General features: G+C 26.2%; 1 protein-coding gene and 1 long non-coding RNA gene across 2 annotated transcripts; one reads left to right on the top strand and one right to left on the bottom strand.

Moving 5' to 3' along the window:
- Positions 1-35,875: 35,875 nt before the first annotated feature.
- Positions 35,876-36,358, top strand: LOC129612168 (general transcription factor II-I repeat domain-containing protein 2-like). The gene has a single exon (XM_055525681.1). The coding sequence runs from the start codon at positions 35,876-35,878 to the stop codon at positions 36,356-36,358; it is 483 nt and encodes a 160-aa protein (XP_055381656.1).
- A 5,604-nt stretch (positions 36,359-41,962) lies between these two features.
- On the bottom strand, positions 41,963-141,290 carry LOC129612164 (uncharacterized). The gene is made up of 3 exons (XR_008697211.1): positions 141,113-141,290; positions 126,433-127,321; positions 41,963-42,233 (listed from the first exon to the last, which is right to left on the bottom strand). It is a non-coding gene; the product is annotated as an uncharacterized LOC129612164 (long non-coding RNA).
- Positions 141,291-144,179: the final 2,889 nt, after the last annotated feature.

Below are 144,179 nucleotides of genomic sequence, written 5' to 3'. Positions count from 1 at the left end.
CCTTTACTTGTTTTCGTTATTAAAAGTTATTTTTTAATTAAAATTATTTACTTGAAAAAATGAACACTGTTGCTTTTTAGGCTTACTTAGGAGTTTAGAGCGAAGAATTCATCATAGAAAGCATTACTAAACTCAAAATTATTTGTAAAAAAAAAGCATGAGAAATATAGACAGGTTCCATAAAAGAACTGGGTAGCTTTGATGGGTAGTCTGTAGTTGAAAGCAGAATAACCACAATGGACTTTTGCGGTCAACTATGGTAAAAAAAAAACTCGCCATCTGAAGTGCGAGACTCTGACTATCTTAACTAATCAACAACCTCTGAGTTGGAAATGAAAATTACAAAAAAATAAATTTTGTCCGTAGATCGCACGATAACTTAAAAACGAATAAAAAAAATTTCATCAAACTTTCACATTTTGTTTTCAAGGATGGATGCTATTGTAATTGAACCATTTCGGATAATGTTTTCGGATAACTTACTGTCTTTCAACTCCATTTGCTGATTTTAATGAGTTATTTGATGAGTTCTGGTAGTCTTGGGCTCAATGAAGTTTTTATCGAATGGATTGACAGATTCGAGCAACTGCCATTCAATCATGAAAATTAATTATTTTCTCTCTCGGTTTAGACTGACTAATTTTTAACTAAATTATTCTGATTATAATTAATTTCTGATTAAGAAAATTATTCTGATTATAATTAGACTTGGTCTCCAAAAGCAAATCATATTATAATTTTAAAATTTTCAGAATATTCAGTCCATTTTTACTCACTTACTGACCCCAACTTGACTCACTCACTCAGTTCCCTCTTGTGAAATTTTAAAATAATCAAAATGTATACGTACACAGCTATATATACATGTATATATACTTTGTGTTAGAATAATACAATATAAGAATTTATGAAACTTTTTTTTTTAGCTACATATTATACGCTTTTTTTTCCTTTGGTTTCTCCTCCTTTTTCCTTTGTCATTATGGTGCCGAAATTCTGCGCTATAGAAAAAATCTCCATAAATAAAATGACCACAATTTATATTCTTATATGTACGTATGTATATATAGAAAGAAATAAATAACATACAATATAATAAATATTTATATACAATATTTGTATACATAAATATCCCGTAAAATTATTATCTCGCCGATTTGGACAAGACAAAGAATAATACCAAAAAAAAAAATTAAAAATAGAAGAGAAAATAACAAGGAATATGTTAAGCGATAAAACTGAAATCGTTAGTGACATTCTAAAACCATAAAAGATTATTATCATAAAATGAGAATGAAATTAAATTAGTCCGGATATAAACCCACATGTCTTTTATATTATTTCTGAAAAAGAATAACAAAAAAAAAAAAAAATGAAAATAGTTCAAAGGATTTAAAAGGATTATGATTCTTGTTATATACACACACTTATTATTTTGTTAACTATATACATTTATAGATATGTAAAATATTTATAGTATATATGTGCATATATACAATCATTGAAATAGCCTTGAGCTAGGATTGTTAACAAAATTATATAAAATAATGTAAAAATAAGAAAATAAAATAAATAAATAAAATTCTATGAAAATATTTTGAAATTTTTTCAATTACAAAAATTAAAAGTAAATATTTTTAAATACATAAGTGTGTGTGTATATAGCTGAAGAAACTATGGAAGGATATAAAAGACAAATTTGAAAATGTGAAAATTAATAAGACCTCAAGCAATTTTAAATTGTGGCGTTTTGTTTTTTTTTTTTTAATTAAAAAAGCATAATGTTTTTCATTTTACAATAATAAATTACAAAATTTTCAAAACATTCAAAAATCCATGACTAATAAAAAAATATATTTTATGTCCTTAAGATATTTTTGTTTATTTTTTTTTTTTTAATAAAATATTAAGTTGAATTCGAGTATGAGATGAGAACAATATTATTATTTGCTTGTTCAATTACTTTGACCAGAGTTTAGTTTCCGGCTAATATTGATCAATTGGAATTAAAACGGAAAATTAATTTTGTCTTGAAGTCATCAGATCGGGATTTTTTTTTAAAATTAAGAAAAGTTTTATGGCGAATTTCATGTATGTATTGTAAAAATGAATATAATTACAAGGAACAGTAACTTACGTAATGTTGCATTCAATTACTTCAGAATAAAATGTAAATTAATTTTATCCCCGCCTTACATACACAGAATCCTGTTTTGGTAGCAATTAAAAAATTTTTAATTCTTAAAATAGTTTATTTTTCATTTATTATCTGGAAAAACAATCACAATTTATTCATCATTTGCTTGTGTTTCACAAACTCTTTTGTATACATAAAAATCAATTCTATTTTCGGCTTTTTGCTGCATATTGCAAACAAAAATATCAATTCCGTTCCATGGATTTGTATTATTTAGTATTTTTCCTATAACTGCGTTTAATGTTTTTAAAACCTTATTAAATTTTTCATATGAAAAAGTTTTTGAGTACCGTACCGATGGTAAACCATCAATTTCATAAGAAACAAATAAAAATTTAGGCATAACCATCTTTTAGGTACATTCCACTTTTAAAAATAATTTCATGGAAATTTGGAAGCATATAAAAAATATGAACAAATAATTTCGTTGGAAGTCTTTTAATTTTATAACTTTTGCTCTTACTAGCCACATTAAGAGCAAAAATAAATTAAAAAAAAGTTTATTAAGCTACCATTATAAAAAAAAAAGTTTAATAATTAGACACAAAAACTCAATCTAGATACTTATTTCAGTAATCGTAAAATAAAAATTTTAGTTATAAAATTTCTTTAATTATAAAATGAAGTTTGTAAGAAGTGACCGAATTCAACTGTAATCCGATGAAATGAAAATTTATAAAATACAATTTTCAATGGTTGCCTTAAAAACTTGTGTGGTCTTTCAATTAAATTTTTGCAGAAATAAATCTCTAAATATAAATCTAAATAAAATTTAACTAAAACGGACTCAAAACGAGTACCAATTTATATGCAAGTATGAAAACAATGTTAGGAAATATTTTAGTCACAAGAGGTCTTCTTACCAAAGAACATTCGTCTATAATTTTCGGACCATTTTGTCAAATTGTTATAACAAATTGTGAACAATCAAGAATGTTTAAATCTTTCTTGGAGTATATTATAGTGAATAATAACTAATGATCGTGCAGGCGAATGAGGAGGTAAATTTCTCGAAATCAAATTATCGCTGAGTTTGATTTCAATAAGTCGATAAAGTTTTTTAATAACAGGATATAAGCCAAAGTTTTGGAATATAGTTTTATTTAACTCTGTTTGTGTACTATTTTTAAGCTTGATATAAAATCTCACAAAAACCGAAAGTGCTCCTATTTAAAAAAAGGCTACAAAGAGCATAATAGGCCTAAAAATTCCAACTATGATGTATGTAGTTAATCATATATATCTTAACTTAAAATTACTTTTTAAATATATTGCCTACATAAAATAAAATTTTATTACAAAATCATGGTATTTCTGAACTCAATACGAGTATAATTAATATTTTCGAGATTCTAAATTTCTTACAAATTTATTTTTGTGTTCTTAAAGAAAATATTGTCTTACACCTTTGCATATATTCGCTATTTATTCATTTTTACAACTTAATTATTTTATAATAAATACGTACATACACATATAATGCACAAATAAACATATTATTGGTTAAAATATACAATATATTTTTATATTCTAAATTCTAACACTTAATTTTCTTTATTATACAAATAACAAAACCCGAAAATAAGCAAATTAAATTAAACCTTTAATAATAAGGAATATAAACTAGGTATACGAGTATAAAGACGCGTATATACGAGTATAATATGATAGTCTATACCTATACAGGTGTATAGGATCACATAAAATAGAAAATTGTGAAAACTTTTTAATATAAGCTGTACGAATTGTTACCTATATTTTAATGAGTACACACAACTTTTACACAATATGTAAATATAATAATAATATAGAGGTGTCAATAAAAACACAGGTATGTTAAATATTTTATATTTAATATACATAGATGCAGAGTACATTATAGAACCTATATTTAAATTTTCGTACATAATATAATAAAAAAAAAAAACACAAAATTTTATATAATTTGCTAAGCCAATTGAGTTGTGGGTTAGCCAAAAAGTTGAAAAAGTTTCTTATTTTATTTTTCCTTTCATTTTTTTTTATTATTTTTTAAGTATGCGGTTCGAAATTCCACAACAATCACTAACTATTATAACAACAATATTTTGTAATTTTTATTGTGTGCGTCGGTATAATGGAGTCTTAAATGAAAAATACCAGGTGCTTTGTGCAAGTGTCATACTTATACAAATGAGCTATCTAATAAAGTTTATTTAATTTTAAAGGATTTGATTTTTCGCTCTTTAGAAGGATTTATCATTATTTTTTACTATTTTAGATTTTATTTTATCAAATTGCAAATACGTTACATCCGAGGTCTTGTTCTTGAGAATGAATGTGTTACAATAATTATGTGCCTAAGATTCTAACATAACAGAAGAGCTAATAAAAAAGAAAATATATCCGGATTTATTTTCATTTTAAAACTGAGCGAAAAGCACAATTACGTTGAGTTGTTGAGAACGTTTCTGTTCTGTAAGTTATAAAAAATTTTAGTTCGGAAACTTTTCGATTCCAAATCGAGATTCGAAAATACAATTTGGGAAAAATTGTGATTGATACAAGTGAGTTTTGCTTAGAACTTGTCAGAAACACCTCCTGTCGAAAAAACTTAACGTCTTACGAATCCGTCTAAAGCTAAAAGATATAGAAAAGATTTTATGAAAATTACAATTTTATGAAAACTGGAGCTTATTTGCCGCCATTTTCTGTTATCTATAATTTATCAAACTATTAACAACACCCTGTCCGTTTATGTAACAAAACAATATTATTACATGAATATGTAAGAATATTTATTTTTAGTTTATGTAAAATAAATATAGAAGTTTCATTTTTCTTATTTCAAATTCAAAATATATGTAGGTACTGTGTTTGCTCTAAATATGTACGTATACGTTTAATTTAGATTTTATTCCAACGAAAACTCCTTATTTTATTTCTTTATAAATTTTTATGCCGCACGTTCCTGATAAATTATAATCCAACAAAATTTGGGAGTCTATCTTTTAATTGTTATTATTTTCTGCAATATTGTTTTCGTAAAGGAAAATTTTATGTTTTGAAGGCTTTGTTGTTTTTATTTTTGCAATTTTTTTTTATTGTTTTGGTTTTCCATACCAACTTAATAAAATGATATTATTTTCGTTAAAAGTGTAATTGGATGTTTGGATATGAGTTAGAGGCAAAAGGAAACGTGAGGTGCCAATGAAGTTGCTTGGTTTTAAAAACATATTACATATGGTATAGCTGTTGAGAAAAGCCTCATTTCTGTAGAAATTTCTTGATATAGAAAATGGTGAAATTGGTAAATTTTTAAAACAAATTAATCTGGTAAATTGTCTTGTGCCAATCAGTGATTAATTATTGTTAGTTTAAAAAATTTAGGCCAATACTAAAAATGGAAATCTTAAAATTGTATTTATAAGCAGCAAAAGATGATATAAGAAAAAGACATTCTATAAATAAAACAAGGCGTAAAGTCCAAGACTATGTTCACCATATTTGTACCAAGCTAAAAAGATTTCAAGCTAGTCCATGAAGATTTCCCAACTTGACCTGTACACCCGTTTGCTCCACTTTGATGCACCATACCACGGACGCGTAAGTAAGCTTAGCAAGAGCACTGTATAGCCGCAGTGCTACTCTACGACTAATGTCCTAAGTCTTGCCAACAAAACTCCTACATGTCTACAAAGTAGTCGCTGCTCTCTTGATCGCCCTGTCTATATGCGAATATTCCAGGATCGGCGATCATCTAGGGTTACCCCCAAATACTCAACCTCTCTGGAGTACGCAATGCATTCACCAAACAGAATGAAACTTACTAATCCTTCTCTAGTCGTTCGTTTTGTGAAGACAACCAAGGTGTTCCTACTGAAATTTATATTTAGACCCACGCCCCTGTCCCACCCACGATCCTTAACTTCTGTTGTAAAAGGTCAGAGATTATGCTCTCAAATTTTTGCCGGATGAAGAAGGCCACGTCATGGTGATAGCTCGTAACTTGTGTACACATAACTTGTACAAATTTCTTATATGATATTGCATTACATAAATATTTCAATTTGTAAAATATTTTAGTTCTTCATTATATAACTTCATCAAGAAGTAATTTTATGCACGATATTTAAAAATTATTATTAACATAAACACAAAACCCATAGTACAATGAAATAATTTGTATCTCGTTACCAATCTCCGCGACACTCTTGCATCATTTAAAAATTAAATTCAATTTGAATTCCACAAATCATACTCAAGAGACATATAACAATTAATATTGGGGTGAAAAATAAAAGTAAAGAAAATTAAATTGAATAAAAACGAAATATCAGTGCTCTTTACCAATGGGAAAAAATATTTTTTGTGTGCTGGTACTCTTTTATTTTTTTTCATTACATTCGGTTCTGCAATAAATTCAAATGGTGCCTTACTTTTTTTTTTGTCCGCCATTCAAAATGAATTCTTTCTGGGATGATTTATTTTTGATTTTCTTTTTCCTTCTTTTTTTTTTGAAAAAATCATTTAAAATGGTCATGTGTTTTTCTTTACATTTTCTCTCATTCACCATCCCAAACCCCATATCTTTTTTTTGAAATAAACTAGGCTATTTTAATAAATCACTGATATTTTTAATACACGAAAGAAAATCAACCTAATGGTATATTCTTTATCCAATATAAAATTTAATGTAACAAATAAAATAGCGTAGGTGAATGTTTTATTGCTCACGAATTGTGCAATATTTTATAAAAAAAAGAGAATAATTTAATATGTAGTTAAGAGTATAGGTAAGAATGTAGAAAGGTAACAAAGGTATTTTATGGAATTTCATTTATGCGTGCGTACAACATTGAAATCAGGACATTTTTATAATGTTTTATGTAGGTAATACACATATGAGCTCTTATACAATGTAATGTAATACGATTTTTTTTATTTCTGTTACTTGAAATTGAATCACAAAAAAAAAATTTTAATGGCATAGCTACTTGTGTATAAGAGCGTAAGGATAAAATCAGTTGAACAGAGAATTGCGAACAAAATATTTCAAGAATCATTAAAGTGGTTTCAGTTTTTTTTTTTTTTTTAATTTTAAGAATGATTTGGAATTATATTTTGTGTTAAAATTCATTTAAAACGAAAAATGATTAATTTTAAATAAATTTTTAATTTTTGTATTTAATTAGAATTAAAACTATGAAGTTCTCGAAGGATAAATTTATAATTAATTTTTAATTAAAACGAGAAAAGAAAGAGTGGATCGTGTCAACTCTGTGATAACCGTACGAATTTGTTATCCTATGTGCGAGCAAATATTCCATATAGCTGACTATGGAATAGACTATGACTTTAAGTTGCCGTACTACAATATTAATTTATGAAAAATTTCAGTACTGTGATTTCAATATTTTCTATAAGATATCGCCAAACTACTATTGAAGTTGGATGACAGGTACCAAAAGGAGTCAAGAAATTTCAACGATATTTTTTGTATGGCAGCTACCCGATCATATCCAATTTAAATAGGGTGCTGACATTTTCTATAATAAACCATTTGCGTAAATTTGGTAAACTTAAGTCCATAGCTAGGAATAACAACAAGCACCCTAGCATTAGACGTCAAAATTAAAAATATAAATTTTCATTAAAAATTGTTTTTTACCTTCTCTTTCTTCTCGACTTATTTACTCTTTGTTACTTTAACTCAAATTGCACGTTTGGCCGGTTGCAATTTTTCTCAATTTTTTTTTTTAATATTTTGCGCAATATACACAAAATACCACAAATTAGAAATTCGTAATAGTATGACACAGTATATATTTTAGTTATAATCAAAATATAATTTAATTGTGTTATAATTTTTTACCTATCTGTTATATTCATAAATTAATTCGAATGTCAGGACATTATTTACACGTTAATTCCCTATAACTTTCCAAAAATTTTATTAAATTATTAAAATTTAATAAATTATTAATATATATTACATGTATGTATTAATAAAATAATTTTCTATAATTTAACATTAATTTTAATATAATTATAATTTATCAATGTCTATGTATAGATTTATTAAAACATTATGTCGATTGTTAATAACCAAAAGAGTTTCTCAAATATATTTCATTCATTTTTAATATATAGAAAGTTCTCATATATAACGGGCGTATATAATTATGTACGTATGTACATACAATGACAGTAAATATTTTTAAACTGTCAATATCTCTTTAATAAAATTGTATCTTGATTAATGACTTGAAATTCTAGTAACGTGGTTATAATAACGCTCTATAAGTATGTATACATACCATAATATAAGACCTATATTCACGTACGCGTATAATTTATGTTTTTTTCTATGTATAATGTCTTCTACCTGTGTAATTAGATATGGTTTATCAGATAATTAAAATCAAATTAACGTGTACATGGGCATGTACAAAGACAATAAATCCATATTTTTTTTTTACATAATATATAATATATAAGCATTTAATTATATAACATTATGTGCATACTATAATGTGTAGTATATAATATTATTTTACCACTTTAGCATAAATTAAATTTGTTCAAGGTGTGGAGAATTAAACATATTAAACTATAAAATGTAATATGTAAATTATTGTACAAGTTAAAAAAAAATAATGAAAGACAACATTATTGTGCTGAAATAATTTCATTAATGTTTCCCTACTCTATAATAATGTGTATGTATGTCTTTATTAATCGAAAAGGATTATTAATTTTAATTTATAATAATTTGTTGTTATATTTAGAATTCACTTCCAATTCAATTATTTTTAGAATTTAGTTCGTATAGCTCATTATTCTAGATATAAATATTTTAGCATTCATTATGGAAGAGTTTATTATGAGATTATTATGTGTGTCCTTTGAATAAACATTTTTAAATACTGCAGTTTTTGCAATATGTATACAATGGGCAGAATATATTCGATTCAGCAGATGCATTCTCTCAGAATCTCGTACAATATATTTAACATATATAAGAAAAAAATTTTAGTTTTTTGGCTGGATTATAAAATTAACAATTTACGTTTTAAGATGACATAACTAAACCGCCACCAATTGCGAAGTTACAGTACCTTAGATATCATTGATGATTTTGGTATCGATGAGGCAGCCGGATGGAAGTTATATAGAAGACAAGGAGGAACGGCCTCTATTTCTCACGGAGACTAATTTTGCTAACAGTAGATTGGATATAAAACTAGGACATTAAATCTTCTAAGGCAACGAGAGAAGATGGAACATCTCCAGCAAGCTGAAACACATCTTGCAGCACCTTTTGAAAATACTTGGGAGTAGCCTGCCCCATGGATGTTTTCCATATTGACGCTATTGATCCGAGTAATTTTTTCATCCAAGACGAAGAAGAGTGATTTGACGATAAACAGTTCTAAAAACAATCGAGAAAGTACTAGATAATCATATTAAAATGACAGTTTTCTTTGAGGAATCCAGCGGCAAATACGCAACAGGCGGGATTACGAAAACAGATTTATAGTCACTGGCGTTAAAGAAGAAGAGTTATGTGAGAAGATTTATGCAAAAACTACAACTAGGCTACCCAACGGGCGTTATGAAGTGGTATTACCTCTAAAGCAAGCGATACCTAAACTGCATCTTGGAAGATCATGAGGTATTGCTAACACGCGATTTCAACAAATTTTGAAAAGATTTCAAAAAAATCAAACCTTGTAACAAGAATATGAGAAATGCTTAAATGAGTACATCTCGATAAGCCACATGAAGTTGACCAATTCCACCGAGTTGCGTTCATTCGACCAAGTAATAAAGAACTTATCAGTATAAGTCAGCTTATCTTCCTCATCATACGGTCAGCAAAGAATCTAGTTCAACTACTAAGTTACGATAAACTTCAACTACTAAGTTACGAGTTGTGTTTGATGCTTCGAAAACTACTGGTAGTGGTAAATCTTTAAACGACATGCTTTACAGAGGTCCTGCTGTACACGACGAGTTAGCAGCTATTCCAATAAGATGGAGGAAGCATCAAGGAGTGTTTACATCAGATATAGACAAAATGTATTGGAAAATTTGGACAAAAACCGATCATACAAATTATCAACCCATTTTGTGGCTAGAAACGACAACTGAGCCTATTCGGAATTACAATTTTTTAAAGGTGAACTTTGGAACAAAAAGTGCACCATATCTGGCTACGCCAACTCTATTGCAATTGGCAAAAGACGAAGCAGTTAAGGTGTCAGTGACAATTAAACTTACAATTGTCCTACATGATCATCACAGACGATCATGTAGGAAAAATGCGCTGTTATTTAGTCGATTAGCTCAGCCACTTCCAGAGTTGTGTGCATCTGTATTAAGAAATTTAATGTGTTGTGTAGGTAGAATCGAGATTAAAGAATTTTATTTTACAAATAAATTTTAAAATTTTAATGGAGTAGTAATAATACCGTGCCATGTTAACTGAATAAATACAAGTTTAATTATTTTTTTTAATTTTTGCATAACTTTATAACTTACACGTTTATTTGTAGGTTTTTTTAAATTTTGCTATCTCAAATTTACCTGAAAGAAAAAACAGATATACAAAATATAAATTATTATTATTTAAATATATAATTTAAAAAAAAATAAATTGTTAATAAAAATAATTGTTTCTTAAAATTTACGTAGGGAAACTGCCAATAATTTGTAGATTTCGTATATTTTGAATTAAAAATTTCCAATAATTTTTTTAAACAAATTACATTTTCCATGAATTTTATCAACAATATTTTTGAGGTGAATTTGACAGTGCGACATGATTGCCATATATTGTTACCGGTAAGCCCTTTCCCGACTGAAAGGCTCCGCACTTGGATTTGTATACATCTCCACCAGATACTTATAAATATAACTAATATTAATTATATAAGGTGTTAGTTTTCGAAATAATATTGGATTTCTCTTTTCATATATAAACTTTACAAGTTGTTATTTGCTTACGCACATTTGAAGTGCCGACGAAATACTCGCTTTAGTCACATTAAATTTCTTCTTATTATTGAAATTACGTTAAAAGGTCTAATCTAAATCCATTTCAATTTTATAGATTTGCAGTTTAAATATTCTTTTATGCATAAATTTAATGAATATTAAAAATGTTTGAAGTTACCCAATTTCCACACAAAATCACTGCAATATTTCGATTTTTTTTTGAGGATTTTTCATCATATTTTCAATTATTTTTAGATATCATAATATTTTTATAAATTATTATTAAAGAATATAAGGATATTTATTTTTTTTTTGAATTTTTTTAGAAAATTGAAAAGTCAGCATTATATTAATTAGTTTTATTATATGAAAATAATTTTTTATGGTACAACACAATGAAGGATTATAAAATAGAAATACAAGATTTAACTAGATCTAGATATGCATGCAAGTTTATTTTTGCGATCGCATATTAGTCCTTTTTTTATGTTTATTAATAAACTATAGCAGTTGATGCAAAATTTTAATTAAAAGGGTATGGTTTTTATATATTCTATATGTATCTACCTATTGATATTTGGGGTGGTATAAAAATTGCCGCAGAACATCATATGCTTCTAATATTTTTCGTGCTCTTTATGGTAGTCGGTGTATTTTGTTTTTTTTTTTCTTTAGACCATTTAGCCTCTTTTTATGTCGATATTTTCAATTATTTCGTTGCAGCTGAGTCAATATTATTCTATGATTTTATATAAACCCATATGTTTGTCTATATATTCTCACAGATAATCGAAGTTAAGGTATCTATATACAATTCAATTCTATATATGTTCTATATTATGATATTGGTTCCTGACGTGACGAACTATATGTACTATTATTTAATTGAGTCTTTTAAAACGAAAGACTATATTGCTTATATACCGTTATCAACTATATAAAAATTTGTATAACAGAATTTTTTCTCTAAAAAAGAACATAAGAAAAACAACAAAAAAAACAAGTAAATAACAAAGTAAAAAAAAAATAACCCTTATACAGATATTAGATTAGATGACCATTGGTGAAATTCAAATAAGAGTTAAATGGAAGTTCATTGATAATTTGAAAAAAAAAAAGAAAGAAAAATGTACACAAACTTGATTGACAGAATAATATTAGATGATGGCATCGATGGCTAGATTAATGAAATTTTTATGCACCAAAATTTATAATGGTTGAAAGATTTAATTGTGTAAAATATAAGTAAAAAATTTTTTTTGTTTTAGATTCTAAATGAATATGAGGACAAAGTAGAAAGAATTGAAATGGGAATTGTGTAGAGAAATGCTTCACTATACCTTCAGGATCTGTTTTTTTCACAGGATATTGGAACCTGCACGAAATAACAAACCTATTGTATTGTATCGTAGGTTCTATTTTATGGGTGCATGGTTTGGTTAAATTTTCACTTCTTTTATTCGTCAAATTATTAAAAATTTTTTTTTGATTTTTTGTTGATGATAGGCATCTTTGGCTTGGATGAACGTGACATTTTTTGGATTACGGTATATATATATATTGTGTAGAGTACTAAAGTGATATTTTTTGGTTGAAAAAAAAAGATTTTAGCAATATTTTTGATTATTATTTCAATTTTTTTTTTGTATGAAAATTTTTGAAACTTAATTTATGGTAGAACTTCAATAAAATTATCTGTTCATAACAATTAAGGTGAATGTAATAATACGAGTATATATTTACAAGATAATTTTCAGTCCCGGTCTTATAGGCCTTAATAGAATCGGAAAATTTTATAATATGTAAATTTTGTAAAATGGTGGATAAGGTAAGCACGATTGGTAAAATAATTTATTTGAAAATTAATATTTTTAATGATTTAGGGCTTAATAATGAAAACGGTGTTCTATTGCAAAAATTATCACTAAACCATATCGCTTTCAAATCTAAATAATAACTGTTAATTACTCGCCCAATTTTTTCCATTTTTACATATGGTCAACAGAGGCATTTAATACAGGTTATTTTTATCTAGAATAACTAATTTCCCCGGAAATCGTCTACATTACAACCGATTTATCTCGCACAAAAAAGAAAAATTAAGAGGTAACTTAAAGACCAACACAAAATTTTTCAAATAATAAAATGGGAGAAATTGAATGGGGTAATTGAATGGGGTAAATTTTGTAGGGGATTTTTTTCTCAATAACTTTTTGACGAATGCCTCAAATCATACACCGTTTTGCTTTTTAAATAAAGAACTACTTTGCAGTCTTTAATTTCAAATTAATTTTTTTCAAATCGGTTAACAATTATGGAAGTTATAGTCATTTAAGTCGATACATCTTTTTGCTGAAACTAAAAATTTTTAAACGGGATTTTGCGTTAAATATTTATTTGCGCCCCTTCCTCCTCCTAGAAACGATTTTTTTCATAAAATTCTCCCATTTTTCTGACCCTTAGAGATTATACTACGTTGCAGGTTCACAAATTTTCTAGCAAATTTAACTTATTCATCAATTGTAATAATTTTAATTCTTAATTACCACTTATTAGATTCTTTATCTTTGTTAAAATGTCTCACATTACACATTAAATATCTTATAATTTTCTTGTTTTCACTTTAAGGACATAGTAAGCAACAATATAAAAATTGAAGTATACAAAAGTAAGTAAGCAAATAATAATAATAAGAAGAAGAAAAACACAAGTTGTCATGTTTACTGATTTACGGGAATTTTCTATTAATTTTAACTGATTTCAATTATTTTATATTTAACTTACGTTATTATACTTAAGCTCTTATCGCGGCAATATTATTCCGCAACATTAAATCACGTTCCCTTTTATATACGCGCATACATTAAACATTTTGAAAATTTTTCAGATTTTATTTTTTTTTTCTTTTGTTTTTCATAAATCTTTGAAATTCTTTTATTAATGCCTTTGTTTTTTGTTCACACTTTCCCTTTTTGTTTTATTTTATTGTTTTCATTTTGCTTTTTATTTTTTCGTCCTTCTTTTTAATACTAATATTGTGTGCGTTTCCTTTCAATCGTTACACGATTTTTTTCTAACAGTTTTATTTAAAAATTTCTACTTCAAAATCATTCATGTAGTCTAGTACTCTAATATTTTATCAACTTCTCGATAACATGCTTTATTCATACTTGTTTATACATATAATGTGATTGTAATTATGTATGTATTTGGTTATAAAGGTGAAACATATATGACAAAAAAAAAAGTCAGTTAACGTTAATTCATTTCTTCTTCTTTGTAGGAAAGCTATTATCCCTGTAAATAATATGATAAATTATGGGTATGATAATAGGGAAAGAATGGATAGGAAAGTGTATGGAGTCTACGTATGTATTTACATAATATGTATGTTATTATAATATTATAACACTTTTGATCTACCTTGATCGTTAGCAACATCTTTGCCTATGTTAAATGCGTTCGGGTAGATGTATATTTCTTCAACGTGTGTCCTTATTATATATATCGTAATATAATCGTTATATATTTTACTTTCATACAACAACCTATTTAATATCCATTCATACATCAGTATGTGAATGTGTAGATGGAATTATTTTTTTTCCATTTTATATCTCTTTCTGCGTGTTCATATATGGTTATTATTATAATCTTTTTAATATTTTCAAATTTAAAATGATGGAAAATAAAAGAATAAAAATGATGATGGTAAATGGAATAGAAAAGAGAAAAAAAAATGGAAGTATATAGAGGTATGTAAGTGTGTACATTATGTGAATGTATAAATTTATATTATGAAGAGTATGCGTGTGATAGGAACAGTGTTATATACGTCTATTATACACATAGATAACACTGTTATTTTGGAATTCTTTACAGGTATTTAATGGTGGTTTTTATGGTAAATAATAATTTTAAAAGTTTGTTTTGTGTTTTCATAAATTCGTTTTTTTTTTTTGTTTTTTTATATTTTTTGACTCACGTTTTTAAAAATCGAAATCATTTCAATAGCAATTGTAAATTTGTAAGAGAAAAACGAAAATTTTTTTTGCTATGTTTTGTCTGTCTTTCATTGATTATAATATAATTTGAAAATGCCAGCTAAGGTAGAAATTTAGGAGGCAAGTTTTGAATAAAAATTATATTGCGAGTAAGTTCATATAAGTTCTTCATATTTCTTAGAGAGAATAGGATTAGTTTTCTGAATTGAAAGGATCAAAATTAATATTATCGTTAAAATTTGAAAAAGATCGAAATTTTTAAAAATTTTACGGAAAAATTTTGGAATATTTGTCTGATCAACTTCAATTAGTTTCTCTTAAAGAATTCAAATATTATATAAAATTTCTATTTCTAAACAAATTAAAATAATCTTAAACAGTATTAAACTTAAATGCCTTATAATTTTTGTTAAAAACTTAATTTTTATGAATTTAAATAATATTGCATACTTTCAGGGACCGACATTTTTTAAAATCTTCTCTAAGATAACAAAAAACATAATATCTAGCTATATTTTTGCAATATAAAACAATTTTAACAACAACATTACAAAATATTACTTTATAAACAGTTAAAAAATAAAAAAAAAAATAATAATCTAGGTTTGTAAAATTTTGCTATGTTCGCAGTTTACCTTTATTTTGTTTTTACCTTTGTTATTATTTAATATTATATGATAATTTAGTACAACAACAGGTAAAAGTTGAATAAAAACAGAAAATTTATTGATAGATAAAAAGTTTTTATTAATGTAATTTAAAAAAAAAATAAAAAATTAAAAGAAAAATAAACAAAACATATAGAGGAAATGAAAAATTCAAGTCATAAAACAAAAAAATGGTAAAAAATACAAGTATAAAACTATTAACAAACATTATAGCTATACATTAAAAATTGTAATAAGAAGAAAATAACAGAAAAATTAAAAACTAACAACGGTACCTCATAATTTTCAAAAAGGATTATGATTGTATTTTAAAAGAGTTTATGCCTTTTACGATTTTAAGAAAATGAACGTATTTTTCAAGATTAAAAGTTTGAGTTTTCCATGTTTTGATAAGAATAACAACAATTTCTGCTTTTATGATAGTTTTAAACTTTAAGAAATTTTATCTAATTATACGTGTGAAAAAAATTAAGCGTGACAATTTGTTTCGTGCAACAATATTGCAAATTGTTATATTGTCACTTGATCGTAATGATAATCACTGAATGTATTGCATACAATAAGGTAGTTTATGTGATGGCATCAAATTTTCATTGCATATCGAGTTTTTGGTGGGAATGTACTAATTCTGCACAGTAGGGAATAAACTAATTTTAAAAAGATGTCGCTGTGCCTATCTGTCTGTTTTCTTTTTTCCACAATGATAGCCCTTATGACTAAAAAATTTTTTGTTCTGGCTCAAACATTATTAATGGCTTAAAGAAAATTGTTTCAGTTATTATTTTGAGATATCTATGTATATGAAAACATTTTACAGAGTCATTGTCTTCAGCAGAGCGGGGGAGATTTGCATAAAATAGAGAAGCGTATTTTTATTAATAAGGGCATCACATTAATTCGCTTCACAAAAACTCACATTAACAAAATTCAAACCATCCAGAATAAGGTTCTACGGGGAATGGTAAATGGGCCATGGTATATGCGTAACAATGACATCCACAGGGACTTAGAGTTTTCTTTGGTTGTAGCTTAAATAAGAAGTTAGGCTACAAAGCACAAGGCTCGTCAGGAACAGCATGTAAACATACAAGCAGCTTGGCTGCAAGACAATTGCGTTATGATACAAAGACTTAAACGAACAAGACCTTTCGATTTAACACAAAATACCAATTTCCTTATGGAAGATATTTAAATCCTGTACGAAAAGACCAAACGTAGAGGTAATAGTCGGTCTGTAGGACCAGTTTTATCCGTTCAGAGTTTAGGTGATTTTTTAGGGTAGCGGTCATTTAAGAAGATTTCTTTGCACACATTTGAGTTAGATTTATAATTTTACCAAATTTAGCATGATATGGGTTGGAACACAGTGTTCTAAGGTGCAAAAAAATTGAGCTAAATTTTAATTCATTAAAAAATTGTTTGCTTTTTGCTGAATAAATTAAATATTTTTAAAAACAAAAATTAAAATTTAAATTATTCAAACAAAAAAAAATTATTGCATATCTTTTGGGGCCATAAAACTTTCTTTTATGATTCATAACTTAAAACAATGCTTAATACATCATTGCTATACACAAACACATTCACGCTCATTTACACTATAAATTTTTTTTTTATTATAAGACATTTAATGCCTTCATTATACCCTGCACTTCGTGAAGGGTATATTAACTTTGGTATGGAGTTTGTAACTACTTGAAGGAGTCATCTGCGGTATGGACATATATATATATTCTTGCTCAGCGTAAAATTCTGCGTCGATTTAGACATGTCCGTCCGTCCGTCCGTCCGTCCGTCCGTTCGCACGATAACTCAAAAACGAATAATGCAATCGACACCAAACTTTCACAAGTTTTTTCTTTTGTGCCAAGGACGAGCCCTATTGTTATTGGACTAATTCGGACAACGGGTTCGGGTAGCTGCCATACAACTCAAAGAGTTTATTTTAAATATTTCAAAAACTAATAAAGCTATAAATATAAAACTTTGTACACATGTGTCCAATTATATTCTACACATGCTCTAAAAATTATAATGGGATAGCTGCACCGGTTCGGGTGGCTGCCATACAACTCCAACAGCAAATTTTTTATATTCGGCAAAATAATAAAGTCAGATTCATGAAACTTGGCAGTCATGTGTCCAATTATAGGTCAAATATACTTCTGAAGTTTTAGAGGAATTGCTTTACAGGTTCGGGTACCTGCCATACAACTCCAGAAGCTAATTTTAAATATTTGGAAAAATAATAAAGTCAGATTCATGAAACTTGGCAGTTGGATGTCCGATTATAGATCAGATATATTTCTAAAGTTTTAATGGGATTGCTTGACAGGTTCGAGTAGCTCCCATACAAGTCTTAAAGCTTATTCTTAATATTTGGAAAAATAATAAAGTCAGATCCATGAAACTTGGCAGTTGTGTGTCCGATTATAGATCATATATATTTGTGAAGTTTTAGTGGAATTGCTTGACAGATTCGGGACTTGCCAAACAACTCCAAAAGCATATTTTAAATATTTGGAAAAATAATAAAGTCAGATTCATGATACTTGGCAGTTGTGTGTCCGATTGTAGATCAGATATATTTGTGAAGTTTTGATGGAATTGTTTGACAGGTTCAGGTACTTGCCATACAACTCCAAAAGCTAATTTTAAATATTTGGAAAAATTATAAAGTCAGATTCATGAAACTTGGCAGTCGGATGTCCAATTATAGGTCAGACATATCCGTGAAGTTTCTACAGAATGACTTCACAGGTTCGAGTAATTGCTACACAATAACGAAAGGTGCAGGGTATTATTCAATCGGTTTATACCGACTGAAACGTTTTTACTTGTTTTCTTATAGTTTTAATTTTAATCAATTCTCTCTAATCGCTCATAGTTTCTTTTAAAGTTCACTACTATATTACGTAATGAATAATATGAGTTTTTATAAATATGTTGTGTATACACGTATGTGCCTTAACATTTAAATCAAGTGTGTATAACTATTTAAAATTCTATTAGACATAATGCCTAAATAGATGTAGGTTCATATAGCTTACATACACCTACTTTATTAGATGATGTTAAATTCATTATATTGTATGTACATATACATAGTACATACGTGTATGTTTATATAATATTAACATAGTTATGATTATATTAAATTTTACTACAAAAAAAAAAGAGAATTTGTTTTTTTATAAAATTTTATTTTAATTTTAAAGAAAGAACTCTTTTCGCAAGGATTTTTATGCCTATAGCAATTATGTACGTATGTATACGCCTTGTATAATATAAAGGATAACATTTTTTATAATTTCATTTGTCTTACATATTATACTATAGTGTTATATACATATATGCACAGTTATAATATTATATTTTATAGTAACCTGCTGGCTTTTATACTTAATGATAATGAAATATGAATTACCATTAATGTTGTTATAGTACATGTTGAGTAGTATAATCTAATTTAATTAAACATATATTATGTAATTTAACATAATGTGTTTAAGAGTATTATTATAACTACCTATACTATATTATATGTATATAGCTATGTATATATAATATTAAAAAAGAAAATAATAAAACTATCATTAAGAAAAGGGCATGTTATGTTATTTTGCCTCTTGTTGTAAAAAATTAATAAACAATTTTCTCTCAACATTTTTTTTTTTTTTAATTGTAAATGTATGAATATAACTAGAAGACATTACATATAAAATGTAGATGGTGTAGTACTTGTTTTGAAAAGAATATTCTCTTAAGCGAAAATATGATATTTTTGAGAAAAATAATGTTGCTTTTGTACGAATACTAATTTTCTTCTGTAGGCTTTTCTCTTGTATAACCTTTAATATGACTATTTCTTTTAATTTAAATGAGGAGAGAATCTAGTTGTTTGAGTCATTTTAGAATTATATAAAAAATGTTTAATACAAATCAGTCCCGGTATCAATTGATATTGACATTAAGCGACACTAAAATAAATTATACTTTTTAATTATGGACTAAGCAAAAGAAAAGGATGAGGAGACATCAGTGCACTCATGGGAAACTGTGTAATCCTCACCCGCAGAAGGAGGTAAATACTAGGAAACTACGCACTAGCTCTGGAAAAAGCTGTAATCCACCGAAATTTTCAAGTTATTCCAACTAATAGGAGTGATAGGTCTCATGCTGTTGTTTTAGGACATGCTCTAGAACTAGTGGAGTGTAAAGAACATTGTACGTGGTTACGCATGCGCGGGAGCTAGGGTGTAAGAAGTTGTCATAAAAATAACTATGAGAGAAGATTTAAAAGTTTACGATTTACCCATGTATTTCGGCGCCCTTCTAATTTCCTCTTCTACATATCAATGTCCTTTTCAATTCAGAAGCGGTTTTAATATCACTACCTCTTCTTAAATATTACCAAAACTTCAGTTAACTATGGAAATTCCGTAAATTAATTAAATTTTAAATTTAATTCAGTTTCTGATTTTTTTTTTAAATATTTTAAAAACAATTTCTCTGAATTAAAGCTTATATATCTCTCAATTAATTCTCTATACAACTCTAAGTATAGGTTTTTTATATTTTGGTTTCACTTGTGTGACTTCACTTTATTATTTAAAATATATGTACAGCGACAATAATAAAATTAAAATGGTGTATCCGTTTCAAAGGATACGAGTAATAATAATAACAATAATAATAGGGAAAACATAAAAAATAATGCTGTATAAGAAAGGATTAATTAAAACTAGCTCTTACCAATTTTGATCATATCATATACAATTACAAGTATACATACTAGTATATCATAACATGTATATATGCCATTGATGTCCATTTTTATCTCGTAGAATTCGGGAAAGGAGAGACAATTTATATAGCTATAGATAGTGATATATAGAGAGAGAGAGAGAAAATGAAATGAAAATAGAATTCGTAAAGGAAACGCAATTTTGTTTTTACAATGGTTTGTTTTTTTTTTTCTGTGTATTTTCTCTTTTTTAAGGTTTATTGTTATTTTTATATTTTATTCTTTCTTTTCGTATATTTTTTTAATTTTTCTTTCCCTTTGAATGTTTTTAATGTCCTTTCTAATTTGTTGGAATTTTGAACTTCTTTTTTTTATGTTTCCTTTTGAAATTTTTTATATTATTATTTTTTTTTGTGTTTTTAGTGTTATCCTTTTGTAATTTCTGAAGGATTCTGTGTTTGTTTAATTTAGATCTATAAAATTGTATTAAGTGGCTGGCTAAAGCTAAAGATTGGTGGATAGAAATAGGTAGTATAGGTCCTATATATAAATAGGGTATAGGAAGCCATATAGGTGTTTATTTAGATGAATCGAACGGAATTAAAATTAAAATGGAATTAATTATGATGGATCAGAACGGAATAAGAAAATAAAAGTAAAATGAAAATCAGGATAATGACGATAATTTATTCCTTATTGTAAAGTGTTTTTTTTTTTTTTTTTTGTTTTGTGAAATCATTTTATCAATTTATCTGTCTGTCTGTTTTTGAAAAAGTAAAGCTAGATTAAAAATTAATTTATATATTATATACTTCTCGTTTTGTATGTATATAGTATGGCAAATTTTACATAAGTTTTAAATCTCTAAATTGTGAGTTGTTTTGCGTATATAAGGGAGATTGTTTTACAATTAAAAAGTTTTGTAAAAATTATTTACAAGAAACTGAAATTTTTAAGTGAATGTTGTAATTGCAATCAAATATTCTGTTATTATCTGTTAATTCATTTACAACTCAAAGCGGTTTAAAAATTCGAGCCTAGTGCTCATAAATTTAATGAAATTAATAAAATTGTGGTTGGTAAAACAACCTATGTTCTATAACTATGAATATCTTGTTTCTGAGAGTATTTACAACTCAAGACTTTTCTCATTTGGTGTTTTGTTTTCCATTTGGGAGCTTAAGGACCCATTTTCCATTCCACTTGGGAGCTTAAGGACTTTCCACTTTGACTGATTTTACGAGTCAAGAATGAGTTTTACAGGTCATTAGAGTTAATTAGGCGGTGATCAGCTTGGCATAGTTTTTCTTCCTTCTAAATATCGAAGGTTATTGATATTTATTATTTTTTTTTTTTGTTCTTATTTGTCGAATATTGTAGATACATAGGCAATTAATTTGATTATTAGTATTTTATTTTATAATGTTGTATACTAAGCTTTAAAATATTAAGTATTATTATAGTAACCTGACCAGGGTTTGAACTCGAGGCCCTTCGTTCAGAGGAACACTGCACCATTGATTTCATTAGGAATAGCTGGTTTTAAATAATATGATGTTTTTTATGGACGCGTTCAACATACCGAGTAAAAAATGGCGTATAATTTTAAGGATAGTAACATGACATTTATTTTGAATTTTTGTACAAAAGTACAAAGGTATTTACTACAAGAATAATAATATAGTTAACTATTCATTTTTAGTCACTAATATTAGTCATTTTATACACGTTCTGTTCTATCTAAGAAAGTTCCAGCTATATGACTATAAAAGATACTCTAATAAAAAAATTGCAACAGCTAATTATACGAGGAAGAAATATAGAAAACTGGAATTAAATTCAGACAGTTACACCACAACAGTTAAGCTGTGATCATGTAATTTATGAATTTCTTGTGCTCCTTTTCCTAAAATTTATAAAATAAAAAACTATTTACTAATTAGGGTTTTAATATGGGGTTCTTACTAGTTACAATTATGGGACTCAATCCCATTCATATTAATTAAATTATTTTAAATTTTCAATATACAAAGTGAAGGATTAACTTTTCAATATAGTGATGATTTTAGATAGAAATAAATAGAATGAATTTCAAAAAAACTTATTGATTTGGAATTAAAAAAAAAATAAGGACTTTTTCATGCGTAAATTTTTTTTGTTGGACGGTTTGTTGTTTTGTGTTTTTTGCATTGTTTTTCTATACAAGTTTCTCCTTTTTTTGTATTTTGTCCTGGTAAGAAGGGGAAAACTTTATAATAATATTGTCCTTTTATTTCAGAACTCATAAATTAATTAATTTTGTTTTTGTTTCATTTCATTTTGATATTTTAAATATTATTTTCTTGGTTTTTTTTTATTTTATTTTTGCAAATAGATAATAAAAGTTTTTCACTTTGAAAACTATAAAATAATAAAAAAAAAATTCTTTTTGCAGTCGTCGTCGTCGTCCTTCTCTCTCTTCAATCTGATTTTTTTTTCTTCTCACTTTTCTTTTGATTTGTGATGCGAAGATAACAAAGAATATTACAAATGTAAAAAAAAAAACAGAAGAGTGAGAATGAAGCGAAACGGGAAAGTTTAAAAGAGATAGAAAATATTTACTTAAGAAAGTTTTTCAAAAACAAAAAAAAACAAAGAAAAAAAAAACTTTTCTATTTCATTTTCAATGAGTGGGTAGAATTTTTTTTCTGTTGTTTATCTTTAAAAAGGAATTATCATTGGGTTCAACTTTAAGGCTTTTTTCATTGAATGATTAAAAAATAAAAACCTTTTGAAGAAAATTTATTTTCCCTCCTATAAGTATGTAATAAAATGAGAGAAAATTGAGAAATTGTTATACTTATAAAAGTTTATACCAGAAAAAAGAATAGTAAAAAGAGTAACAAAGAGATAAAAAGAGTGAAGAATGTTACCAGAAAATTTAAAAAATGTTGCCAGTACTTTGTTAAATTTTTATTTTTTTTTTCTTCTTTTTCATACTAATGCAAAAATAAAATTACGTTTAAATATTTTTTAATATTTTTAAGGTAGAATATTGTATATTTCGAAGTCCTAAATTTTTAGCCTTAAATTATTTTTAAATACAATTTGAAATTTATATGCTTATACATACAATATAGATCACGCTTTAATGTTTAAAAGATTTAAAATAATCTTGTTCCTGGTGTCCAAATACATGATGTTTTAATGATTAAAATTGAATATGAAGAACTTAATAAACAAGCACCATTTGAATAAAAAATAAGTAAAAATGTTACAGTCGGTAAACCGATTCAGTTGGCTTCAGTCGATTGAATTATACCCTCCACCTATTGTTGTTATACAGCAATTACTCGAACACGTAAAACCATTCTATATAAACTTTTTGGATATGTCAGACCTATAATTGGCAACACGACGGCCAAATTTTAATCCAGGCAGCGTTCCTTTCCAGAAAAGGAACAGGTAATAATAGTTTGGTGTCGATAGCATTTTTAGTTTCTGAATAATCGTGAGATCGGACGGACGGACGGGCATGACTAAATCAACACAGAATTTAATGCAGAGCAAGAATATATGCACATGCCCATATCGCAAAACGACTGCCTCAAGTAGTTACAAACTGAATACCAAAGTGAATATACTCTTTACAAAGATCTAGGGTATAAAAAGTGTATAGTCAATAAGTTATTATAAATTCAAATGGCAGTTTTCTCATTCAAATTACCGTAGCAATGTCTCGTATGATCAATTCCGTATTCTTGTTTGATGTAATTTTATTACCTTTAATTGTGATTACCACAAATATGAAAAAATTATATCTGTTTTAAAGTGATCGAATGCAATGCCAATAATAGTTATCTAAATTTAAAACAATAGCACTTTTAATTATAATATGTTTGGTTGTTATAAGGTTTAATAAAATATAAAATTGCATACTTATAGAATAAAATTGTAATCTCAAATAATTTAACTAACTCTTTCCACAAGGGCTTATTGAGCTTGGTTGTATTTATTAAGGCATAAATTTTAAAAGAATTTCACAATATCATGAAAATAGAATATTAAGCTCTTAATTACTGAAAAAAATGAATAAGAGTATTATAAGCAGTATTACCATTCGTTTTTATTCCCTTAGCACCTATCCAAATGTTATCGATTTTAATTCCAGTTTCATTCAAATAATAGGTACAGTACATATATGAGGGCTGGCTCGGATCGTAAAATAAAATTTAGAATATTTTTTAATAAAATTTACTATTTAAATTTTTTTTGAACAATTAAATTTCAATTGTACATTTTGTATATAATTACGCCACATATACCACACAAAAATATTGTGCGTTTGTTTCTATATAAAATTTTCTTGGATTCTTATTCTTCAAAAAATTCATAGAAATATTTTGCTATAATAGACAAATAGCCATTTTGAATTTTATTTTAATATTTTCAATAATCCTACACACACATAATTATATAACAATTTTGAAAAAAAAGAAACCTCATTGTTTCCATTGTTTGAACAAAATTTCAAGAACAATAAATAAAAAAAAAAATCTTTAATAATAATTTTTGTGGAGGAATAAAAAATCTTTAATGAATTTAAATTTTAAATATTTTATTATTATTATTTGTAAAATTTATTTCTTCCCTTATTTTTTTTAATGTTCATTATATGAATTGAGAAAATGAAAAGCAATTCCAATCTCTCTGTCTCTCTCTCTCTCTCTCTCTCTCCCTGTCTTGATTCTTTTGATTGTAAATTATTGCGTTGTTATTAAGTAATTAAAATTGTCTTACATAAAAAGCATTTTTACAATTTTAATAATTGCTGTTTTATTTTGCGAAAATTACAAAAAAAAAATAAACTTGTTAAAAACAAAAAATAAAATTTAAAAATAAAATGTAAAAATTTAATTGTAAAGATTTTATATTTTGTTAACAAAAAGAAAAAATAAATTAAAATTAAAGGAAAAATCGAGAAGAGAGAAAAAAACTTTTTCTTATTCATTAATGTTTTAAGAGAAACAGAGGAAAAATAATCTGCTTTCTACTTATTTTTTTTTTTTATTAATTTTCTTTCTTTTTGTTTATTTTATGCTCTGATTTCGCTCTATATATTTTTCATGAGAATATTTTTATAAACTAACAATTAAATAATATACATTTACATACTTGTATAATATAGTTTACAACTACAATATAATATAACAGTTAATGAGGATACAAGAAATCCTGAAAGTAATTTGTTTATTTTTTATTAATTTTCATATTTTATTTTATTATTATATTGTGTTACTTTACTTCATTTATTATTATAAAAAAATAAGGATTTATTACGACCGATCATTGTTTCAAAATGAAACAAAGAAATTTTATTAAGTTGCATAATGAGAATGATATTCGATTTAAAATAATATTGTGTAGGCACAGATACCTGTGATTGTGTGTATATAAATAAGTTGATTTACATAAGCTTTATAATAATTAAATTAATATTAAAGAAATACAATGAATATAAAATAAAAACAATAAAAAAATTTTATTGTCTGCTCTGCTGTGGAGAGAAAAGAGAAACTATTCAAATAAAAATTAAAATCTCTTTCTCGTATTCGTCGTTCATAAATTCCAAAACATGAGAACTTTGTAAAATATTTTTTCTCACTAAAAATCATGGACATAAACGGAGTCATAAATATGGTGAGTAATGGAGAGTTATAAGTCGTGTTCTTCTCAAATCCATGCTAATGTAAAAACAAGAAATGAATGTCTTACAGTCAGTATATGTTGTCCAAGTTTTTTGAAGCAAAATTAAAAGGTTTAAAAACTACTTTCGAAAATTTGATTAAATAAAGTTGGATCAAACCAATGGCTTGCATTGTAGCACTTTTTCCTTCAACAAATGAAAATACTGCTTTTAAGAACAATCTATGTATACCTACCAAACTATTAAAATTATTTTGTTTCATATATGAAACTACTTCTAAGATTGCATATATTTAGGATGAACTATTTGCATAGCCTTTAAAATACAGCAAAAATAAATTTAAAGAGGAGTTAACTTAATGCTCGATTGTAAAGGTTAATTATGTGAGTTAAGAAAAATAAATATATTTTTTAATTTCATGGAATTTACCGTTTGCTTTCTGTGTTTATAGAAATTTGAAAATGCTTGCGTTTCAGAAATAAAAATTGCCAAATATTCAAATTTTACAAATTACGAGAAGTGATAACTTGAGAGGGGGTGGAGATTGAAAAAAATTTTTTTTTAACTCGAAATTTCGAAAATTTGAATTTTTGGCACTTGATACTTCCGAAACTCCGAGCTTTTCCGACATTTTATAAATGGACAAAGCTGATAGTAAATGCCATACCATTAAAAAATATAATTTTTTTCTAAGCTCACGCAATTAACTCTTGAATTCGAGCATTGTGTTAACCACTTTAAATTTTTTTTTTTGTCTCATCCTAAATGTATGCAATTTTTGAAAAAGATTGATATTTGATTGAAACTATTTTTAAAAATATTGTAAAATTTTTCGAATTTGAAGTAAATGATAAATAAATTACACCAGTTTACATAAAATTATTCAAATTCCAGTTAACAATTTTCAGAAATGTATAACACCTAAATTTATTTTAGAGTAATTAATTTTTTTTTAAAAATTTCTATTTAAATGAAATGGAAAATGGATTCTCACAGAAACGTAACAAATATGCATTGAGTGTAAAAATTTTCGATTTCGCGGAAAAAATTATTATTTTTTTTTTTTTAAGAAGGTCGTCTTTTATATTTATTATTTTAAATTTCATATAATTGAGTGTATTGTATAAAATATTGTGTAGAATCAATCGAAATAAAATAATTTTAAAAAATTTTTTCAATATTCCTGAAATTTACAATATAGGATGTTTGAGGACTAATTGATAAGCACGCATACCTTGAATATTATTTTTTCCAGTTGAAAAAGAATTTTTGTTTTCTTTTACATTAAATTCAAAAAAAATAATTTTTTATGTTTAATTTGGAATTCATAATCATTGTAAATTAAACTTTTATATTTCTGTTTTGTTAAGCAGAACGAAAAAAAAAATAAGAAATGAATAAAGAAAATTTGTGCTTGTCAAATAAATAAATATTTGCTTTTGTCCTGTTGTAATATTTTTGCATTTTTTTTATTCTGTAATATTTTCCGCAGGAAACTGTATTTCTGTTTTTTTTTATATAATATTATTAAAATATACATTCAAAGAAATTGTGCATACCTACATATTATATAAATATTAAAAGAACTTAGTGCATATTTTAATACAGATTCTAGTTCTATATATGTTAAGGGATGCATAAATTTTTCTATACATATATATATATATATATATATATATATATATATGCATTATATTTCATATTGTTTTCGTGTCACTGCTTATGAGTGTAGGCATCCATACAATATTTAGATTCATATACAATTTATGTATATGCAAAAAAATTCTATATAACAGCAACTTAAAATGTTATTATACCTAATAATATTGTTGTTGTTGTTAAGCTGAAAAATACATATAATATTATTTTAATATTGTATTAAAAAAATATAGGTACATGCATCTAACTTGCATGCAACTGAAATATTAATAATGTTGGCATAGAAGTAATACTGTAATCATCAAGGTTATTTACTTACTGTTTCTCTTAATTCTCTTTGTTTCTCATTATTATTATAAGTTTACCTTTACATATTGCATGTAAGAGATTGTATGAGATTATAAATATTGTGAATGATAGTGTTAGTAAAATATTTTTTAATATAGGACTAAAACCGAGTTTCTTCAAGATTTTAATTTATTCAAGCTGGGCTCAGAGTAATGTACAATGACCGGTTTTTGTGAATAATAATAATAATATTGCATATTAAATTGATTGTATTAAAAAAAGTGTTTTTAAAATTTGTAGTGTTTTTAAAATTTTTGAATAGAATTAAACACTATTATAAGGAAAATAATGGTAATATTCCCGTTTCTGAGTGAGTTTTTTTAAATTTCAACTTAAATTTATAATATTTATTTGGAAAATATATTTAAAATTTACATTACAGCTAGTTGATTCCAGAGTAAGCTTAAAATTTTTTAATTAATTAAATTGCATTTTCCCCACTTTTCTTGTTTTAAGAAAATACCACCCCTGGAAAGAAATATCCTTAAATTTTCTCTAAGGTAAAATAATTTTTAACATTTCCGTTTTTAGTTAAAAATATTTTGCCTTGCATTATTTGCATTTTATCTTAAGTAGCTGGTGCGAATTAAGTAACTAGGACACAAATATTTGTATACAAAGGGTAGAATAACATCCCTCCAATAATAATGTTTCGATTCCGCATGGTGGAAATCCTATTCGATTCACTGTTATGGAACATTATTAGATTTTGACCGTAACAAGAACTATATTTTTGAAAGCTTTATGATGTATTTGGCGCTATAACAGGAACTTCTGACTGGTATTCATCCATTTAAAAGTAAAATTACTTTTAAATGGATCCAGTCAAATTTGGAAATCCAAATTTTAAAAAGGAAATTTGAAATTTTTTATATAACATTTTTCTAATACAGCGATTTTCAATTTTCAGTAGGAAAGTAAGTAAGGAATGGGAATTATTTCTTTCAAATTCCTTATGGGAATTAAAATTCAAAATATTTTTGATTAAAAATTAGGTATAATAAAATAATAATAAACGAATCAAGAAGTGAAGTTTTTAAATTTAATGATCTTTAAAAAGGAAAATATTCACTTCTATTTCAGTGTATGCCTACCTTTTCACACCACTGCAAAAGCAACATAGTGCTTATAATGTAATATCATGGTACCAACAGCTAAAATATAAAATTCCCAAAATAATCCTTTGTGTATATGTTGCTATGTATATATATATATTGTTATATACAATAGATATGTATAACAATATACACATGTATAACAATATATCAACCAAATCCATCAAAGTCAAAATTCATTTTTCATCTGGCATACTTATAATATAAAAGTAAAGTGTAACTTACAACAGAGCACTTAACTTTTGCTTTTAAAATTACAACTACAACTTCTTTCTTTATCCTTACAAATTTTCATTTTATTTTCCTTGTATTCTTTCTCTTTCATTTCTTTTTCACTCTGCTTCTTTTTTTCTCTTTTCTTTATTATTATTTACAATCGTACACTTCTATTCTTATATTGAATGGGAAAAAACTAGAACAAAGGGAAATGAACACATTATATAAAATAAATATTTAATAAATATTTTATGTCAACTCTGTAAAAGTTGAAATCAACGAAATTTTTCGCGAAAAAACTCTATACTAATGGAGTTATTGTCAAAAATAGGAAAAAAAAAATTTGAGTTAGTGTTTATACGATTTGAATTCTTGTTTACTAAAATGAAAACATGTTATAGTTTTTGTACACAGAGCCGAACGATGTTATTGTAAATGCAAATAAATGGCTGGAAAAAGGATATTTTTTTTTAATAAATTTCAAATAATAAAATTCGATTTAAAAAATCTTGGGGTTTTTTTAAACGAATCATCAAAACATTTCTAATAAGTATAACAGTTTGTAAAAATTTTCGAAAACCTTACAATCCCAATTTATGCTAAATTTAATTTAATAATGAAAAATTAAGGACAAATTCTAAAATTTTTGTATTAGAACTGGATGAGTGAGTTTGAATATGAAACAAGAATCGTTACAATTACTCAAGATCCTATTATAAATTTTATATCTTATAGTAGACATGACTATAATACTGCTTATTTTATCTTATATTTGTTATACGCACTCTTAAAATTTCTTAAACATGAAATAGAATTGAAAAATTTCAAAATAAATTGGGGAGCATTATTTTAAATCTTCCATTAGGATGGGGCACAAATAACAACCTGTTTTAAGATGATGATAAATTATTTTATTTTCTGGAACATAAGGTTAAAATGATATTATGTATGTATTTAGCATACACGTGTTATTTTTTTTTTTTGTTCAAATATCAGAAAAAAAAAAATTCAGATGAAATCAAAAATTGTGTCATACATTGTAATCTTTTATATTTTAGCATTTTAGCGAGACATTAGTAAGAATTTGAAACACATGAAATATGCATAATCTTTCTGTAAATAAAATATACAAAACATTGTAAAATTTTAGGGTAAAATTTGGAATTTGGGGATAAAAAAATAAGTAGCAGATATTTTTGAATTTTATTAATTATAACAAAAAATAAACACTTGAGATGTTAAGAAATAAAATTTAGTTCATAGCTTAGGGGGAAAATAATTTTCCAAATACATTGTTTAAATTATATGAAATTGATTAATTTGAAGTAGTATGATTTTGCATTATTATATAGGGGTATAGACACATTTTGTTTTCGAAAAATTGCTACGTTATAGTAGAGCACGATCGAATTTAGTATAGAACTTCGTTACACATGAAATTCTTTCGCTTATTTTTATCGATATTGTACACTGATTTAAGGCTTTACGGATTTAGGTGTGGTTTATAATAATAAACTCTTGAAATAGTTCAATCTGACCTGAAAAATTAAAGAAGGCGCTAAATTTAGACTTAAATACAAAAAATAAACGTTAAATTGGGACGATGTTAGGAATTTAATGCAATGTATTCAGTGACTCAAATGATTTTTAACAAGAATCTTGAAGATTCTTTGATTGAGCACAAATAAAATATCTATGTCTATCGCCTAGTGCATTGTTTTGAAAACTATAATATTAGTTTTGCGACAATTAAGATAGTTGAGGAATTTTCCGGTTAGGAAATGCAAAGAATAGTTGGTTTCATTCAGATAAAATTTTTGGGGTAACATGACTTTCCTTTAAATGATCTTCAACATCGTAATACAACAGAAACTCATGATCCTCTTAACTGCTGTATCCTTGCCTGAGTATAGTTGTTTAGATGTTACCTTTTTCTCAAATATTTTTAATTTAATATCGTCAAAATCATCGCTTCTCGTTACCCAAATGAGATATAAGTAGAAGTAATAATCACTAAATTAGAAATATTTAAGCAATTACTGCGCAATAAATTTTCAAATTACTTTTACTATTCAACAGCAGCTGTTCAAAACCAGTCCTTTAAAACTAAATTAACTCACTCAAATAGAATAACTTAAAACAAATTCAGAATAAATGATATTTAAATTTTATTTTATAGAAACAAATGATGTGCTTTCCAAAATTAAAGGGGGTGTCAAATGCTATATAACAGTTGTAGTACACTATAAAAAGGACATTTTTCTAAGCACCATAAAATTACTAACAATTTTATTTTATTTATATGAAAATTTTTGGTTAAATGTTTTTCCAAAAATTCCTATACATTCAAAATAAAGGACACCCGTTTTAATATCATTAGCAATAATAATTGTATAAAAAGGAAAGCAGAAAATTTTCTGGTTCGCGGTTATCTTACAAATAATTTTTAATTATTCTATTCAGTGATTGTCATTATCGTTTGTTTATCAAAGATGACCCTTTTCATAATCATCACAATCATAATTACAATTATATTTAAAATTTTAGTGGTGTTTTGTCGTTGTTGTCGCCATTTACATTCTCTTGTTCAACATCCTTTTTAACCAATTGAATTGAGAGAGAGCAAGAGAGACAGATTGAGATTCACAACATTTCGAAACAACCCAGTTGAATGTTGTTGTTGTTGTTCCTTTTTCCGTTTTCTTTAACGATATAATTTAAGTAGGTGAGAGTTATAAATATAATAGTTATACAATAAAATGGTCAGTAGTAAAAAATAAAATTAAAAAAAACGGGACGTGTTTTTTTTTTTTTGAGTTTTTTTATTTATTCATAACGATTGTAAATTATTATTTTTTTGCAGTTAATTTTTACTCGTTTTCATAAATTTTTTTTAATAAATTTTTTTGTTTTTCTTTTCCGGCTTTTTTTTTTATATTTTTTAATTATATATGAAAGAAAAATAAGGAGTATAATAGGAATGAGGAAAAAATAAAATAAAAATCCCAAAAGATGTTCTTGGGCCTATAAAAGAGAAATGAAATTTTGAATAGAATTTTTTTTTTTTTTTCATTTTAGTGGCTTTATTTTTCATTTTTATTTATGATGAATAAAATGGAGAGGTTTTAATAATTAAATAAACATAATTATAAACTACAAATACAGTAAATGGTCGTTTTTAAGAACACAATTTAAAAAATATTGCAACTATAATATTGTTGTGGGTATTTTTTGAAACCTTATTCGCGAAATATCTAGCTTAAAAGCTAATCTTTATTCAGAACAAACTGTACCTTATTATTTACGAATAAAAGTCTGAAATTTAAATAAAATAATCTCTTTTGAATCCCAGCTTGCATAATTAATGATTCGCTCATGGTAAACAAATTTGTTCAAAATACTTTAAAATCTCCTTTAAGTTATTCTGTGAAACCACCACCAAAAAAAAAAAAAAGAAAAACAAAATCGCAAATTTTAAGGTTAAAGACTATACAAATTCAGAATAAGAATCGAAAATTAAGAAAATAGAAATTTTTCGGAGTTGGAGTGGGATTCAAAGGTAAACTTTACATAAAAAAAAAATTAAGTTGTGCAATTCGACTGGGACTTCTTATATAAAATTTCAAGGTAATCCTGTTTAAAATTCTCTTCAGAATCATTAAATATAGAAAAACTGATCCGGAAAAGAGAGTTCAGTTCCGGAAATCTGACATATCCCAAAAGTTAATCAATCTGTAAATAATATGTGAGCTTATTTAAAAATTTAAAATTTTAATCAAAATCGTTTTAACCGAATTTGAGATAGAATCGTGCACACAGGCGGACTAAACGATATTTTGTTAAAAAACAGTTTATTAACAATTCTTTACCTTGGAGAAATGTGTTTGAAACGAAAACTGAACATACGAAATTTGCACAATGTATACAATGTGGTCGGTAAGAAATAAATCGAAGTTAGTGCCGAGCAATTAAAAATGCATTTCAATTAAAAATTGTTTAAAAGTATAGAGATTTTTCATTGTTCAATTATGAAAGAAAATTTTTTTCATAGTGTAAACACAAGAAAACTTGATTCTACTTAACATTTACAAGTTAGGCAATTTAATTCCCAGCATATCTTTGTCTCTGTAGTTTTGTTTTTTTTTTTTTTGGATAAGAAATAATACAGAAAAATACACAAAATTTTCTTCGCTTAATTTATAATTCCTTTCTTAAAATAGACCAACACTTTTTTGTTTTTTTTTCTTATTTTTTTTTTTTTATCTCTAATTATGATCCTTTTTTGATGGTGATAAACTCGACAAGAACAGCAGCAAAAAAAAAATCAACTCGCTTGTTTTATACAAATTTTTTTTTTCTTCTTCTATTTCTGTTTCAGTCTTGCTCAACACTTTTCTGTTACCCATTCTTTATCGCACACCACTTTTCAAAAGAAATGAGAATTCTTTCTTTTTTATTTTGCTTTTTTTATTTTTCCTTTTTACTCACATTATTTAAAAATATTTTTGCAAGGATTCACATAGAACGCTACGGTATTTAATAGTTGTTATCTTAGATTGGTATAAAAGATTTTTTATTTTTTTTTCAAGGATTTTATATATTTTCGTTTTTCGGACTTGGTTGTTTCTTTTTTTTTTATGAATTGGGCAAGAAATTTAATTTAATGAAAATTGGACAAAGCTCTGATTATCCTTTTTCTTTTACATTAGTATTTTTTTTTTATTTCATTTTCTTTTTTCGTCTTTCTGCATGGTGTATTATTTTTCAAAATAAAAAGAAGTAAAAAAAAAAAAATGAAAAATGCGCTTCAGGATTCAAATGAATAAAAAATAAAGTAGGAAAAATAAATTTTTTCGATGTATTTATTATTTTGTAGCCGTGTATTTTTTGTTTTTTTTTTGAGTCTTCTTTCTCATTTTTTTATTCCTGCAGTTAGTCCTTTTCTAAGCCGTTTCAATGTATCTTCCTACAATTTTCCAAATCCTTTCATATAATAGCCATCTTTTCTTTCCTTTTTGTTCTTGGATACAAAAATTTTTGAAGTAGAACAAAAATATAAAATGAAAAAAAAAAAAGTCCTTTTAAATCTAAGATATTTTTTTACGCTACGTGCACCTAAATTTAAATAAAATTTAATGAAAAAAAAAAACAAAATAAATTTTATTCTTCTTCAGCTGATCTTCAACTAAAAAAAAAAAAAACCAAAATAAAAGCACATTTTATTTCGGCCATAAAAAGACCATTCCGCCCCTTCCCATTCGCAAAATTTTATATATGCATTCTTAATTTTCTTTTCTTTTTCTCATTTCTTATTCATTCAATTTAATCCTTGATTGCTTTAAGAAATTTTTACCTTTTCATGTTTGGATTATTATTGTACAAAGTATAATTGAATGGAAATTTGGTAAAATCTTAGTTTTAAGAAGAAAAAAATTTTTTATTATAGCATAAAAATCAAAGTTGTAATTTAATTTTGAATAATTGTTTGGAAACAATGCAGTATTTCTGATTATTTTCAGTTGAATAATGATTATCCATTTCCTTCTCGTTATTTAAATTTAAATAAAAATTGGCTACAGACGAAATTATTTTTATTTGATTCAAGTGTTCGTAACGAAACTCCGTTTAATTTCATTATACTATAAAAAACCCGACTTATGTATGTACGGATTTATATTTGGAATTGGAAGTTTAGTTCATACGTCGAAAGTTTTCATGTCTTATTGGTGAACAATTCTAAAATGATTTGCAAGTGAACATAAAAATGAACAAGAACTCAACATTTGAAATTTTTTGGGTTAATTCTGGGTGATATGAGGAATTTTAGAAAAATATTCGAGATTTGAAAAGATATTAAAATAATAGTTTCCACAAAATCATTATCATTAAGGTTAAGGCAGGCATGGGGAACCTGCGGCCTTTTAACTGTTTTTTAGTGGCCTTTGTCCTTAAAAAAATTTATTTCTTATATTTCTTAAAAATTAAAATTTTGCTGCCAAATTTTCGAAAACAAATCAAACATTTAGAAAAATAAACCGTGCACATAAACTTTCAAATTTGAAAACTAAAAATTGGAAAATTCAAAGCCATGAAATTTCTAACAACGTTTGAATTCAAAATTTACATACATATTTGTTTGAAAACAAACCCATATTAATATTTGAATCCTATGTCCGGGCTTCTTTCAGAATAATTGTATGCCACGCTAGTAAACTTTTTCAATAATTTTAATAAGATATGCGACGAAGAGGATATGACTAACATTTTACGAAATTGCGATATTAAAGAATGCAAAGGTGTTTTAGACTGCTTGATTGAAGAATATAACGATAGATTTAAAGATTTTGAACAACATGACACCACACTGCAGCTGGTATTTCAACCACACTTGTTAGATGTTTTGAAGGCACCTGATTATTTGCAAATGGAATTAATCGAATTATCAGAAGATCAAATATTTAAATCTCTCTTCAACGATAAGAAGAATCCAATTGAAATATGGAAGAATGCCGTTGATTACCCAAAACTTCGTGAACATGCTCGTCGTATCCTCTCCTGTTTCGGCACAACTTATTGCTGTGAATCAACATTTTCACATATGACACAAATTAAATACTGCTTGAGATCCCAATTAACTAACGCTCATTTGGAAGACCAACTAAGATTGAAGACAACGAGGCTGGAACCAAATATAAAATTGTTATCGAGCAACAAACAATCACAGAAAAGTCATTGAAATAATGAACCATATTATTTTATTAATAATGTACATACTTACTTATCTATTTTTATTTATGAAATAAACTGTTTTATGTTATTTTTTATATTCTGACATAATTTTGTTTTCATCAACCTACACAAAGCAAAAATTTATAACCTTTGGACTTTTTTTAAACTTTGCGGCCTGATTGACTTTGCATTGACTAAAATTTGGCCTTATATAGAGAAAAGGTTCCCCATCCCTGGGTTAAGGTTTTCAAAAAGAGCGAATAATGAAAACTTCTCGTATTTTTCATTTGCACAGTGACTTTCAACATAACATCCTGGTAGCAAAATGTCAATTCCCCTACCGGTTTCAAGATTTACAATTGAAACCAACATTTTGCAGTTTCGTTAACGCTGGATTATGTTCATGATGCTTTATATGAAGGTTATTATACGTTGCGGCTGGTTTTATTGATTAAAGTAACCCATTTGATGTAATTGATTATGGTCATCTTCTAGACTTTCTTGAAGATTTCGGAATTAAAGGTACAGCAAACAAATTTTTTTTGAAATTATTTATCGAATAGAATGCACAGTGTGTGAATCAATAACACGACAAGCGCTGAATTTTTTATAAACATTGGTGTGCCACAAGGATCTCGATATTAAACATAGTGTTAAAACGAAGCCGATTATTGATAAACTTAGATGTGTTGAAATTTCGCCAAATTTTCTTAAAATTTTCAATTAAATAATTAATTTTTAAAACAAAATTCTATTCCATTAATATAAAATTTATCATATTAAGTAAATCATATTGTGAAACAAGACAGTAGCATAAAATAAAAATAATTTTTTGATAAATTTTCCATTTAAATTGTACATAAGAAAATTTTTTTATTCAATTTAAATTTATAGCATACGAGTATATTCAGAACAACATTATAATTTGACCTTTAACATTGTAATCTGAAAATTTAATCCAAAAATAAAATTTTAAATTAGAATAACAAATTCATTTTATACAATAATATCATAATATTTGTATACATGTATGTGTATGTGGGAATTTCTTAAATAAATATACATACAATAAATATGACTATAGGTACATAATATAAGACAACTTATCTGTATGGACCTACTCTATATATTGCTTTTATTTTCAAATGTTGTTTTAATTTCTAAAGTCAATATTCTAATGTTTATTTTTTAAAAAAAAATTTATTATGCTAAATCTTATAGATTTTATTTTTTATTGTTGGTATATATTATCCACATATACATATAATTAATTGAAAATACTATTTATATAATATCTTTATATCATAATATTATACTATAAATTTATATATGTACATAATATATAAATTGGAAAATATTGAAAGGAAAACAATTCATCCAATGAATAATTATCGCACAAAATTAAAACAAATATTATTCAACCTTGGGCTAAATTTGACAATATGTAAACAAATTTTCCTACATATACATATGTATATTCTTCTTGGATTTTCACTCAAACGTATAACAAATATATCTATATATATAACATTTATAGTATTTGAATGAGTACATAATATTATGTACGTAGGAGTGTGTGTAAATTAGGCAGATGTTTAGATGAATTAGATCATATGTCATTCAAATAATATAGTTGTTTTTTTTTTTTTTTTTGGAGAAAATTTAAAAAGGAACTAAAAATATAATTTTGATTAATCATGTTTTATAAAATTGTGTGATTGTTGAAAATATTGTGGTAGTAAAAATGCTCCGTCAAAAAAATTTAAAATATTTGTGGGTGCATAATAATAGAAAAAATTAAGATGTTCTCTGGGAATATTGAAAATATTTTTGGAAATTAGTAAAGAAGCAACTGCTATTCTATAATTTACCCCCATATTTTCAATTTTGCAAGTGGTCACCACTCAAATTCCACTCCATTTTCCAATCCATGTGAAATATTTAAAAATTAAAAATATTAAAATTGCCATTATTGTCAAAAATAAAGTTACTGAATTTTGTATATTTTTGCTCTCAGCTTTGGTGAAAAATGCGTATTCGCCATAATGACTCCCTTTAATCTCACTCAAAAAACAACATAATGGACGTAGGCTTTAAAATGACTTCCTTTATAAACGAATGGGAATTGGTAATGAAATTAATAAAATTCATTCAACTAAGTTATTTTTTTTTACGATAAACGTCAACACTGACCGGAAAATATGAAGCAATTAAAAATTTATTTTTAAAACATTTTATACATATATATACTAAACCGAAATTTTTGATGAACACTTGTCATAGACATATACAAACATACATATTATATAAAAAATTAATTTTTGGAATTAAAGAAAGTTTAGAATTTCGTAGCCATGCATTTTAAATTTTCTTTTTATATTGTGTGGTAGGTAGGTACTAATATACACTTCAGATATGTATAACAAATTGTATACAGCACATGCATACTTATGTTGAAGTTATACAAAATAATAAAAAGATTTCACACAAGTTTTGATTGCAAAAATTCAAATAAAATTTTTTTTTTGTATATGATTTTGTTCATGCTGTGAAATATTGAAATGTCAAGTCAAGTGAAATAATGTGTAAACTGTAGGTGAAATATAATTTTTGACAGGTTCATTATTAGTTTAAAAAAATTATTAAGAATTTTAAATTTAGTTTTAACTATAAAATGTTTTCTTGTTTCTTTAAATAGTTCAAACTAAGTGTTTGTATGTGTAGGTATACATTCCTTTAGTTCTAGTATGTTATAGAGACTGATATTATCAGAAATATTGAATGTTATCCTTAAAAAATAATAATAGTATGGTGAAGATTCAATTTGATGACATTCTCAAAAATAAGTGATTTTGAGCTCATCGCAGCAATTTGAAATAAAAATGAAATATAAAATGAATATTTTTTAGCCTCTATGCCAAGAAAAAATTTAACCTCTGGCTTTTGAAATCAATATTATACTTATTTTAATATTGATGTAGAGTGAAAAGCAAACAGTAAGTTGCAGATTGCTGATTTTTAAAGGAATCTAATAGGGGTAAAAGAGCAATACCTTCTTGGCCAACGTGACTATTCGTGCCTTCCTGTAGCTCTTTCACGGTATAGTAAGCCAAGGAAACCCTGCTCAAAAATAATGTGAAGCTGTGTAGATAGCAATGTGACTATTCGTGGCTTTTTGTAGCTCCTTTACGGTATAGTAAGCCGAGAAGACCCTGTCCAAAACAATTGCGAAGTTGCGTAGATAGTATCGGGCCCTTGCAAGGATGTGTATAGTAGTATCGTATCTGTCCCTTAAAGAATCTGCTCCTGAAGACATGTAACCTGATTTTTCCAGCTGGTGCAGGTGATATTTTACTGTTGGCATATGACTTATTAGCATTCTTTCAAAAGTTAACAAATATTAAGAAAAATAATGACAGGACAATCGAAAACAAAATTCAATAATTAATTTTAATCACATAATGCGAGTTTTCATCTTACTATACAATTAAATGGCTCAGATAAGTATTCAAGCTCTTCAATTTATAGGGCTTCAATATTGAATTCACATTTTTAACTACTTTGATCAAAAAAATTTTTCTTAAGGATAATGACTAATGCTTAAATCAAACTTCACTTTGTTATTTCTACTATTTATGCATTACATGCTTATTAAATGTTTACACGAAATGTTCATGTAAAATTTTAAAACAAAATTTTTGAAATTTTGTACAGAAAATTACAATAACCACATACAAATTACTTATCGTACACACGTACATATACGTAATTATGTTAAATTTTAAATTTGAAAGTATATAGAGAGATAATTTAGCCCAAGTATTAAATAGATGGAAAAATTTCTTTTAAATTAAAAAATTAATCCTTTTTTTTTTTGTTACAAAAATAAATAAATACAAAATGGGAATCATTAAATTTAAAATGCATGTGTGTATATGTAAAGTAATCGCATAACATAAAAAAAAAAATCGATTCTAATTAGTATTAGAAATCGTGCTCAGCTGCATTTTTAGTTAAAATATAAGAATAATATTGTAATGTAAGTGGTGCAATTGCAGTAAATTTTTCTTATTTATTTTTATTTAAAATTCAATAGGAATATAATAATAACGTAACGTTAAAGTAATAAATTTTATGAAAAGAATGGTGCAAAGTAACTTCCATTAGTACTCGGATATATCGTAATTATATACATACATATAAATGCGGCAAGTATAAGGAACTATTTTTTTTTTACTTAGTTAAAGAAATTTTAAATGGAATATAACTCAAATTTTATAATAATATTGTATATGCTTATAGAAAATATTGTGTGAGTATTAAAATAGAGAATTTCTTAAAGCCTAAACTTAACTTATATGTTTCTGGTACTATATCAGAGATCGGCAACGTTTCTTTTATATTACATGGAAATATTACGATTTAAAAGCAGTTTTCAAAATAAATTATGTCTCTTAATTTTAAAAATAATAGTTGCTTCTCGAAAACTGTTTAACAGAACTGGAATCGTAATTATACAAAAAAGAAATACTCAGAATCGCTCAATGTGGCTTAATGGTTCTCAATAAAATGTAGTTGAATACATTTATTAAAACGTGTTTACTATATGACAATTAAATATATTAAGATATCAATATACATTTTTTCATATGATGGACACTACACGAAATTGCGAGACATAAGTTATTTGTAGTTTAAAAGTATTTTTTTTTTAAGGACAGTTTTTAGAACATAGATATTCCAGAAATTACAAAGTAGAGTCGGATTCGATCAAAACTCCCATGTTTCATTACGATATATCGAAGAATTTAGTACAGCAAAGATTCGTATTAAGTAACTGCAATTTAGAATTAAATCTTGTTCGACTATAGTTAATTGGCTCTAACGAGGTATTGGTAAAATTATTGTCGTGATTCGGTTATTGATTAGCATTGCTCCCTAAGTTGGAAAAAGCTTTTTTAAATTAGAGAAAAAAATATTAAAATTTGTATTTATTAAGAGAATTGAAATAAGTCATTAGATTTTAGGTTACCGAGTCCTGTACTATATAATACAAAAAAAAAATATTGGAGCGTAATAAACAACCTTTTTATAATATACATGCATATATAAAATTGGAAAACTCAGATATTTTACAAAAAAAACGAAAATAAAGACGAAAAAATATTTTTTTTTATTGAAGCTCCACTGTATACGTACAAACATGCATATCGTATTTTATGTGTATTATACGTGCACATTAAACTAAATCACGTAGACTGATATCCTTAATAATAAATCAGATTTTCAAACAATTTTTGATTTCATACTGTATGCAGTAAAAGGATGTGCAACATGTAACAAAAGCTTTAAAAAAATATGATCTTTAATATAAAAGTGTTAGATATTATATAAGAAGATACAGTATCAGTATAACACAATTTCGTGCAGTACCTATATCATAAAAGTTATAAGAGAATGCAATGTAGTTGTATCTCATAGCGAGTGTTCTCTTCATACTCATTAAAATCGTATCTATGCATATTTATCGTAAAATGACAAAAATATTTAAAAAATTTCTGTCTCTAGGTCAATATAAGCTACAAATTTATAGTATTGAACCGATATTTGGGGTAGCGTTGAACCGATTTTTGATATAGTCAAGTTTTAGCTATCAAAAAGTGATTATAAATTTTATTCGATTTCATTAAAATATCATAAAAGTTAGGAGTGTGAAGCTTTGAAATTTATACCAAATAACTAAACTTTGAAACCAATTAGGTCAAATTTGGTTCTATTAATTTTTTTTTTATTTACGAAATATTTTTTAAATTACATGATAAAATTTAAGTGAAAAATACCTGTATTATGAAACTAAGAAAGTTTTTCAGGAATACTGGAACCTGAAAGAGAAAACAAAAATATTAATTAGTTTATTTGTCGCTTTTTTTAAATTTATCTTTAATTTAGGCAAGAACATGCAAATGAGGGTCAGCCTGCCATTGAATTTAAATTCAGCAAAAGTTTATATTGAAAAATAACTGGAATTTATTTTGACTTTTTGAAAAACGCAATATTATTCTTACCAAGGACCTGGGAGGAGGAAAATAAATTTTTAAATTTGATTTCAAGAACCGCAAACTTTATTAGGGATTGATGTTTCTAGACCTTGTCTATGGAAAGTTAGTTTATTTTTAATTTAACACAAATCTGGGCAAGAAACTGACGAGAATGGTCACTGGGGTATCTTGTCGGATCACTGTAGATTAAGGGCAAACCTCAGTAGGCTGGGCCTGGAAGGTGAAGATACTTGCAGGTTCTGTGAGGAAGATAGGGAGACTTCAATACACTTTCTGGGAGAGTATGTTGACGCACAATAAATCCTTGACTTGATCACGGTGCACTATTACCCCGGGCTTACAATCTATAATCTACAACTTAACATAGAATTGTAATTTCTTGCGTCAACACAAAAATTTTTGTTTAGATAAAATATTTTTATGCTAACAAGAATTTTAACAAAATTTTTAAAACTCATCCAAAATTTTCTGCAATCATTTAAAAATTATTTTTTTAAAATTATGGTGGAATCTACTTCAAATTTCGTTTAACTTAGTTAAGTATTATTATTCTAACACTTCTGGTTCAAAAAAAAAAAATTAATTTTTGCACACTCATGAAATTTTATCGTAAATTTTTCACAAGGTTATTGAAAAAGTTTTTCAAAATTTTACAACTCATATTTTCACCAAACTTTATGATATTTAATACACAGCTATTATTTACCTAGATACTATACATAGTTCACAATACATACCAGTGTATATATACGATAGAATTTTCATTAAAAATATTTCGTTAAAATTTTCATTAAAACTTTTATTTTAAAATTCCAATCTTAAAGTTGCAGATGCATTGCTCTTATATGCAAAATGAAAAAAGAAGTAAAAAAACTGTTCCTATTATTTTAATGAAACTAGATAACATGAGTGTAGATTAAAATCGCGCCATATATAAAAGGAGTGACAACTGACAAGTGTAGAAATATTGTATGCTAGTGTTATTATTCTTTGGCGATGTCAATATGAGACCGCGTAAAAAAAAGTAAAATGGTAACTTTTACTTATAAAAAATAATTTGAATCCTTTTTTGGAAAATTTTTTAATAATATAATCTACTTTGTCTTGCTAAATTTTATTCTTAAGTCAAAAATTTTTCTATAAATCTTTGTTATAAAATTTATTATTTACCACGGAGCTATCAAGAAAGTTTTAACCACAAGAACCAAAATTTGAACAATATTGTTTCTTCTTTTTTTTTATAATATAAAATAATATTATAGGAAATGAGGTTAACTAAGAGTCATAACTTCTTGTTAACTAAATTGGATAAATTAATTTTTCCAATAAATATAAGGAGGGTATAAGAGAAGAAACTATATAAAAATTTTTATTCTTTTTAGCACTTTTCCAAAAAATTTTTTGAAAAAAGTGCTTATTAGTTTCACTCTGTCCGTCCGTCCGTCCGTCCGTCCGTCCGTCCGTCCGTCCGTCCGTCCGTCCGTCCGTCCGTCTGTCTGTTTACAAAACTTCTACATTCTTAAAGATAGAAAGCTGAAATTTAATACGTACATAGATATTTACTAGAAACTTATTTTCGTAGAACAAAATTTTTACCTATCTCCCCCCCTCTAGAAGTTATACCCCCCCAAAGCACTAAAAACGGCCTATTTTAACTATTTGTTGCAATGAAACCATAAGCATTTTTGAAATTTTGCAAACGCAGAAAGGCAGTGCGTTGCTTCACCTACCGCGGTATACTATAGTTAAACTTTAGAAAAACAAAATGGCCGTTCAAATTTACCGTTATTTAAAGTCCTTTTTTTCCAAATTTTTGATGTCGTTTTTCTTCTAGACCCCAGACTGTAGAAGCTTGAAATTTTAGGAGCTTTTAGATATTAATAAATAGTTCATTTTGTTAGAAGAAAATTTTTTTCCATCTCCACCCCCTCTCAAGTTATCACCTCTTGAAATTCGTAAAATTTGAATTTTTGACACCTTATATTTCCGAAACCGTAAGCTTTTCCAAATTTTTATAAACGCAAAAAGCTAACGGTAAATTCCATGAAATTAAAAAATATAATTATTTTTCTTAACTCACACAATTAACCCTTAAAATCGAGCATTATGTTAACCCCTTTTTATATTAATTTTTGCTTTATTTCAAAGACTGCATATATGCGTCATCCTAAATATATGCAATCCTAGAAATAGTTTTGTATATGAATGAAAATAATTTTAATAGTGTGATAGCTATACATAGACTGTATTTAAAAGCAGAATTTTCACTTGTTGAAGGGAAAAGTGCTACAATACAAACCATTGGTTTGACCCAACTTTATTTAATTACTCCTTACCCTATTTGTTTTGTGTGTCTATTTGAATTAAATAGAACATTAAATATTGATTTTGCATTTTATTACTGCATGATTTCTTCTTAATCTTCTCCCATTTCAATAAATTCAAAATAAAAAACTTAAATGCTAGGCACGTAAAATTTAAAGACTTTAGATTTAAAGAATTCCTGAAGTTATACCCGGGAACATTTCTTTTAAGTTTACTTAAATTTACTGTGTGTTTAAAAATTTTCCATTGGCCAATGTCTGAATATCAATTTTTGGATTTTTAAAAATTTTCTGATCGGTTATTTTAAGTCGAAGTCTATTTGATCGCTTGTATAAATTTAACTTTGGGTAGAACAATTTTTCATATTGCCCTAAGAGTTTTGAACTAAAAATTCAATTTTGCTTCAATATTTCAAAAGTTTCTAATAAAAATATTTAAAATTTTCCAATTATTTATTTGTATATAAAAATTGCAAATATCTTTCCTTTCATGAAGTATTGTTCAGGAGACAATTATTTCACTTGAGAAAATATATAATATGATATGGCACCATTGTGATAGGTGTAACAGGTGGAGGGTTGCGCTTCGGAGAATCTACAATTACGTGAGATGAGAGGCTCAGAAGCAAAATGACATAATCCTCACTTCCCAAATTTTGGCCTTTTTGTTAGAAATGTATGTAAAATTAGGTTCCAAATTGAATTTCATTGACAAAAAAGGGCAAATATTTCCTACATTTCGATATTTTTTGGCCTAAACGCAAAATTTAATTTTTACTAGTGGAAAAGTGTCCTAACCCACATATTGGGGCAAAAATTTTGGGAGTAAGAGTTAGGCCATCTTACATTTCAGCTCCCCATATATAGTGATAAGCATTTATATGTATGGACGGCTGCAGTAATTTGTCTTAATCCCTGCTAACACATAAATCTGCATTCTGAATATATTTTGGTTCAAATTAAAAATATTTCCAAGAGTTGCAATTTAAGTAATGAAAGCACACTATATTCGCAACATTAAACCATTAATAATTCGACAATTTATGTTTCGAATGTTAATAATTCGACAATTTTTAATTTCTTCTTCATATGCATACAGCGTTTTTACATATTAAGTCTGTATAAACATTTTGTATTCTTTAATGGGTGTGAAAAGCGCGAAAACAAAAATAATAAAGTACAAGTAAAAATTAACAAAACGAACAAACAAAAAATTAAAGTTTTCATTTTATTTAGGTTTTGTTCGAACTTTTCCTCAATAATAAAAATAATGAAAAAAATAAGGAAAAAACTATTTTCTATTTAAAAAATTTTTTCCTTTTTTTTTTTAAAAAGAAAAATTTTCCGCCGTTTTATACTTATAAGTACGTTACCATTTGATTCTTTACGGTATTTACGTTAAAAATTTTTTCTTTTGTAGTGTTCTGTTCTCTTTGTTTTCCTCCTATTTTTTTAATAAACTTTTTTTTTTTTATTTAATCCTTCATAAACTTATATTTGTTGTTTATTAACTTTTCCAGTACTCGTATGTTTTATAAATTAAAAAAAAAAAAAAATCTGATGTGGTCAGCACATAACCGACCGCATTGTTTATTGTCTAGTTAAGTGAAAGTGTTACAGAATATTACAAAAATGTCTGTTAAATACTTCTTTCCAATTTTTAGGAGATTAGTCAGCTTATAGTTAACATACTTAGAAAAATGTAAATTTGGCTCTTAGTAGAGTTTCGCTTTGTGCTACCCGAATTCCCTGAAATGCTCGCCAGTTAGTTTCGGTAACAACCAGAACTCAAATATCAAATTTCAAGAAATTCCATCAATTTGTTCTGTGGATATGGTGAAAAATGTAAAATCGGCCCGCAAATCAGTTCTCGAGCCCTGATCTTTCCAAAAAAGTTATAGTTCATTGCTTTAATATGAGGAATTCATATATTAAATTTCGATGAAATCGGTTGATTATTTCTCTTTATATTCACAAAAATGTATATTTGGCCCGTAGTAAACGCCCAGTTGCTGATGCCTGCTTTCTTCCAAAAGTTAGGAATTTTTGCGTATGATCGAGCAAAGCTTATATATGAAATTTCAAGTAAATCGGTTGAATACTTTCTTCAAAATGGTGAAAAATGTAAAATCGGCCCGCAAATCCGTTTTCAAGCCCTGATCTTTCCAAAAAATTTATACGTTCATTGTTTTAATACGAGGAGTTCATATATTAAATTTCAATGAAATCGGTTGATTATTTCTCTTTATATACACAAAAATGTATATTTGGCCCGTAGTAAACGTCTAGTTGCCGATGCCTGATTTCTTCCAAAATATACGAATTTTTGCGGACGGTCGAGCTGAGCTTATATATAAAATTTCAAGTAAATCGGTTGAATATTTTCTTCAAAATGTTCAAAAATGTAAAACAGGCCCGCTAAAAAGTGCAGTTCCCGAGGCCTGATATATACCAAAAGTTGATCGATCCGTGCCATGGTGGAAACAAACTTACATATAAAATTTCATCAAAATCGGTTCAGTCGAACTTGAGATACACGCGTGCACACACAGACCGACAGACCGACAGACCGACAGACCGACAGACCGACAGGTTGCTAAAAATAGTTTATTTACACTTCCCTACTATGGAGAAGTACGTTCCCACCGAAAACTCGATATGCAAAATTTGTTGCCATCACATAACCTACCTATTGTTTACACAATACGGTCGGTAAAAATGTGCTAAGAAAATTTTTAGGAAGAAAAAACTTTTGAAAAATTTTTTTTTTTAAACTTTAACTAGGGTAAAATTTTTCTACAATAATTATAAAAGGCATTGTTAACTCTTGTTCTCTTATAAAAATATGAAGTTGGATATTTTCTTCTTTTTTTAGTAATTTAATAAGGTTCATGTTTAAAGCATATTTTTGAGAAAAAAATTTCTTAAAGAAAGGATAAAATTTTGTGCGGTAAATTGCGGTGCATCCAAGTTTTGTGCACGTATTTTTTCTCTTATCAATTAACGTGATTTTATATTGGAATTTATTTATAATTTTCTTTTTTTAAATTTATGAAAATTATAGTAAATTTTTTAAGAAAATTTTAAGTAAATTCTATTATTAATATTAACAATGAAAGTTGCAAATAATTTAGAGAAAAAAATTATTTATAAATTATTAAAATAATAAAGTTTTACGCCATAAAATTCAGGTGATCAGTGTAGATACAATAATTTTATAGTTTTGGCAATTTAAAGGTGATTAAATAGCTAAGGTGGTTGTCATACCTAAGGCCGGCAGAAGCTCTCACAGCTGCCCAAAAGACCTGTTGCCATGAGTGGTGCTCTCAAGCAGGTCTGCTATCCCATCTTTCTTGGTATCTCGTCGTAAATCAAATTTTGGACGCCTGGAAGCGTAGGGCAACAAGGTGGTTACTTGCGTCAACGACCTGTTGGTGGCTGTCTCCGATAGGCATTCACAGACAGGCCTTAAATGGGCTAATTCAGAGAGCATTAAATCTCGTTTACAATTGTGGCACCGAATACGGGTTAACTAGGAACTCTCAGAAAACGGAACTGGTTATTTACAGTAGGAAGTGCAAGGTAGCTAGTATAGTTTCGTCAACACTTGGTGGATTGAGGCGTAGCTTTTTCCCGGTGTCTAAATTCTTGGGTATTATTAAGATGGTTTTAGGTCGTAGCTTTGATTTGTAAAGCAAGCATAAAAATAATTTTGTTCATAGAAAGTCTGCTTCTATTCACACTTTCAAAATTGAGTATAATTCAATTGAATTATAACTTTTATATGTAAACAACTTTGTCATTAAACACTCACTAACTTCTATACTACACTATAACTAACATGTTTAACTTTCAATGTATAAAATTATTTTATAAGAGAATTATTATGTAGTAGGTCCCTCTCAACATATACTCAACTCAATTTATATGTTAATTTTATTTGTTGATGATGGAAAAATAAAGAACGGTCAACTCACAGTATTAAAACCAAAAACATTTTAATTACAATTTTTGTTTTATTTAATTTTCGTTCTTATACATATACGAACATACATTCGCACTATATATTTTTTGATTTACAATGTGATGATTGCAGTAATTAAGTGACATAAATTAATGTTTGAGGTGAGTGTAATGAAAAACTTTTAAGCAAATAAATTTTATAAAATTTCAAGTTAAATAACAATAGAAATTGAAAAAATAATTATCATAATCTGTTATACTATAGTGTAGATTATTTTTAACGTTAACAATTTAACAGAAAATTATAATTAAAATATAATAAAATTATAAAGTGCATCTGGATTTTTCTAGTGTAAATTAAATACATAAAACTTTAATAAAGTCTTTTGTTCATAATTTCTCAATGGTTAATGTTTAAAATTAAACAAAAGTATACAAATACTTTTAACAGGATTGAGTTCATATGTTATGGGAGAATAAAATAATGACATTTGAATTAACAAAATTAATATTTAAATTGATGAAATGGCAACTGAAGTGTTTTGTTTAAATAAAATACAACAGAAGAGTTTTGAGTTCTATGAGAATACAGTATAGTCCAACATAAGTTCATATATAACTGAATGAAATAGAATGGTAGAGAATTCCGAAGTAAATTAGAATAAAACGAGATAAAATAAAGTTGACCGTGTCAACTCTGTGATACCCGTACAAATATGCCATAGCTGACTATGAGATAGACTATGACTTTAAGTTGCCGTATTACCATATAAATTTATGCAAAATTTTAGTACAATGTGTTTTTCAAAATACTGTGTATGCCTAACTACTATTGAAGTTGTATGGCAGCTACCAGAATGAGCCAAGAAATTTTCATGAATTTTATTAAGCATACCGGCCCTACTAATATATTCGCTTGTGTGAAATATCAATATTACAGCTGTTATAGTTTCTAAGATATAGCCAAATAACTTTTGAAGTTGTACGACTGCTACCAGAAGGAGCCAAGCAATTTCAACGACTTTTATCAAACACATTGGCCCCACTAATATATTTGCTTGTGTGAAATTTGAATACCATAGCTTTTATAGTTTCGGCAGCTACCCGAACTGGTACCCCGATCATGTCCAATTTAAATAGGGTTCTGGCACTTACTACAATAAATCATTTGTGAAATTTGGTGTACTTAGCTCAATTAGTTTTTGAGTTATCGTTGGGACGGACGAGCGGACAAAGCTAAATCAACTCAGAATTCGATGCTGATCAAAAACATACACTTGAGTCTATATCTAAGACCGTTATTTCTTGGCGTTACAAACGTTAAGGCAAATTTAGTATACCCTTCGAACATACTTTTGTACGGGTATAAAAATTTTGTAAACTTGTACCTTGGAAATTGTTAAAATAAGAGACTAAAGAAACAGTATCCGATTATTTTATCATTCATTCAGTTAATTAGATTTTTCTATTGTAATTGACATCAAATATCGAATTCAATTTTCTTTATTCCGTTCTTAATTATTATCCTTGTTTCAATTATCACTTCAATAACTTTCAAAATGTTTTACAATGTTTTTCAAAAAAAATTCAATTTTTTGAGAATTAAAACCTTAAAAGTTAATTACTTAAAATGTTTTACAAATTTGTTTCCTTTATGTTTTTTTTTTTGCAATAAATTTATAATTGATTCTTGCAATAGTCGCAGTGCTATGACATCTGACACGATGGTAAGATGAAAGTTTCAGTTAAATTGTAATTCTGAATAAAATCTACTGTCCTAGCAAAATCTATGCCCAAAGTGAGCCTGATTTTCCCAGTTTGTGCTATTTCACAGGACAATGTCCACTGAAGCAACCAGTAATAGCACGTAACCGATTTTGATCCATTCTAAGCAGTTCTGCGGAGAACGTCCTTAAGCAAGATGGAAGAAACAACTAATTGTTGAAACTAACTTTACCTTCTTAGCCAATTGGAGCGCTAATAACACTATCCTGCTGTCTGAAACCACATAGATGATGCAATTTTTATGACATATATCTATTGTGTCAGGTATATCTCAATTGCATGTACTTCAGCTTGAAACACTAAGCAATACGCATTCAGACTCGCGTTTTTACGTGTGTGCCGCTACGCTCCGTATACTCCTGAGCCCATCACTGTATGGCTACATCCAATAAAATGTACATTTAAATGTAGTATAAAGTTTCTTTAGTCCTGAATAATAAAAGTAGAATTTTTTTATATATACATATGTATGTTCCTGGCAACTTTTCATTGCATCTACTTAAAATTTACATTTTATTTCCTTTTGGTCATTATTAAATATTTAAAATTTACGTTTGATTCGTCAAATTTTACAAAAACATAGAACAAGATCTAAAAAAATTAAACCCATTCGATTAATTTTTTTAATTAAAATTGATATTTATATTAATTTTCTCTTCTCTTACATATAATTTTAATGACTTGATGGTTTCCCCAAAAAAAAAAAAAACAAAAAACACAATTCCCCCATAGAATTCAATAACACAATATCATTTAGTATATTAATCTTGTGCATTAAACAACTTCTAAATAAAAATTTTAATAGAAAACGTCTTATTTCCGATTGATTATATTTCCACACACATGTGTACATATTATATATACGCACTTAATCCGAACAAAAACAAAATTATAAAAAGCTACTTTTAAATTTTCCGTTCGTGTATGACACTTAGATAATGTTTGACACATTATTTTCTTTGAAGAGTGTGTTATATGTAAAACAATTTGATCATGACAATCAATACAAAGAAGTGTCAATAATATCAAATTATAATAAAGAAGAGATGATGAAGGACGGATGACACAAAATCTGTGAATAAAATTTGAATAACAAAAGAATTTATTATGTTATGACTTTAAGGAACCATACGAATATTTTTAGAAAATGATGGCGCTTATGTATATATAAAATGATTATATTTTTAAGCATGTGCCTTTGTATAATATTCCACACACATTTACTTAAAATGCATATATTATGTATAGTTACATACATATAATATTCGAATTATGTCACTTTAAAAATATATATGTACATTTATTCACTTTATATTTAAAATTAAATATATGACATCAATGTGTATAATAATTCTCTCGCATGGGATTTAAATTCCATTCTTCTGATTAATCATTTGGAAAATCTCTGACAAAAATTATTTCAATTTCATTTCTACATATACACATTATGTACCTATGTACATCAAACATATTATATACATATTTCGGTTTGAATATAAACTCCGTCGCTTAACATGGGAAGAAGAAAATTATATTGAAGTGGAAAATGTATATATGTATACAGCATCTGTTTTACAGGGAGTTTTCAAGTTCAGAAAACCGAAAAAAAAACCATAGAAATGAATAAATTTAAATTTTATTTTTATCTCATTTGTTATTTTAGAAAAAGAAAGAGGAAAGCAGCGTTACGTTAATAGAATTTTATACTTTTTTTTTTTTTTTTAGTTTTTTTATTTATCAAAAAAATCACATTCTTGTCGTTTATAATATATTTCTTTCTTTAGCAACAATGAGTTCTAATCAAGGTATCAGGAATTTTTTTTATAAAAGAAAATTTTTCTCGGAATTTTGAATATTTAGAATAGAAATGCGTTGCACAAAGCTGTTTTCTATAATATTAGTACTCTATATACCTTACTGGAGCGAGATTTTTGTTTAACATTTTTTGTTTATATTGAATGAGTTCGAATAGATTCGACAGATAATTAAAATTTTGCCGGAACTAAAATTTTCAATTTAATACTTGCCTGCTCATACAGTGTTATTTTCTTGCAAAAATCATCTATACGATATGAGTGATCCAAATTTAGACCTTAACATACAATAAGTCCAAGAACAGTGTGGATGAAGAGTTTACGATAAGGTTTTTGTATGATAAGAAATTGGAGGAAGGGCACAAAATCTTCAGCTGAATAACAAAAATTGTTAAAGTCTAAGTCCTTAAGAATTAATTTCTGGGATCTTATCAACTCGTAATCATTTAATATAATTTAATTTGCATTTTAAGTAAAGATTTCATTTATTTTTTATTATTTTTAATTTAATTTTATTAAGATTTTGAGCTAAACACATTTACACATATTATTTGGATTTGTATATTAAATTTGTGTAGATTACTGAATATCGTACAGATACTCTGCAAGTACTTAATACATATGAGAACTAAAATGTTATTTATATTTACTTTAATTAATAAAAATATATTCAAACATTTCGTACATGCAGGAGATGATATGAACATCCCCTTTTTATCTTTTACAACAACCTTTTCTTTTTAAAAGTTTTCCAAAAAAAAAACATTGGAAAAAGAAATGTTTATTGTCCGTTCAGCCGTCCATGTGTCTGTTTACAAAATTTCTACATCCCTTATATAGATTTTTAGTACCCCCCTACTTTAAAAGTGATGGCTCCTCAAAGTTCTAAAAATAATTTTTTTTGACTATTTATGGTATTGAAAACGAAAATATTTCCTTTTAAATTTCGCAAACGCAGAAAGGCAGGAACTGGTTCCCTCTACTTCGAGATAGCTTAGATTGACGTTCTAATGACAAAATTCCTGTCAAAACTAATTGTTATCTGAAACCTTTGGGCGTTGTTTCTCTTAGACTGCACGTTATACGAGTAATAAATAATTAGTAGATTATTTCGTTAGAAAAAATAATTGCTGTAGGGAAAAGTGCTTCTTTGCAAACCATTTTACATATTTCGACTTTTTTTTTAAATTCTGCATTTAATTTGCATATACCTGTTTTTTTTTGTTGTTAAAGATTCCCCAGAGTTGAATAAATTTATTTGACTTAAATTTTATACTCTTTTAACATTTTTATATATAAATTTAATATTTATAGATATACTTGCATATATTAAGATGAGATTAAGCTGCTATGCGAAAATTTATATAAAAAAAAATTCTTTCAAATGTTTATCCTTTGAATCAAAAACTAGAATATCAAAAGATCTTTGAGTAAAATGCAGAAGGTTTAAATTTTTCTGTTAGAAAAAATTTCAGTTGATATTGTTATTCCATTCGATAACAACACACGACATTGTGATTTAATGTTGTATTTACCATTTTATTATGGTTGCGGGAACTTTTAATATAGATATGCAGTTTCTACTCTAGTATAACAGAATTATTTTATAAATCAGCGCTTCATTTACACACGACTTCTATGTATATAGAGCTAATAGGTAAAGACAAGCATAGCCTCAAATCGCAAAAATTCAAATTGTGGTTTTCAAATTTAAGACCACAGATTTTAATTTTAGACTATTAGATTTCAAATTTTTGTGAGCAAGTTTTATGGAACATACATCTATACCTATAATAATAATGAGAATTCCTGTCACAACACATCTCTTTGTTCCTCTTACAAAATCTTGGAAATATTCAGTTATTTCTTTATATTTTGATTGTCCCAGAATAAGAGGGTTAAATTGCACTCATAATATTATAGTATAATCTTATACTTTACGCAATAATTTATGTCACATTTTATACTAATAATTTAATAATATAATTTATGTTTATTTTCGTAAATGCATTAAATTTTACTTCTGTTTTAATATACCACAACATAAATTACATGAGCAATAATAATGATCTAACTTTGACACGTTCTAAGAAAATTTTTCCTAATAAATGGAAAATACATATATTGTCATCATTCACAATCCATACATGCAAGTCAACTTCAACATATTATTATGTGTGTATATCGATTATATTTCAATTTATTATTTTCTTAAATTTCGATTTTATGTACACAAGCATATAATAATAATAATAAATTTTTTTTTTTATAATATAAATGACGTGACTGATTAAACATAATGTGAATAAATAAAATATAAATTTCAAAAATTTGTGTAGGTTGTTTTTATATGGATGAATACTCAATAATTCTATTATACAGATGGTATAAATTTCAATAATATGCTGATTTTTTTCTTAAGAAAAATATTAACGATTAATTTATAAAAAGTTTTTTATGGAATCAAACTTGTACAATTTTTACCGAACGCATGGCATAGAATAAGAGCGGCAATGTGATGGTATCAAATTTCGAATGTCGGGTTTTTAGTATGAGAACGCAGTTTTCCACGGTAGGAAAGCATGAATAAATTATTTTTTAGAAAGATGTCGGTCAGTCTGTCTATCTGGCAGTCGGTCTGTGGGTGGACGCGTGTAACTCAAGTTCAACTTAACAGATTTTGATGAAATTTTATATGTAAGTTTATTTTGGATATTTAATGAATTGATTCAACTTTTGGGATATGCCAGGCCTTTGGAACTGAACTTTTTTGCAGGCCAATTTTACAATATTTTGCATATAAGGAGAAATAATCAACTAATTTCTGTAAAAATTGATGTTTATTTTTATGGGATTATTTTTAATAATGGGCTTATAAATTTTTCTTGATATAAAGATCAGAGCTCGGAAACCGAAGTAGGTCCAATTTTACATTTTTTACCATATCCACGGAGCAAATTGATGGAATTTTTTTAAATTAAATGTTTAAGTTCTGATTGTTACCGCAACTAACTGGTGAATTTTTTTGTGAATTGCATAGCACAAAGTGAAACTCGACTAAGGACCAAACCTACATTTTTCTAGGTATGTTAACTAAAAGCTTGCTAACGTCCTTAAAACTGGAAAGAAGTGTCTAAAAGGCATAATCTTCTGAATACATTCACTAAACTAGACAATATACTTTGCGGTCGGCTATGGGCTGACCACATCAGACTTTTTTTTTATTACAAAATAAATATTTAGAGAAATTTTTTTCTTTTTTTTTATTGAATATAAAATTTATTATTATGTATACATAATTATTATGTATTTTACAAGTCCATATATTTAGAAAGTTTTCAATATATTCTGTCAAACAATATTATGAAAATTATGTTTTTTTAAAATAAAAGTAATAATAATATTTTATGCGATTTGTTTGCGTAAATTAAAAGCATTGTTTTTTGCTTATAAACAAGTGGGATTTTTTAATGCACTTTCAATAATAATTTTTTTATTACAATAATAATTTTGTTTATACTTATTTTTAAAATAGAAAATAATTTCAAAAATGAAGAAAATTTCCGACCTAATTATATAAGGAATATAAGAAAAAGGGAAATTTGTGGATTTTTGTCAAAATTAATTGCTATAAATAAGCAATTTCTTCAACCTATTGTTTAAAATGCAACGTTTGTATTTATGCTGGCTGCACAATGAAGATAATTTGAAATTGTACATTACTCGTTCATTATGTTGATACCAGCATAATGAAAATTGTGGTTTGTATAAATATATACATTATACCAGAGGTGGCCAAAAAAATTCTTCAAAGGGCCGCATACAGTTCGCGATCTTCAATTTTGCCACCCCTATTAGGTTAGGTTAGGTTGCACGGCCCCCGAAGAGTACACCTAGGGGTACACCGTTCCATGTCTCGCAAGCTCATCCGCCTTGCAAATTCCTGAGATACCACTATGTCCGGGAACTCAAACCAAGTTTAACTCGAACTGCCTCGCCATCTCATTAAGAGACGACCTACATTCAAGGACCGTTCTGGACGTAGAGGTCTCCGACTCCAGCGCCCTTATTGCGACCTGGCTGTCCGTGAAGATGCTAGCACTGCCCACGGACACCACATGCTCACTGTGCCTGAAAGACACTGCAGTGGTCCGGCAGGCGGAAGGAGAGCTCAACCCCCAATTGCTCGGAGTAAACACCCCCACCCACCTTTGGATCCATCCATGTAGAAATGGACGGAGCCATCCCTGACCGCGTCCTGCCAGCTTTTCCTCGGCAGGACCGATGCCCCAAAATTCCTCGAGCGCCGGCTTCGTACTTCACACCAGAACTCCGTACATCAGTACCGGTCTCACCACCGCGGTGTAGAGCCAATAAACCATGTTTGGTTTCAGACCCCACCTCTTCCCGATGGCCCTCTTGCACGTGTAAAGCGCAATAGTTGCTTTCTTTACTCTCTCCATGATGTTAAGTCTCCAGTTCAACTTTGAATCCAGAACAAGCCCCAGGAATCTAGCCCCCCTGCTGAAGGATAGGTCGATTCCGCAGAGCTTCGAAGGAGCCACGGTCGGAATCTTATATCTCCTACTGAAAATGACTAGCTCTATCTTTTGAGGGTTAATAGATAGCCCATAGTCGGTCGCCCAGTTCGAAACTAGGCCAAGAGCCCTCCGCATCAGCCCATTTAGTGCATGGAGGTGCTTCCCAGACACAGCCACTGCCGCGTCATCCGCGTAGGCGACCACCTTAAAGGCCTCCCCCTCCAGGAGTACTGGTAACCGATTGATTACCAGGTTCCAGAGAAGAGGAGAAAGCACACCCCCGCACAACAGAGCGCTCGATGCTCGACCGCGACCTGACATTGTTGAAAACGCCTTCAATATCTAGGAAGACAGCCAGTGTGTATTCACCGCAGTTAAGGGACTCTTCAATGTAGTGTATCAAGGAGTGTAGGGCCGTTTCCGTTGACCTACGCTTCCGATACGCATGTTGTGCCGAAGACACCCACCTCGGGTTAAGGTTGCCCCTTATGTATGTTAGACTAATTGGTCTAAAATCCTTTGGGCAGCTGTGGGAGTTCCTCCCAGTTTTAGGAATGAAGACGACCCTGGCAACATACCACGATTTTGGAATGTGAGCTAGGTCTATACAGCATTCATAGATAATTTTTAGCCAGGGCAGGATGACCTCTGTCGCATTTTGTAATTCCGCAGGCACTATATCGTCCGGGCCCGCCGACTTGAAAGGCTGAAGGCTGCGGATAGCCCAAAGAATTCCTCAAACAAAACAAAAATGGATTTGGGATATACAAGAATAGAGAGCATTGAGAGAACTGACTGTCTGGAAAATGGTAATTAATCAACTATATACATTTTAAGCTCCCATACCCATTTTTTTTTATATTTACAATTGAAGAGATAAGTGCACAAAGGTGTTAACTAACATTTTGATGACAATCGAGCTTTGCGGATAGTACATCATTAAATTCCATATATTTTCAACTGTGATATTGGTCCACTTACCGTTTCAATTCACTTCTTCTCGTAAGTTAAAATTGAACTTTTTTTGAAGCAAATCTCGGAATTTTTAGGCGCTTCAACCACTCAACCATTTTCTTGTATTAACACCGATGCTTGCATACACCATAGAATGACATTCCATCTTAGTTCTTGTTTTCTAAAATCCCATAATACAGCTATATACGAGTATATATTACGTATTATAAATAATGTAGGTCTTATATGAATAAAAATATGAGCTTTATAAAATTAATTTCTTAAGAAAGAAATAAACAAAAAAAAATAAAAAAAAAATCATAAATTCACCACATTTCAATAATATTTTTTATTTATTGTGTAAGATCCCGATATATGATTTGGTACCTATAGGTACTTACAATAAAAATGAAAGAATTCAAAAGAAAAAAAGTATTAAAAATAAAATTTTCGTATACATAATTTTTTAAAAGATCCTTTCAGGATATAATTTTATAAGAATGAATAAAAAGTACAAAATATCGAAGGCAAATACAAAATTAATTTCATTAATTATGAAGAGAAAAAAAAAGGGTACGACAAAGTTTTGAAATTATTCACAATTTTTTTTTTCCTTTTATTTTGTACTCGAACTTTTTAGTATTTTTTTTTTTTTGCTATTATTGCGGTTTTAAGTGACTTTTGTTGTTAATATTGAAGTTCTTTTGAAAGTTATTTCAATTTTTTTTTTCTCGAAAGGGCAAAAAAAAAAATTGGTTCAAAGAGGGTTCAAAAATCTTCAAGTTAAAAATTTAATTATTTTTGTTTTTTGTTCTTTTTCTTACAAAACAAGAGAAAAATGTAAAATTGAAAAATGAAGTATTTGGAATAATAATTAGAGTTAAATTAAATTAATAAATATCTACATTAATGTAGTAGAAGAAAACGTTTTACTAAAAAGAAAAGAATACTTAACTAAAGAAAGTAGAAATCATACAAAAATTATGTAGGAAGATTAATAATAGCTTAGTAAAATGGGAAGCATCATTTGCCTCAAATATTGTATGTAAAGTAAGAATTTCAAAATATAATTAAAAATTATTTTTAATCATTCACAATTCAAATTTTAAAATAATTAAAAATTTTAAAGCTCTCAAAAAGTAAAACAAAAAATTGCATACCACTAGGGGCCGAGCTACGTTTTAGAAATAATTTTTATTAGAGCTTTCTTGAAAAATTCCAAAAACTTCTATATATTGCAAATTTTAAGTTCATGTAGAGTATTACATATGATATAGTTATTTAACTAAAAATCTACTGCCATTAGAATGTTATAAAATTATTAAAATGCTAGATTAGCAAGAAAAAATTGTTAAAATTAGAAAATGTTTAAAGGAAGGTTTCAAATAAAATGTATAAAATTATTTAACTACAAGTTAGGTGTCATATGCCATTGGGTAGATAGTCGAAAATGAGTAATGCTTTTGTTCGTAATAATATATTGCCAAATCTGAAAAGTTTCGGAGCTACAGGAATTTTGAGAAAAATAATATACCTCAAATCAAAAATAGTGATCATTTTTTGAGTTTATACTCAAGGACTTTAAAATCTGAAATACAAATTGTTTATTCAAAAAAATACTATTTCAAAGATTAAGCAGCTAGAAAAACAGCTATTCTGTAAAGAACATATTCGAAATTTCAAAAAATTTCATAAGAAATTGTCGGGACAAAAAAAAAGTAAAAAAGTAAAGATTTTCCTAAAGTTCGAATGCTTGGTATTTTTGAAAAAAAAAAACATATAAAACCAAATAATACAGTATGCTTTGTTTGTTAATATTGCTTTCAAAAATTGTTTTATTGAAGCTACGATCTTTCTTGGAACGGGAGCTGTTAGCAAAAAACTTTAGGTATGTTAAAATTCCGCAAAATTTTGTTAAAATGCCTCTAGCTCCGACGCAATACCGATTTGGCACTATATGTTCCAAAAAAAATTTTAATCATTTTCGATTATCTACCTGATGGGATATGACATCTAACACTCTGTATATTAAATTCTTTTGTTTAAATTATTCGAATTATTATGGTCGATTAATTCTGGTATGTTGCTATAAGAGAAAATTCAATATATTTTGCATGATGTCCTATATAATCCTTTAATGTAATTTTCTATTAACAAACTATATCCATTGAAAATCTTCATACTGTAAGTATAATTCTGAAAAATTTTTTTATTTCAATAAAGAAAAAAAGTTTTCCCTCAGGTGCAGATTCGATTTTTCTACTTAAATAATAATATCTTATCTATTACTCGTATATATAATTTATATATTATGACACTTTGTATATACCCGTATAATTTTCTCAACATGCATCTCATTTATTCAATTACAAAATTTACACAAGGATAATAAGAAAGGAAAAGGTGAAAATTTTTTTAAGTAAATTATAAGTAAAAGATATTTTTAATTTTTATCTGAATTTCAAATCAAATAAAATGAAATGCAAATACAATTAAATTTTCCCACATTTTAAATTTAATTATAAAAGTTTTTATGAAAGAATTTGTTTTTCTTTTTGTGTAAGTATATTTTCCTTTCAACATTTAACACGTTATTATACATAATATGAGCAAGAATTTGGGAGAGAAATTTATTTTAACATTTCGATTTTTATAATAGGGAAAAAAAAATTTGTTAAAAATAAATTTTGTAAGCAGTTGCAGCAAAATAAAGATAATTAAGGTACTATAATTAATAAATTAATTCGGGTGTAAATAAAATGGGTTGTCTTGTAAGGATAACAGTGTTACATTGGAAAAGTATTATTACCCTATTAGGGTAGATTATTGTTCTCATTGATCTTTTCCTTCTTTTCAATGGATATTTGCGGCAATTATCATTCGCACTTGAATTTTTAGAGTAAATTTTATAGTTCTTAACGAGTTTTTGTATAACCTCAATGATCTTTGATTCTGATTGTAAGCACCATTAAAATTTGCAGGCAGTAGTTAATTCAATTTGCTTGTAGGAATTAGCTACTTTCTATATATAACAGTCATTTCTATCCTTCATTTTTACTCAAAAAAATTTATTGAGTTTGCTCATTTTGAGCTCTGCATTTCTATGTTGCCCTACTCAGATTTGAGCAACTCGAATATAGAACAAAAAATTTTTCTTTAATTGCATTAATTATTAATTTTATTTCTGTTAGTATTTTTTTCTATATAATTTTATTAAAAATTAATTTTCTGTTTCCGTTGTTGTTCATTACAGTGCTAGACAAACGTATGAGAGAGGCAGCTGCACTGCGCAAGGGAATTAACTGGCAGCTTGCACATAAGTTACAAAGCTTGGTGTCGTGCTACTAACTCACTCGGCTGAAGACATACAGGTCATCATAAATAAGTTGGCTGAGAAATCAGAGAAAACCGTTCTCAAAATCAATACAACAAAAACCAAGTTGATGAGAATTAATGACACGAGTCGAGTCACCATCTACATACGGGGTATCCCAATTGAAGAGGTATCCGAGTTTGAGTACCTGGGCAGCATAATAATAACGGATGGGGGAACTAATAAGGCCGCATTCGGCAGGTTGTTGGCAACCTGGAAGTCAACTCGCATAACACGCGGAACCAAGATAAGAATATTCAACCGCGTGTGTTAAATCAGTGCTGCTTTACGGAAGTCAGACATGATTGGTGTGCAAAGCTAATATGCGGAAGATACAGGTCTTTGTAAACAAATGTCTCAAAATTATATGTAGAATATTCTGGCCAAGAAGAATTATGAATCAAGAGCTGTGGCTGATGACGAAACAAGAACCAATAGACATACAAATAAGAAGAAGAAAATGGAAGTGAATTGCCCACATTCTAAGGCGCCGAATAACATGGATTGCGCGTCAGGCTCAGTGGACTCCCAAAAGAAGAAAAAATGTGGGGAGGCCAAAAGAAACCCGGAGAAGAAGTGTGAAAAAGAAGTTAGAACAATCAGGCAGAAATGAAGAGATTGGCACAAAACAGAGAGTACTGGAAAGGCTATGCTGAAGCCCTATATATTTCCGAGGACTTTAATATTAAAAACTCGTAACTTTTTAAGAATACTTAAAATTCCATACAATTAATAAAAACGTCCTTCTTACACAAGTAACAAAAAAGTCCATAAAATACACTGTTATACACTGAAAGAAAATTGAAAATTTTCTAAATACCAATCAATTAAAATTAAGTATAACTTTAAATAAAGTTTAATTTATATAAACAAACACTTATATATAATAAGTATATGTATAAGTTTTCCCGAAATTTATAAACAAAACTGATTTATCGCTATATTAGTTTTTCATTTTCCATTTATTTTGTTTTTTATTAAATAATCGTCACATAATCTCATTATATACACAATATAAAAAGTAGTATATTTAAGTCTAAAATAAGCAATTATAAAAATAATGTTTCACTTAAAATATTTTAACTAGTTATTATGCAAATATACTTAATACAAAGTGTTCCGCATAAAGTTGCTACCTGAAATTTTGATTTTGGCGAGCTTCATTTCGAAAACTGTTGCTCAAATAACACTAATTGCAAGAGGGAAAATTAAAAGCAATTAATTGCCTGTAAAACAAGCCACTCTATGTTCCATAATCCCAAACTTATAAGCATTTATCTATATGCAGGAAAAATCTGATACTTCTTTTTTAATAGGCTGTAGCTAGAAAATGAGTATATCTGCCCCCTCCCATAAACCATACAATTTTTGCTGTGATCAAAGAATCATCCCTAAAATTATTTGCCACCTTACACGAAACACCCTGTATATTGTACTGTACGTGCAAGTAAAAGTAAATTGCAATAAAATCAAAAACTAAAACAAAAGCACAATTTTATTCTAATAAAAAATTTCCTCTACGATATAGATATATCGTATATATTTTCAGCTAAATAAACTTTCCATTATGCAAACATCATTTTAAATTCAAAGAGTGAATGAATAAAACAGAACAAAAAAAAAATAAAATATAACAAATCACGTCTATTAACCCGATTTAAAAATGTTTGCATATTCACACCTTCATTTTGTATAACACATAAAATTATAAAGGTTTTTGTATATGTGTCTACCTTACGTTTCTGCGATTGAAGTGTTAAGAATGTTGTTAGTTTTTTATTATAATAATATGATTATGCTAAAAACTTTTTCCGCATCATTAGATCTTCTATATACTGTGAAATTTATAAAAACATTTTTTTTTTATTATTTTTCTTCTATACTTTTCTAAAATGTTGGTTTCCTTCTTTGTTTTTCTTCTTCTTTATTATGTTTATGTCCTTTTGAAATTAAATTTTCTGTTCATTTTTTGTTTTTGTAACTGCACATAGTATAATAGATTATAAACAACAACAACAACAACAACAACTGTCTTATTATTGCATTTTTTTCCCATTTTGTTTTTCTTTCGGTTTTGCAACTATTTTAGATCCTTAATAGGTTGTCATTTATGTAAACCGGTAATAAAACAAGAATTTTTAATAGAAAAATGGTTTATAAAAGGACATAAATTTTGAGTGCGGTAGATACATTTTTGTCCTCTTTATTCTATTTTTGCTTTAGATTTTTTTTTTCATTCTTTGATTTTAGTAAGTAAATAAATTCATTTTAACATTATTATGGCATAAGTGACATTATGGTTTCAATTTATATAGAGAGTGAAAGAATGAGAGAGAGTGGAAGAGAGTGAAATGAAAAAAAAGAATTATCCAATTATATTGTACATATACTTTGATAAAATGCCAAAAATTTAATTGACAATTTAATTCGTAAATTTTGCAAATTAAAAGAAGAAAAAGTGAATAATGTATAGTTAATATGTCTAATAATGTATATATATGCGTATGTTGGTGGTGGCAAGAGATTATTTGAGATGAATATGTTGTAGGCTCGTATAGGTACTATTAAATAGAATTGAATTTTTTAAAAGACTTGCCATATTAAAGGCAATTTGTCGTAGTCAACGAATAGAAAGTGAAATAATGCTTCTTAATTAGTGGTGATTTAAAGAAGTGGTAGCAGAAAAGCAGTTTAGCTAGGGTATAAGTGCTTGTATTAATGAACAATAAAATTATTTATATGTTATAATTTTAATTTATAATACGAGTATGTTTAATAGAGTTGAACTATACTTCGAGTCTTTGTAAATTACAGAGAGAAATTTAATATAGAAAATGTTTAAAATAGAGAAATTTAAAAATCAAAAATTATTGATTTCTTTCAATTTTTGAGATATGAGGACTATACTTAAAATTTTGAACTTTTCAAACTATAAAGAGCACGGGCTCTCTGCAACCTTCTTTATACCAACCAGTAACTTTTATAATTAAAAATTTCTTGTTTACCATCGTTTATACATGTCTAATGCTGTGTTTGCTCATTCATTGCCAGTTTATCTACTCGTATATATGCAATTATAATTCCCAACTTTTTTGCCATTTAATTTTGGGATTTAGAAACTTTTGTTCCTAAAATTTGTTTGTTATAAGACAATATTAATCAATTATAGTCTTAAGATCTAACAAAAACATAAAAGTTCTATAAATATAATTTCCATTATTTAATTATGAGATATACGAATTTATCACTACACAAATTAAAAAGAATAAAGTTTCCTTCCTATTGCAATTCAAAAATTTCCCTACTATATGAGAATAAAATTAAAGTGCTGACGCGTCTGTAAAATTATCAAAAATAAAGATGAGAACAAAAACGAAAAAATTTTTCATAAAGAATTTTTAATTTAAACAATTTAGGATAATTATAAAAGCCAATTTGTGGGTAAATATAATGAGAACAGGTAATGGCAAATAATAACGAGATAGAGGGAGAATTCTTTTACAGGAATACACAAATATTGATTTTTACTTTTAAATTTTATTGCATAATTCCTAAATGCACATTTACATTAAGTATACTTGTAGTATACTAATTGTTATGTATACAGATGTTTCACACACATATGTATACAGTTTATAATGTATAACAATGTATAACAATTATAAGCATTCCTGTATATTTTTCAATTCGTTAATTCCCACAAACATTACAAAGTAAACGAAGAAAATTATTTGAAAATTTTAAGTTAAAACATTTTGCTTCACTAATTTTACTTTGTAATTTTTGGAATTAAGATTTTAATATAAAACTAATTCCTTGGGGTTTGAAACAAGAGAGAAATTTTCTCATTATATGTAGGTACTTATAATTCATATATGCATTATAGGGATGTGAGTATCTGAAATTATGTAATATATTATTAAAATTTTTGAAATTTGAATGGAAGTTTTAATGTTGTAAAACATGTCATGTAGGAGGTCTTGTGTAAGATTTGAATTTTCAAAAAGAAATTGCAATCAATAAGTAGTTAAGCACATTCCAAAATACAAACAGATTTACAACAGATTTATTTTATAATTATTATTTCTGGTATTGTATTTATGAATTTTGTTTGCATTTCAAAAATTATTTTCGGAAAAATCAAAAAAAAATTGATAAAATCCTACAATTCCGGCCTCTTCTATACCCTCTATCACCAGAATCAGGAATTCAGGTTAAACATTAACCTCTATCACCTTAATCTGTACATAATGATCCAGTTTGCTGTAATGATCCAGTTTGTTGTAGAGTGCGTATTCAAACAAAATAGCCTAGGTACTACCTGGTTTCGTTTCGTACATACTTTAGTATCACCGGTAGTAATTGTATACTCAATGACGGCCTAGCGGTAGCAAAACAGCACATTTGTGCTAATTGGTGTCCGGTTAAGCTGCCTGAACTGCCACGTCAACCAAACAACAAGCTGTCAGTTTTTTTTATTCTACTTCGTTCCTGGACCAGTAGAATAAAATATGAACCAGTTTCTTTCTTCATCGAATTTACTAGGTAGGTGACGACCGGATCACCGGTAGTGCTCCTTTGTAATTGTTTAATTATATTTTTTTTTTTTGTTATTTCTTTCTTAAATCACTTTAAGCAGTTTTTTTTTAAATTTATGCAAAAAATTCTCACAAAACTCTTTAATTCTAAACTGTGTCTAAATAACAATAAATGATTGCACTGAAATCGATTTCTAATGTATTCACATATGTACATTCCATATATTCGAATAATTCACATAATACTTAATGTGAATTTCTACAAAATTTACTACACTTTCTAATTAAAACTTGTTTTACATATCGTTTTATACTATGTATAAGTTAGGCAAAAAATCTAGCAATCAATTTTTATGGGGCAATAAATTTCAAAATAATTTACGGTAGCTTAAAATAAAAAGGTTCACATACAAAGTATAACAATAGCAGTAATGGAAAAATACAGCGATATAAGACGATCGAACGTAAATATTCAAATTTCTTCATATATGCATGAAAATGTGCACTTAATAATAAATTATTATGTTACGTATGTTTGTATGTATGTATGGGAATAGTGGATATACAACCGTAATAGATGAGCTCCTTTATATTTATTGTGATTTTAATTGTTTCGTATATGTAGATGCTTTTAAGTTGAATTTAAAAGTAATAGTCCTTTACCGAAAGACAGTTAAATTGAAGTGTAAATTCATTTTGAGAATATAGTTTAAAAAGTACACAATCATAAGTGTATAACATTCATATGTATGTATTTGGAATGTGAATATACGTGTGTGTAGCATATATGAATGTATGGCATTAAATAAAATGAATAAATGAGTTGTAAATTGCTATTCAAATAAATTTTTTTCAAAATGTCTACTATCATTTTTGTTCATTTAAATTACGTTTTGTTTTACCTTGATCTATAAGTGCCATATTTTTAGCAAAAATTTAGTGTAGACATAATTATTATAGCTAGAGAATTCGATAAATTCTTAAATATCAGCGAGTTTTCTTATTTGCTTAAATACAAAATAAATTTTATTTACTATATTATTGATCTATATTTAGAATGAAATTTGGCATAAAAGAGTTTCAGATCACTATATGTATATAGACACTATTATTGTTGTCTAATAAGCATAGACACTAATATAGAAGGTTCTTTAATTTTTCAATTCCCTCATGGTGTAATAATTATAATAGAATCTATAATTACTGTATTATGAAATTGAACATTTTGCTAATAATGCATAATCCTTTAGTTGTAATATTAGAATTTTTCTGGAGTTTGTTATCAATTACTGTACTATATGAATTGTTGTATATCTACTAGTCAAGTTGTTAATGTAAGGGAATTTGGATATTATGTAATTTTTTGCTTTGACTTCTGAAAAGGTTATAGGAATAGCTACAACTTGTCGTTCTCAGGCAAACTGATTTACAGTAAAAAAGTGGTATGTCTTGGCAGTAGTATGTAGACAATTAGTGGATCCACACTATCTCTTATTTCAACATTTGTAATAATTATAATAGAATCTATAATTACTGTATTATGAAATTGAACATTTTGCTAATAATGCATAATCCTTCAGTTGTAATGTTAGAATTTTTCTGGAGTTTGTTATCAATTACTGTACTATATGAATTGTTGTATATCTACTAGTCAAGTTGTTAATGTAAGGGAATTTGGATATTATGTAATTTTTTGCTTTGACTTCTGAAAAGGTTATAAGAATAGCTACAACTTGTCGTTCTCAGGCAAACTGATTTACAGTAAAAAAGTGTTATGTCTTGGCAGTAGTATGTAGACAATTAGTGGATCCACACTATCTGTTATTTCAACATTTTTCAACGGAGTCTAGTACTCTAATAAATTTTTCATTATACAGATCACCAGTAATGTTTTAAGACGATTTGATAAACTCATAATACACTAGAGTAAATTGGCCTCATGAACAGCTATTGGCTTTGAATAAAATCGTGAAGCATTCATGAAAAAACCTTGAATACGTTTTTGTTTTTAACTATATCTTATATTGCTATAAGCTCTGAAGGCAATTAAATTCGCTTTAATTTTATAGGAAAAACTTTGTATATTTCCGTAAAAGATAAAAGTTTGGCTGATAGTATAACATTTTTTTTTGTCCTTACTCCTCTTGGGGGCATACGTCATACCCTTGATATCTACATCTCGTTCGATTTTTTGCATTATGCTTGATTTGACCCCATTTTAGGTTTGGTTTTTCTAATTCTGACTTTACAGATCTTTACAGATAATTCTGACTTGTAACTCCAAGCTCATTCTAATGATATTATTGAAAAGTTTTCTTAGAGTGTATCCAATCCATCTCCACTTAATTTTTCTTATTTGCCTACCGATAGGTTCTTCGCCTGTTATTATCCAGAAGTCTCCGTTGCTTATACAGCTCGGCCAGAATATTCGACACATTATCCTAAGGCATCTGTTGATGAATACCTGCAATTTTTTTCTCTGATGGTAGCCAAGTCTCGCTGCCGTACAATAGGACCGATTTTATACCGGACCGCAATATTCAGAGCGCAGTTGTTCTGGATATTTGGTTGCTCCTCCATATCGGTCGTAATCTGCCGAACGCCACTCTTGCTTTCTTCAGTCTGCTGTCTATATCTTCTTGGGTCCCGCCATCTAATGTGATGCTGCTGGCCAAGTAGCGTCACATATAGAAATAAAATCTTTAAGTAGACTCTTCTTTTAAACCAAAGATGACATACACGTACTGCATATTATGTAAAACTAAATGTACCAACGGACTCTCTCTATTAAAAAGAACCACTCCCTATCTTAGACAAAAACCTCATTTCTAAATTTCAGACAACCATACACCTATTGCTGCAATAGTTTGGGAATAACTTTAGTTGTGACACAGCACGAACACTATGAGAAAAAAATTATTTGTATAGTTTTTTTTTTCAAACGTACTCGTATTTCTTTCTTCTTAAGCTTGAAATTTGTAGAGAAAACAACAAAGAACAAATAACAAAAAAAAATAGTAGAAAAGTTTATCTATTAAAATAAATTTCAGGTATTTTTGATGAAAGCTTTTAATTTTTCTTTTCATTTTTCAATTATTATTCAACAAAAGAAAGTTCCTGCTTTAAAGAAAAAAAAAAAAACTAAATTAAAAAAAAAAGTAAATTTGTTTTTTTCCTTCTCTTTTCTTCTTTTTGTTCTCGGCACAAAATTTTTTACTCGCTAACGATATGAAAACAAATTATCCTTTTTTTTTCCTCTTCTTCAACTTTTCAGTACAAATGAGTGAAAATTTTCCTTTTAAATTTCATTTTTTGCAAATGAAAAGTACACGAATGAAAAGTTTATCTTCCTTTTGTTTCTCTGATTTGCTTTTTCTTCTTTTTTTTTGTATAATTAGTTGAATTTTTCCTTTCTTTTTCCTCCTTATTATATCCAAACTTAAATTTGCTATTTTTCTTTTTTTTTCATAAGAAAAAAAGGATAATTTTATATTTTCTTAAAACTAACAATTTTACATTGTCATGAGTAAAGTAGTGTGTTTGTATTATTAGAGTATATGTGCGCCTTAAAGTATGTACATATAAATTGATATGTGAATATATGAGAAAAAAATTTTTTTTTTCCATATACCCAGCAAAGGTGTCATACCCACGTTTTCGGATATACATTAAACAATGATTCGTTCCTCATATAGAATGTAGGTAAAGCGAACGTATAAAAGCAAAAAAAAAAAAAAAAAACTCACCTTTAGTAAAGGTTAAGTGTTAAAATTTTCACAAGTGTGAGATAACTTTAGATTTAAAAGAACAAAAAAAAACAAAAAAAAGTTTTTTCATAAGTTTTTACTTTCGGCAAATAATTCATTCGAATGAATGTATAAATTCGAAGGAAGAAGAAAATTAAACAAAAAAAAAACACACACACCAAAAACTAAAAGTGAGTAAATAAAAATGTGCATTAAAAACAGCAAGTGATTTGAGAGTAGAAGCGCGGGTTACAAATCAAAAATTCGAGAAAATTTGGAAGGCTACTCCGAATTGTAATGTGAAAATTTTTAGTTTAACAAGTTTTTTATAGTGAGGGCGCTGCTCGTTATTCACTTTTAATAACTTACAGTTACAATTTAGTTCCAGAACTTCATTAAAGGTTTCCAAGTGGAATAAAAAAAGTTTTTTGTCATAGTAAAAATTTTTGGAAAAATGTGCTAAAAGCACAACATTCGAAGATTTTTCATGTATTTTTTTTTGTTTTTATTTTCAAGAGAAACTTTCAAGTGAATTTCACTTTGCTTCTGCTTTTTTAAGAAACATTACTGTTGTTTTCTCTTCCATTCATTTTTCTTTTCTTCTCTTTCTTGTTTTGCCGTATTTCAGGTTTTAAGAAGTTTTTCAATTTTTTTTTTTGTTTTTTTTGCATAGTTATTCGTTTTTCTGCGTATTACTTTTCAAAATAGGTACTTATCATAAGACTAAAATTAACTGTTATAAAAGTTGCAAGTGAAATAACAACAAGGAAAAATGAAACGAAAAAAAACAAAACGGAAAAAATTGTGTGTAAATTGGAATAAAAAAGGATTTTTATATACCTATGATTTTGAAACAGTTTTGGAACAGTTGAACAGTCGAAAATTAATGGAACTATAAAGAGAGGGAGGAGGGTTACCTGTAGGTGTTGAGAATTAAATAAAAAAAAATTTTTATCATTACTAAAGCAAAATATCCGAGCATTTTGGTTTTTAGTTTGGGCTTCTTTTTCTGTTTATTTTTTTCTCTCTCTGTGTGTCGTGCGAAAGAATGATTAACAATTAGTTTGTTCCTGTAAAAGGAAACCAATTCGTTTTTGGGTTTTATGTCTTACGGGATAATTGAAATAATAATTTACAATAGTAATTAGTTTTATAAATTTTTGAGGGAAAAAAATTCAACTAGGTAATTTTAAAAGAAAATATCATTAATTTTTTTTTTTCTAAAAAAAAAAAGATTTCATCTTAAAAATATTAAACTGGAAATTTTTGAAAAATGCTGGTATTTTAGTTGTATAACAGTTTTTAAAAACGTGATAATAAGGAAATAATTTAAACAGTTTTTGAATTTCATTTTGTATAGGAAGCGACAATTAATTTTTTTCTGTATTTGGCTTAGGTAAAAGAAGCACCACTTATAATAATTTTGAATTTGCAAACTTTTGACGATAACATGAAATTTGAAAGCGAAAATTTTTTTATAATACTCATATACGAAACTGAAGAATGTTAACATTAAAATGACTACATTTTAGCTTTAATAATTCTATGACTGCTGAATATTTTTTTTCTAAATATGGTTTTATGGGAACAAACTTTGATGAAACTATTATTTTTTATTTTCATGTACCCCCATGTTCATGTACACGCGTTTTCTGGCTAAACTAGAAGAGATAGAGCGATTTTAAGTGTTTTTTGTGATCACTGGGAGTTCACAGATTCTGCCAATATATGATAATAGGTTGTAGCAAAAATATTTTTGGAGATATTTAAAAAAATCTTTTGCAAAACTTTAAACGCGTTTTCAACGAAACAATGCACCAAATTCTTAAGTAGATTCAAGTAGTTTTGTTGAGGTTTTCTGATCAATATTTTAAGTTTTCCACCTATTTTTAATGTAGATGGGTTTGAATTTCAAAAAGTTTTGCAGGTCACAGAAGAAGAAATGCTTAGAGTCCTAATACAGCTATCGAGAATAATAGGCTTATGTACTTTGGTAAACATTCAATTTCTATCACAAAATTTAAATATTGGTTAATTTTTCATATTTGAATAAATTTAAAAATTTTTCAGCTTTAAAAATTTTATATTGGAATTTTTTTTCTGTTCCATAACAGGAAAGTTGTTTTACTTATAGCATTAGGTTATGTGTAGTTTAAAATTTATTTTCCATAATTTTTAATCTGATAAAAGTTTTAAAATTGGATGGTATGCTAAAACTAAATCTGAAGTCCCGTAAAACTAAATGTGATATTAAGCAAAATCTGAAGACGTTTATATTCAACTATTTGCAATTCATTCAACTTTGAGCAAATTTTGAGCGGATCAAAAGAAAACTCCATGAGCAATGTTTCAGTTGTAAACGTTGCCTCGCAATATAACAATTTATATTCCATTTTTTTTTAGAAAATCTGTAACGAAAGTTTTGAATCTAAGGCGATCTCATTTTGTTTGTGTTTCTTTTAAAATCTATTAGCAATTCTAGCTATATTTAACTAATTTAATAACAAAACATATTAAAAAATATTAAATATGCAAATTTTCTCTATTTCAACCTAAAAAAAAAAAAAACAAAACAACCCTAAAATCCCGTCATATATAAGTTTTGAATGAAAATGCTAATATGCAATATTTTATCGAATATAAAAGAGAAAAAAAAAATGTTAGGAAAACTTTCAATAAAAAAGGATTTTCTATAAAACAAAACAAAAAAAATTTTTTTTTTTAAACAAATTTAAAACAAGAAAAAAATAAAATATAACGAAAAGAAAATATTTTGTTTTCTTATAACAAAACGAGGAAAAAAAAACAATAAGAATAAAATAAATAAAATCACATATTTTACCACAAACAAAGAATTCAACAACAATTTAAATAACAACAACCATAAACAGTAATAAAATAAATTCAAATGGGGAAACTTTTTCAAAAAAAAAAAAAACAAAAATATTCGAAAACAAACAAACAAAAAAAAAAAAGTGGAAAGAAATGAAAAGTGTGGAAAACTCAAAGCATAAATTTTATTTAAATTTCAACAATGTCGAAAACTTTGAATTTCTCTTTCTCTTTTCAACATTGCTCCTCATACCCTTATATTTTTCATATACATTCTATTTCATCACCATAGCACCCTTTTCATACTATTAACATTGTTAAATATGCTATTTTTTTTTTTCCGCAGTCAGTATTTTGTAAACAAATATGAATATACACATTTTAAAAACTGTTATAAACTTTTCTACACACATATACCTTGTGTAATTTTACATAATGTATGAGAAAATTATATGTGTGTGTATGACATATTTTATGTATTGAAATGAAAATATAATTCCAAAAATGGCACAAATAATACAATGAATGTAACAAAGAACGAAAACTTTTATATAAAATGTGAATTAAGAAAAAAACAAAAGTAAAAACAAATTTTAATAATTTTTGGTTTAACAAATTTGATTGTTGATTTTTTTTTTTTTTTGTGTATTTCCAAATATATTATTTTCTTTAAATATTAGAATTGAAAATATTTTATATTTAAAAATATTAAGATTTCTAGGACTAATTTTAAAATTTGATAATTACGTACTAAAATTATTTATTTAAATTGTAAATGATCTGAAAGTCTAGTCTGTTTGTAATAAGGGTTTAATCAGTTTCCGAATAATTCCATTTTTAGATTTAATGTTTTTACGATATTTAGTTGGTGAATTTGGTAGTGAGATTTTCAGTTTATGTTACCTTCCGAGCGTATCCTAAATAACAACAATATGCAGCGAAATTATTTCAAAAGACCCGAATATTTTCATACACAGAAAATACTGAAAACAAAATTGTTGAAATAAATTTCTAATTCTTCAATACATGTAAAACTATAGGGGTGGTAACATTAAAACCTTTTATGTTAGGAATTACGGACTTTAAAATAATTTTGATCTCTTGAAACCCTGATCAATTCTATAGTCTTGTATACTGCCTGTGTTACGCACTAAAATTAAATTATAAAATTCGTAAGATGATCACTTTTCATTATTATATAGTTGTGTTTCATGAAGTGGTATGACGCGAAAATGAGCTTTTTCGTGTATAAATCATTTCAAAAGCTTAATTTGTCTTTAAATTTTTTAAAACCGGCTCTGCCCTAAGGTTTTCGCAAGATTTATTGTTAAGAGGGGCAAAGTTTATTACTTCCGAAAAAACTTTTCTATCGCCATTCAGTCATTTCGATGGACGAAGAAGGCATTATGCTGAAATAATAAGTCAGCCGAGAAGTCTTCATGCAGCCATTCTTCAACAAAGGCATGATGGCTTCTCGGTTGACTGATAGTACAAAGACATGACGGCTTCTTGGTAACAGTAGTTTTTGGAAACCGTTTTAATATAGGCAGAGTTGTGGCAGTATTTATTTTATAATCTGCTTAAAAGTTACTTAATCTTAAACAAATAATTGAAAGACATTTTATATATGATTTAAATAACACTTCCAGAATTAAATTAATAAAATAATAAAGTAAGTATAAAAATATTGCTATGAGCACGTGTATATGTAAGTATACATATATGGATGTATGTGTAAGTTTAAGGAATCGTGTTAAAGAACAAAAAAAAATTCGGCATGTGAAATTATTTATTAAGTTATGTGTTTTCATTTTTTTAATACCTCACATAATTTTTAAATTCCAGAGAAACTGAGAAATAAATTGAAAATCTTTTTGCTTTATTCAACACACATTTATCATTATCTACACATACATACATACATACACTTAATCGCAATTTTAATTTTGTTTTTTTTTCACTCCACATTATTATTAAAGTGTGTGTATATAAAATTTATTTTATATTTTTTTTTTTATGATGAAGTTTAAAAATGCCATTTTATAGCTTTAAAAATGTCATATTCCTGTCAGAGTACACAAAGTTATTTCTCTTTATTTTATTGTACGTCATTATACATACTTAGTAAAAAAAAACAATTTTTTTTTGGTTGAAACTTTGTAAAATGGTGTTTGTTTTCTTCCTTTTAATTTATTTTGGTTTTGTTTTTTTTAAGATTATAATATAAATATAAAAGAAAAAATGATGGTTTGCGTTAATGAAAAATTGGGTGTATAAACATAAATTGTTGTGTGTGATTATCACAACAATGTTTTAAGTAAATTTTTCAAAAAAAAAAATGTGGAAAAAATAATGCTGTTGGTACTCGAATTACGTACATAATATATAAGCACTTTACTTCCAAATATAACAGTTTTCTCAGCACTGAACAGTATTACTCGACTGTATTTTAAACAGGACTAATATTATGCCCCCAACAATTTGTTGTTGACGTTGGATTGATATTAAAGTCTTGTCGTCACATGCTTTTATATAATCAGACGAATTTCTTAGGCCAAGCACCTAAATTATCATACAAATTAATATTGCACCAAAGAGCTAATATAGTTATCATTTTGACGCACGAAATGTAGCTATCACATTGCCTAGCAAAATCCTAATCATTTGATGAGGACGGAAAAGCAGCCTTAAACTTAAGGGGATTTGACCAATCTAAACTATGAATAAATCTTTTCTGACACCACAATTTAATCTAAGAACTGGTAGCACTTTTAGACGGGGCTGTTTACTTCATTCTAATTTAAATAGTTTCCAAGTTTTGAGGATGTTTAATTCAGAAATCTCGAATAGCATCTTATATACCTTTACGAATTTCAACACGTTGATAGATTTAACAGTTATACGATTTGAGCCAAACAAATTTCATCTTCAAAAATTTCTACAAAAAAGTTTCTTAAGTAGTGGCTATGTTTTTTAAGTGGTGCAAATGTGTTTTATCTTAAGCTTGAATAATATACGTTTTATGGTGAATGAACTTCTATATTACCTAATTCATTTCATCAATAAAATTAGCCTTCAGATATTTCAGATATTATAAGTAAATATAATTGTTTTGTATAGCATTATTGAGCCACTAGTGAGCCCAATACAAATAAGGCGGTTCTATAATATAAATATGCAGTCTATCTCTCAAGCTTTCACTTCTTAGACTATCCTTGGAACATTTGTTCGTAGATTCATAATATCAGCTTTAAAAATCAGTATTTAAAATTTATTTAAAAAATTTTTTCAAATATTTTAAATAATTCAAGAGAAAAAGTTGAAAAATTTTAAATATTCAATTCAATTTCTTTTTGTGTAGTTTACTTAATAAACAAACAATTTTCAACCCTTTAATAACAATAAAAGAAGAGTAAACTTTTTTCTGTTAGTTTTGTTTGAATACAAAAAGAAAGAAGAAAGGAACCGCCATTTATTTAACCGCGCGTTTACACAATACTTTCAAAATAAAAAATACAAAACGAGAAAGCAAAGAAAGAGAAAGAAAATAAAAGTTTTTCTCTGTATACTTTCTCTTTTTTTTTTTTGTGTATTGATAAAAATCAAAATTATTTTCTTTTTACCAACTTTTGGCCTTTTCCTTTTGGTGCTTGTGCACCTACTGTAAAAGAATTTCAATTCTATTCCTTTTCATTTCTTTTTTACTCATATTTTCAACTTTGTTCTTCTGATGATGCTTAGAAGGTAAACAAGCCCTGTAAATAATGTAAATTGAAGACATAAATAACTCATAAAGAAACTCATTTTACGAATTTACATCATTTGCTACCGTTATAACTTTATTTTTTGTTCTTTTCTTTCTTTTTTTGGGTTTTAAATGTTTTTCTTTATTTTTTGCTGATATTCAAGTGCATGTGTTCTTGTTACGTATGGGTTTCATGTTAAAAAAGAAAAAGAAAAAGAATTTAATAAAATACCGTTATTTTCCCAATTGATTATGATTTTGATAAAAAATGAATTAAAAGCCGAATTTTAAGTACTAGATTTTGGGGTACTTACTTATTAAAGGCTATTTAACCTTTTGAATGTATTCAAGTTTCTCAACTCTTCAAATTTACAATACTGGAAGATTTAATAAACTTAAACGTTATTAAGAATTACGAATATTATTTGGAACAGTTTAGACTCCTATAACGAGATTGTAAAAGATTTCCACCAATTATTACTCAAAATTAGGAAAATAATTTCGCGCAGCTAAATTTCATATGATTTTTGCTGCTTTTGCAGTAAATTTTACTTTTTTTGATTATTGCAACTCCGTCGATTAGAAAAAGTAATAGAAATTTAATGCCATTAAATAATAGAGAGTGGGCAAACTGAAGGGCAAACAGTTTTTTTTTTCAGTTTAAAATAAAAATAGCCTTAATATATGTGATTTGTAATAGGTGCAGCGTAGAATATACCATACATGTATGTGAAATGAACGCTGGAAAACAGGGGCTCAATTATAACGGACAATATGCAATTTTTATTGTATATTGTTTACGGTTTTGAAAGGAAGAGAGCCTTTTTGGAAATCGTGTACGGCGCCGCACAAATCTGAACAGTGTGTATACAACAAATTTAACTTATGAGTGTACACAACATTGTATAACTTACGTAACAAGAATTTATTTAAAAAATTTACTTTTAGGGTGCAATTCTTTGCTATAATCACTAATTGATGTGATATTCATTATAACTCTTTCAATTATATTAACTATTTTAAATACAAAATTTTTTTTGCAGTGTGTATTCTGGATATTTCTAATCTTTGCGAAGAAAATTTGTTGCATAAAATATTTTGTTATTTAGTGACAAATATAAAACAATAGTAAATTAGACCAATTTGTAAAAAATTTTAACAGTTATACAATCCGAGTGTATAAGACTTTAAAGAGAATATACATTTGATTTAACAGGCAGAGTCACAATAATTAATTTTCAACAATATTAGTTAAAAAAATCAAAATTTTTATATACAAAAAAAAATTCCATTAAAAATTTTAATGTGATCTCGTTTTTGGCATAATATTTAAATTATTTTTTCAAAATATAATGCTGACTCGACACTTAAAAAATTATTCTTGTAAAATCTGTTCTTTTATATTATATTTTTTTAGGGCAATTGTTTATGATCTGAACAATGTCATAAGTTACTTAAATATTATTACTTACAAAAGGCAAAAAGGGAACTCATGCATTGCACCACATACCTACATATTTGAAAATTCATATAGGCTCCTTAAAATTTCTATATTCCAAATTTATAGCTTCATATTGCATACCTTTGTAAAAAAAAAACACAGGATTTATTTTTGAGTTGAAATAAAAGATAAAATTACAGTATTTTGGCCGGACGGAAGGGGAGCAAGAATATGTGAATTTGAATTGAGCGAGCTGAGGGAATTTATGTAAATATTAAAGAAGCTCAAGGTTTTTATATTTGCTTTTGTTCATAATTTTCATATATACCTACAGGGGTACATCTCTTTACCCCCATATTCGATAATTTTTTTCTTTTTTATTACATAATAAATAATACTTTCATATTTCACCGAGATTTATATTTCCTTTTAATTTTGATATCTTTTGAGAATAATCTCTTTTTAAGATATTTCGAGTTCCAATGTAGTATGGCAAAAAAAAAAACAAAAAACAAAATTCATCTTTAAAGATTGATAAATTTCTGTTCTGCTGCTTTTGTTTTTGTTTGTTTCCTTTTTTTGGTTTCTTATTATTATTTTTCCCTGATTTTCGATTTTGATTATACGTACAAGAAAAAAAAAACCAAACAAATTTTATGAACTCATTTTAAATGAAAAAAAAAAAAATTATTAAGGCAAAAAATTGTAATAATGCACAAAAGTATAAAAAAGACTTTTTTTTTTTTTGTTTTTTTTTTTTACTGAATCACATAATATTATGTTCGTTTTAATGTCAGGAATTAAAATGATATGGAGTCCTTTATAAAAATGATATGAAGTATATGGGTACACACACGCAGTAAAAAGTCATACGAGTACCATCTACAAGAAAATACAAATTTATAAAATAAACAGGAGAGTGAAAGAGAGAGAAGGAAAGAGAGAGAGAGAGATAGAAGAAAAAAATTTTAAAGTATATGTGAAATTGTGAAAGATATTAAAAATTATAAATTATTTTATATGTATAAATGTATATAATATACTATTACGTATATATATATATACACCCATTATACAGAGGATTAAGGATAATGTGTTTATATGAACAGGGATATAAGAATAAGAATATGAAACAAAAAAAGAAAAACAAAAAACAGGGATAATGTGTATGTTATGGATTCATTAAATTTTTTTTTTTCTTTTAAATGAAAAAAAAAAATTATTTGACCTAAAAAAAAAAAATATTTTTATTTTTATTCTCTGACAATAAAGAATTTTCATAATGATCTATTTCTTTTTCTCGCTTTTCTATATTACGATATTCTTTTGCTTGCATTTCAAGGACTATTGAAATATGTTAAGAATTCTAGATTTTTATTGAAGGTTCTACTGTTTCAAATAAAATTTTAATTAACATAAATTGATTTTTAAAATATTTTTTTTTTCTTTAATGTATGAAATTTTATTTAGCCTTTTGAAATTCCACCCATTTTTCTAATATTTTGAAATATTTCGAGAATTTTTTCTAATTAATTATAATTTAATTAAAATTTGTAAGAAAAGCATAAAATTGAAATTATAGGAATGTTATGGTTAATTTATTTAAAATTTAATTAATTAAAGTGATTCGTGTTGAATTTTTAAATTTTTTAATTGTATTTGAATTTGCTGTCTGCCTCGAAAATACTGAAAACGATTAAGTGCAAATTTAATAAATATTCACTTGCCCTTATAGCACATCCATCAAGAATTTGCAGTAGTTTTGTAATGTTATATATGGCACTCTTAAATTAAAAATATTGTGCACAAAATTATTATTTTTTATCATAATTTTTTTAAAATTGAAATTTTAATAATTTTTAAATTGTAATATTTACATTAATTTCATACTCTAAAACAGACCTGACATATTATGATAAATAAAGATAACTCCCAATACATAGAGGTCAGCAAACTCCTTTGACCATCTCATAAAGAAACTTAACTTAGAATTCGCCCTATTTATAACCATATTTAGGAGCGTCTTAAGGTCAAGCTTCTGGTCAAGCATAACCCCAAGATCATACATATGATTTACCCGTTTCAGAGCTTTTCATCAAAGCAGTAAATATATTAAATTATAGATGATTCGCTTTTAGGAGACAAACTTAATATACGACATTTGTTAACGTTCAGTTCAAAACCATTACTGCGATAATTATAATATTATAAAAAATTTTAATAATTAATTATAATAATACAATATCTTCACGTCTACTCAATTTCTAAATTTTTATTCTCCTTTAAAATCCCTTGCCTAAAACTAGATTACTACCGAAAATTTAAAACTGACATACCGTATATTGAAGGTTTTTTAAATTCTGAAAGCTGAAAAACTGCCAAATAAATTATTTTTAAATAAAACTATCAATTATCAATTTTTTCAAAAATCAACATAAACAGATATCAATTTTTTCAACAATCAACATAAAAAAATTGCATACTTATAGGGTAATATTAGTGTATTTGCTATAGAAATTGTACTAATTAATTTTTGCTATTGTGTTCATTGTACAGAGTAAAGCTCTTAATTATGAATTGAGATATTGAGTAAAATTTGTATTCTTTAAAAATTACTAGCATTAAAATATTGAAGTGTCATACAGTTACTTGGAGAATTCCTCGAAAATCATATTATATACTTATTTTATTTATTAACGTTTTTGCTCTCATTTTATTTTTAATCAATAAATTGCTTATATAAAATGTGCAAGTAAATATATATTTTTATTTTATTAATAAGCTTTATTTAATTATTTTTTTTTTTGTTTTAGATATTTGTAATCGCTAAAAATAAAATACACACAAAATTTTGTATTTTTAATAGCATTTCTAACTTAAAGGCCACGTGTAAATTTTATAAAGTATATAAGTAATAAAAAATTTTATTACATAGTTGTCCTTAATTAATAAAAAAAAATCTCCATAAGGAATAATCAAAATATAAAACAATACATCAATGTATATATATATATATATATATATATACATGTATGTGTTTATATTGTACACTGTTGTATTTGTACAAATTCATCAAATGTTTAATATAAATTCAAGGGTAACACACAAAAATAAGCTTCAAATTTCATTTAGATTATATTTTACTATTTTTAATATGTATATATTATGTATATGTATATTATCTAAATAAATACATATATATATATATATATATATATATATATATGTATATAAATCATATTTAAATTTACGCATTCTAAATAATTATTTTCGCTTAAGAAATCTTCTTACTTCTATGTATTAAAATATTTTTATAGTATAAAAAAAAATATTTATTTACTCCGCAAGGACAGGGACTATATTCCATACACATTATATATATATATATATATATATATATAATTTAATATAAACGACAGCTAAACAATATTTAAGGATATTTTGTCCGCCCACCTATTATAAAATAAATAACTATATCTTCTTTTACCAATCTTTTAGGCCTCTTATATTATAAGTATATTATTATATATGTACAAGTATTATATTGTATCCTTGTATTTACAAGGATACAATATACATGAATATATGTATATATATAGGTATTTTTAAGACTTTTATATACAATAATGTAACATTTATAATCAATAAAAAAAAATCATTTTACAAAAGTAGGTGTCCTATTTTATTATTCCCTTGATGAATTAAAAGGACACCATGATATCCAAATAATTTTATATATATACATACATATACACACATTATGTATATATACTTACAAATTGTTTTCATATAACAGAAAAGAAAATTATAAGATGAGAATTGAAATAAGGTTTCAAAAAAAAAAAAAACAATAAAAAAAATTATAAACAAACATGAAAATTCTCTCTTCCTGTCAGGCAGGATTCCATCATTCCGATTTTATATTTTTATTTTCATGAGTGTATAGAGATTTTCTTATCTTTTTCCAAAAAGAAAGAAAAATCACATAATATTCACAAACACACAATTTTACACATATTCGATCGTTCTTTTCCACAGTGAAAAATTTGTTTTCAAACAAGTTTTGTTATTTTTCTTTTATTTTTATTTTGTTAGTTTTATCCTTTGTAGAAATTTTATTATTATTTTCATTTTTCTTTTTTTTTTTTATATAGAAGAGAAAATCTTTGAATAAGAAGAAAATTTTTATGTCATTTTAGATGTGTAAAGATTTATTCTGACAAATTGGTTGAAAATCAATTTTACTTCTCGTTTTTATTAACAGAAATAAATTGTCTACTGATGTTTCTCATCCACACATATGCAATGATATGTTCTGACACATTCATATTCTATATAATATAATAATTATGGGTATATGTGTGTATATATAAAAGTGTTTATAAATATATTGCTTAATAAAAAATTCATTTTGTATCCTTTTCAGAGATTCGAACCTAGAAAAGAGAAAATAAAAAAGAATGAAAATTTTTGGGGGAAAAAAAAGGCAAACTCTGTAGACAATTTTACGACTATCAATATTTTATTTTCAAGTCATAATGCAAGAAGAAGAAGAAATTATAAAGAGAAATTACACATAATACATATTATTATAATTTGGATAATATTACACAAAATAAGAGACGTTACAGGATCTTTAAACACAATTTTTATTATACTATTGCTTTTAGATCATGGAAAAATTCGCCGATTTCGGTAAAAAACCAATTTGCAAAATTTAGATTAATAATATTCTATTATAACTTTTCTATAATGTAAAAATTTCCTTTTAAATTTTAATGCAATTATAATCAGAAACACATACAGTTTTGCTTCATTCTGCGATTACAGTAAAATAAAGCTGGTATTTTTACCGCAAAAATTGAAATTCAAATTACTTCTAACTGCAGAAAATCATTGCAGTGATTACAGCAGGTACTTAAAATTTATCAAAATTCTTTTATTTATTATAAAAAAATTTATCAAAATGTCTTGACCCTCTAATTCGTTCTCGCAGTTTGCATTTCTACTGTTGCTGCTATTTTTTTAATTCACAACTCACTCTCCGATAGTACGTACTTGTAAAATAAAATGGTTTCTTTGATGACATATTTAGTATTTAATTTGGTTTTCGCAGTTTGAGTCGAGCGATTCCAATGAGTGTTATTTACTTTTAAAATAGCCAATTTGACAGTAACTGTTATTTATATAAACGCATTTGTAGCCTTAGCATTCAAAAATACCGAAAATCAAAATTTTGCACTATATTTAGTAATTTTTTGTTTTATCTTAAACGTAATGTCTAAGATCGCCTACAATGAAACGAAATCCGTCTAAATTTTATAAAAATTTATTAATCGTGTACAAAAGGGCGAATTTTAGATTTACTTCGGCCAGTACATTTTGGTGACAATTCCAACCATAAAGCTAAAATTTTACAATAGAAAAGTTACCAAATTATTAGTCAATTGTAACCATAAATATTTAACGTATCACCAAATAAACCATTTACTTTACTAGTGTTTGACGTGAGCTTCAAACCTGAGTATGATTCTTGAGTTTTTTGTGCTTAATTACAGCTTTGGTTCCTTGGGTACGACCAACAATTTCTTAAAACTTAATAAAAATATTACTTACCTAATAAATTCAAAATCATACCATTTGTATTGAAAAACTCTATTTATTTCTCACAAAACTCTACATACATATTGTATTAAATCTACTATCAAACTAAATTCATTTCATACAAATAGTTACATATTATATAGAACATGTTCCAATAAACATAATATCTAATATTGCATCACATATCTTATTATATTGTATGTCTGTAAGGATATTTATGTATATATATGCATTAAACTCATTCTAATTTTAAAGGATCAGAGACATTGGAACACATATGTGCTATGATGAAAATTATTTCTTCAGCTATGAATTTTGTCTTTTGATATATTTTTTTTTTCTCAACATTTTCATTTTTTTGGCTTTATGTTGATTTTGCCTTGCCAAGAAAGTAAAAGGCAAGAAGCAGAAAGAAATTATCACCAAAATAAGCAGAAGAAGAAGAAAACCAAAAAGACCAAAGAAAAAAAAAGAAAGTTTCTTTTTTTGATGGATTGTGGATTTTTAATGAGAAAATGACATTTATTTTTTTTTCCTCTCTCTGTGTGTGCTTGTGCTTGTTTCAATTTGAATACATTGAAAATTGTGGTTTTTGGTATGAAAATTTTTTCTTCCATTCTCTCTCGCTCGTATAAAAAAAAAGTTATAAAAATTATATTAAGCATATTTTAACCAAAATTTCTTGTTTTTAATGCTAATAAAAATAATTTTTTTTTTCTGATGCTATAAGGAATATTAAAGAGAGAAGTTATGGGAAAGAATATTGGTTAATAATAATGTCATTGTGTAGATCTTATGGGGAATTGAAATACGCACGCAAATGAAAAAAATGCAATATTCATACAAATTTTATTTTTTTTCTTGTTATTTATTAAGAGATTTATATTTTATAGAATTAAATTATATTTTGCAATGTAATCTTATTCATTTCGTTTCTTATTTTAAATGAGGAAGATATTAAGAGAGGGTATGATGCAATATAGTAGTTTTATTACGATATACCATAATTATTTATGCTATAAAATAACGTAAATATAATTTTAGTTTTGAAAGCTTTATGTGATTTATTGTATATAATGGTAGACCAATTTAGAAATGAGAATAATTGAATCTGTTATAAATAAAATCGAGAGTGTGTGCAAGAAATTAGTTGTGTACCAGAATTAGTTCTGATTCTTTACAAAATTTACGTAAATATTCATTAAATTTGAATCTACTGGGATGTATCCCTTAGACACTGATTTACGATTAAAACTAATTTATAGGTAGAAAATAATAAAAATCATTTTCAAAAGTATAATAACTAAATAAGGGCTGAGATTTTTTTATAGGTTCCGAAAACCCAAAATTAGTTCAGTCTAGATATAAGAAACGATAAACTCTTACATTACAAACTGTAGTGTTCAACTCCCAACTAATTTTCAGTAAACAAAACCTAGTCATATTTTTCTGTATAGATTCAGTATACCTTATATGTTTAGTATACAACGGCATCCATATGAAATAAGAAAGCTTCTAAAAGTGTATAAGAATCACAAAATTGTAAAAAGTATCGCTTAACAAAACCAAGCATAAAAAGCGCCTTAGGTATAATAAAATCAATATGAGGGTTTAAAGTAAGTTTACGATCAAGAATAACACTAACACCTTCATTAACCACATTTAGGAGCGAGAGTTGTTGAGTTTATAATTAAAATCCGAGCAACTATATTCGTTTTATAAAATGTCATTATTTTACGTTTTCTTATGTTAAATATAAAACCGTTCGAGGAACACAACCTACAAAATTTCTCAATATTTAGTTAAAGCCTATAAGAGTCATTAAAATTGATATAGAAATTAAGAAGAGTATAACAAATAATGTGATATTAATATTTTTGTTCTCATTTCCATAGTCTCAATATCAAATTTTAAGTTTCGATATCTGTAAAGAAGGGCTGGAAATCTCATTAGAATGTCATCTCTTTTAAAGTTATATCGCAATAGAGGCTACTACGCATACTCTATAAACTTATCACGACGTAATTTACTTCTAAGTTTTGTGCTCCTATGGCTTATACTAAAATTACTTTTCAAATATTTTAATATTTTGTGTTTTTGTAGAATTGTACAATCTATTGTGACGCCCCTCCTGGGTTCGGGGCACGGCCACACAAAGCTCACGTATATTTTAATATTTTATGTTACAAAGTAGTTTTAATTCTACTTTTTCTCTTTTTCATACCTATTTAAGTTTGTTGTAAATTGTAGTTGAACTTATTATGGTCAGTTGCAATTTGTCAGCATATTATAAATTACACAATATAAGAACGTGTGTTGAGTAACACCCAGTTCAATTCAACCAATTGAAACACCAATCAAATTATTTCATTTCCATCCGGAATTTTATTGTTATTTTTCTCCAGAATTTTTTATATTTTTTGTCCTCATAAATCTTAAAGCTTTTATTTACAAAAGAAGAAAAAAATATTGAATTGGGGTAATCGATTTTGTCATACCCTATAGCTGACTTTCATTAGAAATTTTCAAACTGCTTTGATTTTCTATTATTATAAATTTTATTTTTTCATATTTAACTCAATTTTTTTTTGGCACTTTTTAATGTTGTCTAATTATCGTTTTCCTCTTTTTTTTTTTACCACTTCTATATTTTACATAAATTTAAATTTATTTTGTGTAAAAAGGAAGAAAAAAAAAATTTATATTTTATTATGCAAAATATTTTTTACTTTTTACATATAAAATAAAAATAGAAGAAAATTCGCGACATAAAAAAGAATAATGGCAATAAAAAAGGAAATTTCTTACTTCAGCACCCAAAGCTAATTTCAAACGAAATTGAGTGAATATGAAAATTAAAGTTTTGTGCAAAGCACTTTTTTTTCACTTTTTGTATAATTTTACAAAAGTGGAAGTTGCTTTCCTATATTTAATAATACATATGAAGCCTTAGTACTAAGAGCTCAACAGCATTTCGTATTTTTCCCAATATTACTGAATCTTAATACTGGCAATCCTAAGCTGTCAAGTATTATTCACGTTATACAATTCTTTCACTCAACTGCCTTATAATTTCACTCAATTAGTTCGTCTATAATTAGCTTTCAAAATATGAAATGATTCTGGTAAAATTTTAATAAATCACTCCAAATGTCTTGCATAAAATTAGGTTTCCAACTATACCACATTGAATGGAAGTGCCTGTATATAAAATTTTTGATTCCACGCCAAATATCACAAAAAATTCCCTATAGTGGAAACGAAATTTGAAAACCATGTGCTTTTAAATTTTTTTTTGTCATTTCTATTTTTAGTTTATAAAACGAAACGAAGAATTTTCTTCTGAAATTATTTTTCTTATATATGAAAATAAGCTTTATTTTCTTCTCTTGTTTGCAGGGTTTGTTATTTTTGTCTTATTCTTCTTTTTATAACTAAAAATTATTGTTGTCCTTTCGGCATTTTGGTCTCTAGAAGCTAAATGGCAAAAAAAAAAACACGAATGATATTCAAAAATAATTCGTGAATAATTCAAAAGAAAAAAAAAAACAGTAAAAATGCCACAATCTATTATTTAATGTGTGAATTTTCTTTTTCCTTTTGCTCTACATAAGTATTTTATGTTTATATAATAATGTAAAATACAGGATTCCTTTAAAAAACTCGATTAATACTGGCATTGTCTTTTTTCTCAATAACGTTTTAAGTTTTTTCATTATTACTTCTTAATAGAAGTTCGGGAATCTCAAATGTTGGTCGCAAAATTTCAAAAATTTGAAATTTACCTTTAGGTCCTTTAATTTTTCTTGAATTAAATGATTATTTCGTCCCATGTTATCATTGTTCATTTAATATTCTTGATCTTATCCAATCGAATTCCATGCCACTGAATAATTGAACAAAAATTTCAAATGATTTATTAAAAATATCGTGCTATTTAAGGATGCCTGTACATATGAAATCATAATAATGTAAATTTTAAGAGAAATTTTTTTATTGGAAAAAATTTCTAGAGGATCCTGTTACATTCCCTTCATAAACATTTAAAATATGCATTTTTATAACTCATACATTTATATAATGAATTTATATATAATGTCCTACATGTATAGTAAACGTATATGTATATAAATGTAATCATTTTCAATGGAAACTAGCAAAAAGGGAAAGAGAAACAAAAAGAGAACAGGATGCAAATTATAATATGAAGAATGTGAATTCTTTTATTTTTATAATGCTTTCATGCAATTTTTGTCTTCCCTTATAATAATTATACATTTTTCTTTTTGTATATACAAGTACATATGTATATATTATAATATATAGGTAAATTCCCGTCTATATAGTTACGCATTTTAATGTGAATGACAAAATATTTTTCATATGGAATGTAAAATTATATAAAGCTTTTGTTGTGATTGCATGATCGAATAATGTTTAAATTTTATTTAAAAAAAAAAAATTAAAAATAAATGAAAACACGATATACGTTATGTATGTACACTTGTAATATTATGAAAACAATAAATTCAAAACTTGTTATATGTATGTATGTATGTATGGGAAAACCTTTATATTAAAAATATTTATTAAATTTTAAGTATTTCCATTGGATTTATACAAAACAACTTGTATGTTACTAGGTATATAAAAAAAATATTTTTAGTGGATATTCAATTTCATTTATTCGTATGTAATAACATTGTAATAATTTTTATGGTATTATTTAAGAAATTTTGAGGTTATGCATTCCATTTCCACATAATATTTAAATTTTTTTTTTTTTTGCAATATTATTGAAAAGTGTACATCAAATAATAAAATTTCTGATAGAATATCAAAAGGATATTAGTATAGTATTTTTAATAATACTGGGATTTAAATGTTACCTTAAAACACATAAACTGTGGTAGTAATTTAAGGTAGTGGGCACTTGCATAACGATAGTGTTGATAAGCTATTTCAGAGAGCCTCTTATATCAAATGTTCTTACATCAGAAAGGCTCTTAAATCTATTCCCCGCAATAGAATTTTTATTAAATTTGTGGGAACGATTTACTTCCTGGCTTGAGGCAAATTCTTTACACTATGAGTAAAATATTACCATTCCATAATTAGATTATCTACTGCTGCGTTGATAAATGCCGTTATTTTCTGCAATGGGAAGAGTTTTGATGATTCAGAACGAAAAAACACAATTTAATGTTAATAGTAATTTTAATTTAATAGTATGAACAGTAATTAATAGTATTGCTTCTTTTAAAACAATTTCCAATTACTTTTATCAGTGATAAAGCGATTTTTTATTTAAAACGTTTTATTAAAGAATCATCGCTGAACTTAATTTCATATATGTCAAGAATCATTTCCTAAAATGCAAACTTATTTGATTTCCAATTGTTGCATATTTTTAGGGACACAATTGTTGCATACTTTTAGGGGCACTTATATACTTTCAATATAACTACATACTGAAAATAATTATGTCAAGTGATATTAATTACTATGTTTAAAAATTAACAACTGGTTAAGGTTAAAATACTCAAATTATACACAAGAAACTGAACTGTCCTTAAAAAATATGAAATAAATTTTTAATGTAAATTTTTAAAGGGTTCTTAATTTTAACATTTCAATGTTTTTATTCTTCTTCATTTTACATTATAAAAATATTTTAAATACCAGGCAAATGTTATTTTTTTGTTATTTTGTGTTAAAATGTATCACGTACACATTTCAAAATGAAAACATAATTTCCTCGTAAAAAAAAAAACAATTCTCAAAAAATACGAAATTTTATGTAGATTCTTTTAATTCTACCAACTACATAACACAATACGTATACACAGTTGGTATGTGCATGAATGCGTTTAAAATTTCAACAGTTTTTAATTACTCAAGTCTGTGAGTTCATATGTAATATAAGAATAATTTTGATTGAAAATTTTTTAAAAGTTGTTCAAATTATGACACAAATTTTCCAGTGGCCGTTCCGAATTTGGAACTGCCGTGTTAGAAAATGATGCTCTGAAAAATCGCTGCTTCTATTCGTTTGTAATAGCGTTATTTCGTTTAACACAGTCGATTATTTCTGATCCTTCGAATCGATTTATTTTTAAAGAAAAAACAAATTTTTAAATTACAAACTTAACTTAGTGTAAACAATCAAAAATATTTGAATTTTATGGCCATGAATTTATTGTGTAACATGCAATTTTTTTTGCACATAACTATCTCATATACAAACATCGTATAATTTTTGATATAAAATGGAATTGATAAGTAAAGTCTTTTATTTTTATGACAACACATTATTTTCTCTTACTATCCATATACACACACACACACATACTTTGTATATATAATACATTGTATGCAGATTTTTATTGATGTAAGAGAATTTAAGTGTATAACAGAAATTATGTAAATTTCATTATGTGATGGAATAACATTTTGATAACGGTATAAAAAATAATTTTTGTTTTCCATGTTATTTTTTAAACAAAAGGAAAAATTCACAAAACTGAAAATAATTTAAATTCAATTAAAGAGCAAAAATAACAATCAAAAGTTGTGCATCAGGACTGTGTTTTTTTTTTCTCTTCATTTTATGTTTTACTTTCATTTTGTTTTTGCAGTTTATTTTTTTTTAGTGTAGTTTTAACTGTGTGGTATATACTGTGAAAAATATTCATTCTATACGCTGCATAATAAAAATTTCGAAGTTAAAATGTTTCGTGGTTGAAAAATAAATATTTGTTTTATGTTTTTGATGAAAAACAACAAAAAATTTTCTCTCTCTCTCTCTCTCTCACTGAGAAATTATTCATAATATGACCATCGCTTTTACAATAATTACAATATCTGTAGGAGTTTTTTTTTTGTTTTCTTTTGGAAAACTTTATTTATTTATTTGAATTTCGAAATTATATTTCCAAAAAAGTAGGGATTGATTTCTCAATAAAAAATTATTTTTGAAAAAAATATTATGAGTAATTTTAAATAAGTTGAATTTTTCAAATATAATTTGTTCATATCGTACCAATCCTACAGTATTATAATAGCAAATCGGAAATGGTAAACTACAGTATAAAGCGTGTAAACGCAATTGTAATTAAATTCATAGGGTGCTTGTTCTTATACGTACAAACCATAATGCATACATCTTGCATACATAATAAATGCAATAAAACATAAGATAATTTTATAGGTAGATAGGTTGCACGGCTCCCCGAAGAGTACACTTAGGCCTCTAAGGCCCGTTTTGGTGCCACCGGATCTTTCCACTCTTTCCTCCTTAGAACCAACCCGAGTTGCTCATAAGTTCCCTGGTATTTACACTCGCTAGGTCCGTAGCCCGCCGAAAAAGTGAGACCCAATAAATCTTTACTTGCAGTTCTCCAACGCTACACACGAGCAGAGGAGGTAGGTCACCGTTTCCTCCTCCTCCTCGTCACAGCAGCTCCTACAGATATTGTTTTCGAGCCGGCCCCACCGACTGGCATGATTGCCAATCAGACATTGTCCAGCTAAAACCCCTATCCCCGCGCCAATGTCCCCCCGCCGGAGAGATATCAGATCCCTAGTGCGACGCAAGTCTAGCTATGGCAACAATTTACTTGTCGCGTTACATGTTGCTCCATTCGCCTATCTGAGATTGGTAGTTCTACCGCTGCACTGCGTATCAGCAGCCTGTAGAGACATGCCCAGGTTCTCCTTTCCAGGAAGAATTTCGAGTGTTGTTCTATGTCTCATTTTGTAAGTAAAGAACACCATTCTCTTCAGGTTTCGAATTACAGAAACAGAGAAAGGAGAGAACTAAAAGTAATAAGAAAATTTCATCATAAAAACAAATTGTATATATGTATATGGAAAATGCATTAGCGCTGAAATTAAATTCTCGTTTTATACAATTTCCGCAATTTTAAATTTCTGGAAAATGATTTTTTTATTTATATTTTTAATTTTTATTTAAAAAATAATTACATCACATGCAAAAGAGTAGACCATATGCACCGCTAATTTCTCGGTGCAATCTATAGTTTTAGAGCGTTTTGTCCCGCATTAATATTATTGCACCACGTAATATTATTATTATATAAGGTTATTATACAAGGTGTTGCGTAGTGTATTGAATAATTTTCATAGACTTTAATGAATCCCACCATTAGTTCGGAATGGGTTTTACATTTATACTAAGTTTTAAAATAAAATTTTTAATCGGTTTTCCAAATAAATTTACTCCTACTTCCACTCTAAAGTGTTTTTCGAGTAATTTTGATGCTATACAGCGTACTAGATTGTGTTACGATAGAAATGGTCAACTCAAACACGCATAAATGTAAATTGTAGTAATTTGGAATTAATTTTATTTGTGTATGAATGATTTTTCCTCACAATGTGTAAAGCATGGGAAATGAGTAATAAAACAAATGAAACAAAATGAATTTCTTGTGGTCCATTTAATAACTAAAATTTCCATTAAATTTCAAACAAAATTGATTTTATATTTGGATTCACAAACTCTATATAATTTACGCCCTACAATTCAGAAACATTTTTTTTTTCAAAAATTTAGGTAATTTAATTTATTAAAGCATATGCATGTAATCTGAGTAATTTGTTAATACAATTTTGAATATATTTGTGCCGGTTGAAAATTTTCATACATTTTTTACTTTGACTTAACCTATACACACACATATGTATAACGTATGTATATAGAAATATGGAACAGTGGCTATTCAGGAACAGGAAATGCATTAACGCAACATGTTTTAATGAATATAGGCCAAATTACAAAATAAAAATGGTATATGATTCGTATAATACGGAATTGAAAAAAAATTATAATTGTCCATGAACGAAATTTTATTTATATTTACAAATGAGTATGAGTGATGCAAAATGAGAAAAAATCATTTTTTTAATGATCTAGAAGGTGTCTTGAATAGGTTCTTCAAAATAAAATTTTGTTTTTTGTTAAAATGCATTAATCATAAAAGCAAATTAGCGATTTTTTTTCAGGGTCAGAAAAATTTGCAAAAAACTTACTTCTCCCGAAACTAATAATTATTCCTAGAAGCTTTTAGAATCAACCGTAAATTGGAAAAATAAATTGAATATATAGTTTTCGAGCGTATATATAGTTTTCTAGTAATTATGCAGACGTAATTGTTTTGGTGGAAAAATGTCAACAAAAATTACAAGTTAATTTTAAGGGCTTCAAAATCGAACCAAAAGCCTTGGTTGTCCTTTTCTAAGAAAATTACCTTTTTTTCCCCGTAGAGGGACCGAAACTCTTAGGCCCTCTTCAAGTCGACCCATAGGATCTTTTGCGATTCTGATCCTAACCCACTTTAGTACTATACTTGGGCCCCTGGCAAATTGCGGTATAGCAACCACTCCAAGCCGCGAGATCTCCAATGGGGTCACAAAACCTCTTCCGAAGAATTTCAGTTTTATACGTGAGCTACCGTGTCGTATACCTTTTCAAGGCCGAGATAGCAGACCTTGCCCTCCGTCCTGCTTATTCTCTTTAAATAGCCCATCAAAAGGCAGTGTCTAGTAAATACCTCACCAACAGCCACAAATCTGGCTAAGCAAATGCGGTTTCCGTCCCCTTGGCCAATCTTTCCAATTGTCGGCTTTGGAATGGACCATTTAATACGGGTGGGACCGTTGTCTTTGGCATTTCAAAGTATTGCTTAAGCCCACTGAACGGAATTTGCGGTCCCCTCCGGGCGAGATTCGAAAACGTCATTTCACATTACACAATAGGAGAAACACTAATTTTTTTTTATTTACATAGCCATAAAATGACCCATGGATAACAAAACAGTTAAAAAAATAAAATACTTCATTTTAAAAGTCTCAAATTTGAATTAATCTCATTTTCGCAAAAATTTAGCAAAAATTTACACACTATAGAACTTTTCTGAACAACACAGAGTTATAAAATTCGTCGACATTTTGAATAATATAATTAAAAACTTTTCAACTACAACTTCATTTTATATACTTGTTTTTCATCAACAAAAAAATAACAAAAATTCTATTATACGTTAGGAAAAAACAAACAGGTCAATTTTCTATACCAAAAACGCCATTTTTAAGTCTCAAGTGGAATTTTCTAATAAAAATTTTGAATTGCAGTAGAAACAATGCATTGGCGCACTTATTCTTCTAAAAGAATTCCAAAATTTTTAGTTTTAATTTTAAATAATTTTCCATTTTTATTTCTATTTTTTTTTCTATTGATATTGGATACCTAAATCATGTAAAATGAAAAGAAAAGAAAAAATATGAGAATAACATAAAAGAAACAAGAGAAATTCTTAATCTCAGCATGGAAAAATGAAAATGTTTGGAAATTGAACGCAATATTTTGAAAAGCTCATAAAACAGCAGTTGGCATGATGAATGTATGTTAAGTTTTTACTTTTATTACGATTTCAATACTTTTTGGTTCCTGTGTATTTTTTTTTTTGCAATTTTCACCCCAGATTCTATATTTTCTATATAAATTTCTTTTTTCTTTCTCCCTATTTCATTTTATTAATATAAACTGCGTTTATTTTTTTTTTTAAAGATCTCTTCAAAATATATTATAGTTATCCTGTTTTATAATCCGAAACAGTTTAAAAAGTTTTCATTCATTGTGTATACCCGTAGCGTGCACATACCGCATGCATTTTTTCCACTGTAAGTGCATGTTAGTACACAATTATATTTTCCATGGGTTTCCAGACAAAATTATGTGTTTGGTGTTGGATGTATGTGTGTGTAAATCCTTATAAATAATAATAGAAAAAAAAAATTTTTTTTTTTATGACTTCTATTATTAAAAATGCAACCGATTAAAATAGGAAATTCATGTAATATAAAATACAAAAAAAAAAAATACTTGCACTATGCACACAATTATTTCAGTATGTGACTTTGACACAAATTTACGAATATTTGAGATTTTAAAAATTTTTGAAGTACTATGATATTTTTTTTTTCACTATAAATATTTTTCAATATTTTTAATGCAATATTCAAAATTTAAACTATTTATTTTAAAATATTTCAATTTAAATTCTTATAACTGTTATACAGAAGATATTTTTTATGGTAAAGTAATCGCAAATATATGCAGTATAAAAATTATGACAATGTTATAAATTTTAATGTATATAAGAAATTCAAAATTATAAGGGTTATATAACACTTTCATGATAAATAAATCTGAATTATACTTTAAATCGAAACGAAAAATTGATTTTGTAATTTGGAAAATTTTATGTATTCCTGTGGGTACAAAAACTACCCAGATTGAATTTGTTACAAGATCCAAATTATGTGCTACAAATTCGAATAACCAAAACATTTTCTTAAATTTGGAATATCCTTTCAAAATTTTCATTTTAAATTTAAATCGTGAAAATTCATTAAAATTCTAATTTTTTTACGCGTTTTTGTAATTCTATATTTTCTACTCTATTTATTTTAAAAATCTTAAATTGGCTTAGCTTTATTAAATTTTTAAATAAATTCAACTTTAAAATTTTATGAAAATTTTTTTGAAATTTAAAAAAAAAAGTACCATAAAATGTCTGTCGTATTTCTTTTGTATCATACAATAAATATTTTCTAATAAATAAATAAAAAATTTTCCATAGAAAATTTTAATTTTTCTTACATAAATTTTCTTTTCTTAAAATTATATTGTAATTTTTATCCTTACAAGAATTTCTTTAAATTTCATATAGTAAATTAATTGTAATGAAATTATACAAACTTTTTGTTCTACTCTCTCTCTCTCTCCCATTCCCTCTCTCTCTTTCTTTAAAAATTCTTTGTATAGGTACATAATAATTTTTTATTCAATATCCTTAAAATGTATATAAATTAATTTAATGATGTTTTTATATTTGAGTGAAAAAGGAGTAAACAAATAAATGTGTCCCGAAAGACTTTATTCCTCCTTCAATAAATAAAAGTAATAATAATTAGTTAAATTTTTATATACCGCATTATTGTACTTATGTATATGTATGTACATATATGTGAAAATTATATTAAATATGGATTTTATATGAAATATCAGGGATGCTACACGAGAAAAATCTAAATTATATTTTGATTTACCAATTGGTTTTCTAATTTAGCAAGTGAGAGGACGGGAATTTCTTCGAAACAAGTTCTGGTTCTCATTAATATCAAAGTATAACATTAAAAAAATAAAAAGTTATCTTAAGTGTACAAGGTTAATCTGTTTCTCGGGGCAGAAATGTTAAAAAATTTTATATTAAAACTCCAACGGGGGAGCGGGTGCTCGAGTAAATATTTGACTTTTGAAATTCCAAATTGATAACATTTGGTTTCGACGAAAAAAATTATCAAACTTGAGATAGGATTTTGGGGATTCATTTGCCCCCCACCGGGGGGGGGTGGGTAGCCCATCAGGAACAATTTTTTGTAGAAAAATTGTTCCACCTTTCTGACCCCGAGAGATTATACATAAGTCTTTGGGCAAACATTCAACTAAATTGGAATTGCATGTTTTCGTCGTACCCTATCGTAACTTCTCTCTGGAGGTAGTCAAAGTAAATAAAGTTGGGTCAAACCAATGGTTTGTATTGTAGCACTTTTCCCTTCAGCAAGTGAAAATTCTGCTTTTAAATACAGTCTATGTATACCTATCAAACTATTAAAATTATTTTCATTCATATACAAAACTATTTCTAGAATTGCATATATTTAGGATGACGCATATATGCAGTGTTTGAAATAAAGCAAAAATTAATATAAAAAGGGGTTAACATAATGCTCGATTTTAAGGTTTAATTATGTGAGTTAAGAAAAATAATTATATTTTTTAATTTCATGGAATTTACCGTTAGCTTTTTATGTTTATAGAAATTTGAAAAAGCTTGCGGTTTCGGAAATATAAGGTGTCAAAAATTCAAATTTTACAAATTTCAAGAAGCCATAACTTGAGAGGGGAAGGAGATGGAAAAAAATTTTCTTCTAACGAAATGAACTATTTGTTAATGTCTAAAAGCCCATAAAATTTCAAGCTTCTACAGGCTGGGGTCTAGAAAATAAACGACATCAAAAATTTGGAAAAAACGGACTTTAGATAACGGTAAATTTGAGCGGCCATTTTGTTTTTCTAAAGTTAACCTTTAGTATACCCCGCTAGGGGAAGTAAGCCACTGCCTTTCTGCGTTTGCAAAATTTGAAAAATCCTTATGGTTTCATTGCACTAAATAGTTAAAGAATGGCATTTTTAGGGTTTTGGGGGGGTATAACTTCTAAAGGGGGGGAGATAGGTAAAAATTTTGCTCCACGAAAATAAGTTTCTAGTAAAAATCTATGTACGTACAAAATTTCAGCTTTCTATCTTCAAGGGTGTAGAAGTTTTGTAAACAGACACACGGACGGACGGACGGACGGACGGACGGACGGACGGACGGACAGAGTGAAACTAATAAGCACTTTTTTTTCAAAAATTTTTTGGAAAAGTGCTAAAAATGCTTTTCGATATTGCTGTAACTTAGCATAATAGTTTGAAGTACATGTTTTAAATATCAGGAATATAGATAAATCCATAAAGAAAAAATTTTATAGCTTCGTTAAGACATCCTGAATTGCTCGCCTGGGTGTACTAAGAACTCATATCAATTACCCAACTACACGCAATTATACACATACATGTAAAAAGTTAATTATACCTACATCTTGTTTGTTTCCAAATATTTATTAACAAATTTCAAAAAAAATTTCTATCTCTTTCCTCTACATACCCTCACTCACCTCACACTTTATTTTAATTAACCTTTTTTTTTGTTCATTTTTTCACCACTCACTATACACTCATTTATTTTCTAATCTAATTTGTAGACTTATGTATAACAAAACATTTTTATAATAAAAACGGAGAACAAATAAAAATTTAAAATAATTATGATTATTTGTCAAAAAAATTCTTTTCATCTATTTGTATTTAAAAACAAAAAAATAAAACTTAAATATTAACAAAGAATATTCCTTAAAGCGTTATTATTAAAAAAAAAAAAACAAAAAAAAAATTTATTGTAAAGAATTTTGTTTCTTCATTAAAAATTATTTTCAGTTTTCTAATACTAAACAAAAGCCTTTAAAAATTTTTCACCCCTTTTACATTTAAAAAAGAGTCCCGAAAGAAAAACAAAAATAAAAAAGGACACAAAAAATGTTTAAATTAAATAACGAGTTACAAATTTACGACAATGTAACGCAACAACAACAAAAACAACAACAATAATTTTAACTACCATATTGGTGTAAAATATCACAAAATTTTCCTAGAAAATAATTTTGTAAGGAGAACAAAGAGAGTGAGATGAGAAGTATGATGATGCTGAAAGATGTTCTGAGTAAAAGTTAGACTTTCACTAAAGAATTCTAAAAGTAATGAAACAAAGGGTATCAGAAAATTTTTCCCCTTTTTCCTACTTTATTGCCATTTACGATAAGGCTATCAATTCAATTAAAATAACCTCAAAATACCTTTTTTTTGTGTTTTCATTCCCCCCTTCCATTAAAATATTTTCCAGTATTCTCTTTCTGTTTTCTCTTTCTCTTTTACTCTTTATACATTATTAGAATAAATCAATCGTAAAGTTATTTTTTTTATTTGATTTACTTGTTATATTTCAATTTTTTGTTTTCTTTTTCTCAATTATGTCGAGTTTAATAATAATGGGGTATGAAATCATGAATACTCGTATGTTCGATATACACCAATACACAATTATGTATATTTAAGTTAAAAATAGCCTTAGTTTGATGACTATACAATATAAATGGTTTTAATTCTCTAAAGTTATTCAAAAACAAAGAAAAAAAAAAGTTGACTTAACGTCGTCTTTGTCTTTAAATTTTCTTGTAATTTAATGAAGAATAAAATTTTTAAGAGTTTGAGGTATAACAGTTTGAGGTACTCGTATAAAAAAAAGAAGAGAAATAATTTTTTCAAGTTACTCGTGTCGAGTATACACGGACGTGTACATCATTTGAATTCGTTACTATTATATTATATTTTTGTAATATAAACTTGTATAAAATATAAATTTTAATAAGAGAAGAAATTAAACTATGATGACTTACCACTTTATTTGCCAATTGCAATAAAATATATTCAAAAAGGGTGTTGAAAAGGATATTGAATTACGTACTCCTATTAATGTTATTGAAACGGTATTCCTTTTGGAGTTGAAAAAAATTTCATTCATCTCCCTCTCTCTTATTTCTTGTGTATAAATAGCATCTATACTCGTATACTGAATCAATATAAGAAATTTAGAAAGAGTGGAGTGAGTTCGTGTACACATTTTTGTATATAGTATTGAATTGTTATACAATTTATATAGTTATGTTACCTATATTTATGAGCAGTAAAGGAAAAGAAATACTAGTGGTCCTACAATAATAAGAATGTTATAACTCAAAAAATTTATTTGCCGGTTTAGTATGAAAATTTGGACAGAATTCTTGTATAACTGAATGAAAATAGCTTTAATATAACAGATAATCTAACCCTTATTAGATTTATTTTTGCGTATGTTTCCATTTCCAATCTATTATATTCCTGAAGTTAACTATGACTTTTCTTTGTTCCTTAATTTAAATTTGGAAAAAACAAAATTACAAAAATTAGTACCATGAAAATTATTACAGTTTCTTGACTTATCACAGTCTTGAACCAAACAAAGCGACATTGTACAAGTACTTTGTTGAATTAAAATGAAAAAAAATATTAAAATTTAAAAAAAAGAAGGCAACATTTTAAAAAAGCTTAACAAGCTTAAATACAATTGAGAACAATTAAAAATGAGTTGTTAAAAATTTCATAAAATTTGTAATTTATTGTTATAATATTTTTATTAAAAAAAGAAACTAATAAGAACTCTTAATTAAAAAGGTTGAATTACGACAACTTTTATAATAAAAAAATAAAAGGACTGATCAATAATTAAAATTATAATCGATTAATTTTCATTCATAAATTTAAAAATTTTATACATGCCTGTATTATATTGATAAAGAAAAATTTGCTATGACCAGTGTTGTAAAGCAGGAAAATACCGACTTATTGTGGGTAATGTGGGTAATCAGGCTTTATTGAGAGCTTCTCTTATGCTGCAGCTTGTTGATAGCATCTGTTAAAAAGAGGCCGCAGGATAATTTTGGGTAATGTAAAAGCCGATAACGCGTTTATTGTATACGGAATTAATTTTGAATTTGTTGGTTTCCGTTGTGAATATTTGTAAGAAACTGTCTACTTAAAATTGTAAGGCCTGACTACTTAAAATTCTTAAATTTGTTTAATTATTTTACTTCTTTCCTATACAATACTCCCATTATTTTTACTTATTTTCATAATGCTATAATTCCAAGGTTTTCTAAAGTATATTTTTAAAGTACCCGTATGGAGAACTTCAATTATAAAACAAAACTTCATTTATAGACAACGCATTCATAAGCTTGAACTCCTTGTACAATAATATAAATGAGTTTCACTTGCCCTGCAATAATACCAATTTTATTGCCTCCATTACTTTTTTTTTCAATTTTAAATTTTAAAAGTTTCTGATAGTTAACTCTCACAAAAAAAAAAACATTTTTATATTTAAAAACTTTATATTTAAAAATTTTATACGGTCAACAGTTCAATCTTTTTATATTGTAAAAATCAACTTTGTTGAACAATTTGAAGTTAATTTGAAACAGAAAAAAAAGTATTAATTGCAAAGTTCTTTTAGCGTCCCTTATGATTCAAGAATCAAACAAAAAGCACACAAAATAAAAGAAAAATACTATAACAATACCTTTTACCCCCATTTTCTTTTCTTACATTTTGTATTTTTGTTTGTATACGTGCATGTGTATGTTATATTTACATTGTACATTCATAGTTGCAATCGATACATTCACTAACTTTTTCGTCTAAGGATTTCAATTTTTTTTTATTTTAACTGAACAATAATACCATTTTCTCCCTTTATGATATAGAATCTTTGGCATGAGTATTAAATTGATAAATATTGCCAACTCATTTTTTAATTTTACCTAAAAAACAATAAAAATAAAAAAATATAGAATAAATTTGATGAAATGGGGTGAAAGAAGTACAGAAGTGGGGAGAAATTCTTGTTATACTTACAAAAAAAAAAAAGACAAAAAATATTGGATAAAAATTCAAACCCCAAAAGAAAAGAAGGAAATAAGGAAATAGTTCAAAATGGTAGGAAAATGTGGGTAGTGCGGTTTAAGAAAAAAAAATTTTTTTTTTTTACTTTACTATAAATGAAAGAAATAAAACCATAGGGGGTTGTTTCTGGTTATGTGGCGAATATATGTGGAAACTTTAAACACAGAGTCAGTTTTTTTTTTTTTTGCCACTCTCACTCTCTTTTTACAAAAACTGTGAACATAAAAAGGAAAAATTAAAAAAAACTTTTATAAAATAATTTTTTAACCGATGTTTTCTTTTTCCCGAACTTTAAAATTCGTTTGTACAGAAAATTTTTTTTATTACAGAAACTTCTTAGTGTAACGTTTATCTTAATGTAATTTTTAAATTTAATTAGAGTCAACACATTTTGTGATTAGGGAAATAAACTAGTCGATTATTCGTCCATTTTAGAACAAGACAAAAAAATACTCAAATTTGACTTACGATAGTGAGGTAATCATTTTCAATTTTTTTTAGTGATAGCAATAATACAAAATTCTTTATATATGTAAATAATTTGCATAGATTAAAAGCAGTAATCATAGATATACTGACATTTTCGAGAAAGATTTGTTTGAAGTCTTCGACCTAATTTCTATTGTATGTACATTTATATATATATAATAATATATTGAACGCAGGTGAAGAATCTGCTATACAGCTTAAGGTTTGTTTTGCGGCTCCGCCTCTCAAATTAAAGTTCTTTAAAATAGATTTACGGTGGTCGAACACCCTAGTCCCCATAAAATAAAAATATTGAAGAAATAGCATACTTAACTGTGAACACATTTCACCGTGATAGGGAAGCGTAAATAAACTATTTTTATATTTTCATAGAATAATTTTATTGAATAAAGTATGTACGAGTACATGCCTTTATCTCAAGTTTGGCTTAATCAATTTTGATGAAATTTTACACTTGAGTTCAATTTCACAGATTGATCAACAATGTCACGAATTGATAAGCCTTTTGTCTCTAAGGTCCCTTTTTACGGGCGAAATTTACGTTATTCTATAGGTACATATTATATTAATCAAAACCTTGCTAACATCCGTAAAATTGGCAAGAAGTATTTAAAACACATTTTCGTAATCTTCTGTAAGACTCTCGCTACCCTAGACAATGCTATACTGCGGACCACATTTTTTTCCTTGTTGATTTCGATCTCGTCTTCTAGTGATTTCAGTTGCAAAATCATAATTGTTTTGTTCTTTGTTGTCAATATTTTATTGAAATAAAGAAAAACTGTATTTAAAAACAAACATGAATTTTAACAGTAACAACGTGGGATTGAGTACATTTATGGGCATTAAAACTTATGCGGCCCCCTTTGTTACTAGTAATTTAAATAGGGCCTCTATTGGCCAAAAGATTCCTTGTCTCTGGTATATTGTATATCGTACAGTACAGATACACTGTATTGAACAGAATTTTGTAAATTTTTCAAAAGAATAATTGAATTTTGGAAAAGATTTTCATCCAGCGCCAAGTTTTCATTACCGAAATCATAGATAATGATGTAACGTAGAGTTTACCAACTCGCTTCATTCTAAATCAACTTTAGAATTACATTTTCGAAAATAATTTTCTCATATGCTGAGAATATTCTGCAAACTGAAATAACTGAATTTTTCACTAACTACACAACAACCATATAAAAAAGATCTCTATAATAAAAGAATCGACAAAGCACATAATTAACTCTAAGCTTTAAACTATACAAAAAACCTTTTGTAAAAATTTTCAAAAGTAAAATAAAAAATAAAACGAAAAATCTCACTTTTCTGTCATTATTACAATAAAATAATAATAATAATTATAACAATAAAAGATTATCTAAAATACAATTAAAATGAAGTGTTATTTAATTAGAATAAAGTATGTTCTTTATAAGTTTAATCTTTCAATTATAATTTAATTGTAATTTTAATAATTTAGTAAAATAAAATAATTGTGTATTAAGTGGAAAAGTAAAAATATTTATTGATAATTTATTGGAAAATAACGAAGAAAATAAAAAATAATTTGAAGCTCATTTTTATATACCAATAACATTCTTTCTTCGTTTAATGAACTCTATAGTGTACTACTGCCATAATCTAATATAGCCTCGATTTTATTTTTGTTTTTAATTTTTTAAATAATTATTGAATTATTCTAGTTGAATAATTTCAAAAAAAAAAAATGACCTCTTTTAAGTTATTGAGGTGCTTTGTGTATTAATATTTTATTTATTTTGTTATACACAACAAATTGTATATAAGTTGTATATAAAAAAAAATTCAATAATAACAAGTGTATGTATAAATATTAGTTTATCTCTAACAATGCTTTGTATTATACATTGGATTTCCATTTACTAGGTATATTATATAGGAAAATATTGCTATAACAATTAAAGAATGGCATAAATATTATATTGCACGTATAACAGAAATGCAAAACATATTATAGTCATAAAATATTTTAAATAGGTTACGTAATATGTAAATTAATATAGACATACCTTTATTGAAACATAATTGATTTGAATGATTTATTTTTAATTAATTATGATAATTTTTGCAAAAAAAAAGAAACAAAAAAAAAAAATGGAACAAAAAAAATATTTCAAACTTAATATTAATTCCATAATTTTGTGGCTTATAAGCATTTGCATAAATATTATGTATATAATATTGTAGTTGGTTAAATTAATTATTATATTAAGTACTATAGTTATTTATAAAGTAAAATGTACAATCATTCTAACAGTTTAATTGATTTTATATAATAATATTATGTATGCATAAAAGTACATGTGTTTTCTCACATAATAATTGAGGAATCCAGATTTGAAGCTTCATTTGTAATACAGTTAAAAAATAAGGAACCTCTACTCATCACAGATGATATTTAGTTGGCACTTAATAATGAAAAGAAAACTACTAATCATTTTTAAGATTAATTAGCCATAAGTGTAGATTGTAGACCATCTCCCCTCCGACCACCGCTGTCAACCATGGCTTATTATAATAATTAGCCGGAGTAGTTTAAGTGTGATATTTGAGGGCTATAGCTAAAACTACTCCAGTTTCAAGTAAATATTCGGATATATCCCTCGCGAAGTTGGACTTGAGCTCTCAAACATGGAGCAAAAACCGTCTACACCTCTTGACAGAATATTTATGGCCGTCCCCTCACTCACAAATTAGCCATAACAATAACATTAAAATAAATTTATTATTAAAAATTTAATACACTTAAAATATTTATTATATTTCAGGGCCTCATATTAAAAGATGACGGAGGACAATTTGACCTAAATCTTATGATGATATCAGGCAAAGTAGTTTGACAAAAGGAAGGGGATTCTGATAATCGAGTTTATTTTGAGTATTGAACCATTAATTTATCGCTAAAGCTTGAAAATATCAAGCCTCGCTATTTCGGATGACATCGGGTTTTTAAGAATCCCAAAATTTTTTTCTATATAACTAGTCAAAGTATTTGTTTGGTGTCAAAGTATCGTATTTTATTCCAGATATGATTTCGGTATAAATGTAATATCAATAACATTATTGTTGCTGCGAACTTATGTGCATTTGAAAAGTAATTCGGGATGAATTCGAGTAAAAATAAAATTGTAAAAGAGTGTGAATCATTTCGCTGTTTCTATCAAGCTGCTTACAAAAAAAAATTATATAATATCCTATAGTTGCCATATTTCTATATTATAATATTCCTCATATTTTACTTCCAAATAATTAATTTTTCATCTGTTTTTATTTATTTTTTTTTTCTTGTGTTTTAATTTAAATGAGTTATTGAACATAATATATGTAAAATATTATGTAAAATTATGATTTTGTATATACTTAGTTTGTAATATTAAATGAAATATAATTAAAAAGTACAAGCGGAATGCAAATGATTTCGGTCTACATATACGTGTGGGAGGATATACTAGCTCAAAATCTCTGTACATACAATAGATATATAGCGTATAATTACTATTATTACTATTGTATGTAGTAATACCGTATTATTGAAAATAACAATTATTATTAATCTATTATTAATGATGATTCCAATGATGATAGTATTATAATTGATGCTGATTGAAAGTAATTATTGTAATAAAGAGATTAAAATGAATATTTTATATACATATAGTTGTAAAGTAATTATTTATACGTAAAGGTACACCTACACACTAATAATACATGTATAATTTAATATTTTAAACAAAATATGGAATAATACACAAACACATTTACGCATATTAAGTATAGAATTTGAGTATTATAGAAATTTGAATTTAAACCAAAGCATACAAATTAGTTTTTAAAATGATTCTTCTTCTATATTTAAAATTTCATCCCAAAATTTCTATTTTTAAAAATTGCAAAAAAAAAATAAAAGACAGAGATTTCAATAAAATAATTAACCAAAAATATTAATAAATATTTAAATACTTTTTGTATAACACTTAATTTAACTTGAGTTTTTTTCTTTATTAATTTTATTAATTATTTAATAATTTATGTACTTTTTTCCATAGATTTAATTTTATGTAAAATTTTAAAGTAATTATAAGATTTTGAATTTTTAAGAATATTAATTAATTTAATAAAGTTAATTTAGTTTTAATAAAATTAAAAAAAAAAGCATACCAAATTAAATGAGTAATTTAAGGATAATGAATTTTAAATCCTTTTGCTTCCGTTTATGAGATTGATTTGATTACCTGAAATAAAAAGAAGAAGTAGATTTTATTAATTTTTTAAAATTTAGAATTAATTCTAATTTTTAAGTATTTTTTCAGTAAAAATAAATTTATTTAACGAAAAATATAGTGGGGCTTATTTTTTGTATCGAATCAGTAAGTGTAAATGATATTTTGTCGGATGATATAACAATAACGATTTACAATAACGATAATTTTTTACGATAAATATCACTATTAGTTAGTGATTTTGATATTCAGGATAAGCCCCACTGTAAATTGTAAAATAATAAAATGTTTATTTAAAATCTCAGATTTTATTATTTGATTTTAAAAATTGGCCGTATGGGAAAATACAAGGCATATTTAGTTTAAGTTATTATAACAAATAATTATCTTAACTGATTCTGTTATTGATTTCTTAAAATTCTATACTGAATTAGTGAATCTATTCGGCTTAATTTTTGTTTCTCTTTTTGCTTAAGTATCTCTTTTTTAATATTTTAAAACAGGGTTTAACAGGGTATTAGGGCTAATTCTGAGTATCAAATTACTATGTGACGATAATGGTAATTATCGTAAAAAGTTTAATATTATTATTGTAAACACAAACCGATTCATACAAAGGATTCGTGTCTGTAATAAAGTTTTCTGAAAATTTTATGAATAATATCGTATTATCATTCGATATCGTATTAGTGATTCGATACTCAAAATGAGCCCCCTTATTCTCGAAACGTTATGCGAGATAAACCGAGGTAATATTCCTGTTTAACATCTTAATTTTACATCCCATAAATTTCCTATTTCTGACAAAAACTATTCTATAATATCGTAATTAAATTGGTATAAAAGAAACCCATTTATATAAATGCAAAATAAATCTGCACCTCACTATTTAATTTTGTTAATTTAATCTTTTATACAATCCTCTACCATTTGCTATAAAATTTTAAACACAAATCACTTTAGATCTATGAAGAAAAATTATAATATAAAAACAAAACAAAAAATAACTTTTTAAATTCATTTAATTTGAATTTTACCACAAAATCATTTTAACCATTATAAACTAATTGTATTTATAATAAAGATAACCAAAATTTAAAATACCTTGTATATTTTAATTATTTAATTTACTTATATACCAATTTATACAAAATTCAATGCATACATATAACTCATAATATACATTAAAGAGGGTTGTGAAAACGGAAGGTTGGAGGGTAATATTGCAATTTATTACTTTATATTTTAAATTTTATATAATATAAAAGAAATGAAAATTTAACCACAAAATCTTTTAAATTAACAATTTTACTTTTTCTTTTAAAAAAAATTATTTTTATTATCTTACAAAATATCTTAATTTCTTTTTCAGCTATTTTTAAACAAATACACTATACTAAAATGAGAAATATGAAAGTTATTTTATAATTATTTTGAAATGTTAGAGTAACTATAAAATATTATAGAGGTAGAATAATTTCCGCCACAAAAATTCACCGCTAAATTTAACAATATAAGGATTTTGTTACAATTTTTCTTGTATACATTAATAATAATATTTGTACTTATTTATACCAATTATATAACACAATATGTACAATAACAGTTAGAGTTTATAAAATATTTATAATTTATTCGCGGTTTTAAATTTAAATAATTTATTTTCTAACAAAATATTATTATAATATATTTTAAGCTAAAGGAATTTAAAAAAAAAAAAAATTCAAATATTTACATTATATAGGATTAAAATTCTGATGAAATTAATGGTCTGTATGACGGAAAATGTTTTGACTTTGAAATTGTACTTGTGCACATGTATACTTGTATTATATAGTATAACAATTAAATTTTTTGGTTTACTATACAAAAGAATTGAGATAATTGCATTTATACTATTGAATTCTTCTGTATTTTTTGAAAATTGGAGTTGGAAAAATTTTCATTTTATTAATTCTCAAAGATCTGGCCCCTCGTAATTAGGAAAATATATGAAAGTTTTATACGTGTTGGTTCGATTTACTTGAATATTTTACCATATAGTACACATAATGTAGGTAAAAGTATCAAAAAAAATGTTATTTTTTGCTCATAACTTTGAACCGATTAAAACATTCCCATTGAATTTTTATTTTTCTTTTCAGATTACCAACTATTAATAGTGAAGCTTTTCAATAAATTTTTAATATGGATAAAATTGGCCATCGTTATGTCATTCAATATTTTTATTTGAAAGGTCTTAGTCCAGCCGCTTTCAAAAGTGAACTAGATTCTACACTAGGGGAGTGTGCTCTCTCATATGCAATGATTAAAAATTGGGTAGCGCAGTTTAAACGTGGCCGTACGAGCTGCAATCGACATGGCAAAAATTAATGAATTGAAATTTGAACTGCTTGCTCACGCACGCATTTCCAAACTTGAAAAAATGGCTTGGTGGAAGAAGTTTTTTTACAAATGAAGAGGTAGAGTCTGGCGTTGATGGCTATTTTGCAGAGTTCCCCAGTTCTTACTATAAAAATGGTATCGAAGCAATTCAACAACGCTGGCAAAAGTGTATCGACCTAAAAGGGGACTATGTTGAGAAATAAAAATAAATTTTGTCAAATTTTTGTGTTTTCTTGATTAGGCTACTTAATTCTGGGACAGCCCTCGTCATACTCTTTTACTCAGGGAAATTGTAATTGGGACCAAATGTAAATCTAATTGCAAAATGTAACCCTAATATATTCCTAAAAATATTATAATAAATTTATTAATAAAAATATGTTTGAAATTAGAGCAAAACTAATAATTAATATTTATGATGACCAAATGCCGTGTTACTAGAAAATTTTACTAGAAATCTTGTCTCTTTAAAATTTTTATTTATATTGGCTGACATTCGAACATTATAAAAAAGGTACCATTGCGTAAATGCGTAAACTACAATCGAGAATTCAATTAATTTTTTTTTACTAAAAATGGCGCAAAAGTGTTAAAGTTTGAAAACCGCACTGGTCCTACTGTTCAAATTGTTAAAACTACTGATTTAATAGGAAAAATATAAACCATATTTATATGATAAAAACGTGTTAAAATTACAAAATTAAAATCCTATATAAATTTTAAAATCTCATAAAAATTTAAAAAATTTTTCTTCACTATACCACCTAGAGAATAAAATATTCAGATTTTCTTCTTTCCAAAAATTGATATTAAGCAATTGGTATTTCATAAAAAAAAACAAACAATTGAATTACAAATCATGTGCCAGACTTTTACTATTACAATAATCTTTTTGATGAATATTAAATTTTTAAAATATTTTTCTTTCATATGAAAATCTTCAAAACTAACTGACGCTAAATTTATTAAACTAATAACAAATATATATGTAGAATAATAGAAAATTCTTTAGTAGAATAAAAATAACGATCATAAAATTTTATAAATTTAAAAAAAAAATCGATAGAATTTTATGAAAAGCAAGATTTTTTTTTCTTTTCTCTTTTTTTATGAATTAAAATTTGTTTCATCTTTAAAAATTCTCAGGACACCCAGACATAATATAAGGTGTTTGTTCGAAAACAATGAAAATTTCACTTCGTTACCACCTCGTTACCTCATACCACCAAATTCCAAAATTATTATTTTAAAATAATTTTCTCACTCCCTTAAAAAAATTAGAAAAGATTTTCTCATTCCTTTTACTCTGCAACCGCATACATACAAGTAAAAATTTTCTCCGTTCTTCACGTTTTTATACTCTCTCCGCTGCTATATAATATTTTATATTTATATTCACAATAGTAAAAATGTTAAAATTTTCTTCTATATTATGATAACGCCGCAACTTGTCCTTTATTCATTCGCATAACAAAAGGATTTTTAATGTTGGTTTACGTGTTTCCTTTACTTTTTCCTTAGTTTTCTTTTTTTTTTCATTTTCTTTCTATCAAAACATTTTTCTATGTTCCTCTAACATACAAAACGAAAAAAAAAAAACAAAAAGTGGAAAAGTAAAGTAAAAATAAATATTATTTATACACGTAGTATACGTTTTGCTTATGTGCACATACACACATTATATTTATAAAAAAAAAAAAGCACATATTCTCTTCGCTACCACATAAAGTGGTAGATTTTGGCACATACCACATCATAATATTTTATGGTTAGCACCAATATGTGATCACATAATGCTTTTTGCATACAAAAAAACCTTTAAAAAAAAAAACTAAGGAAGAATTACACACAGTTATACAGACTCCATTTTTATATACATATATGTACTCATGTACACATATAATATCTAAACATACATATAGATTTTACGTATGTACATAAGAAGCGAAAAGCCACAAAACGTTGATTTTGCAGACAATGAACATAAAAACAGAAAAGCAAAAACCAACAAAATAAGCAACACCAAATGTTAAGAGAGTGAATAGTTGTTAAAAAAAAAAAAAAGGAGTAAGGAGTTGTTGTGAAAATGTTTAAGAGCATAATAATGAAATGGGGTGAAAAGCCATCCTAAAAAATATAACATGAAATTCTTTTTTATTATATTATGTATTAAAATATTAGATACGGAAAGAAAAAGCTTACAATATTCGGTTATTCATACAGGGTGTTCGAAACTTAAAATAGAATTTTTGAACTGTGCAAATCCAGCAAAGGTCAGAGCCAGAGAAAGAAGAAAGGTTGCATTGAATCAAAAAAATCTTGGAAAAAATTTTAAAACAAGACTGAATTTTGGAATAATTTGAAGGCTTATACAGCATATTGTTCAACTTCCATTATAGTAAAATAAATGACTTCCGTCTGACTCCAATAAAATGTTGCGTAAAGCTAAATTTGAAGGTACTTCTAAGTTGATATTTAATTTAAATTACGATGCTTTCCGTAACAGTTATAGAAGAGAAAAAACATAACATTTGCTTGTAGCCTCATTCCGTATCTCCATTTTTAAGTTGCATTTCGTACACATTTTTTAATAAAAACTCGCACTTTAATTATATTTTCTCAATTTTTCTAAACATGTCATGTAAAAATTTGAAAATATGACTAAACATTTTGTCTCTTTCCAAAACAAAGTGACCGAATGGTGAGTGGTGACTAAAACTTGTCTCATTTTCGGAAAAACCACAAAACATTTAAACAAAAAACACAATATTTTAATACTCACTCAATTATTACATATTCGAAAACCGAAGGAGGTGAGATACTGTATGAGGTTCTCGAATTCTCGCAGTCTCTAACAATTTCGCTCTTTTGTGTTGCAAATATTGTATTAGGATCAACTAATTTTAAAGCAGATTTTTATTTCCTTTTCCTGAAAAACAGCAAAGAACTTACGCCAACAAATATACTACAGTAAAAAATTCTGACTTTCTATTCTTAATGGCACGTGACACTATGCAATATGATTTAATGTTATCACTATAGTAGCATATACTTAGCGCGTTAAAGTATTTAAAATCACTCTGTTTTATGATTACTTAAAAAATTTTTTTTTAGTACGAGTATGCAACAAAAATTTGAAAATTTTTTTTTATCTAAGAAAACGAATATTTTCATTCTTGTATATCATATCTCAAGAAATGAAGAAATCAAAAAAAGAAATCAACAAAATATTAGAAAAATGACAAAAATAGTTTATTTAGCAAAAATTCAAGTTTCATCTCCTTCTGTACCATCTCCTTTTTAAGTAACCTATTCCGCTTATAAAATCTATGTATGTATACTAAATATATTATGCGTTGTATGTGTATTTGCATCCATACATTTTCATCGTAATTTTCATATTATGATGAAATATTAAACGTACATGAAATACACGTATTCATGCCATGAATATACAACGTTAGAAACAGAATGACACACACTCATATTACATGGAAATCTACATACTAAATATTTTTAGGTATATAGGGAATGTAAAAAAAAAACCGTCAGAGTTATAAAAAAATTTTTCACTCTTTTTCCAACTCACATCAAATAAAATTTTCATCGCGTAGTCTTCTCTTATGATTATCTGAAAATTTAATAATTTTATAGACCATTTTTCTTTTTCGACAAAGAACAGCAATTATTGCTTTTTTTCAAGTATAGGTGTACTATGTATACCTGATCATTTTCCATTACATTTATAGCTGATGATATTATTAAAACAAAAAACAAAATGGATAATTGAAATTTTTTTTTTCAAAAAACAACAAAAATTTAATGTAGATGTTATCGAATTCTCTCCTATTCATGTACACATTATGTATAACAGTTTTTACGCACGCACTTAATAATGCTGTAGAAATTTTAAAATAGTTCATGTCCTAAATATAATTGTATGTATATAAACAAACCATAAAAGGATCCTATGGTATTTTAATGAAAATGTATAGAACTTCCGGGTAATGAGACGTAAATGCTAAAACTTTAATTAAAAATGGTCTCATAATGCATCTACTCGAATCGCTATCCGTTCGAAACTCCAAAAAAGTTTAAAATATGAATTTCTAGGGGCAGGGTAAGTATAATTAATTCAACTTTTGAATTATCACTATGAGACGAATCGAATAGCAAACTGGAAGGCGTATTAGCAGATATGTCTATTTAAGCTTACAATTCATGAATGAGCAAAAAAAATATCGCACCATCCCAAATTAACGGCATTTTTCAAATTTTAGACGATTAAATTTAACAGTCAATTACTATAACTTTGGCAAGCGTCAGCAATTTTGCATATCTTGGTGCTCAAATAAATGCAAGCAACGATAAACACAAAGACATTAAACCAAAAATTATGTTAGCTAACAGAGCTTACCATTCTATTCTGCAATATGACAGTATATATAACAGTATTACGACCTATAGTAACTTATAGTGCAGTGACATGAACACTATCACAATGTGATATCAATACATTGAGAATATTTGAAGGGAAAATACTGAGAAAAATATTTGGACTCGAAATAATTTCATAATGAACACGAAATAATTTCAAACCGGGAATTATTGGATCTCATAAATAATGAAGATATTATAAAATACATTAAAGCCCAAAGGTTAAGATAGCTGGAACACTTAACCGGAATGGAAGCAAATCAGGTAAGACCATTAGATTCCCTACACATAGGTGGACCAAGGCTTAGTTGGAAAGATGATGTAATGATTAACGTAAAATACGAACAATGCGATGGGAAAAAAAAGTTAGAGATTATGACGAATGGAGGCGAATTAAGCACCAAATTAAAACTCACCCCGGGCTTACCACCCTTAGCTTTAACTAAAGAAGAAAACGATTAGATTAACATCAAATACATTATGAAAATAGTTTTTAAAGGTATAAAAATAGACAGACCTTAACACCCAATTTTTGCCTCAAGTAGGTCTTATTGTCTTAATGTACTGTACTATAAAAATTATCTACACAAAAAATTATAATTATTAAAAAACGTGAAATTTTAATCATAATAGCATAATAATAATAATAATATGAATTTCGACTAGGTATTCTCATTATAAAAAACTAATTTGTGTGTACAACAGAAAGAAATTCCCCATATGCTATACACGTGGTATAATTATCTAACAAAAAAAGATCTTATGTCAAAATAATTAAAGAATTTTGATTCCACTTCTACCATATTTTTATCTTTATAATATATGAAAATATTTTTTTTTCCATAATTATTGGTATCTGCATAGTTGGAGCATTTCTTTTAATTAGCTCATAAGATTCAGGTTAGTATTTTCTTAAAAATTATGGAATAGCACTGGTACTTAATATAAAAAACTTATTATATTATAAAATAATAATATTTTTAATCCATAATATTATTTTAATAATAAACAATTATTATTATTGTGCTTATTAAAGGATTTTGTTAGAACAGAATTTTCTATAATTTCTTATTAAAGGATCTTTGATAGAAAAGAAAATTTTTTGCCTGATTTCCTGAATATTTGAATGCCTGTGTTATTATATTTTACGTCCTATATTATAACTCATTAAAAGATAAGCTGTTTTAAGTGCAACTTTAATTAAAAGACAATATATTGTTAATTAATTAATTATTTTATAGATTAAATAATATTGATAAACCATTGCAAGAGAAATCGAGTAGTGATGTACAGAAAATATTCATGTTTATAGTTAAATAAAATTTTCGAAGATATCGAAAGACTTTTGATTTTAGATCCAAATTGGTTACAATACCATTTTTCTACTTCTTCATTTTCCCTTAATTGTCTATACTGGAAATATAAACAATGACCTTTAATGTATATTTTGTACATTCCGTGGCCAGATGCTATCCCTATGAGTCTGAGTCATTAATTTATGAAAAATATTTGGTACTTTGTTTGAACTGGAACTTATTATGTACTTGCAGAAAATTAAGTGAATTTTAAATAAATAAAAATTATAATAAATTAAAAAAGGTGTAGGCTTTATAAAAGAATTTCATACTTAATGCTATTTTGTTATAATGCTATTTTGATCTATGCATTCCTCGGATATATTCTTCGAAAGTGATTTTCATTTACTACTTAAATAATCTTAAAAAATATTTAATGAATTTGGAAAATTCTAAAAAAAACTCCAAAAAGAATAATAGAAACGGAATAAAATTTTCTAATAGGTACAGAATTTCAGTCTAGAATTTAAGTATTCCAGTAATTTTTAGAATTTAAGGATCTTTCAAATTTCACTCTCAAAAACTTTTTTATAATTTATCGGCTTACTTTTATTCTTTATTCAGAGTAGAATCGATTCTTTCAAAAAATTTTCAAACAAAGAACAATATTTTAAATACAAAATTTATAATATTCTCACTTCAATTTTATATTTACGATAATAGAAGTGACACATACGATAAACATTATGTACTTAATGTTTACTTATAACATTATAATAGATAATCAAATTACAAATGCATATATTTAATTACAGACACCTAAAATATACACTTATTTTTAGGAATTACATGGAATGAATTTCAGCAATCATTCAAAATATCGAAATTTTTTTATTCCAGTACATGGTATATGGTAAAATCTATATGGAGGACGTCATAATAATAGTATTTATATACAAGAAAATAATTAATGTTGAAAATGAAACCTCAAAATAATGAAAAGAATCAACAGAAAAAAAAAAACAATGAAGATAAAAGATGGTTTTGCTTTCATTGTTTTGTATTATTTACCCACAAAATTACAAAAATACACAATAATACCAAGAACTGGATCTGATGGAAAACAATTTAGGATAGTAACCATCTATTAATTTATACGTTCATAGGTATAGATTTATTGGTATATAGGGCTATGTGTAAATAGTTTACTATTGTTTTAATTTTATTTGAAAAATTACAAATCGAAATGTGATACACAACAATCTAACAACTATAAATGAATATTGACAGATTGTTTTCTTTGTGTATGTAAAAGTATGTAAGAGGAAAAATTTTGATTATTATGTGAATATTCACACCTGTATTTTTAGGATAAATAATATTATAATTGTAGACTGATGATACATGTACTTATATAATCTGTATAATACTTACTTATTTTTATAATTATTATACAAAAATTTATATATATGTATAAAAAGTAACGTAAGGATGTGTAAAATAAAAATTTTATTATAGTTTACGATTAATTTCTATACTTTTACAAGAAATTGATTGAAATTTAATGAGTTTTATATCATCATCCCTCTGTATATTGTAATCTAAATGATTTTCATTTTCTATATTATGGAATAGTAATTATAATTGTGCTATTATAGATGAATACCTCAAAGATATTTCTAGATTTTAGTAAATTCAATTAATTTTAAAAATTTTTGATAATTTTTTAGGTGTCATGTGTCTACTGGGAAGTTCGAATCATTTTATACATATAAAAAATGTACTTCATTCAATGCATGTGCAACAATATTAGGTTAGGTTAGATTAGGTTGTCACGGGCGCCCGAATTGAAAACATAGCCCAATTAGGCCAGTTATAGTATCGCCGGATATCTCCTTATTGTCTCATTCGAACCAGCCCGAACTTTTCAAATACACCTAAACTTTACAAATCCAAGAAAGTAAAACCCATGAAATCTCTGACTGGATTTCGAAAACGCCGGACATGTGTATGGAAGATGACTCACCGTTCCCTCCTCATCTTTGTCACACCAGCTTCTACAGGGATCATTTACGAGGTGGCCCATCCTCCTTGCATGTTCGACAATCAAACAATAGCCTGTCAGAACCCCTACAATAGTAGTAAGCACTAATATCCTCGCATCTGAGCGAAGTCAGATACCTTGTGCGATGCAAGTCTGGTTTTGACCATAAATTTCTTGTCGTGTTTTACGTTGCTTCATTCGCCCTTCTAAGGTATGTGCGCTCAACTGCTTATTTATCAAACTAATTTTGATATGACAAATTTTTTTTAAAATTGTACGGTGACTATTCGAACAAATTCGTGTGGTTGCATACAAATTCAATAGTTTTCTACTGTTTACTGCATTAAACCATTTGTACAAATTCATTCAAAAACATAATATTATTGGCTTTTATTACAGGGACAGGTGAACGAAGAACAAGTGAACGACCTAACATTAAACCGGATACAAAAGGTGAGCCAGAGAATTTTATATACAAAAAGTTTACGTTTCCGACTATTTTTCATACCGGTAAACAACAAGTGAATTTTCATACCGGTAAATAAGTATTCACTTTTTAAGAACAACGCACTTTTCTCTCTTCTTTACAAGTTTTTTCCCATCTAGATGAGTTTTCTATTTTTAGTAGCGTTATTGTTCTAAAACAGCAATCATATAACAAGCAATAAAATAAAAAAAATTTGTATATATGTAGTTAACCGACATTGGTTTTGATTAGTATAATATCTTTTCTATAAGAGTTAGAGAATCCATACATAAATATGTGCGTATATAGATTGTGTAAATCTTTATGGATAGTATAGTTTCTATGTGGTTATTTTTGTATATAAGTATAGAAAACTATATGATTTTCTCATCTTCTATTACAAAATTTCTGTGGTATATTCGGTCTAGTAGTATTAAAAACATAATTGTTATATTATTTTCTATTTAATATTATTCTTTTATATTATTACAATCTTATAGGATAGTATAAGACTCAGACGAACTATTATGGTTCTCTATACAACAACTTTTGTATTGAATGACCAAGATTCCCTACAACTTATTCATACGTATAATATGTTTACAATTAAATGACCATTTTTCCTATATACACAAATCCTTTTAATTATAGCGTATGTCCTTTTTTTTTAAATTTTTGTTAAATATGTTGAACTCTAGAACAAGACCATTTACGACATAATCTAACTGCAAAACTTTTTATTTATAATTTTTTTATTTTTATTCATTTTAATTTATTTTTAATTTTATTACCTTTCCATGTTTCTATCGAATTATTTGATATCGACAGAAATTAAAAAAAAAAAAGCAACAACAAAATATTAAGAAACGACTTTAGTATTATTACATTGTGTACATTGGTTTAGTATTATTTATTGTACATGCATACAAACATACTGTTTACACAAATAATTATTTAGAAAACAATAAAACAAAATGAAAGCATAAAAACGAAAAATCCATTATATTTGGATTAAATTCTTTAAAAGATGATAAAACGTCTATGCTCTCTGTATATGTGTGCTACAGAAGCAATGGATGGAAACTTTTTTCTGGTCTTTGATATTTAGGTACGTACATACCTATATACATATTTTGTTGTATATTTTTTCAAAGTCCAACTTTAAAAATTCATTTAATTGCAATTCGAATGTAATTCCGTTAATGATTGTATTGTATTAAAAATATAATAGAAAAAAAAATACAAAAATACAAAAAAAGGAAAAATATAAAAAAAGGACTTTCCTTTGTTTCTGTTTTTTTTTGTTGATTTTCTGTTTTTCTATTATTTTTGTTGTGGATGATGTTTTCAGGATTAACACGTGAATGAAAATGGGAAGATAATACTTAAAAAAAACAAAAAAAAAATTATATAACATCTAAGGATTTTCGAGGATAAACATTGTTGTGGAACAGGAATCGATCGATAATTATAATACTAAAATAATATATAGAGACCAAGAGAGAGAATCGGTTGGAAGGGGGAAGGAAAGGGACTGGGGTTACGTTAACAAAAAACGTAATTAAGATTGTTTTTAAGGATATACTAAATAAACAATGTTGTTGTGTGTATTTATTATAATAAAAAAAAAAAGACAAAAACAAATGAAATTAAACTCTTAAGTAAATACTTAAACGAAAAGGATAATGGAAATTATTTGTAATGAAATGTGCTTAAGGGAAAAACCTTTTTTCTTGTATTTTTTTTTTTCTCTCTATTTTCGTTCAATTTTATCATTTGACATTGCAGTCGTAAAACAAATTTTTTCTATTATTTTTTATTTTTTTTTTGTAGAAGAAAAGTAATATAATTAAATTTTAATTACGAAAACAATAATCCCTCTGACAATTAAAATCGACAATTCATTTAATTTTAAATTTTATAAATTTAAAAAAAAATGTGTTAGGAAATTTTTAAAGTGCAAAAGAGTTGTAGTGTTATAGCAAATTTTTAAACTATTAAAATGAAGCATTGGTTTTGAAGTAATTCGAGTAAAACATGGCATATTAAAGAGCTTTGGTTTTATTTTTGGCATTTTCCCTGCAAAATTTCTAAAATAATATTATTTCAGACAAGTGGGTATAGCAAAACAAGTGAGGCAATTTAATTTTGTACAAGGTATTGAGAGCCTTGGAAATATAAATAGACTATTTTCAATTCTAAATATTTTTCACTAATCTATACCTTACCTTGTTATTAATACTATCATACAAGAGGAGATCAAATTATTCAATAAAAATATTTTCTATAACATTGTTGAAAAATTGCATTTAAGCTTTCTGTATTATTGTTTAAGGATTTAAGTATTCGACCAATGGCGGACTGGTTATTGAACCCATCCTTTGACTGAAGAGTCTCGGGTTCAAAGTATGGCCAGGTCACTACAAAAATTATATGTATTTTATATAGCTTAATATACATTAAAATAAAAAAAATTAATATTAAACAATATTGCCATAATACTCAAACTGAGGTATGCTTATTTGAAAATTTTGGTAATTTTATTACAATGTTTAGTTCAAACATATTAAAATAAAAAACTATGAATGTTGTAATGAGGTAACCAAACTTGTGGAGCCCATTCTAGATGAGAACGAATAAGGGATGAATACATGAACTTCAAAATGTAAGGGTTGTTGAACTCTTTAGAACAGTATTTAACCCTTTGCACTATAATTGTTTTTCTAATTTGTTCTCGGCCAACTCTGATTTAATTTTTTTGGTTTTGATATCATATGTTAGGTATGAAGCAATTACTCGGAGAATACACTCAATACTAACAATAATTGAATTGCGCATGCATGAATAACTGTTTTGTCACGCTAGAGGTGACTTCAGAGTTTCAGAGAGAAATATTTTTGTCACGCCAGAGATGACTTCATAGTGCAATGGATTAAAAAAACCTTACATCACCACCGTCATGCCAATCATATATTTATTATAATTAATAAACGTCAATTTATCATCAAAGCAAACACCTAGATCCCTAAATGAATTAATTATTGCAAGACTTTAGTCATTTAATGTAGAATATCTAATACCACCGGTTGTCTCATTCTATAATAACACATCAATGCACACTTTACTTTCACATTAAGTTGTACATAGTACACCACCCGTAAAAGTAATTTAAATAATTTTTAAGAGAAATTGTATCATTATTTTATACAGAACGGATTCTTCTGAAAATATTTATATCATCAACATTAATTAACACTATCTACGGTATCATTCACCAGCCCTTGTACTCCTCCCCGGCAATGAAGTAGGAGAAAAAAATTTGTCATTAGTGTATTTTTAAAAAATAATTAAGAAAAATAGGAAGTGACCTAAATACTATGAGGATTATTGATTAATTCCAAAAATAACAATAATTTTAATATACATATGTAGCATTTTAATTATCTTGCAATTCAACGCTGTTCTTTTTGCACATTTAAGTCTAAACTATATACAAAAAATTATTAATTTTGTAATGATAAATTAGTATAAAATTCTACTTCGCCAACTATATAACCTTAATTCTGGAATTTCCATAAAAACTCACTCATTCATCTAAATTCGAAATGTTAATATACATACAATCAGTTTATATACATAAAACATATAAAATTAATTTTGACATTTTAAATGAACATATACAAAATATAATTACGTATTTAAAATTAAAATTATTTTCGTATCATACTCTTAAAAAATTTTCCAAACCAAACCAATAAATACATAATAGCTACCCAATATTAATCTATATACTTATAGGATTTTATGCATCCTTACAACTTACAATATAACATTATTGTTGGTACACAATATAATTTCTATTTTATTGTCATTTTATGTTAAAGAGAATTTTAAAATGCCATTATTCATAATTTTGTTAGTATTAAGTGTGTATTAACTAAAAATACCATAGTATATCTAATATTTTACGCATTCAATGAGATCTGCATTGCATTAAATTTAAAAATGAACAAAAAAAAAAACACGCATAGAAAAAATAAATTCCCTGCAATTTAAATTTTAATTTCCTTTTAAAATCCATGCCATACACACACATAAAGTTTAATTTGTATTGACACTCTCACCTTACAATGACAACCAAATAAATATTAGAACATTTGAACTTTTTAGCTTATTTACCCTCATATGAGATAATTAGAAAAGAAAAAATGAAAAATTTTTTGTGTTTGTTACATCCACAGTAATTTTCATTCTCTCTCTCTCTCTTATACGTATAGTAATGTCGTTATGTATAAATTTTAAGAAGATACAAAGAATCTGTCATTTTGTTTAGAATACCAATTAAGAAAATGTACACCTGGTTTGGTTTTTAGGCGCATGTTTTCCTTCGTTGGTTCCAAAGATAGACTGAAAAAATATAAAATTTTTGAAGAAACTCATAATTTTATATAATTATAATCAACCATGTATTGACAATTCTTACATACATGAAGTCTGTCACAAATATTAAAATTGACAGATTCTAAAAATCTAAAAAAAAAACAATAAAATTTGACAACGTCAAATATAGTAAACATTAATAATATGAAAAATTTTGACTTTTCTCCATTAGGGTGAACAAAAATTATCTTACAGTAGACATTCATGACCTGAGGTATGGTTTCTTGAATGTAGTTCAAGAATATAATATTATTTTTTTGAGCAACTGGATTTTCACAAAGCAAATATTATTGTTTCCTTAATGGTAAAGCTCTCAAGTATTCAGTCTTCAATAGCAAGAGGGTAGGACCACAAGTTGAACGCAATGATACTCATAAGCAGCTCAATATTGAAAAGGCTAATTTGCCACATACTTGAAATGTATATATACTTAGCGCCAGTACCCTAAAGTAAGCAAACTAAACTTCAATTTTTATTCGTTATTAAATTTTTTCTTGATTTTTATCACTTGAAAATGCTTTTGTAAACAAATCGATATCTACATAATCGGAGGGAAAAAAATGAAAAATGGGATTTTAATTCATATTTACTATTAAATATTCCCCATTAACAAAAAAAAAAAAAATTATACATTTTCCTTTTGATTTTTTTGCTGTTATCATAAATTTGCGTTCCCCATCAGCAATTCATTTTCATAAAAATTTTTTTTTTTTTTTAATTTTCCAATATTACATTCCGCAGTATAACACTAGTAGTTTTTCATTTTAATATTAAACGAATCTGTTGCAGTAGCAAAATATATTTACAGTACATAAAACATGCGTATGTAAATGTGTTATATTGTTGTAATAAAAACAAAAAAAAAATAATAAAAAATTTTTTGTGCACCCTTCATTCAAAATCAAGCGTTTACTTCAATATTCCTTCTTTTTACACATTTTATTATTACAGTTTCTTTGCCTGTCAATGTTCACTTATATCTGTCTGTCAAAAATATAATGACGACACACTATTTTTGAAAAAGTTTTCTATTGAATTTTTGTTTTTGTTGTTTTGGGTGTTTGCGTGTGCGTTTACTTTATTATTAAAATGTGACCAAGAAACAAAAAATTTTTTTTCGATTTTCTTCTCTTTAAAAGGAATTTCACTCAAAATACCTACATAATATATGTATATGCATAAAACGAACACTGAAATGAGATTTTGAGCAAGAAAAAATTGAATAGTGAGGGGTAGGAAGGAAAATAAAAAATATTTACCTATGTTTGTGTATATGTATTTATCATATCAATTGAAGAATATTAAGAAGATGAAGATGAATGTGAACTAATGTAAACATATTATTATATAATATAGCAAAAGAAGATGTAGCAGCAAAAAAAAATAAAATAAAAAAGAAGGTTGTTAATAATAAATGCGGACATGACATTTCTACAGGAAAATCTTTTATAAATATGAAATATTAATGTATGACTTCATATATTATCATATTATAAAATGTATACATGAGTATATATGTATATCTAATGTACATAAATAATTGAATATAAGGAAAGGAAAGGAAAGATCAGATCCGTTCAAACTGATAGGAAGGAATATAGGAAATAGAAGGAGTGATAGTTATTATCTTCTATATTGTTATACATATAATAAATGTGCTTTGCGTATCTCTGTAATATGAAAACATTATAACATACATACGTATATACATACGTGTTTAATAGGACAAAAAAAAATAATTATCACATTAGAGAATCTTATATAAATTACTTACATACGAAAATATTAGGTAAAAGAAATGTTTAAACGTTTAAGAAATTTGTTGGGGTGGGGGTGATTATATAATGAAAAAAAAATAAATAGAAAAATGCAAAAATTATACTCGGTCTTAATGATTAAGCATTCTATATGTTATAACATGAAATAACTACAATTCTTGTTCCGTAATAATATAAGATACCTGAGTTCCACGTTGCAGGGTTTTTACATATGTATAACAGTAACTGAAAAGTGAAAAAGTGATTTGAAAATGTGATGTGTTTTTTTTTCAACCACAAATATTTTACGTGTGTAATACCATATTTTAGGACTTATGGACAACTGCATTTGTACAACTACGTTAAAAATTTCTCGTTGCTACAGGGTTCAAAAATTTCTTCTTTTCTCCTATTACGCCAGAAGAATTTCGCATTTACGCAATAAATTTTTCCGTCGCGTTACCTTCTTTTTCGAAATATACAAATTTCTTTTGATAGTACTGGGAACAACGGTTTCCAATTGCTTTCACTAGTTACATTAGGTGCTAGTTAGTTTACTTAATTAACGTAATAACATTTTAGAAAATCTTTTTATCGTTTTGCAAACATTTCAAAAAAACTATTGTACATTTAAATTATTTCCCTTTCATAATCGAAATTTTAGTTGTCAAAAAAGGGGAAAAACGATACTACTAAATAATTGATTACATTTACAGGAGGATACGATTTTTTTTTTATTTTGCTTGCACGCTCTAGCTTAATTTTAAAAACCGAAAAACCCTTAAATATTATTCTTTTGTTTTGTTTCAGAATTAATGTAATTTAATATAACATGATATTTTTCTGTTCTTCTGTTTGTTTTTTTTTTCGTCAGAAGAAAGTAAATTTGAATTATTAAAGTGTTCCTGCCATTTTTTCCTTCCCCCTGTATTTAAAAATCATGCATACATTATAATAATGTTGTTTTACTATTTACAAAATGAGAGAAAAAAAAAATGAATGATTGCCTTTATTTTATACTTAATAATTTCGAAATGAATAAAAATATCAAAATTCTTAAGAACTTTAATTTAGAAAGTGAAAAAAAAAAGTGAAAGCTAGAAGAATGATAACTTAAACTACATTTGGCAAAAGATTATGAATGTGTCAAAAATTAGAAAAAGTGTGCGTGTGCCACAAAAAATGATTGATCGTTTTGAGTAAAATTGAATTTTTTTCCTCAATGTTCTATAAAACATTTCGAATTATATTGCGTTTAAAATTACTAATCCGTTTTTATATTTACGTTATGAGATGCGAATTACGGTAAAAAAAAAAAAATAATACACTTATTCTTTGAACTGAAAATATAAAAATCTTACTAACTTTTTTTTTTGTTCATATATTAGTGATGCTTCGATAATTTAATAACCATGAATCACGGATTCTGACAATTTTGAGAATTATGATGGCTAAAGGACGTGCATGTTGTTAAATTAAAAATATCAGATAAGCATTTAAAGAGCATTAAATCGTAACCATAAAAAGAAATCCAATAACTTTACATTTTTACTGGGTTAAAAAAAAATTTTTCGCTTCTTAAGACAAGTATAACAAATAAAACAAGAAGTATAAGAAGGGAGGTGTATAACCAGTAATGTCACAATGAGCAATACAGTGTCGATTGCTTTATTAAGATAGGAAATCTTAAAACAAATGGGAAATCCACGAAAATGGAGAAATATTAAAACAAATAGGTTGAGAAATGAAAGAAAGTAATATTCTAACCGAAAAGAAGGAAAAGCAGTTTACTAATATAGTTACATTGGGGTTAATATTTTTTTTTACATTACTGAACAAAATTATAGTCGAGTTATAAGACGAAATACGATTTTAGCACATTATAATGTTATAATCATACCAAAGTGAAACTATACTAAATTTTGAATACACAAAAATAAATTATTTTAAAGTTTCGAGATTTCCGAAAAAATTTTATTAAAGAAGAAACATAACTCTGTTTTGTAATGTTCGAAATTTAATAAATAAAATTTTTGTGACAATCCAAATTTATCACAATTTTTCAATAAAACTTAAAATAATACTTAGTAAATCAGAATATTTATAAAACGTTCGAACATTTCATTTGAAAATTTATTAGAGAATTTTTGAAATATTCACGAAATTTATATGTACGTTCCTACCTAATACAATAATATATCTATAGAATATAGTGCATCTATATGGTTAGAGCTCTAAATAATGTATTTTATTGAATGGCATGTTATTCCAAAATTTTGATTTTTAGAAAACATCAATTTTTTCACTCTTTCGTTGATTTTATTTTTATGAAGGCATGCTTTTCAATGATATCATGTATATGATAAACATTATACATGTGATAATGTAGGCATATGTGTATATCTTCTCCTACTTAATGGCCTAGTACTGTTGATGTAGTAAATTAGAAATAGACAGCCGCAATTGAAAGTATTGCTAAACTAAAATATAAATGACGTTTACTGCCCTTATAAAGATTTATTTACATATTTTCCTCTCTAATTTTTTTTTTGTTTCCTACCACTTGTTTTTTTTTCTTTTTTATCGATTCCTCATTTATTTTCGAAACAGAAGAAAAAAAAAAAAGAATTTTTATTATAAAACAAAAATTTTTGACATCGTATCGTAGAATGCCATTTCCATAATATTTTACTTGTCGTCCTATTCTTTGATATTCTCAAAACTCAATTCAAAACTGAAGGAAAATGAAAAAAACAAAAACCGAAATACAAAAGAAACATGAAAGCAAAATATTATATAAAAAAATTTTTTCAACTAAGAAGCTTTGACAGCGCAGCAAAGAGGGAGTCAAATATATTATTGCAATGATAGTCAACTCCTGTTGAGCTAAAAGGTATACATATATAACGTATAAGTATTATACGTATATAAACATTTAGAAACATAAACATTAGATTATGATATCTAGTCTATAATAGTGAGGAATGAATAAGCAACAAACAAGACAAAACAAACCACCAAAAAAAAAGGAGCAAAAGAGAAAGAAAGCGAAAATTCTTTTCCCGTTTACCCATTATTTAATGGTTAATTATTTTGATTTTTATTAAAGAATGGCGGGGGCTAAACATAAGAGCAAGTAAACAATTTTCTTAAAAAGTTTGTTTTATCGAAATATTCTTTTCAATGACTTTGTTTACAAGAATTTGAATTAGCTTAAGGGAAAATTATCACAGTTAAAGCCAATTCTAGATTCATATAAAAAACAAAAAGCAAAACAAAATAATCAGAAAGAGAAAACAATAAAGGAAAAACAAAAAAATTAAAATTGTTTTTCGCTCTATTTTCTGGTTCCCCTCTTATATTTTTTGTCTGTTAAGTTTCCGTAAAATATAAAATATTTTTATACTTATGGCTCCCTAAAGTGTTATAAGGAATACGGAAAAAAAATGGTACAATATATAGGGATAAAGTAAAAAATTTTTATAAAAGTTAATTTTATGGGCCATTCAATTAAACATAAAATTTTCAAGATGAAAAAAACAAAATTTAATTTTTGAGAAAATTTAATCAAGAAATAATACTATGGTAGTCATAATAGTAATTTTCTCCGCAAAATTCGTATACTTAGTGTGGTTTCCCTTCAATGTTTTTCAGACTACTTCAGTTTCTCTTAATTTTTATTTGAAAAATATTATTTTTCAAATAAAAATTAAGAGAAACTGTGATGGCTGAGTAAGATTGTATGTACTAGGGCAAAGAAAATTGTTTTTAATTAAAAACTAAACGGCATTCTTCTCTTAAAAACTGAAAAGTTCATGCAATAAAAAGCTGAACTTTGAAGGTTGCAAACCATTCGTTAATTGAAAAACGTGAAAAGAACACGAAAATCTAGGTTTTTGAGATTTTAACTGTTTTTTAGGTGAAAGATTGTATATTCCCTTAAGATAGCACCAGACTAATTTAAAAATTTTCATTTAATAGAGAAAATTACGAAATCATAAAATGGATTTTGGTTTACCAATAAGATGAAACTAATTTAATCTAAATTAGTGTTGGGTACTTTTACAAAATTTGAAAAACTGTGACTAAAACTACATTATATTGTAAATATTTATAGCTTTACTAAGAAAATCTGTTGTCAACAAATTCTGTTCAATCAGATTCAATCAGATTTATGGGTTGAATTCTTTCTTCCAAATGAAATGTGACCACCTAAAATTTAATTAAGCATGGATTGAATAAAATTTTTCTGGATTGTGGCTTATAGAAAAAAAGAGAGCTAATATAAAAATATCTCCATTTTGTTTGAGATTGACTTAGAAAATAACACTACTGACGAATATTAAATACTAGTTTTAATATTTATGTTGCTCTCACATAGAATAACAGGAAGAACAGAATTTATAAAATCCGGAAATACTTTAAACTAGATCGTAAATAATGTGTTATATTCATGTACTACAGGCTATTAGTGAACAGGAAACAATTAATGTTATACAAATTAATTTAAAATTTTTAAATAAAAAATAAATGTACTATAAATTTACTTACCTTTTCAAGGTCTTTTTCCAGAAAATCTTACAATATTATTTTGGGTACTTTCAATTGGGTCTCCTGAGCGCGGCAATATTCTTAAATTTTTGTTTTTCTTCAAGAATTTTTTGTCGTTCTTCTGAATTTTTTTTCTTATTGTATTTTTAATTCTCAATTTATTTTAGATTTTTTTTGTTTCTTTTTTACATACAATACTTTTTATTTTTAAACAATAATTATTTAATTTTATTTATTTATTTTTATTTCAGTTTAAAGGAACACATGAAAAAGAAAATAAGAAAAAATAAAAATGACTACAAAAAAATTTCTAAATTTAATATTACGTCATAAAAAAATTTTTTTAATTTTTTAAACACACAAACATTTATTAGTAAATTTTATGCACTGTTATATTATAAACAATATGTGAGAGACAAAATAAAATTATATTTTAAAAGTATATCGTTTTCTTCTTTTCTTTTTCTCCTTCTATTTTTAAATTAATTTACAAGATTTCACTATTCTTAAATGTTCTTGTGTTGTTTCTTTTTATTTGTTTTTCTATCCTTGTCTTTATTCCACTATAGTGGAAGTGGTGAAAAAAATGTTCATTGATCTTAAATTTATTATTTTATTCATATAAGAGTGTACATACCGTATATATAATATAGTAGATCGTATATATATATATATTGTAAGGTATGCTTGAATGTAAAAGATTATTATATATTCGCATATGTGAAAATATTATGACTGTTATACAGAAAAAATGAGCAAATGTTTTTAATTTAGAAATATGATTGAATTTTCACCATTTGTTATAATTTTATTTCTGTTTTATTTCTTTCTATTTGTTTTTATATTTATAATAATATAATTATCATTATTTAATGTTATTTTGAAATTTCTGTAAAGAAAACAAAAAATCATAAATTATAAAATAAAATAACCTTCATATAATACAATACAAATGTTATTTTAATTGAAGAACCTACACATTTAAATTTGCACATAATATGTAAGCGAGCCAGTATGTAAATGGCAGCAATGCGGTATAAATATTTAAATGATTGTTTAAATTATACTTTTACGATATGTGCAAATTTAAATATGCATTGTTCGATACAACAACTGTACGATAATCGGTATAGAGTTTGAATAATGTATAAATAATACAATATAACTTGCTTAAATTTGAATAACGTAATATATAACATAATCGCAGATTAATGAGCATAGTAATAATTTATAAACATGTTTAATAAATTATAGCATTTCTAAATATCAATAAAATCTTAGCCTCGTAACTTGAATATTTACTATGATTATCGACAAGTACATACTGCAATAGTAATGCTCCCTCAAAGTAGTGTGGTCTATTGTTGAATTCTTAAAAGAAGAGAGGATTTTAACATACAACCTCAAAACTTAGTGAGAATTTCCGCTACATCAGAATCGTGGCAATAATGCATAACAACACAACTTCACAATAGTAAATTATAAACTGCAATCTTATCGTTTGCAGCAATTTTGAAGTAAATACATGTGTTCGCCACTTTTACATTTTAGTTATTACCGCCTCGTCATTTACAAAAAATACAAAAATCTAAATATAATGACAATAATATTATAATTAATAGTTTTAAAAGTACTTGAATATTTTTCCACTTTTAGAATATGATCAAATATTAATATGCTCCGTTTATAACAATGATTTAACAAATTTTTTTTCTTAAATTCTAAAATATATAATTAAAATATTAGTCAGAATATTTAAATATTTATTTTTATGTATTATGTATTCATACACCTTCTGTAAATTAGACCAAGCAAATAAAATGAGCACATGCTACGATAACATTGAATACTACTTTGTGTAATGAAATTTATAAGTTATAAATATTGAAATGATGACATCCATATGTTATTTTTAATTTTATAAATTTGCATGAATTAAATACCTTGGCTATCAATTCGAGGAATTCTTTTGAAGTATTTGAAATATCATTGCACTTGCATTGGTGCACATATATTTGCACATATGCACATTGCACATATTATATCTTTTATGTTTATAGAATGAAAATTGAAAAACAATTGCTGTTGAATTGTGAGCATTACTGAGATAAAATTTGAAAAAAAAATTGAAATAAATACGTTCGCATTGGCTTTTAAAAGTAGTTCAAGAAAACAAAAATTTGGAAAGGAAATTCCACATACTGTCCGTCAAAAAAAAACTATTGCAAAAAATTAATCTTGAGTTACATTAATCAAATCATCCGTACTTATTCTGAATAATTGAAATTAGATAATGCCAAAGCAATATTTGCAATTTGAATACCATATTCCATAACTCAGTTGTTCGCAGTACATATTTTATATTCCTTGACTTCAAAATTGCCGTAATGCAGTATTACTTAATACATAATTCAGTTTATGAGCAGGAGAATCACTTTTTACTGCAAATTTTGAAATCAACCAATTAACAGTTTCTTAGGGAGCTAATTTAGAACTACTTTCTGCCGATTCCGTTTTACGTAATTTTATTATACCCGTACGAACGTATGTTCGAAGGGTATACTAAATTTGCCTTACCGTTTGTAACGCTAAGAAATAACGGTCTTAGATATAGACTCAAGTGTATGTTTTTGATCAGCGTCAAATTCTGAGTTGATTTAGCTTTGTCTGTCCGTCCGTCCGTCCGTCCGTCCGTCCGTCCGTCCGTCCGTCCGTCCGTCCGTCCGAACGATAACTCAAAAACTAATTGAGCTAAGTTCACCAAATTTTCACAAATGATTTATTGTAGTAAGTGCCAGAACCCTATTTAAATTGGACATGATCGGGGTACCGGTTCGGGTAGCTGCCATACAACTTCAAAATTTATTTGGCTATATCTCAGAAACTATAAAAGTTATGGTATTGAAATTTCACACAAACGAATATATTAGTAGGGCCAATATGCCACATAAAAGTCGTTGAAATTACTTGGCTCCTTCTGGTACCTGCCATACAACTTCAAAAATTATTTGGCTATATTTCAGAAACTATTAAAGCTATGGTATTGAAATGTCACACAAACGAATATATTAGTAGGGCCAATGTGTCACATAAAAGTCGTTGAAATTACTTGGCTCCTTCTGGTACCTGCCATACAACTTCAAAAGTTATTTGGCTATATCTCAGAAACTATAAAAGCTGTGATATTGAGATTTCCCATAAGTGAATATATTAGTAGGGCCGATGTGTCTCGTAAAAGTCGTTGAAATTAATTGGCTCCTTCTGGTACCTGCCATACAACTTCAAAAGTTATTTGACTATATTTCAGAAACTATTAAAGCTATGGTATTGAAATTTCACACAAGTGAATATATTAGTAGGGCCGATGTGCTTGATAAAATTCGCTAAAATTTCTTGGCTCTTTCTGGTAGGTGCCGTACAACATCAATAGTAGTTTGGCACAACCAGTATTTTGAATAACACATAGTACTTAAATTTTGCATAAATTAATATGGTAATACAGCAACTTAAAGTCATAGTCTGCCCCATAGTTAGTTATGGCACATTAGTTATTCGCACATAGGATAACAAATTCGTACGGGTATCACAGAGTTGACAAGGTCAACTCTATTTTTTTTCTCGTTTTAAATATAATTTATCTCAATTTATCCTCAATTTTTATTCTATGTTAGAAATCTCCTCAACAATATCGCATGAGTACGAAAGATTTTATTAATTTTTGGTTGCCAATCTTTGATCTTAAGAAAAATAATATTATTGATAGTATAAAAAATTGAAAACTGCATTTTTCAATATTGACGGATATTGATTGCCATTTAATTTTTTTTTAAATATTTACAAATTAGAGATGTGAAGGCGCACATAAACACGTAAAATAAAATGTCTAGTCATAAGAGCTCAAAAAATAGCGCATCCACTGACGATATGTAATTATTATTTATAAAATTAGCGTTTATTATCTTTTCATTGAAAATTTCGAAATTTATTTTTTCTCATATTAAAAAGAAATTTTAAAATATTGAATAGTTTTGTCCTTCATTCTATAAAAGAAAATATTTTTAAAATAAATTATGATCTCAAGAAAACAAATTTTCTTCTCATTTTTATTTTAAAATGAATTTGAATAGAAAAAAAACGAAAACTGCTTAGAAAAGATTTTTTTCTATAGCTATTCATCCGTCCATTATTTAGTTTTTCCTAATTGATCACACCTATAGTCAAACATATATAATGTATAGCGCCGCACATAGACAAATGTATGTTTTCTTCTAGTTTTATAACATTTTATTAAAAAACGAATAGAAAAAACAGAAATTTTTTTAACGTTTCGCTCTTTTTTTTTTTATTTCTTTAGATTATATTTTAATTTTTAGTTAAAAAATAAAAGAAAAAAAAATAACATAATAATTATAAATTTTATTTGAAATTTATTCTTGGTTCATTTTTTACTCAAACTAACTACAATATCCATGTGCTCAAAATTACCATTTGCCAATTAATTTAGATAAAGTCTGTCAAAAAAGAGATTAGCGTAGACTGGTAAAAATTTGTTTTTTTTTTTTAATTTAGAAAATTTTATCAAGAGTATAAAAATGGAAACGAGAGAAAATTTTTTTGGCAGTCTAGTTGATTTCATCAAGCATTGTGCTTTTCAACGTGAGTCCGGTACACCTGAGTAAAAAATTAACTGAGTAAAAAAGAGCGCCATCAAAATTCAAATCAATCTGACTTATTCAGACTCAATTAATGTTGCTTACTGATTAGAATAGATTCAAAATCAGTTTTACATTTATGCTAATGTATTACATTTAGTACATTATGTAGTAGTTGGGTTTTAATATTCATTGTAATGTAAATTGCGGATTATGATTCACTAAAATGCAAGCTTAAATTTTTTAGCTGTGTTTAATTCAAAATTCATACTATGATTTATTGTGGCACTCAAAATTCTTAAACATCTTGACATAACATAATATGAAGTCCTCTCACGGAGACCGCATAAGTATTACTGCAATTCCGATTTCGGGGGTTACGTTTTTTTTCGATATGCGTTTTTAAAAGATATTTGCTTGCAACCGACGTTTTTATAATCGGGCAAATTTCGAAAAAAAATTCTTTTATATGAGCTGCTTCTATACTGGTACGTCTGTATTCACTGCAAATATCACTATACTTAATTTTAAAGCGTGGAATTTACAAAAATTTGTTTATTTTAAAAAAAAAATTTCATTGGTTTTTCGTTTTTATTCTATTCAATTATTTATTTTTTGTATATTTTTATAGAATGACTCAAATCAATTAATTTAATAACTTCTAGATAATTTTTATATTTTCATTTGACCTTTTGCATTATATTTTATTATATGAATACACATTTTAGTCACTCAATAGTATTTGAATAATAAACTTTTATATTAATTATAAAGTTCAAAAATATTTATAAAACTTGACCTTTCCTGATTGAAAAATCTACTGTTAAGAGCATATATTTACATAGCTATATTAATAATTTTATGGCATAAATTTTTTTATAACAATATTGAAATTGATTGCTAATACTTGTATTGACAATAATTTGAATTCTGTTGCCACCAAAGAAGATGTCAAAGGCCGCCTAAAATGAAGGAAATAAAATTAAAACTTTGCCGACTTATAAATATTCTTATAAGATCCGGAAGGACGCTTATTCATATGCTTCTGTAGCAGTTATAATTCAATAGTGCTTGAAAACTTAGTCAATTATACAAATACAAAATTACGAGCGATTTTGATGTGTATGTGAATCGACTCTCCTAATGAGATTATCCGGATAGGCGGATTTTTGCGAAACACAAGCACATTCGCATGTATTTATTATTTTACAGCAAAAACCCACACTTTTACAGCACTTACAAAATAATTGTTTATTGTCTATGTATAAAACAATTAATAATCTCTTCCATATTATTAGTAAATAAAATTTATTTACAAGGCGTCATACATTTTATTTTTGAAACAAATTACTAAGTACCAATGCCAGAATGAATATTTCATAGTTCTTGTGATATAAATACAATATTCAACACATCCACACTTTTACTGATAAACTCATATATACAATAAATAATTATAAATATTTTTTAATCTATATTAATAGTTTTATGTCATATTATTAGGCCTAGTTAGTTAACTATAACTTCATGTATAAAAAGTAAAAATTATGTAGGTAATAATAAAGAAAATAGCAATTCACAGTGGTCTTTCACTATGACTGTGTTATTCACTTACTTAACATTTGTGTGTTTGTACAACAAAAATAATATTATTAATAACATGTCCGATTTTTTATCTCCTTCCAACATGCATGTGTGTGTGATTTATGAAAATGTGACAAAATATTTATGTATGTGTACAAAAACGGCAGTACTTCTTGTATATAAACTATAGTTTATACACTAACTTATAGGCTGGCATAATCGTATTAAAATATGAGAGGAAGAAAAAAAGTGTTGTTATTGTTACTTTCGGTATTGCTGGCGGCAGAAAAAACAACTGGCGGTGGTTTAATTTTTTTAATAGAAACTTTCTATTTTATTTTTTCTTTTTGTTTTACTAATATTCGGTGCCAAATACACATGTATGGGTGAACGAACGTACATATCTGCATATTATGAGACCATGCCATTTGAAACAAATTTGAAAAAGTTTTTCATTTACATATGAACATTATTTTATGGATGTTTGTTTGTTTAATTGTGTATATACATATAGTATTTTAGTATATTATTTGTGTCTTCTACATAATTTAAAAAATCAGAAAAAAAAAATATTGTTATATTTATAGAAGTTTTGTAATAAAATTTATGCGGCCAGTGGCTAAAGTTATACTAAAAAAAAAATTATTCTATTTATTCTAATGACAAATAAAATAAAAAATGTTAAACATAAAAATATGAAAAACAAAATACAGATTATGTATATTGGGAAATTCTTGGAAAATTCCTAAAATATAACAGAATTTTAAGTGAATTTAATAAATTTGCAATGTAAATTTGCTATGGTCTTCTGTACATAGGTATAATTGTATATAACATAAAAATTTGCCCATCGAAGTGGTTCGGTTTCATGAAATTCTAAGAAATTACCCGCACTTAATACTTTTCTTACTAAATAATAATTTAGAAAAGATTATCACCTAAAAACAAAATTCCAACAATAAATGCTTTTATCATAAAACATAGCATTTTATAAATTTGCAATGAAATAAATCAATTGAGATAAGAATCGTATAGATAGACTTCCAAAAGACGTGATAATAGAAAAATGAGTGAGGCCGGGTTGTGTGATTAGTTCTGATCTTAATGAAGGAACAGGAAAAAAACGGGAGAAGAAAAATTACCACAAGTCGAAAATTTCGACTTGTGATATGAACTCTTGCCCAGACAGGACAAAATAATTTTTTTAAAAATCTTATTTGGCCTAAATTTCTACACCGAAACTTTTATAGTGAAAAAGTTTTAAGAACTTTATGTAGGCAAGACAGATAAAAATATAAAAGATAGATATACATATATTAATAACTGCCGCTGTAGCTTAAAGTAAATAGTTATGAAAGCAAGAGTAGAAAACGAAAATAGTGGTTAACAGTAATAAAAAGAGAACAGTGATTTTTTTCACACTTCTTCGGAAAGATTTGGTTCATTTGTCATTAATTTTTGAATACCGAAATTAACGGGAAATATTAGTTAGCACAAAACTTCATTCGCTGCTGAAAGAAGAAGAAAATAAAATAAGCTTGCTAGATGGATTTTCACCTCTCCCAGAATTGATATTTATAAAAATTAAAAAATTTTAAATATTTCACAAGAAGTGTAATTTAATGAATAATAAATAAAATAATGTTTGGCATACTAATTTTACACTGAAACAAAGAAACGAGATCTTTCGATTACAATGTCAATTGTAAGCTCTTTAAAATTTAACAATCAATATAATAAAACCATTCAATTACTCTATTGATTCATTCTGAAAAATAAAATTCAATATGGTTTTTGTAAATTATTTTGTTATCACTTAATTGATTATTTCAGCTAAAATTGAGTTTTTCTAATATTGGATTCATGTATCAGCAATTTTTCTTTTACATTTTTTATTTTCTCCTATGAAATCACAATCTGTTCAGTAATTATTTTGTCTATATGCTTTTTCACCCCAAAAAAAAACAAAAGAAAAAACGATGAACAGCGGAAATAAAATTGCAGCATATTAGAAAATCATTTTTATTTCTTTTGTATAACAGATGAAAAAAATCATGTTAAAGAAAAACTAAAAGAAAATAATTACGAGTTTATCGCTTGTATCTCTAAGCAATTTACAAAAAAAATAACACTAGAAACAAACAAATAAAAAATAATTCAGTTCGCTTTTTAGCTCGTCTTTCATAAAATTTGGGCAAAAAAAATATTCTTACTAGTTTTAATCTCGTCCATATAACCATCAGTTCGTTAATGTAACGCTGGAATTTTGGAAGCACGAAAATATTTAAGACTGCTTTTTCCATCTTCTTCCCTAAAATAAATAATAGGATCTAGAAACTCATGGTTTTCTTGAAATAGGATCATGAAACTCGAATTTTTCGAAGGAAATGTCATTTGATTGACATATTATTGTGTAAAAGTTAGTTCTATATTTTCAAATCGAACAGTCACAGAAAAGTAGCCATTCTTCGCTTCTATCCTGGAATGGGAGAGATAAATTTTTATTTGAGATAGGGGTGAATACCGACGATTAATTACTATTGTGAATGGGATTTTTCAATTTTTTTGTTTTATACACGGCAAGTCATAGAAATTTGAAATTTTAACAGGTTATGAAGATTAAAGTTATTGTTCGCTAAAAAAATTCTTTTCTCAATTTTTCGCCTCCTGAAATTATTCGCTGTTAAAATTTCATCTGCCAGCAAATTATTTCCATAAAATTACAATTTTGATCGGTTTAGAAAAATTTGACAACGGTATTTTCTTATCGCACTTCTTTTCTATAGAGAAATGTGCTATTTTGCAAACCAATTCTTTGACTCTTACTCATTAAAGCTATGCGTATATTAAAAATTTTTTGATTTTTTTCTATAGCTTTTGAAATATGACGGGTGGGTGGAATATTTTTTACATTTTTTCTTCCAGATTTTTTTGAGTTTGGGATATTTTATGAAATTGAATCATTTTTGCTAATTGCACTTGATGAATTTTGAGATTTTCAAAATGTTTTTATATGTTAAAATAAGAAAAAAAACAAAAACAGAAAATCTTTTCATCCGATATTTTTTCAAAATTTTTTTCTATTTTTAAAAATAGAATATTTTGTTACAACAATAAAAATGCCGATTTCTATTTCATTCTAAATTATTTTTAAAGTCAGAAATATGTAATAATGTATTTAAAGAAGCTACTGCTGCTGTTATACCAGAAGTCTGGAAATTTATAATATTTTTTACAAATTATTATAGAATAATAATTTGTGGTTTAAGTGGGTTTTCTGTAAAATAAAAAAATTTCCAATTTTGTATTTTATTCTTTATACATATTTATTTTTTTCAATAATTTATTTGAAAAATTTGACAGCCATTCATTTAAAATTTAATATAATTACATCTACATGTGTATATATATATACAAAATGATATATATAGAAGAATGTTGTAATATTTCATATTAAACATGATGTTTATTTATTCATTTTTTTACTAAATGCTGCAGCAACTGGAAAATGTAGGGAACAAAAAAAACATAGAAAAAAATAAAATAAATTTTCAAAGTCAAAGATCACACCGGAATAGTTTACAAAATTTAATAGTGTCTATAGAATTGTGTAATATGCCATATATTATGCCATGTATAGGGTTCTTATTATTGTAGTTATGTAATATATAGGTTATGTGTTTTATAAAATTTGATAAATTTGTACCATAAAGGCACTATATCAATAACAATTAGGGAGAAATTTATTTTAACATAAAATTGGCCTAAGTGTGAAAAGGAAAGTTGTAAGTAATTTCAGATTGATGTCCATGTAAAATAAATTAATTATTTGTAATGATCTATATATTTTGAAAATAAATATTAACGATGCGAAATTCGTCTAATGCGTCCAGTCAGAATCAGTAAAAAGAAACTAAGAGAAAGTATTTCTCTTCAAGAATTTTAAGGAGAATTTATTAAAAGTTGAGTAAAGACATTTTTTTCTAAAATAAAAGAAGTTCGAAATTAGATTTAATCAAATATTCTTTGGTCAAACATTAAAATTAGTTCACACATTAGGTTTGAGCTTCTATTATATATGCTCAGATTTTTATTCGGAAAACGTTTTCAAACATTAACAGCACAATAATAATTCAATATGTCATCAGTCTTCGAATATTTCGTTCATATTTTTTAGAAAATTCTTAGACAAGTATTGAACATCCAGAATACGTTACTTGGCAAATGGATTAAATAAACTATGATCACTCGGAACTAATAAGAAATAATAGGACAGCAGTTCTTTTTATATAACCTTAACTTTCTCAAATTCAAATTTTACAAAATTCATGACTGTTTGAACAAGTTCTGAATCACAGAATTATGACGTTTACAGCAAAAATTAAAAAAAACAGTATAAATACTTTATACCAATTTATTTAGTGATTCTACACATATCCTTTTTCCTAAAATTTTTTAATAATAAACACATTATGTAACTCAGACTACTTTATTAATTTATTATTCAAGTTTATTGTCAACATTCCATAAAAATTAAATGAAATGTCAATAAACTTAACTAAGAAAAGCGTATATTTATTCTTAAATTAACGCATTTAATACACAAACACAGCCTTTATACAGTGGCAGACATCTAGTGTAATATGTATGATAACAATATATTTTTAATCATAGCAAATGTACATACATACATACAAACATACATAATAACTAATTATAGAATCCTATATAAATAGATAAAATTTCAATGCTTCATTAATAAATCCAATTGAATTATTTTTCTTGTTAACAAAAACCATCTTTGAATTTGTTTACCTATGTTAATCACTTATTAATTAAGTGTCAATCTATATTATTTTTGTTTTAAACAATGGCCAGACAAATTAATTATTAAAAGAAAAAGAAAAAACAAAAAAAAGAATGTATTGACATTATTAATCTATTCGTACATAAATATGGTCTGGTCAGTCCTCTGGTCTTTTATATCTTCAAATCATTTAATTGTAACTCTTTTTAATAATTAATTCACTTTGAAGGATTAGACCAATTTTTTTGAAAATTTAATTTTATACGAAGTAGAAAGATTATGTTTCAACGTTATAATTATATCTTTAGATGCGTTAAAAGACGTCATAATTGTAATGTGATAATTTTTGATTTTGCTCAATTGAAAATTGATTTTGCTCATACATTAAGAAACTAAAAGATCAACACAACGATATAGGGATTTTAATAAAATACTATGAAATTTCTATTTATTCGCTTCTTCCTGAAATATGGATTCCGACCCAGAAGAATGTAAAGAAATTAATTTGGAACCGCTATTAAAATGTTCGAATTTAATGTTATATCTATACTAAGCATTTGAAGTTTTACGTTCGTAAATAAACTGCGCCATATTACGATTATAAATTCAAATTTAGAAAATCTTAACGAATGTTCCTGAAATTCTTCAACCAAAAAAATGTTTAATTTCAAAATATTAAAATTTATTATCATAATACTCGTATTGGATGATGGTCCTAGCACTTTTGATACTAGTCTTATTGTGCCTTATATATATTTGTACTCTCAAGGTATAATTTCGGTAACATTGAGATAGTTCGGGCTCTAATTCAACATGAATTTTTGTTTAACTTACTTGTAAATTACTTGTAAATTTGATTAATTTCGAATAATAAATAAGATTAATTTCGATAATTGGAGAATAATTGGAGGAATAATAAGAGAACAATCAAAACTATATTTTTAATTGTAAATAACACTTTTTACAATTAAGCTCATATAATATGTATATATATGAAAATATTTCATACAGATTTTCATTTTACATAACCAAGCTTAAAAAAAAACTGAGTTTAAAATTTCTATTTAAATTTGTTTTTCAACCAATGCAAATATTCTAATTGTACTTTATTGTATCAATGTATCAATACTTAAAATTACTTTTCATTGAAACTCATTTCAATTTTAATATTCTCTTTCTTTAAGTTTTTCGGGATTTACGAGGTCTAATTATTTGTAAATTGCATATATCTAAAGTTGGAATTAATTTCAATTCAATTAGGTCTTAAATTTATAGTAAAATTATTAAATTCCTTCTTAAAGCCCCACATTTCTACAATTGTATTCCTACATTATTTTACCATGTCAAAAATGACAATAGACATTCATTTTTGCCATTAATGTACATACATACATATATGCACATATTGCATGTAAAATATATTTTTAAATTGTATTTCTGTATATTTGCTCAATGAATACGCTTAAAAAATATCAACAACAATTATAAAATATATATGTTTGTATACTTATTGCAAATAATAATTAATAATTTATTAAATTTTTCTTTTTTTAATAAAAAGTAATTAAAAATTTTTATTTTAAAGTTTCATTGAATTTTCATTATACAAATTATATTTTAAAATATTACTTATTATCATTATTATAATTTCAAATTGAAATTTTTTATTAATTTCACTTTTTTTTTTAAATTGAATTGATTTTCAACAATAATAATTCAAATATCAACATGTACATATATAATAATTAGTAAGCATAATTTTGTATATAGTCTCTGGAATTCGAAATTTTAATCACATACTCGTATATTTTGTATATAAGTAAAAAAATATAATTAAATGTTTTTATAAAACTCGAATTAAATTCTATATAATATTACAATGATAACATTTAATATATATTAACAACAACTATATATATACTTTATTTACACAATGTACCTACATTAAACTTTCGTATATGAAGTATTAAATAATAATTTTGTCTATTTTATACATATATAACTTTTTGATATTGCAATATTATATACGGGCATTATATATCATGTACATTATAATATTATATACTCATAAATTTTCAAAATATATATTTTTTTTTTGAATAATTTTTGTATAATATACGTTATATATGCCTACATATATCATAATGTTCATATGCTTAATATATAATATAAAAAAAGTGATGCTGGTCAGCATAAAAATAATATTTTTATTTTTAGATAATTTTAAAAATTTTCACTTTATAATATATACATATACATATATATATTTGAATGTATAATATATTATTTTCATATATATATTTCTAAATATATAAGTACTCTTTTTTATATTTTTCATAAATTTTACTCAGCAAATTCAAAAAAAAAAAAAAATTCTTTTTAGATCATCTCTATTTATTTTATTTTCATATATATCATATATTTTTTTCTTTATATATATTTATATTTTTATTATTTAAATACAATATTTGATGATATATATGCAATTATATTAACTTTGTAAATTATATATCATATACACATATATTTATGTATATATATATATATATATATATAATATTTTAATTTATTAAATTAAAATTATTATTAAGAGTTTCATTTTAAATTGTAAAGCTTATATATAACATATATTGATATTATATGCATATATATATAATTTTATTGCAAAAAGGGATATAAAATGCGTGCATTTAATTATTTAAATTATAATTAAGAATTTAAGGAAAATTGTAATATTTAAATGTATTAAATATATTTTTCTGTATAGCGATTTGTATGTTTGTTTTATATTGTAATTTAAACAATTGAAGTCCATTTAAAAATATTATTTTATATTTCAGAATAAGTATTCTAATATACCAAGAGTAAAAATTTCATATATATGTATTCATGATATATATGTATATATACACAAATGTATGTAAATATACGTACATAGATAACTATACACTATCCATATATTTTATATATAAGTACGAATTTTAATGCTTATATATATATATATATATATATATATATATATATATATATACATATATTTGCATATATATATTATATATTTGCATATATATACATAAAAATAGTGTATATTTATGTGTGTGTATATATACATAATATATTTTCATAACCTACTTTTACTCTAGGAAAAATATGAACGTGTGAAAGAAAAAGTATTTTTTTTTTTGTTCTCTTTTTTTGTTTTTTAAAATTTTCCTTTAAATTCCTGAAACGAAGAAAAAAATTTCACTATTTTGTGATTCTGCTCGTACTTTATAGAATTGAATTTAAGATTTGTATACGGTGAATGATTTAAATGAGGAAATATTTTTCCTCTTTAATTTTTTTTTTATCTTTAAATATTTAGAATATTAGAAAAAAAAAACTGTGACCGATTCGAAAAGTTTTTTTTAATAAAAAAATTTTATTTTTTTTTCTTGTGTTTAACAAAATTTTATTTTTACTTATTTTTTCTTTTTTTAGAATTTATTAGAACTTGACACATTTTTTTTTTTCTGAAAACTAATTTTTTACTTTTCAATTCTAGATAAGCATCTGTAAGTAACAATTGGGTGCAACCAATATTATTGTAATCCCAATAAATGAGAACTAGAAATGGGATTTTAAAATTTATACATACACTTAATAATTTCACATAAAAAATAATTTTAGTTTTTTTTCTTTTGCAAATTTTTCTAATCAAAAATTATTTTAAAAAAAAATTTTTATATTTTTTTTTCTTCAATTTTAATTTTAATAATTTTTTTCTTCTTGATCTGAACAGCTTCAACCGCGCGATAAAACTGACCTAAACACTAAAATCGTTCGTTTATTACTGAAAATTTAAAATGAACGAAAAAAAGAAAATAACATAGAGAATTTTTTCGTATAGGAAAATTTACAAAATTGAATAAAAAATAAAAAATGTTGTAAACGAAAATTAGATATATTCCTTTAAAATTACTAAGGAATAAAATAAATTTCCTTTATATAAAAACAAAGAGAAAAACAAAATTTCCCAATTTTTCTTTAAACATTTTTATTTAAAATAATTTCAACATATTATTTTGTACCTATTCATTTATACATATTTCAAAAAATTACATTCCCCTTATAAGTTATCACTTTGTATTTAGAATTTCACCACCTAGAAATTTCTCTCAAATAATATATTGAAATTTCACCATACTCTCTTTAAATTATTCTCGTATTTTATTTATAAATAAAAATCCTGTTGTTCGAACAAATTTTCCTTCAAAATTTAGTTACATTTTTTAATAATTTGTATAGTTTTATATTTTCAAAGCAATTTTAACTTAACATTCTGTCAGTTTCCTACCCTTTATTGAAAAATCTGTTTATTTTATAAGTAAGTGGTCTAACTGTCTAAGTGCCTAAATAGTGTAAAAGTCAGAAATTTTTAATATAAAAAATATAATATGTAAAATGTTGGGAAATTTTCAATTTTTCATTTTCAATATTTTAATTTGAGAGAATTTAAAAGAGAGGGAAAGTGTAATCAATTTTTGTTTTTATTTTGAGAATATGGTATAAACGAGAACATGTATGTAAAATGAGTTGGAAAATTTTTTTTTTATTTTCTTTTATTTTTCTATCTTTTTTTGAATGCCGGCCGGTATTAAATTTAAATAATATTTTTGATAATATTTATAAAAATAATAATTATTGTTTTATTGAGTTGAAAAACTTGAAATTGAACATAACAGAAAAAGAAGAGAAAGGTGAAAACAAAATGAAGAGATAACAGGGCAGGATAACAGGAAAATATGTTATGTATAATTTTTTGAATTTAATGCAAAACTTTTTGTATTAAATTTTTGAAATATGTTAGTAGCTATTTTAATTTTAAAATATTGGGATTGATTGTGTGGTGACGACAAAACAACAACTGTTGTTTTAATGTAAATTAAAAATATATCTACATACATACATAAGTAATAGTTCAATTTATGGATTTATCTTTCCTGAGTTCCCAACAAGCAGTGTGTGATTAAATTTCGTATAAGGGTTCCGGAAAGAGCAAACATGTAAGCAAATTATAATAACATGCAATTGATATCTTCGACAAGCTTTAAAATAGACAATTTTAAAATACTCATTAAAATTATAAGGCTGTATTTTTGTTACTCTATACGAAATATCTTGGTACTGAAATCTGAACCCTAGCTTATAATGTTGCCCGCCAGTTCATCGTTGTTTCAGCTCAAGAATTAATCAAATTTTTAAAATTCTTGTATAATTAGTTTTTTGGAGTTTGTTCAAAAGTTGCGACAAAGTGTGGGAAATAGCGGTTTAATTGTTGCATTTTGTTTAGAAATCGCTTGTATTAAAAGTGACTGCTACATGCTGCGAACTAATGGATATCAATTTTCGGTTTTCACGCAAACCATGCACTCAGAAGGTATGTATGTGTTTAATGTTAAATAAGAAAAAAATTAAAATGACACTAAAATTTATGAATGAGATTTTTTAATAAGATGTGATTTTTTGAAGACTATAAACTTCGTATACCATTTTAGATAAGAAGCATTTCTTATGTCGTTTAAGAGGTAACCAATGTGCTAAAAATGTTTTGTTTTATGTTGCCGCTATCGAGTCAGAGAATGAAGTTATGCAAATAACAATTATAGAGGAAAATGTCTGAACTTAAGGAATTTATTTATTAATTTTTTTTTATGATAATGATTGTTATTTTATTTGCTTATGTTTTAATTACAAATCTAACAACTAAAAGAATATCAAATTCTGTTAAATGAAAGACCTGATTTAGATAATATTTTCAAGCATATTTCTTAGTTCGTAGAACAGATTGTTGGTTGTTTAAATGCTCTTGATTACAAAGAGATGTTAATAAAAACTTCAACTTATATAAAGAAAAGTAGAATAATAAATATTAAATTTTCGGCAAATGAAGATGTTTGTGAATGCTTAACGAAATTATAATATATTTATGATGGTCTATTATAATCTAGATTAGGGACAGAAGCATTATTTTTGATGTGTCTTTCTTAAATCACATTTCCTTAAATTAAGTTCATTAAACGAGAAAATCAAATTTGGTGATGAACATTACGACGATCAGCCGCCTTTGAGCCAAACTTTTCAAAACTCGGTAAAGAAACCTACTGAAGTTTTATCGATTTTTATTTCGACGTTCCGGAAACACAACGTCTGTGGAAGCACCGATATAAATAAATGAGTAGTGTGCGCTTGCTAAAATTTAAAATAATAAATTAAAAACTGTGAGCAAAGGCAATAGCCGGTGTAACCGCGGAAGTTCTTGAAGTCACGGTATTGCACCGAATTCGAAGTAAATCGCTCTTTGTTCTACCTCAGACTTTGATTAGATTTTTAACATGTTCAACTTTGGCGCTCTAGTGTTTGAAATCTTAAACGTAAGTAAGTTTATTTGGAACGCTATTTATGAAGTTTTTAGATTCCATATCTGCTTTTGTCAGCATTACCTTTATTACGAAGACTTTTGGCCAATTTACATTCAGTCGTCAATATATTTTAAATCATATCACATGCATTCACCTTCATTTTTAATTAACATCACAAGTTAAATAAATTTTATTTACCATTTAGAGTTCATAATTTCGCAAATTTTATTGTCATTTTTATTTTCAAGTAGATAGATTCATCTCTCTTTTCTCTCTTTTTCATACTTATAATTATGTAATGGT

This window comes from Condylostylus longicornis, unplaced genomic scaffold (assembly GCF_029603195.1).
Source record: "Condylostylus longicornis isolate FDR11 unplaced genomic scaffold, ASM2960319v2 ptg000062l, whole genome shotgun sequence".
NCBI lineage: Eukaryota > Metazoa > Arthropoda > Insecta > Diptera > Dolichopodidae > Condylostylus > Condylostylus longicornis.
The sequence above is the reverse complement of the archived record's forward strand: the minus strand, read 5'-3'. Positions and strand labels throughout refer to the sequence as shown.

Bases quoted from the DNA above. Each gene is read 5' to 3' on its own strand.
- LOC129612168 (XM_055525681.1), top strand. From the start codon at position 35,876: ATGACTAACATTTTACGAAATTGCGATATTAAAGAATGCAAAGGTGTT.